A 128,042-nucleotide genomic window follows, 5' to 3' on the forward strand; every position below is an offset into this window, starting at 1 on the left:
AAAATCACAAAGAGCAGAGGACCAAGCACTGATCCCTGCAGCACACCGCTAGCAACCTGCCTCCAATCCGAAAATTTTCCATCGACCACCACCCTCTGTCTTCGGTCAGACAGCCAGCTACCTATCCAATCGGCCAACTTTCCCTCTATCCCACACCTCCTCACTTTCATCATAAGCCGACCATGGGGGACCTTATCAAACGCCTTACTAAAATCCATGTATATGACATCAACTGCCCTACCTTCATCAACACACTTAGTTACCTCCTCAAAAAATTCTATCAAATTTGTGAGGCACGACTTGCCCTTCACGAATCCGTGCTGACTATCTCGGATTAATCCGCATCTTTCTAAATGGTCGTAAATCCCATCCCTAAGGACCCTTTCCATCAATTTACCAACCACCGAAGTAAGACTAACCGGTCTATAATTACCAGGGTCATTTCTATTCCCTTTCTTAAACAGAGGAACAACATTCGCCATTCTCCAGTCCTCTGGCACCATCCCCGTGGACAGCGAGGACCCAAAGATCAACGCCAAAGGCTCTGCAATCTCATCCCTTGCCTCCCACAGAATCCTAGGATACATTTCATCAGGCCCAGGGGACTTATCGACCTTCAGTTTATTCAAAACTGCCAAGACATCCTCCCTCCGAACATCTATTTCCTCCAGCCTATTAGCCTGTAACACCTTCTCTTCCTCAAAAACATGGCCCCTCTCCTTGGTGAACACTGAAGAAAAGTATTCATTCATCACCTCGCCTATCTCTACTGACTCCATACACAAGTTCCCACTACTGTCCTTGACCGGCCCTAACCTCACCCTGGTCATTCTTTTATTCCTCACATAAGAGTAAAAAGCCTTGGGGTTTTCCTTGATCCGACCCGCCAAGGACTTCTCATGTCCCCTCCTAGCTCTCCTAAGCCCCTTTTTCAGCTCATTCCTTGCTAACTTGTAACCCTCAATCGAGCCATCTGAACCTTGTTTCCTCATCCCTACATAAGCTTCCCTCTTCCTTTTCACAAGACATTCCACCTCTTTTGTGAACCATGGTTCCCTCACTCGGCCATTTCCTCCCTGCCTGACAGGAACATACCTATCAAGGACATCCAGTATTTGTTCCTTGAAAAAGTTCCACTTTTCATTCGTTCCTTTCTCTGACAGTTTCTGTTCCCAACTTATGCCCCCTAATTCTTGCCTAATCGCATCATAATTACCCCTCCCCCAATTGTAAACCTTGCCCTGCCGTACGGCCCTATCCCTCTCCATTGCAATAACAAAAGACACCGAATTGTGGTCACTATCTCCAAATTGCTCTCCCACAACCAAATCTAACACTTGGCCTGGTTCATTTCCCAGTACCAAATCCAATGTGGCCTCACCTCTAGTCGGCCCATCCACATATTGTGTCAGGAAACCCTCCCGCACACACTGCACAAAAACTGCCCCATCCAAACTATTTGACCTACAAAGGTTCCAATCAATATTTGGAAAGTTAAAGTCCCCCATGACAACTACCCTGTGACCCCCACACATATCCATAATCTGCTTAGCAATTTCTTCCTCCACATCTCTATTACTATTTGGGGGCCTATAGTAAACTCCTAGCAACGTGACCGCTCCTTTCCTATTTCTAACTTCAGCCCATATTACCTCAGTGTGCAGATCCCCCACGAAGTGCCTTTCCGCAGCCGTTAAACTATCCTTGATTAACAATGCCACTCCTCCACCTCTTTTACCAGCTTCCCTACACTTAGTGAAACATCTATACCCCGGAACGTCCAACAACCATTCCTGTCCTTGTTCTACCCACGTCTCCGTAATGGAGTTCTCTTCTGTATTTCCAGAGGCCCATTGGCATTCATTGGAATTTCTATGGCTATTATCTTAAGTGCAATATGTTTAACCTTTTTCCAATATAGTAAATAATATTTTATGGAAGGTTTTTTGTTAAATAAGTTATTTTACAGGATCTATCTTTCCTTTCTATTTTTACAAAGGGATTTGCTCTAAAGACTCTGAGACTACCACTCTAAACCTGGCTTTGAGAAAAAAAAATCAACTTTAGTCTGTGGTGAGCATGTGCTTGGTATAGCTTGGTTCAAACGCTCAGCTACGTCCTTGTTCAAGAGCAAAACCAGACTTCTAAAAACAGACCTTCTTTGCATTTTTCATGTTACGTTAGAAGTTATGTTAGTACAAGGGGACTGATAAATATGGTGGTCTTAAACATGAAGTGCATATTGCAACTGAAAGTGTATTTCGACAAATTTATGAAAGGTATGCTCAATGGCAGTGAAACAAATTATTTTTCATCAGCTTCTGGAGGTCAAGTAAATAGCATTTTCAAACAAAAATGTTCTAGCAAACCACAGTTGTGTAAAAAGTCCACGAAGGGGAAGGTCCTGTCACCAAAAGTTCCTTTATTTAAAAGGTATACTATAGAACAGAGTGCTCCCTGTGTGCTCCCTGCTTCAGCAGGCAGAGAGACTGACACACCGGCTTTAAATATGGAACATGAGGCTCTCTAATTGGGCCATCAATTAGGACTCAATCAGGGACTTCTTTTCTGTAGGACACAATCAGGGACATCTTTCAACATAAACTAAATAGTTCCAGCTTTTATTCATTGAATTTAAATGCCACCACCTGGCATGTGATGGGATCAAACCCGTGTCACCAGAGTACTGATCTGGGTTTCCGGACTAGTGACACTACCATTCGGCCACTGACTCAGAGTGGAAGTTTTAAAATGCAGTTCCTGAAAGGGATACTGCATCAAAGTAAACATAATCCTCTGGGTCTGTCCAATTAAAAATTGAATTCAAATTTCACTATCTGCTATGGCAGGATTTGAACCCAGCTCCCCAAAACAATAGCTGAGTTTCTGGATCAATAGTCCAGCGATAATACCACTAGACCATCACCTCCCCTCTATAGACTCAATCAGAGAGTTCATACTCTCGCAGGCCAACCTCATTTGCCTGACTGAAGTCATCACAGTTGCCAAAGTACTTATGTGCCTATGTTTCCATATTAAATATTTACGCTTATTGTACACATATTTGGGATGTGAGTAACTTACCATTGCTTTTGAGTTTTCTTTTGATGTAGGTAAAAGAAATGCGGATGCTATAACTAGAGTCTGGAATAGTCTGGGGCAGCACGGTAGCACAGTGGTTAGCACTGCTGCTTCACAGCTCCAGGGACCTGGGTTCTAATCCTGGCTCGGGTCACTGTCTGTGTGGAGTTTGCACATTCTCCCTGTGTCTGCGTGGGTTTCCTCCAGGTGCTCCAGTTTCCTCCCACAGTCCAAAGATGCGTGGGCTAGGTTGATTGGCCACTCTAAATTGCCCCTTAGTGTCCCGGGATGCATAGGTTAGAGGGGTAAATGGGTATGGGTATGGGTATGGGTATGGGTAGGGCCAGGGTGGGATTGTGGTCGGTGCAGACTTGATGGGCCGAATGGCCTCTTTCTGCACTGTAGGATTCTTCTAATTCCAATTTTTTTAAAATAGGGTGACCAATTGGCCTGTGATTGAGTCCAGTTTCCTGCGTTGCATCTTCATCTCATGCATTTGCAGTAACCACCCTCCTCCCATTTTCATCCTCCCACAGCTCTGGCAGCACCATTCCTCACCCCCTCAACTCTAACATACCCCCATGCCAGAGTCTACCTAATTTTTCTCCATGTGACTTGGTCACCCTGACTACAAAGTGCAAATTAAAAATGTAAATTTTTAATAAAAGATAGACTTGCATTTATATGGTTTTTTTTCATAACCACTGGATATCTCAAAGCACTTTATAGCCAATGAAGAACTCTTTGAAGTGTGGTCACTGTTGCAGCCTGGGAGACGGGACAGGTAGTATACTTTTGGCAAAATCCCACAAAGAACAATGTGATAATGACCAGATAATCAAATGAGCTGATAAAGTTTCATTTGTCTCACATCGAACATGGTGCATTATGGGTCTTTCAACAATCTTGTAAAAACTAAGATTCATCTTTTTAAACTCAGGCATCTCTATATTTCATAAATTCACATCAGCAAATCTCTGCTTAGTTCCTTTCAAGCCCACTAGCTTAATTGGGCCTGAGAGCAGAGAGCATGGATAGGAGGTAAGCTGTGACCAAAGAATGGATGGAATGAATATGAGCCACTACGTGTTAAGATTGGGCAAAGACAGCCTTGGAAGCAAGAGGGAGAGGAACTTGTGGAAGCTGCGCTTTGGGTCATCTTCAGCCACATTTTTCCCTTCATGTGATCTTGCCAGAGGTGGGTTCAGAATGGCATTGCCTACTCACCCAACAGGGGTATTTTTTAAAAAATGTTCAGGTTATGTGGGAATCACTAGCTGAGCCAGCATGTATTCCCATCTCAAATTGCCCTTGAACTGAGTGGGAAAGCATTTAGAAGTCAAACACCTTGCTGTGGGTCTGGAGTCACATGCAAACTAGACCAAGTAAGGACAGCAGATTTCCTTCCCTAAAGGACATTAGTGAATCAGGTGGGTTTTTACGACAATAGTTTTGTGGTCATCATCAGACTTTCAATCCCTATTTTTATGAATTCTAACTTCAACTTTTGCTGTGGTGGGGTTTGAACCTGGGCCCCCAAAGCATTACTCTGGGTCGCTGTGTTACTAGTCCAGTGACAATACAACTACACCACCACCGCCCCATGTAACCAATAAGTGCCTAATTTGGGGAATGGTGGTCACGCCGCCAGGGTGTACCTGATGGTGGCGAGGTTACAGTCTGCTTTATCACTGGAGGTGACCTTACAGCTGCAGGACTGGTGGGGATGGGAGGGAGCAGCAACTCCTTCTTTAGTTTCCCCCCGCAACAACAGCCGAGGCTGCTAGAGGGTCGTGTTTGAGGCTGCAAGCTTTCCTGTAGAAGGAATCCCCTTCCACAATGATGGCCTTGCAGCTCTGGCCAAACAGCCACTTCCATCTCTTCCAGTTTCCCACCTAAATCTCCTCCCCCAGTGGGATCGCCACCTTCCCACGACCTAAAGTGGTCCGATTGGCTTTCTTGCCTGCAGAGCTCATTCACCATCCATAATTGGACACGGTTCCGAGTGGGAACCTGGTAAATTCCAATCTCTGGAAAGATTGTGTAGGCAGTGGGAATCTTAGAACCATAGAAAAGTTACAGCTCAAAAGGAGGTCATGCAGCCCATCTTGTCTATGCCTGCCTGAGGACACCCAGGTGTCCTTTCGAATCCCACCTTCCTGCACCTGACCCATAGCTCTGTAGCTTACAGCACTTAAGGTGCAGATCCAGGTACTTTTTAAAAGAGTTAAGAGTTTCTGCCTTCAACACCAACTCAGGCATCAAATTCCAGACACCCCACCCTCTGCATAAAGAAGTTCTTCCTCATGTCCCCATTACACCTTCTGCCACTTATCTTGAATCTATGTCTCCTGGTTCTAGAATTCTCCGCCAAGGGAAACAATTTCATCCTGTCCACTCTATCTCTTCCCCTCAGAATTTTATACATCTCTATCAAATCACTTCTCAGCCTTTTTTATTCCAAGAAAAATAACTCCAACCTATCCAATCTCTCCTCGTAGCTAGTTTTCCATCCTTGGCAGCACTATTGTAAACCTCCTCTGCACTCTCTCCAGAGCAAGTATGTTCTTCCATGGCAGTAGTGGGAAACAGATTAGCATCAGAACTCTAATAAAGGAGTAAAAGTTACCCAGAAAATAGTCTTTCTAAGGGGAAGTTAGGAAAATCATTCCTTTGAAGTTTAGTATACACCTGCTTATGTTAACTTTTATTAGATTTTGCTTTGGAAGTTAGGACTATCATAGTGCTGATTTTGTTAGCTGTCCCATTCACGTCATTGGTTGCATTTCAATTACGTTTGCATCACGTATTCTTCTCGATTTTTATTCAATTTTATGGGATATGGGCGTCACTGGGAAGGACAGCATTTATTGCCCATCCCTAGTTGTCCTTGAGAAAGTGGTGGTGAGCTGCCTTCTTGAAGCACTGTAACCTGAGGTGCAGTGCAGGCGTACGGCGTACTAGCCTTCATTAATCGAGGGATTGAGTTTAGGAGTCGGGAGATAATGCTGCAGCTTTATAGGACCCTGGTTAGACCCCACTTGGAGTACTGCGCGCAGTTCTGGTCACCTCATTACAGGAAAGATGTTGAAGCCATTGAAAGGGTGCAGAGGAGATTTACAAGGATGTTGCCTGGATTGGGGGGCATGCCTTATGAGGACAGGTTGAGGGAGCTTGGTCTCTTCTCCCTGGAGAGACGAAGGATGAGAGGTGACCTGATAGAGGTTTACAAGATGTTGAGAGGTCTGGATAGGGTAGACTCTCAGAGGCTATTTCCAAGGGCTGAAATGGTTGCTACGAGAGGACACAGGTTTAAGGTGCTGGGGGGTAGGTACAGAGGAGATGTCAGGGGTAAGTTTTTCACTCAGAGGGTGGTGGGTGAGTGGAATCGGCTGACGTCGGTGGTGGTGGAGGCAAACTCGTTGGGGTCTTTTAAGAGACTTCTGGATGAGTACATGGGATTTAATGGGATTGAGGGCTATAGATAGGCCTAGAGGTAGGGATATGATCGGCGCAACTTGTGGGCCGAAGGGCCTGTTTGTGCTGTGGCTTTCTATGTTCTATATACTCACAGTGCTGTTGGGAGGGAATTCCAGAATTCTGACCTAGTGATAGTGAAGTAACAGCATTATATTTCCAAGTTAGGATGGTGAGTGCCTTGGAGGGTATCCTCCAGGTGGTGGTGTTTCCAGGTATCTGCTGGCCTTGTCCTTCTAAATGGTGGTGGCCATGGGTTTGGAAGGTGCTACCTAAGAAACCTTGGTGATATCCTGCAGTGGAACTTGTAGATACACACCGTTGCCACTGTTTCTCAGTGGTGGAGGTATTGAATGTTTGTTTGTGGAAGGGGTAGCAATCAAGCGGTTGCTTTGCCCCGGAGGGTTTCTTTTTTTAAATTAGTGTCACAAGTAGGCTTACATTAACACTGCAATGAAGTTACTGGGAAAATTCCCCTAGTCACCACACTCCGATGCTTCTTCGGGTACACTGAGGGAGAATTTAGCACGGCCAATGCACCTAACCAGTCCAAAGATGTGCGGGTTAGGTTGATTGGCCATGCTAAAATTGCCCCTTAGTGTCCCGAGATGCGTAGGTTAGAGGGATTAGTGGGTAAAATATGTAGGGATATGGGGGTAGGGCCTGGGTGGGATTGTGGTCGGTGCAGACTCGATGGGCCGAATGGCCTCTTTCTGTACTGTAGGGTTTCTATGATTCTATGATAACCAGCACGTCTTTCGAACTGTGGGAGGAAACCAGAGCACCCAGAGGAAACCCACCCAGACACGAGGATAACGTGCAGACTCCGCAGTCACCCAAGCTGGTAATCAAACCCAGGTCCCTGGCACTCTGAGGCACAGTACTAACCACTGTAACACCATGCCACCTGATGTCTAGTTTCCTGAGTGTTGTTGGAGCTGTACTCATCCAGGCAAGAGGAGAATATGCCATCACACTCCTAACATGTGCCTTGTAGATGTAAGTTAGTTCATTTGTGTATAACAAAGTTTGAACCTGGTGAAATTTCATAGTAACTTGTCCAGTACAATAAAGGAGATTTGTGGTACAATAATTTGAGTGCGTCTTTGTCCATGACATCAGTTGACCTGAGTTTAAGGGCAGCACTGCCTTCTCCAGCATTACTTTCAAAGACAGGGATTTCTTTCACGCCACGATTGAAACTATTCATTCAGATTTGATGAAGCTTTTCCTTGCTCCTCCTAATCTTATCCATTTTTCCTAAGGTGATATTTTTCTACACTAAGTAGGGGAAATTGTTGCCATTGGTCCAGTCAATTGAAGGTTACATCGTTCTGATTTTAGTATGGGAGGGGAGGTGTGTATGCAAGCATTTTTATTTAAAGGAATTCTGATAGAAACAAGGTCCTATTCCAAGCCCAGTGGCTGGGTTATACCCTTATTCTGTGTTCCAGGTCCAGAAATTTCCAAGCCATAATATCTGGGGGTTTGCAACTCAAAATATATTATTGGACACCTGCAATGAAAAGCCAAAAAGTGGCCTATATCATTGCAACTTCCATTTTTTTCTCAGATTATCTTCAGATGCTGGAAAATTCTTATGCAACACAAAGACGAACCACTCAACTAAATAATTGTAATAAGTAGTTTATTTAACAAATCATAGTAAATTGCTACAACTTCAGGAAAACATATTTCAGACTGTAAATACCATGGTTCAGAATTTTGACAATGCAGCAGATTTTCCTTATTTCTGAATACTGGGGTCAAACAAATGTATTGGCTGATCTAAGTGCTGGGATGTACCTAAAGCGTTTTGGTTCAGTGGAGAAAAGATTGGTCTTTGGTGACTGAGGGATACCTCTAACATCAGAAGGTTCATAGTGCTGTGTAAGATGAGAAAATGAAGATGCTGTGCTTCATATCCAATGTGTTAAAATGAGGGACATTTTTTGTGAAGAAACTACTGTTATTTTTGAGGATCTTTGAAGGTCCAAGCATCAACCCGCTTACATTCCACATCCCACGTGGCAGCTCCTGGTTTCTCCCTTGGAGTATCAATCTCAGATTTTAACCCACCCTCAGACCTGCTTTCTCCTAAATGCGTGCTCAAGTTGTGGGTGGAACTCCACATGGGCCATTAAGGGACTTCCAGAAGTAACAATGATCTAGAATAGCATAGTGTCCTCCATTTCCTGCAGGTGGTGTATCTACTGGTGTTCCATGTGGGAGACTGTAGAACCTTGAATAACTTCTACGCCATTGTATCTAAGCAAATAACACTGATTTTAAATGGATTAATGTCTCTGCTGAAAAAGTTAATTGCATATCAAGTGGGTGTTTATTTTATTCAGGTGCTAGACCAGTGCTTCCCAAACTTTTTTTCTGCTGTGACTCTATTTAATTCTTCACACTTGGTGTGATTCCAGATTCAACATCAGGGGGAAAGAGTTGCTGACCAGGGGGGGGATGTGCGGGTTAGGTTGATTGACCATACTAAGTTTCCCCCTTAGTGCCAGGGAGGCTAATGGGGTAAATACGGGGATAGGGCCTGTGTGGGATTGTTGTCAGTGCAGGCTTGGTGCACAGAATGGCCTCCTTCTATGATTCCATGATCCTATGTGGAAGACAGGTCCCTAATTGGAAAGGGGGGGGGGAGCAAGGGGGGAGTGGGGGTTGTGAGAAGACAGAGAGAGAGAGAAAGAAAGAGAGAGCAATTGAGCCTCAGCACTCCTTTCATTAGACCATGTTAACTTGCAAAGAAATCATGCACATTTAAAAGGGCCTTGTAGCTAAACAGAGGGCTATCAATTCTGAGATTCCACTTCACAGCCACCAGTACTGTCTTAGAGCTCATGACCCCAACTGCTTAACCCTCAACCCCACTGGGGGTTGTGATGCACAGTTGCTCAATTTGGGAACCTCTTTCCAACCATTGACTGGGAAGTCGCCTCTGCTAATATGTATATAGCGGCAGGTTACAACATGACCGTTGGATTGAAGGTATATGACATGTAACGTGTCCTTCCATGAATAAAAGCTTGTAACTGCATAAAGACTAGGCTCTAGCTTCATCCTTCACTGCTATCTGAGTTCTAAATTGAGGATAGAAATTCCACTATTTAGGAATGTAATTTCAGAACCATGGTGCTGTTAGTTACTACAATAGGTTTGTATGGGCTGATTTCAAAGTGATAAGCAAAACAAAATTCACAAGAAAGGTGTTCCTTTAACAATTAAAAATTAAACAATTAAAAAACAATTAGACTGGAATTCTGGTTTAAGTTATGTAAAATCACCCTTGGATTTGAGATGACTGAATTTTTTCACAACTAAAACTGTATAAGGATTCCAATTCTATTATGACCATTTAATCCATTTCATCTTTGAATAGAAGCGACATAAAATGTTAAACAGTTGGTTGTTAGGTTGAAACAATAACAGAAAATGCTGGAAAATCTCAGCAGCTCTGACAGCATCTGTGGGGAGCTGCTGAGATTTTCCAGCATATTCTGCTTTTGTTTCAGATTCCAGAACCCGCAGTATTTTGCTCGTATCTGGTTGTTAGCTTGACTTTGTTATATCCAAGAAATACTGCAGAATGTCTTCTATGCTGAAGTTCATGGTTATGCCGGAGCCAGGATAACACCGAGCAATCATTTCTTCAAACTCCTTGTACTGGCGAACAAATTCTCCTTGCATAGTGTACCATACTACCTGTGAAATTAATACATTATGCATTTAGGCATTGTCATTTCTGGAGTCATTTCACCCTCATACCATGGTTTCACTGATTAAGCAGTGTCAATATTCGTAAAAACAATTTTTTTCTGCTGTAGGAAAAATAAAGTAAAAAGGGATAAAAAGAGAATTAGCTGAGAGTTTTCGCTCAGTTGTGCCATATTTGGATGAATTCACCTGCAATTGGCAAAATTGCTTAAAAAGATCACACAATTTTAAGCATGATAATTTGCGTTAGTTTAAAAGGCATTGTGATAGAAGTCAGCCTTTTTCACAAATTTGGCCATGTCTCCAGATTGTATCAATCACCGTCGGGAGTTTTCACTAATTGCGTTCATTTGCAGCAGGCCTTTGAGTAGGAGGCAAAAATTATGCTGGCTCTTTTGGGCACAAGGACACTAATAGATATGTTTTTGAAGCTTTTCCATATGTATCCATTAAAAAATTGTTAAGGCACTTAATTCTATATTCCATTATAACTTACAAATGGTTCTCTATACTTTTGTAGTCTTCATTTATTTAAAATCTGACACACATGTGGTCGACAGCCACTGATTTACAGCAAAAAAACAGTTTTATTAAAAATGCACTGAGGTACACTTGACATTTGCACTCCATGCAAAAAAAATCTGTGACAGTTATTCACTTATTTGGCAGAGTGAGGCCCGATAGAGTCAGCAACGCCAGTTCCAGAGTTCAGGGCATCCTCTTTAAAGGGCGCCCTAATCCGTGATAAAAATAAACTACCCCCCCTCCCCATGGGCATGGGAGACCCTCCCCACACAAATATCGGAGCAACCTCCAACCCCCCTCTGTCCCACCCACCTCTCACAAGCATCAGCCTTCCCCCCATGTTCCCCTATAATAATTGGGGTGCATCCTCCCCTATCCAACAAGCATCAGGGCATGACCACCCCCACCACACATAATGGGAACCTCTCCAAAGGGACTCCTCAGGGAGCAGTGCCAGGAGGCAGGCAGGCATATCCCTTTCCCTTCAGCGGCTATACTTACCTTGGTGCCCCTTCGACTGCTTCAAGTTTTAAAAAACCAGTTGGAAACCTTGCCGACATAAATATTCAGTGAGGGGTAACATATTGCCAGGAAGTCCGATGATGACATTTAAGTTTATTAAAATTTGTTGAAATAAGGTTCCCTCTCTTCTCATTATATCCCAAAGTCTTAAAATCTGCATCGCTGTAAGATCCAAATCATTGCATTGACATTTTCAAATGTCAAATGTCTTCTTTGAAAATAGATAGCATGTACATCTAATTACACCCTCATACTTAGTTACGGTGAATTTAACATCTGAGATCAAAGATAATGTTCAGATAACACAAAAACAGACTAAGAACAGACAACCTTTCATCTAACATTTCATGGCACTACAGCTTGCTCAGCTGTGCACCAGGACCTCTAGAAGACTGGAAGAGCAATAGTGATACAAAACTGGACACTTAGGGAAACAGACAGACATGAATCCAGGATGGTATGTTGCTTCTTTGGTGCCAGGATGTCATTGAATGACTAGAGAGTACCCTGATGGGGAAGGTTGAACAGCCAGCGGTCATGGTTCACATTGGTACCAATGACGTCGGTAGAAAGAGATACGAGGTCCTGCATTTGGAATTTATGGAGCTAGGTAGAAAATTAACAAGTCGGACCACAAAAGTAGTAATCTTCAGGTTATTCCTGGTACCATATGCAAGTGAGTGCAGAATAGGAGGATAGAGCATAGAAAGATACAAAATAGGAGCATAAGTATGCCATTTGGCCCTTCGAGCCTGCTTTGCTATTCAATAAGATCATGGCTGATCGGCTGGTGTTGAGTTCCACATTCCCAACTACCACCAATAACCTTTAATTCTCTTGCCCAACAAGAATCTATCTACTTCTGCCTTAAAAATATTCAGCAACACTGCTTCCACTGCAACATTGCACAACCCTCTGAAAGAAAACAACTCTTCTCATCTTTGTCCTTTAAGGGTGACATCTAATTTTAAAACAGTGCCCCCTAGTTCTGGACTCTCCTACAAGGGGGAACATAATTTCCTTGTCAATACCATTTAGGATCTTATATACTTCAACCAAGTCACTGTACTCTTCTAAACTTTAGTGGAAACAAGCCCAGCCTTTCCAACCTATCCTCATAAGAATATCCACTCATTCCAGATATCAATTTAGTAAAACTCCTGTGAACCACCTCCAAAGCATTTACATCCTTCCTTAAGTAAGGAGACCAAAACTGTAAACAATATTCGAGATGTGGTCTCACCAATGCCCAGTATAACTGAAGCATAACAGCCTTACTTTTATGTTCAATTCTTCTCATAATAAAGGGTAGCATTCCATTAGCCTTCTTGATTACATGCTGCACCTGAACCCACTGCATCTCAGAGGAGATGAATGTGTGACTGGAGAGATGTGAAGGCTTCAGGTTCTTGAGACATTGGGTTCAGAACTGGGGAAATGGGACCTGTACAGGCCAGACAGGTTGCATCTAAATAGAGTCAGCACCAATTACCTTGTGGGAAGATGTGCTAGTGCTTTTGGGAAGTGTGGGAACCAAAGGTAATACTAGAGAGAGATATCAAGGTGAAAAGAATATTCGGAGAGACAGATAGTACTAGAGTGGGAAATAGTAATATATGAGGGAGGTTCAGCATAAGAGGGAAAGTACTAAAGTCTAAGTTTGGGTTACAGTGCGTGTATGTGAATATGCGGAAAGTGGTAAGTAAGTTTGGTAAGTTGCTGGTGCAGATAGCCACAAGGATATTGAAGTCACCCACCCAGAGTAAAATCTATGCCCTTGCCATCCTCAGTGCTTCCACAGACAGTGATCAAGGCTGGAATCGAACCTGGGCCCATGGCACTCTGAGGGAGCAGTGCTAACAACTGTGCCACCACCCTTCTCAGCACGAGGGGAATTTCACAGTAACTTCATTGCAGTGTTAATGTAAGCCTTACTTGTGACTAATAAATAAACTTTATGAAGTATCAAGCAGCTGTGTGCTGGAAGCTGGTTGAAGTGCAGGATGTCTCATCCAGGAGGGTGCTTTCTGGAAATGGTGCTGCAGAAGCCAATGCTATGCGTGCCAATTTCTTGCCCTACCATTGTTAACAACAGTTCTATGAATCAACCCATGCACTGAAGAACCACAGCACAGTCATCCTACTCATTTCATTACTGGCCCCTCTTGCATGATTTCAATTTTGATTTTCTACTTTATTTCCACTTACCTGTAAAAGGTTTCCTTCTTCACTTAGATGCTTGACAACTTTTTTGTAGAGGTTTTCCAACGCTTTCTTCACTTCTTTGCCTTGATATTTCTCAATGACCTTCCTCAGCTCCTGTTTGCTAAATGCCAGTTGATAGCTAACTTCATCCTCTTTGACACCCTGTGCAATACGAGCCTTGACTCCATCAAAGAAGATCTGTTAATTAAAAATATCAGGTCCATATCAATTAAAATTCTTAGGACAAACAGTTCAATGCTAAACTAAACAGTTGAGCGATTTATTATTAGCGAGCATAAAGTAAATATTTCAAGAAAGAATGCTTAATCCTCAATTTTTAAATTTTTAACATGGTAGGTAAAGTTGTGAGCAGGTTACAAGCAATTAAAGTATTTCTTCTTTGTTTAAGAAGCATCTAAACGTCACTACAGAAATGATATCCATTCACCAGTACCACACTGCAGAATACAGAGGCAGAGGTGCAAACATCTCCACATGTCCAAGGAGCAGTGTGTCAAAGGCTTCAATTTAACTGGAAACCATCACCAAATTACGCCACATGCTGCAGTCAGACTTGCAGCCGAACTCCATGATATGCACAGTTGCGTAAACCAAAATGTTCAAAACTGAGATCATTAGATATTGTCAGGGAAGGGCATCAAGGGATATGGCTTAAAGGCAAGTAAAAGGAGTTGAGGTACAGATTCTAAGGAGCAATCACACTCCTTATCCTAGTACCCTCTAATTTGGTCAGGGACAGCAGGGTATGACTATGCGTGACACAGATAAGGGAATTGAGATGGTGCAAGTGGAGAAGCCTCAGTGCTTGCAATCGTCCAAAGGTTTGAGGTTCTTGCAGCATGCATGATGGGAGTGGGGGCTGCAGCGTGAATGGGCAAACTGTCCATGGCACCAAGGTGCACGAAGCCATTCAAATGGAGGCAGTAAATAAGAATGTATTGGTAGTAGGGGACAGTATAGGTAGAGGAATAGGCATAGTTCTATGCAGTTGAAAGCATGAGTCCAGAAAGCTGTGTTCCATGTCTGGTGTTAAGGTTCAGGGCACTTGCTTGGGCTGGAGAGGAACTTACAGTGGGAGGAGGAGGATCCAATGGTCATGGTTCATGTGGGTACCAACAAAATAGATAGAACAAGGAGAGTCTGGGTAAAGATTATGAGTGGCTAGGGGCTACATTAAAAATGTGAGGCTCAAAGACTGCTGTCAGAGAAATGGGTTTCAATTCATGGAGCACTGGCATCAGTACTGGGGAAAGTGTGAGCCTTATTGATGGAATCATCGTTACTTGAACTGTGCTGGGACCGATGTTCTGGTGAGTTGTATAACTAGTGTAGTAGAGCGGGCTTTCAACTAAATAATGGGGGAAGGGATCAAGTGAGTGGATATGCGATAAATTAAAGGGAAAGGGCATGGCAATAGTACAGGGTAGCAACATGAGTAATGATAACCAGAGCATGGGAGGAAAGGTCAGATCATACACACTTAACAGTGAGCCAGCAGATAATCCAGAGTTCCCAGAAATAGTTAAAAGACAGAACTGGTGCTGTGAGGGCAGTGCTAACCACTGTGCCATCGTGCCTGCCCGAGCAGCTTTGCATGTAGCAACTTCCTCCCATTCACGCCAGGCAATTTTCTTTGGAGACTTGTGTCTCTCAAAACCATAGGGGGTTCCTCTTCAGTTCATTTTCTTCTTGGAAGACTTGAACAGCTTCATTAGAAAATTTAGCTGCATTATTTGCCCCAGCACTTCTTCCTTAGCCTCCTTAAATGTTGCCTAATGGTTCAATAAAAGCAGTATAATATCTACCTCTTTAAGACCCACTCCCTTCTCATGTTCACGAGTTGAGTAGCGTGATCCACGCCCACCTCCGCGCCAGTTCCCCCTTTACCAAGGCCGCGATCGGGATCACCCCTGGTGCATGCATTTAAATTGACTTAATGAGCTGCACACCCCACCTTACCGGCACTTCTCCCTTTACCACATTGCGTTTGCCCATCCAGAATCGGCACGAAACAGACATGCTCCACAAAAGTCCGATTCGGGCGCTCCAGTTAGTGAGGATGTAAGTGCCGAGCGTCCGACAGCTCTCTGCTTGAGATTGGTGAGGGGGAAGGTGGGTCCGACGGCTCTCTGCTTGAGATCTGTGGGGGGGGGGGGGGGGGGGGAGGTTGGTCCCACGGCTCTCCGCTTGAGATCGGTGGGGGGAAGTGGGGTCCGTTGTGACTGACATCAGTGGGTGGGAAGGAGGGGTCTGCCGCCACTCTGCCTGAGATCAGTGGGGGATAGGGGGGCCATTGCCACTCTGCTTGAGATCAGTGAGGGGGAAGGGGGAAGAGGGGCTTACCATTGGTCTGGGTGGCGGAGGGGGAATAAGGGAGTCAGTAATGTTGAGGGGCTAGGGCAATGTCTGTGGGGGCCAGGGGGCGGCATTATCCGGCCCGGGAAAGATGTGGCAGGGGAGCCACATTCTATCATTTTTTTTCTGCACATGCGCAGTTGGAGGCACCGAATGGAGCTGCAGGATTTTGTGCCTGTTAAGCCCCGCCCACAGGCTTGTGCAGCACAATTCGGTATCACTGATATTTTTTGCAGGCAGGGTACGTATGGAGATACCTGAGAACGGGTCTAAAAGTCAGGTCTGAAACACTCCTAGTTTCAAGTCCACCCAGCACTTAGAATCAAAATGGTAGTAGGTGCGAATTGTGTATACTCCTATTTCTGGTCAGACTCATACCTGATTGAATCAAGTACCATCTTAGATTGACATAATTTATCCATTAAACTTGGGTAATGGTGGCATGGAGACCTGGCTTGTTTGTTTTATCACTAATGCAGGCCAACAACATAATTTTAAATTGCGAATATCAATTACAATTTTTCAAATTGCTTATAGAGATATATAATGGCAAGATACAAACATTTAGTTTCTCCAAGGGCTGCCCCAGGTATTTAGTAACATAGAGGTCACGGTGTTCTGAATACTGTTGGGCGGCTTCTTTCTTTCGATCTTCAAGACTGTGGATTTTCAATTCGGATAGGAAGCAGTAAATGTGATGAAAATTCTCCATCATAACCACGTCTGGTGGGGTCTTCAGATTCATTGAGGCAATATTTTCAACTTGAAATGGGAGATAAATTAAACAGTGAACGCTATTTATTTTGTTAAAAATAAGGAAAGTACTCTGGTAAAAACGTCAATAGGACAGTTTCAAATGGCTGGACTTCTTAAAAGCAGTTTCTAGGCATAAGATTCCATGTATTGAAAGGTATGGAGCAGCTTTATTTTGATGAGTATGAATGATCAAATGAATCAATCCATCAATGCACATAAAATATACACTCCTGTTACAACATTAGAGCAGTGATGGGCTACCTAGGCTGGTGAATCGGCTGCACGAGTGGCCCTATGTCATCTCAGTGGGCCACAGGATTGAAATCAGGCTCGTTCACGAAACATGAACCATGAATAAGATTGAATACATTTAATACACAACAAATATTTCATAACAAGTTCTATAAAATGCTTAAACATTCATATATTAATAGAATTATTAACTTCAAATGGTTAAAAACAGAAGTAATATTTATGTTTTGATTGGATGTAGAAGCAATACGCAGCTCTCAGTCAATGTGTGCAATCAGCATGGGCCTCACTTCGTGTGTCCTTGCTTTAAGTGCATGTCACTTTAGTCAGACCAGTAGAGGAAAAAAACATGGACAGAAACCAGTGCCATCTGGCAACCCTGTGCATGGACCACGGTCAAAAATATGGCTCGTGGGCTGCACTCTGAACCCTGGTGGGCCACATGTAGCCCCCTGCTGGTTGCCCCTAACTACATGAGAAAGTTCCATGTTGTGTGAATGACAGAATAAGTGTTGGGCCAAGCAACCATTGGTTCAAAGTTTATTGAGAGGATATGGCCAATATGATGGATTAGGAGATCCTGTACTCACCCTCTCATCACCCGTGTTTCATATAGCAAGGCTGTACAACTGTACAACAGCAATTAAGCTTGTTAACCCTGCCCTTGTAGCTACTCCTGGAAAATGTTTACTTACTACTGGTGAAGACTGTTGCAATTAGTTTATTGTAAGCTTTATCCAGATCACCCCTTCTTTCAGCATTCTTAAAGATAGTTTCGGCAACTGTTACAAACTCTTCAAATCCAATAACAAAAGGTAGTATGCCAATCTTAGTCTTCTTTGGGACCTTAGCTTCTTCTATTTGCTTGCACAAAGCGGTCTTAATTAAAACAAAAGAAAATGTAATTTTTTGAGCTGGGGAAGATTTATAATTACATATAGTTAAAACAATTTTCCACACGTTTTATGCCTTTCTAACAACAGATCTTAATGAAAACGTCATAAGAATACATTCTACTACATCAGTAAACATTATGGATATAGTTTAACTTGACTGCACACATTTTAAAGTTGCTTGTTTTCTTGAATGCTTGCAATTTTCGACTTTTTAAAAAATTGTTTCTCTTCGAAATGATCTTTTTTTGATGTCATATCGCAACTATTTTCTCTCTTTTTAAACACTAAATATAAACTTTAACAACCTGATTTTTGAATTCGCAATATCGAATTACTTTAATGAACTTTAAGAATAGATTGGGCCCCTGTATGTGTGAAATGATTATATAGAACACCTAGATAATTACATTAAGATGAAAATGCAATCTTTGTGGGCTTGCAGTAATAGTTTTAATAAACTTCAAATATAATTTCTGAGTTAGGCCGCAAACTGCAATCAACAAAGTGTTTAGTTTATTCAATATATCTTAGCTTGTCTGTTTGCCGACCCTTATCATCTAGGGATGCCCAGCTGAAGGCAGAGATTTCTTAAAAGAATCCAACAAAATATACTGGCTCCTAAAAAAAACAACCAATGCAGTCATCTACATCTTTAAATCAGAAGCATTAAGATCAGTGAATTCAGCCTGAAGCCTATCGTGTCACCAAACTACAGGCAGTATACAGTTTTACAGACTCTAATTTGGCCGACCTATCCTTTCCTACTCTGTAATCTGTGTTTGGGCATGCATGTGTGCATGAAGCAAGTGGCTTCATCTGATACAGACCTCAGATGAAGCCAATTTTCTTTCCTAAATGAATGACAACAGTTATTGACAAAATTGCAGCGCTCACTTAAAAGGAAGATAAAGGAATCAGTGAATTATATGTATGTTTAGGAGAATTCAGAACGAAAGTATAATATAGTGACGTTGTAATTAGATAAAGTTTATTTATTAGTCACAAGTCAGGCTTACATTAACATTACAATGAAGTTGCTGTGAAATTCCTCTAGTTGTCACACTCCAGCGCCTGTTCGGGTCAATGCACCTAACCAGCATGTCTTTTAGACTGAGAGAGGAAACCGGAGCACCTGGAGGAAACCCACGCAGATATGGGGAGAACGAGCAAATTTCACACAGTGACCAAAACCGGGAATTGAACTCAGGTCCGTGGCGCTGTGAGGCAGTACTGCTAATCACTGTGCCACCGTGCCGCCCATAATAGTTGACAAGATTTTGACTGATAACAACACAGTAAGGTAAGTGAGGCATCTACTGTCAAGAAATACCCAAGTGCACAGATTTGATTTGATTTATTATTGTCACTTGTATTAGTATACAGTGAAAAATATTGTTTCTTGCGCGCTATATAGACAAAGCATAGCATACATAGAGAAGGAAAGGAGAGGGTGCAAAATGTAGTGTTACAGTCATAGTTAGGGTGTAGAGCAAGATCAACTTTCTGGAGGTAGATCAACTGGAGGTAGGTCCATTCAAAAATCTGATGGCAACAGGGAAGAAGCAGGTTTTTGATAGGTTGGTACATGTCCTCAGACTTTGTATCTTTTTCCCTATGGAAGAAGGTGGAAGAGAGTATGTCCGGGGTGCGTGGTGTCCTTGATTATGCTGGCTGCTGTTCCAAGGCAGCGGGAAGTATAAACAGTGTCAATAGATGGGAGGTTGGTTTGAATGATGGACTAGGCTTCGTTCACAACCCTTTGTAGTTTATTGCGGTCTTGGACAAAGCAGGAGCCATATCAAGCTGTGATACAACTGGAAATAATATTTTCTATGGTGCACCTGTAAAAGTTGGTAAGGGTTGTAGAGGACATGCCAAATTCCTCAGTCTCCAGAGAACGTAGAAGCGTTGGTTGGCTTTCTTAACTATAGCATCAGCATGGAGGGACCAGGACAGGTTGTTGGTGATCTGGACACCTAGAAACTTGTAGCTCTTGACCATTTAGTGATTTTGTCCAAATTCTTGAGAAGAGGTAGTGAGATAAAAATTACTACTGACCATCTGTTCTTTTTTGCTTAAGCATTTAAAGTCTTCAAAATACCCAAACAGACCAGGGACTTATCACTTGCCATTACAGATGCTCCCCAGCCATCCAGAAAAGTTAACTGGCCTGCAAACAGGCTGTAAATCATGACCTTCAGATGACTAGCCTCTGTGCATAGCTTGTTGCTGATGTTGTGGAATCAGCCTCACAATATAAATGGGACACATTCAACAGTATGAAGGTATTAAAGCATGACAAAAGGGGTAGAAGACACATTTGGATTGCATCATATACTGGGAGAATGTGGAGAAGTGACATGCAGCAGAATACCCTTTCAAGCCGGATTAGTTACTGGCTTTTGATCATTTATAGATATACAAATTAAACAAAAATCAAGAACAAAATGTCAATAACTTACAATGCATTTGTCAAAGTTGCGTTTAACGTGCACTAGAATGTTTCCAAATGTAGATTTGAGAAAAGAAGAAGGATCACAATCCTGAGCTATCAGTGCTCGCTGGCTCACTATTACCAGTAAATGCAAGGAATTGGAAGGATTGATCTTATCACATAGGTTTACAAACCCTTTTAGATCCAGTTCAAGAGTACTGAAAATTTCACTCATCATTTTCCTTTTACTGCTGATACCAGAATCTTCATGCCTAATGGAAAACAGTGTAAGATAAAAAGTACAGTGTTAATACAGTTCAAAGATCATTATGCATGTAATAATTCCAAATCTCTTCCTGCACTTAATGTATTAAGGCAGACTTTTGTCTGTTTCCATAGCTAGTTATTCCTGGAACAGGTTGCTCCTTCATCGCCAGAGGCTTATACAGCTTATACATCTCAGTCCACATTAAGCTTGGCTGACGAGGAGTTTCTTCCATTCTTAACTCCAGCCATTGGCGTGTTAGAAGGATTTGCAGGTTGACACGCAACCTTTTGGCCATGTTAACCATTCAACGATCATATGATGAACCAAAGCCAATGTAGGCCAGTGAACATAGGGGTAAAGGATGAATAGAATGTCATTAGAGTAGGGACACAAAAAACGTTTGGATGGTCTTCAGCTTGTGAAGGGGAGAATGTGGGAGGCCAGCTTGGAATCATCAAGTCTAGAAATAACAAAGGCATAAATGATGATTTCAGCAGCAGGTGAGTTACAGCAGAGGAGTGGAACTGGGTGATGTAATGGAGGTCAAAATGGAGTCTTAGTGATAGCTTGAAGATGTGGTTAGATGGGCAGCATGGTGGCACAGTGGTTAGCACTGCCCTCTTACAATGCCAGGGACCCGGGTTTGATTCCTGGCTTGGGTCACAGTCTGTGCGGAGTCTGCACGTTCTCCCTGTGTCTGCGTGGGTTTCCTCCGGGTGCTCCGGTTTCCTCCCACATTCTGAAAGACGTGCTGGTTAGGTGCATTGGCCCTGCTAAATTCTCCCTCACTGTATCCAAACAGGTGCCAGAGTGTGGCGGCTAGGGGATTTTCACAATAACTTCATTGCAGTGTTAATGTAAACCTACTCATGACTAATAAATAAACATTTTAAACTTTATAATGGAATTAAATATGAAACCAAGTTTGTAAATAGTCTGGTTCAGTCTCAGACAGTTGCGTGGGAGAGGGATGGAGTCTAAACTAAGGAATAATGGTTGCAGTGGGGATTGAAGAAAATGGGTTTCAATCTTCCCAATATTTATTCGAGAAAATGTCTCTTCTTTTATTATGGATATTAGTTAAGCAGTCTGATAATATAGCAAGAGTTGAGAAAGGTGGTGGTGGGGTAGAGCTGTTTGTCGTCATGAAAACTAATGCTGTGGGCGGGATTTTACAGCCTCACTTATTCCAAAACCATAAAATCCTGCCCAAGGTCAACAGACCTTCCCATTGTCTGCCCCTTGCCCACTCCGATTCCCGTGGCCGGCGGGGCTGTAACATTCCGGCCTATGTTTCTTGCCAAGAGGCAGCATGCAGATGAAAAACAAAGGAGGCCATGGATCAAACAAAGAACAAGAACAAAGAACAGTACAGCACAGGAAACAGGCCCTTCGGCCCTCCAAGCCTGTGCCGCTCCTTGGTCCAACTAGACCAATCGTTTGTATCCCTCCATTCCCAGGCTGCTCATGTGACTATCCAGGTAAGTCTTAAACGATGTCAACGTGCCTGCCTCCACCACCCTACTTGGCAGCGCATTCCAGGCCCCCACCACCCTCTGTGTAAAAAACGTCCCTCTGATATCTGAGTTATACTTCGCCCCTCTCACCTTGAGCCCGTGACCCCTCGTGATCGTCACCTCCGACCTGGGAAAAAGCTTCCCACTGTTTACCCTATCTATACCCTTCATAATCTTGTATACCTCTATTAGATCTCCCCTCATTCTCCGTCTTTCCAAGGAGAACAACCCCAGTCTACCCAATCTCTCCTCATAGCCAAGACCCTCGATACCAGGCAACATCCTGGTAAACCTTCTCTGCACTCTCTCCAATGCCTCCACGTCCTTCTGGTAGTGCGGTGACCAGAACTGGACACAGTACTCCAAATGTGGCCTAACCAGCGTTCTATACAGCTGCATCATCAGACTCCAGCTTTTATACTCTATACCCCATCCTATAAAGGCAAGCATACCATATGCCTTCTTCACCACCTTCTCCACCTGTGTTGCCACCTTCAAGGATTTGTGGACTTGCACACCTAGGTCCCTCTGTGTTTCTATACTCCTGATGACTCTGCCATTTATTGTATAACTCCTCCCTACATTATTCCTTCCAAAATGCATCACTTCGCATTTATCCGGATTAAACTCCATCTGCCACCTCTCCGCTCAATTTTCCAGCCTATCTATATCCTGCTGTATTGCCCGACAATGCTCTTCGCTATCCGCAATTCCAGCCATCTTCGTGTCATCCGCAAACTTGCTGATAACACCAGTTACACCTTCTTCCAAATCATTTATATATATCACAAATAGCAGAGGTCCCAGTACAGAGCCCTGCGGAACACCACTGGTCACAGACCTCCAGCCGGAAAAAGACCCTTCGACCACTACCCTCTGTCTCCTATGGCCAAGCCAGTTCTCCACCCATCTAGCCACTTCTCCTTGTATCCCATGAGCCTTAACCTTCTTAACCAACCTGCCATGTGGGACTTTGTCAAATGCCTTACTGAAATCCATATAGACGACATCCACGGCCCTTCCTTCATCAACCGTTTTTGTCACTTCCTCAAAAAACTCCACCAAATTTGTAAGGCACGACCTCCCTCTTACAAAACCATGCTGTCTGTCACTAATGAGATTGTTCCGTTCTAAATGCACATACATCCTGTCTCTAAGAATCCTCTCCAACAACTTCCCTACCACGGACGTCAAGCTCACCGGCCTATAATTTCCTGGGTTATCCCTGCTACCCTTCTTAAACAACGGGACCACATTCGCTATCCTCCAATCCTCAGGGACCTCACCTTGGAGAATGTCAGAGATTATAAATAATACAGAATCAGGAAGAATAGCCATTGCAGTTGATACGCTGGTTACAATTAAATAAATAAGAATGAAACTACATGACTGTAATCCCACTTACCTAGATGTCAGGGGAGAGGTGTTGGAGGATTGTATATTCAAATGTGCCAAAAGGTGTTGTTAGATTTTGAAGGAGAAGAAGCAATTACTTATCTTTGACAAAGTCACACAGGATGTTGTTTGTTACTTTGATAAGAGACATTTTGGCACTTTGGTGGGGCAGAAATCTAATTGGAGGGATTTAAAATGGAGGTCCAGGAAAGATTTGGGACGTAAGAAAATGTTCAAGAACTTTGGAGAGGAAAGCAAGGTCGAAGATGAGTAGTGGTTTGCAAGGCAGAGATCGGAGACAAACCAGGGGCTGGATTTTCCCTCCGGGAGTAGGAGCTAGGGCTGTTACTGGATCCCAAACAATTGTTCACTAGGATTTTCACATGGGCTTCCACTTAATTAGCTTGGACATGTTTGCCACCCAATTAAGGACAGAAGGTAGCCTCTCGAAGCTGGAGGGATGAACCAAGACCTCCCAGCATGAAAGGAGCAGCAGGCTGTAATGGAAAGTAATTAATACAAAGGCCGTGTCAAGTACAAAATACCCTCTCTCCAAGTTTTTCAAATCATTTTCTCCTGGATTTTGTAATTAGTGGTGAAGTGGTTGCATGACGAAGTACAACCCTACCTTGGTTGTAGGCTGCAGCAGGAACTTGCTTTCTAGGTTGCAATATGGATGCAATGGCTAAGTTGTGGAGAGGCCAAGCAACATGGCACATTGCTGGCAAAGCCACATCCCTTTTGATGTCACAAATGGAAGACAAGCTCCTTGAGGTCTATGTTGAGTTCAAAGACTGGTATGTATTCTTGACTCTTTGAAATTTATTTGATGGTGGCAATATTGTAGGTTTTAATTTTATAGTTCCTCTCCACCCCCATACCATTAAAAAATGGCTTTTGGAGCCATACCACCACTGTGATGGTGGGGGTGGTGATGGTTGGTGGAGAGGTATTCCTCTAATGGGTGGTTTCTGGGCTGCACTTGCACCGAGGCAGGCAAGAAGGGCTCCCCTGCCTCCCTCCCCGCTTGCTACTGGTGTGAAGTTGTACGAACTAAGGAATAGCATGATGGGAAAATTGGTCAGCTATTTGGTACAATATAGAAACATAGAAAACTACAGCACAAAACAGGCCCTTCGGCCCCACAAGTTGTGCCGAACATATCCCTACCTTTTAGGCCTACCTATAACCCTCCATCCTATTAGGTCCCATGTACTCATCCAGGAGTCTCTTAAAAGACCCTATTGAGTTTGCCTCCACCACCACTGATGGCAGCCGATTCCACTCGCCCACCACCCTCTGTGTGAAAAACTTCCCCCTAACATTTCCTCTGTACCTACCCCCCAGCACCTTAAACCTGTGTCCTCTCGTAGCAGCCATTTCCACCCTGGGAAAAAGCCTCTGAGAGTCCACCCGATCTATGCCTCTCAACATTTTATATACCACTATTAGGTCTCCTCTCATCCTACGTCTCTCCAAGGAGAAAAGACCGAGCTCCCTCAGCCCATCCTCATAAGGCATGCCACTCAATCCAGGCAACATCCTTGTAAGTCTCCTCTGCAACCTTTCAATCTTTTCCACATCCTTCCTGTAATGAGGGGACCAGAACTGAGCACAGTACTCCAAGTGGGGTCTGACGAGGGTCTTATATAGCTGCATCATTATCCCCGGACTCCTAAACTCAATCCCTCGACTGATAAAGGCCAGCACACCATACGCCTTCTTAACCACCTTCTCCACCTGCGGGGCCGATTTTAGAGTCCTATGGACCCGGGCCCCAAAGTCCTTCTGATCCTCTACCGTACTAAGAGTCTTTCCCTATATATTGTACTCCTTCATCCCATTCGACCTGCCAAAATGGACCACGACGCATTTATCTGGGTTGACGTCCATCTGCCACTTCTCCGCCCAGTCTTGCATCCTATCTATGTCCCTCGGTAACTTCTGACATCCCTCCAGACTATCCACAACCCCACCAACCTTTGTGTCGTCAGCAAACTTACCAACCCATCCCTCCACTTCCCCATCCAGGTCATTTATGAAAATGACAAACAGCAAGGGTCCCAGAACAGATCCCTGGGGCACACCACTGGTGACCAATCTCCAATTAGAAAAAGACCCAACCATACACACTCTCTGCCTTCTTTGGGCAACGTAAGAAGTCTCACAACACCAGGTTAAAGTCCAACAGGTTTATTTGGTAGCAAATACCATAAGCTTTCGGAGCGCTGCCCCTTCGTCAGATGGAGTGGTTATCTGTTCTCAAACAGTGCAAACGGACACAGAAATCAAATTACAGAATACTGATTAGAATGCAAATCTCTACAGCCAGCCAGGTCTTAAATGTACAGACAATGTGGGTGGAGGGAGCATTCAACACAGGTTAAAGAGATGTGTATTGTCTCCAGACAGAACAGCCAGTGAAATTCTGCAAGCCAGGGAGGCAAGCTGTGGGGGTTACTGATAATGTGACATAAATCCAACATCCCGGTTTAGGCCGTCCTCATGTGTGCGGAACTTGGCTATCAGTTTCTGCTCAGCGACTCTGCGCTGTCGTGAAGGCCGCCTTGGAGAACGCTTACCTGAAGATCCAAGGCTGAATGCCCGTGACTGCTGAAGTGCTCCCCCACAGGAAGAGAACAGTCTTGCCTGGTGATTGTCGAGCGGTGTTCATTCATCCGTTGTCGTAGCGTCTGCATGGTTTCCCCAATGTACCATGCCTCAGGACATCCTTTCTTGCAGCGTATCAGGTAGACAACGTTGGCCGAGTAGACAACTCGGATGCACTTCAGCAGTCACGGGCATTCAGCCTTGGATCTTCAGGTAAGCGTTCTCCAAGGCGGCCTTCACGACACACGACAGCGCAGAGTCGCTGAGCAGAAACTGATAGCCAAGTTCCGCACACATGAGGACGGCCTAAACCGGGATGTTGGATTTATGTCACATTATCAGTAACCCCCACAGCTTGCCTCCCTGGCTTGCAGAATTTCACTGGCTGTTCTGTCTGGAGACAATACACATCTCTTTAACCTGTGTTGAATGCTCCCTCCACCCACATTGTCTGTACATTTAAGACCTGGCTGGCTGTAGAGATTTGCATTCTAATCAGTATTCTGTAATTTGATTTCTGTGTCTGTTTGCACTGTTTGAGAACAGATAACCACTCCATCTGACGAAGGGGCAGCGCTCCGAAAGCTTATGGTATTTGCTACCAAATAAACCTGTTGGACTTTAACCTGGTGTTGTGAGACCTCTTACTGTGCTTACCCCAGTCCAACGCCGGCATCTCCACATCATGACTTCTTTGGGCAAGCCAGTTCTGGATCCACCGGGAGCAGCCCCTTGGATCCCATGCCCTCTCACTTTTTCGAGAAGCCTTGCATGGGGGACCTTATCAAACGCCTTGCTAAAATCCATATAAACCACATCTACCGCCTTCCCTTCGTCAACGTGTTTAGTCACATTTTCGAAGAACTCCACCAGGCTCGTAAGGTACGATCTGCCTGAAGCAAGGCTGACTCTGCATAACTTAAGGCTGTATGAGTAAATAAAACAAGATAAGGTCAGGGATGACGGAGTCACCGACCTTCTTCTGTTACATCAAAGGACAAGAAAAGGGTATGAATGATGAGACAAAGAGTTCTAGGAGGTCAGCAAGTTATGACATGATTAATGACATTGCTTATGATTCTATTACTAATCGAATTCCTGAATATGCTCTGGTCACGCAAACTGATAATGATTATGTATAAATACTGAACTGATTCTTTGTGTAATTGTGGACTTGAGGAGGAATTAGCAAGTTGTACCAACTGCTCTCTGAACTCAAGTTTTCAGCCAATACTGCATGCAGTCTCTCGTAAATAAATACTAATTGTTTTGTCGGAACGAACTTTGTTGAGTTTTTCTATCACAGTCAAGAAGCAGGAAAGTTTCCACTTCAACACTGGGAATTTGCCTCCAGGCACTTAAACGGGCTCCTGCCCACTTTGGGGCTTTGGAGGCCAAATGGAAAGTTCCAGTTGGCCTCCTTTAATTGGCTTGAATTAGGCTCTTGATGATGTCTCATGCCTGCTGCATGTGGGCAGGTAGTTCTATCTGACCCCGCCTCCGCAAAATGGCATGGAGGCAGGATAGTGTGAGGGAACCAGCATGCAGGCCAGTGGGCTATTATTTTTAGCTCCCTCCCCCCTCTAAACTGGCATCTCCAAACTCAGCTCAGAGAATTATGCAAGCTCAGAGGAAGTCATGATGTGGAGATGCCGGCGTTGGACTAGGGTAAACACAGTAAGGAGTCTCACAACACCAGGTTAAAGTCCGACAGGTTTATTTGGTAGCAAAACTTTTGTGGATTTTGCTACCAAATAAACCTGTTGGACTTTAACCTGGTGTTGTGAGACTTCTTACTGAGCTCAGAGGAAGGACAGGGGGGAGCTTTAGAGGTTTAACCCAGTGGGAAAGGGGAATGGAGCGAAGTGACAGAGGTAACTAATCGGATGGCCTCAATATTGTGAACAAGAAAATTCATGATCTCCTCACACTTATTGTGGGAAGTAAAGGTGAAGGCAGGAGAGATGGTTTCATGACAATGGTTCACAGTAGAAGAAAAGGCTGGAGTTATCTTTACATTTCAGGATGATTCAGGAATAGTCAACAGTTTTAACGCATAAGAGTAATATCCAATAGTGCCTAAAATGGTTCAGCAAGATCTGGCAATGAATGGCATAATATCCAATCAAGTCTCCATCCCTTGGTCTTAAGGGAACACAGATGAAAACTGCAATGGGAGATGGTCAGTGTGAAAGCGAGTAATAGTTTTAGTGGAGAACTGTGGCCTCAAACATGGAGGTGAGGATGCAGTAGAAAGTAGAGTTAGAAAGGAAAGGGCTAAGAGTGAAAAAAAGAAGTGATTGAGATGGCCTTATCTGTGATTGATATGATGAGTGTGCAAGGTCGCAAGTTCAAAAGGTGACTGTCAATATGGGTTGGGAAGTTTACATGTGGGGGAGATGAAAGGAGAATAAGAAGCCAGTGTTCTAGCAAGAGAGAGAGCATAATGAGTTGAGGTTGAGGATGAAATCACTAAGGATAAAAAGTCACTCTATGTGTAGAGGCTGAGGGAGGAAAGTCAAAATGAAGACATTTCTGTGAGAAAATATTTGTGGCACTTGGGTGATAAGTAGAGAATGATGACAATGAGTGAGAGAAGTATAACAAGATAAGCTGTTCAAAGGAGGAGAAAGTGTCTGTGGAGTAGGAGGAGAGACAAGCTGAGTTGTAAGGGCCTCACCACAGTGATGGTAATGGCAGAACAAATGGTTGTAGGGATAACCAGCCAGGGAGGTTCCATTTTGGTTTAGGTATCGTCATCCCTGAGCCAGATTTCTGTCAAGACCATGATGTTAATGCAAACATGTACAGTAAGTTCATGGATGACAAGGGCCTGGTTCAGAAGTGAACAGACTTTCCAGAGGAATTGCGGATAGAGGTGGTGAGTGCTATTATGCTGGCAGAGTTCACTGGGTCAGTGGTGGGAGGAGTGAGGTGAAGATTGTCAAGGTGAGCAGCTAGCTAATACCTTATCTTTTAATGAGAAAGTCAACAATAATTGATGAAGGTTGTTATTAATTGGACTGCTCCAAATAGTGTACAAGTGGAAAACATCCATAATGAAACTATTATTTTCTGTGATTACATATAGAACTCAATTGTCACACATGAAAATTGTGTGCAACGTAGCAATATCAATTGCTTTGACCAGAGTTTCCCTTTATCATTAGGACTGGTATTAGATGGTTACTGAAAGCAGTCTTACTATTTAGGTGGCTGGGAAGACACTGTGGTAAAAATATTTATGAGCAAAAGTCACTTGTTTCCAAACATGATTATCAAAATCAAATAATTGAATAGAATAAATTACAATACATTTAAGCTTACCATAGTACTTTTTCCATATATATGAGATCTAGAGCAAAACTGATTTTTAGACATCTCTGATCTCAATTTTTTAATTGACAAAAAAAAATAAAGGAAACAAAATGTTTGTTCAATGTGACCTGCTGGGAAGTGACTATACCAAGCAAAGCACGACAATACAATATTTATTACTTACTCTGCAGCACTCCGATAAATCCGTAATCTCTCAGTTAAGTCTTGGTTAATCGTAAGAACAAGATCACTTCTACTCCCTGGCAACTAGAAAAAAAGGAAAGGCTGAATTTAATGATGTACAGTTGTGGGTCTGCAGCTCAAGGTCTGCTCAGCTAATGTCAATGATGAAACCATTTATAACAGTTTATAGATTGATCTATAGATAGATTATTAGAGTCTTCTTTCAGATGTCATTACTGATCAGGAGAAAGCAATATCAGGATGTCACTGATATTTAAATTAAAGGTTTCCTAACAAATTTCAGCACCTAAAAGAATGTTGATCACATCTAATACGATAGAAATTTAGTATGGAATAATGTAGAATGGTAAATTGCAGTCACTAAATCAAATGCCATTGCAACTACTTAAACTGTTCAGTGGTAAAATCCATGGGGGTGATTTTCCAAGCCCGCTGTGTTGCCAGCGGTCTGGGAGACATCAGCGGAGATCATTTAGTGGGATTCCCAATGGTCGCCATGTGCTCCACGCATCTCCGGGCCCCGGAATTTCGGCATCGTCAGCTTCATGCTGCAAATTGGTGCGGAGCCGATTTAAATATTGAAATTGCTACTTCCATCTTATTAGCGGGCCCGGGACTGAAGTCATAGAGTCATAGAGGTTTACAGCATGGAAACAGGCCCTTCGGCCCAACTTGTCCATGCCACCCTTTTTTTTATAACCCCTAAGCTAATCCCAATTGCCCGCATTTGGCCCATATCCCTCTATACCCATTGAACCCATGTAACTATCTAAATGTTTTTTAATAGAGTCAAAATTTAAACTTAGTGGGAACTATGGATAGGGTAGCCTCAGGATTTGAACCTGACCAAGGGGACCGTAATATATTAAGAGTCCATCACCGTAACCACTTGGCCACGGCTACATCACTTTTGGGGACTGCTTCAGTATCTGATGTCCTTGTCCTTCTAGCTGGTAGTGATTGTGGGTTTGGAAGGTGCTATCTAAGGAGTTCCTGCAGTGCATCTTATAGATGGTACATGCTGTTGTTACTGTGCATCGGTCATGGAGGGAGGGAGTGTGGATTGAGTGCCAATCAGGCTCCCTGCTTTGTCCTAGATACTGTTAAACTTCTTAAGTATTGTTGGAGCTGCTCTCAACCAGGCAAGGGGACAGAATTCCATCACACTCCTGACTTGTGTCTTGTGGATGGTAGACAGGGTTTTGAGAGCCAGGGGATGTGTTACTTGCCACAGGATATCTACCTTCTGTCCCACTCTCGTGGCCATAGCATTTATATGGCTAGTCCAAGTTTCTGGTCAATGGCAACTCTCAGGATGTTGAAGGTGGAGGATTCAGCGATGGTGATGCCATTGAATGTAAAAATGTAAAGGGGCAATGGTTAAATTCTCCCTTGTTGGAGATGGTCATTGCCTGGCACTTATGTGGTACAAATGTTACTTGAAACTTGTCAACCTTGAATACTGCCCAGATTTAAGTCTCAGGTCCGCTAGCCTCTCCCCCCACCGCCGGGAGTGGTTCACTCCAGTGGGTTTACAGCAGTTCCCTACTAATAGGGAGCTGGCGGCCTGACCCTGCTGGAGTGAAGGGAGGCCATGAAGGGTGGTAAGGGGGTGCCCCCAGGCATTGCCAGTCTGGCTTTGCCCAAGGAGCAAAGTGGCAATGCCCAAGGGGCACCTTGGAACTGCCCACTGGACATCGGGGAGTACCAAGGGGGTAGGGCCTGTGGGGGTGAAGAGTCCTGCTGCCACTCTGCATAGGGATCCATGGTAGAGTGAGGGAAGGGGCTGGCCAGGGCTGCAGGAGGAGGGGTGAGATCGAGGCGGGCTGGCGGTTGGGATCGGGCGGAGGTTGGGACTGGCCCAGAGATGTCCAGGGAGGCCAGCAATCGGAGGGCTGGGGTCTGTGTGGCAGCGATGGGGTTGCTGTGCTGGCCAGTGTTTCAGCTGGTCAGTGATTGGGAGGCTGGCAGTGCGGGGCTACTGCACATAAGTGCGGCGCTACTCTACACGCGCCAATCTCCACTACGACAGATCGGCGCATGCACAGTGACCCCTCAGCACTGTGCTGCCAGCCTCTTCAGCAGGATTAGGCCCCAACACTGTATTTTGAATATGAATCTCGCTAGGGCACTCTGCAGTGCTCAGAGGGTGGGAGATCCATTTTGAAAATCACGCAAAAAAATTCAGCGAGAGTTACTTCCGTTTTTACGTGAATTCGGCGCACCGAATATTTTGCGAGAATCCCGGCCCATATTTTTTCAATGTAAGAATTTGATTTTCAATGGGCGGCACGGTGGCACAGTGTTCAGCACTGCTGCCTCACAGTGCTGGGGCCCAGGTTCAATTCCCAGCTTGGGTCACTGTCTGTGTGGAGTTTGCACGTTCTCCCTGTGTCTGCGTGGATTTCCTCTGGGTGCTCCAGTTTCACCCCACAGTCCGAAGATGTGCAGAATAGGTTGTTTGGCCATAACCCTAGTTTTGGGGAGTTAGAAGGGTAATTATGTGGGGTTACGGAGATAGGGTGGGATTGTTGTCGGTGAAGGCTCAATGGGCCGAATGGCCTCCTGCTGTACTGTAGAGATCCAATGATTAGGTTTTTGTTGAGGATATGTGAAATTCTAAAAGTGCTTTGTTGTTTAAAATAGTGAAGTCGAACAATTAAAGAAAATACATTTATAACTTTAAAAATATGTATGAAACCATTAGAAATATGCAAATATTTAGAACATTAGTATAAAACCTGTGGTGTTTCACTGAATGTGTCTTCTGTCAACATAAAAAATTTGGAGATAAATTCCTCCTCTGCAATGCAGACGGGTTCCAGTTCTGCTAATACTTGATCTATGATCTTTAAAGAGGGAAAAACAACTGTAAGAAAATGAAACATGATGAACCCGCATATTTTCACTATAATCATGTTACATTTTAATAGATTATTGGTTAAGACCTGATACTGACCCCTGATTTTTTTTCATTCATTCATGGGACATGGGCATCACTGGCTGGCCAGCATTTATTGCCCAGCCCTATTTGCCCTGAGAAGGTGGTGGTGAGCTTCCTTCTTGAATCGCTGCAGTCCCAATGCTGTGGGTTGACCCGTTAGGGAATAAATTCCAGGATTTTGACGTAGTGACTGCGAAGGAATGGCGATATATTTCCAAGTCAGGATGGTGAGTGGTTTGGAGAGGAACTTGGTGGTTTCCCATTTATCTGTTGCCCTTGTCCTTCAAGATGGAAGTGGTCATGGATTTGGAAGGTGCTGTCTAAGTATTTTTGGTGAATTGCTGCAGTGCATCTTGTAGATAGTACATACTGCTGCTACTGAGCGTCGGTGATGGAAGGAGTGGATGTTTGTGGATGTGGTACCAATCAAGTAGGCTGCTTTGTCCTGGATGGTGTCGAGCTTCTTGAATGTTGGTGGAGCTGTGCTCATCCAGGCAAGTGGGGAGTATTCCATCACACTCCTGACTAGTTACCAGGGAGTATGAGCATCCTTGAAGTGCTCCGGACCATCAGCAGCAGCAGAACTGTACGCAAACACAATTTGTAACCTCTTGGCCTGGCATATACCCCACCTTACCATTACCACCATGCCAGGGGATCAACGTTGGCAGAATGAAGGATGCAGGTAGACCTACCAGGAGCAATACTAGACATACCTAAAAATGAAGTGTCAACCTGGTGAAGCTACAACATAGGACTACCTGTGTGCCAAACAACATATGCAGCAATTAATAGACAGAACTAAGCAATTTCATAACCTATGAATCAGATCTAAGCTCTGCAGTTCTGCCACATCCAGCCGTGAATGGTGGCGGACAATTAAACAACCACTGGAGAAGGAGGCTCCACAAATATCCCCATTCTCAATGATAGAGGAGCCCAGTACATCAATGCAAAAGGTAAAGCTGAAGCCTTCACAAAAACCTTCAGCCAGAATTGCCAAGTGGATGATACATCTTGGCCTCCTCTGGAAGTCCCCAACATCACAGATTTCAGTCTTCAGCCAATTCAATTCACTCCACGTGATATCAAGAAACGGCTGAAGGCACTAAATACCACAAAGGCTATGGGTCCTGACAATATAATAGTACTGAAGACTTGTGTTCAAACCCTTGTCACGGACTTAGCTAAGCTGTTCCAATACCGCGACAACACTGGCATCTACCTGGCAATGTGGAAAATTGCCCAGGTATGTCCTGTACACAAAAAAACAGGACAAATGCAACCCGGCCGATTACTGCCCCATCAGTCTACTCTCCATCATTAGTAAAGTGATGGAAGGGATCATCAACAGTGCTAACAAGCAGCACTTACTAAGCAATAATCTGCTCATGGATGCGCAGTTTGGGTTCCGTGAGGGTTACTCAGCACTTGACCTTATTACAGCCTTGGTTCAAATATGGACAAAAGAGCTGAATGCCAGAGATGATGTGAGACTGGCTGCCCTTGACATCAAGGCAAATCAAGGGGCCCTAGCAAAACTGGAGTCAATGGGAATCAGGGGTAAAACACTTTGCCTGTTGGAGTCATACCTATTACAAAGGAAGTTGGTTGGCAGTCAATCATCTCAGCATCAGTACATCACTGCAGGAGTCCTTCAGGGTAGTGTCCTAGGCCCAACCATCTTCAGAAACTTCATCAATGACCCCCCTTCCATTATAAGGTCAAAACTTGGGATGTCTGTTGACTGTACAATGTTCAGTACCATTCACAATTCCTCAGGTACTGAAGCAGTCCATATGCAAATGCAGCAAATCTGGACAACATCCAGGCTTGGACTGTCAAGTGGCAAGCAACATTTTTGTTTCACAAGTGTCACGCAATGACCATCTCCAACAAGACAGGATATAACCATTGCCCCTTGACATTCAATGGCATTACTATCGCCGAATACCCCACAATCAACATCATGGCGGGGGGTACTATTGGCCAGAAACTGAACTGGACTAGCCATATAAATACGGTGGCTACCAGAGCAGGTCAAAGGCTAGTAATCCTGCAGCGAGTAACTTACCTCCTGACTCCCCAAAGCCTGATCACCATCTACAAGGCACAATTTAGGAGTGTAATGGAATACTCTCCACTTGCCTGAGTGCAGCTCCAACAACACTCAAGAAGCTCGACACTTTCCAGGACAAAGCAGCCCGCTTGAATGCTACGCCTTCCACAAGCATTCAATCCCCCCACCACTGACAAAAGATGGCAGCTGTGTGTACCATTTACAAGATGCAGTGCAGGAACTCACCAAGGTTCCTTAAGTAGCACCTTCCAAACCCACAACCACTACTATCTAGAAGAACAACAGCAGCAGATAACTAAGAACACCACCACCTGGAGGATACTCTTCAAGGCACTCACCATTCGGACTTGGAAATATATTGCCATTCCTTCACTGTTATTGGGTTAAAATTTTGGAACTCTGACTCTAATGGCACTGCAGGTATACCCACACCTCAGGTGCTGCAGTGGTATAAGGCAGCTCACCATCACCTTCTCAAGGCCAACAAGGGATGTGCAATAAATGCTGGCCTAGCCAGCGATGCCCACATCCCGTAAATGGTTTTTTATAAGATCAGTGACAGAGTCAGTCAGCTGTGGCAGAAAGACTGCATATTGGATTTCCTTTCCCTTTATTTTTGGTTGTCATCTGTGCACTTTCAGCCTTGTCAAAGCTTTTGATGCCATTCTGAAGTCAATCAGATTTTGTGAATGTTTATTGTGTCACTCTCCATTAATTGTCCCTGGTAATTTCTATTCTCAGCAGTACTGCTCCCTGCACCTGTCCAAGACAGCCTCCTCCTTACCTGCAGCCTGCTGATATATTTTTGAGTATGGTGTAGAACGATATGCCGATAGTCAAAGGTTAGCCTGAATATAACTTACTAAAAAAGCACTGAAGAAACATCCCGATAAAACAGAACTTAATCTTCTTCATTAGGAGTGAGTCATACCTGCGTACAAAACGTAGAAACGCTCCATTCTCTGTCCTGTTCATCCTTTGCCTTAATGATCGCAAACCAACGCACAAATAGAGGGAAAAAGGAATAACATTTAAAGTCAGGGTATTACAAAATAGTGCTGTGGACAGATGTACATGCAAGCTTTAATTTGCTAAAGATGGCAAAAGATTATTAATTATTATAATTTTCCATAAAATGTATGGAGAGAATACCAGTAAACAAACCTTGAGGTCAATGTGAACGTATATGGTACATATATCATCTGATTTGTCAATTGGAATTTTAATAGATTAACTCAAATTGTGCAATTATAAAACAATGACAAATTACAGCTGAACATGTTAGCAGCCACTGCAATCAGCTGTGAGCAGAAATAGCTAAATTTCTAATTAAATAAAACTAGAAGGTTCATTAAGACAGCTTGTCCTGATCAGCAAGTCAAAGGAATCTACTAATTAAATAAAGGTAAAGATGAACCTCATCAAATTGCTCTAATATATGAGTATTTTTTCAGCAACTATTATTTTATCTTTGGCCTTCTGACTACATACAATGTGTAACCTAAAAATTTAGGGCGGGATTCTCCGGCTTCCCAGTGCATGTTTCTTGGTGGTGTGCCGCTGTCTGTGGGATTTCCCATTGAAGCCACCCCACGCCATCAGGAAACCCGTGAGTGGGGCGGCCGGAGAATTCTGCTGGTAATATATTTGAAAAAAAAAGTCAACTTACCCACAAAATGGCCTTTTAGGGTCAGCCAACCTAAACAATTTTCAATCATGTGTTTCTATTGTATGTGCTGGCAGTATGAACAATTATAGTCCTGAAAACAGCTTTGAGTTAGCAGTGAATCCAGAGAATAGACGGTGTTGGGGCAAATATAGAAGGGGGCAGGACAGCAGGGCATGGTGGGTTGTAGTCATTTCCAGCCTGCCTTTCCCCATTCAGTGTTTGCAAACCCCAGTACTTAACCCTCTTCAGTTCTGTTGGCAAACCCCAATACTTAACCCTCCTCAGTTCTGCTCGACATTTTGATGGCTCCCATTTTTAGGCTGCCAGCATCACAATTCATGATTTGTCCACGCCTAACTCGACTCGGGCAAACAACGTGTAATTATTTACATCCTCATCTGAGTGATTTCAGCATGCAGCTGATTGTGACTAGTATTGCTGAAAGGCTCGACAATAAAAAGGCCAAGAAGGGTGTGTGGCTATTACATTTTTAAGCCAGTCTGCATGACTTAAGGACAACTTGCCCTCTTAAAGAGGAGCTGCAGTCATCATTCAAACGCTGCTGATGACTGTGGAGGATATGACCACAAGGTGAACCACACCAAATGGAAAAGCAGAACAGAGAGAGGCCTTCCACTAAGATGCTGGAGGCATTAACACAGAAAATGCAAAGAAGTATAAAGGTCATGTTTTTTCAGGTCATTGGCATTAATTGTAAACCCTTAGAAGTAAATAGGATCATGTGGCAAGGGGGGAACCAATGCTTGTAGTCTGTCCCTTATATCTGGTAGCAATTCCCCCAAAAGTTCCTTTACACAGGTGGTCAACATACAATCATAGAATGGGTATAGCATAGGAGGCCATTCAGCTCAACGTGTCTGTGTTGGTTCCCTCCAAGAGCAATTTAGTTAGTCCTAACCACTGCCCTTTCCCTGTAGCGCAGCAATTTTTGTCTTCTCTTCACATGCTTGTCTAATTCCCTTTTGAAAGCCAGATTTGGATCTGCCTCCCACTACACTCTCAGGACTTCCATCACAGATCCTAACCCCTCGCCGTGTAAAAATGCTTTACATGTCGCCATTGTTTCTTTTGCCAATCGTCTTAAGTTGATGTTTCTTCTAACCTAATATGATTTGAACACCTCTATTAAATATCCTCTCAGTCATTATTGGTTTCAGGGGAACAAGACTGACTTCTTCAAGTAACTGAAGTTTCTCATCCCTTGAACCACTCAAATTTTTTCTGTATCATCATTTAAGGCTTGACATCCTTTGTGAAGTATAGTCCCCAGAATTGGACACAATGAAACCAATTCTCCCAAAAGTGCTGAATTGGCAGGAAAACTGTTCTAAATCCCGACTGTTCTGTCAATTCAGCTTCTCACCTGAATCTCCGCACTCTGTACACTGAAGAGGTCCCAGTCGTGAATATCATTAAAAACCCGGGGTGGGCAGGGCCTATTCACGCTGGAGTTTGACAGTTCAGGAGCTCTGCACATGCGCAGTGGCCCCAAACTGTCAACCTCCCGTTTGCTGGCCAACCCGGGACCCCCGCAGTACTGCCGCTCCAGCACCCCCCACGGTCCGATCGCGGCCCCCATAGCAATTCCCAGGCGAGCCCTGTCTCTCACCTGCCCTGGAGCGCCCCGATGTCCAGGTCTTACCCCCCCGCAGTGGCAATCCCCCCACCTCCCTCATCTCGGCAGACCCCCTCCTCGCCCCTGGGGTCAGACACCCCCCGCGAGACAGGCCCCCTCCCCCCTTCGGCAGACCACCCCCCCACCCTGCCTCAATCGCTCCCTCCCTCCATCCCAGACTGATCCTGTCTGCAGAGTGGCAGCGGGACCCTCCACCCCCACCGACTGCCCCTAGGCCCTGCCCACAATAGGCCCCACTCCTTGGCACTGCCCAATGCCCAGTGCCAATGTGCCCCCAGACATGGGCACTTTGCCCCTTGGGCAGTGCCAGGGGGCACAGGCTGGCACTGCCAGGGCGCCCACGCCCAGGGACACCACCCCCCGCTGCCCGACCCCTCAGGGAGCCCTGATTGCCCCCTCTATCATTCCAGCAAGGTTTCCAACTAGTTCCCCGAACATGGGGAGCTAGTCTGAACCCCGCCGGGATGAAGTGCTCCTGGCGGGGTGGGAGATTCGATCAGGACCTGAAAGGTCCTGATAATTACCGAATGTGCATATTTGAAACAGATTAAAACAGATTTAAATGTCTTACCTGCCTTCCCACCGGTTTCCAGCATGGTCTGACTGGCTACTTTTCGCTGGCTCTGGGAGATGCGCATGCGTTCCCAGCGCATGCGCAAATCCCTGTTCAAGGCCGCAGACGCGCATCCCCCACCACGACCCAACAGAAAAGTTGCAGGTCGCAATGGGAGAATTGCAGTTGATATTCCAATATTCCAGTTGAGGCTGGTCCTGTGGTTTATAAAGGTTCACCATAACTTCCTTGTTTTGTAGTTGATGCTTTTATTTATAAAGCGCAGGTTCCCATAGGGTGGCACGGTGGCACAGTGGTTAGCACTGCTGCCTCACAGCACCAGGGACCCGGGTTCGATTCCCAGCTTGGGTCACTGTCTGCGCGGTGTCTGCATGTTCTCCCCGTATCTGCGTGGGTTTCCTCCGGGAGTTCTGGTTTCCTCCTACAGTCCAAAGATGTGGGGGTTAGGTTGATTGGCCATGCTAAATTGACCCCAGTTTCAGGGGAATTAGCAGGATAAATATGTGGGGTTACGGGAATAGGGCCTGGGTGGGATTGCGGTCGATGCAGGTTTGATGGGCCAAATGGCCTCCTTCTGCACTGTAGGGATCCTATGAATCTCTTACCAACTTTTTCAATTTGCCCTGCCACCTTCAATGATTTGTGCACATATATCCCAAGTCCTTCTGTTCCTTTACCTTCTTTAGAATTGTACCCTTTAATTTATATTGCCGTACCTCACCTCATGCTTCTTACAAAAATATATCACTTTTCAATCCATTTTACGAATCTCTCAGGAGCTCTTGAAATACACCAATATCCTCCTCATAATTCATAACACTTCCAAGTTTTGGATCATCTGCAAATTTTGAAATTGTGCCCTGAACTGAACATCCAAGCCTTCATGATTAATACTTATCAGAAGAAATGGCCCTATTATCAGCACCCAGGAAATCCCACTATCTATCTTTGATTTGATTTGATTTATTATTGTCACATGTATGAGTATACAGTGAAAAGTATTGTTTTTTCACGCTATACAGACAAAGCATACCATACATAGAGAAGGGAAGGAGAGGGCGCAGAATGTAGTGTTACAGTCATAGCTAAGGAGCAGAGAAAGATCAACTTAAAATGAGGTAGGCCCATTCAAAGTCTGATGGCAGCAGGGAAGAAGCTGTTCTTGAGTCGGTTGGTACGTGTCCTCAGACTTTTGTGGAAGAGAGTATTTTTGGGGTATGTGGGGTCCTTAATTATGCTGGCTGCTTTTCTGAGGCAGCGGGAAGCATAAACAGAGTCAATGAATGGGAGGCTGGTTTGCGTGATGGACTGGGCTTCGTTCACGACCCTTCGTAGTTTTTTGCGGTCTTAGACAGAGCAGGTGCCATATCAAGCTGTGATACAACCAGAAAGAATGCTTTCTCTGGTGCATCTGTAAAAGTTGGTGAGAGTCATAGCGGACATGCCAAATTTCCTTATCCTCCTGAGAAAGTAGAGGCGTTGGTGGGCTTTCATAACTATAGTGTCGGCATGGAGGGACAAGGACAGGTTGTCTGGACATCTAGAAACTTATATATCATCCCCCAGTCTTAAAAACAACACTTCACCATTACTCTCTGCTTCCTCAGCCAACTTTGTATCCATGGTAACATTGTCCGTTTTATTCCATGGGGTTCATCTTTGATGAAAGGCCTGTTGTGTGACACTTTTGGAGATCCATGTGCACCACATCAACTTCATTATCCCCATCAACTCTCTATGTTACTACATCAAACATCAAATGAACTCAACGAGTTATAGTTACCTTTCCTGGCTTTCCTTAATTAATTCACATTTGTCCAATTTGTTAATTTTGTCTCAGATGATTGTTTCTAAGAACTTTCCTAACCCCCACTGAGGTTAAACTGACTGGCCTATACTTTTTTAAAGTTCATCCAGCGTTTCAATCACCTCCTACTCATGACTTTGACATTATTTCCTTCATTGCTAAAGATGCAAAGTTCTCATTAAGTAGCTCATGATGCACATGTCCCCGAATTGGACCCTGCTTTTACCACAATTTTATTATTTATATGTCTATAGAAGATTTTTTGGATTTGCTGATGTTAGTTGCCAGTCTCTTTTGATGCTTTCTCTTTGCCTCCCTTAGTTACTTTTTCACTTTTCTTCTGAACTTCCTGGATTCATTCTGGTTCTCATTTGCATTATCAACTGGATATCTGTCATATATCTCTTTTTAACTCAAAGGAGCTCAGATTTTGACTGCTCTTTCTCCCCTATGGAAATGGGCCTTGATTGTATCAGAACCCTTTTCTCTTTAAAGGTAGCCCATTGTTCCTTTGCTGTTTTCTCTGTCAATCTTTGATTCCAAGTTACTTGGGACTAATCTGTTCTCATCCTGCTGCAATTGACCCTTCCAGTATTCTTACTTTAGTTTGCTTCTTTTCTTTTTTCCGGAAAATAATCTAATCCTTATGATACTACAACAGTCACTGTTCCCTACATGCTCCCCCAGTGACACTTAATCCACTGGACCTACCTAATACCCCAGAAGCAGATCCAACAATGCATCCTTTCTCATGAACATAATGATCAATAGCATTCTCCTGATGCATTTCAGAAACTCTTCCCACTCTCTGCCTTTTACATTATTACTATTGTTATGGACAGAGGGGAGATGTGGGATAACTTCTCCCTTTTTCCCATCTCTTTACTGACAGTAACCAGATGCATTTTTGAGGACACAAAAACAGAGTCATCCAGACTTGAAAGATTGGCTTTGTGCTCTCTCCATAGATGCTGTCAGACCTGCTGAGATTTTTCAGCATCTTCTATTTTTATTTCAGATTCCAGCATCTGCAGTAATGTGCTTTTATCTTGTTTTATCTTTTCCAATCACTGTTATGCTACAGAATCAGAGACACTGCAACTGACACAAAAATGTGCTCGAGAAATCCCGTCAGTAATGCCTCTGATGGCTTCAATGGGTTGCCTGTCGAACAAACACTAGCATCTTTCTTGAATCCAGGTCTACAAGCATTCAGGCAAAATTCCTTCAAAATCAACTGTGCTCGAATGGCCAAAAAGTGTCTTCCCTGCCAGGTCCAGTTTCTTCAAATCTCAAATGGCCAACATTCCAGGGAGGACAAAGAAAATGCTTCAAAGACATGCAGCTTGAAGTGTAGCACCACTGACTGGGAAGAGTTTCTACCAATTGTTCAAAATGGCAACAACTTGCCCAACAAGCTGCATCACACTTTGAATCACAGTGTCTTATTGGTGAAGTGGAGCAGCAGCAGAGAGGAGGAAAAAAGAGATGCAAATCCTGCACCACCATGTGGAATATCCTTCCCCATCTGTCCAAAGATCTATGGGTTGAGAATTGGCCAGTTCAGTCACATGAAGACCCATGGTATAAACTCGCAACCTGAGTAGATGTCATTCTCGGATTGACGGACAGTCCTCACTGCTGATGGGATGTTCTACGTTTGCAGTGCTCCCATGGTCCCCTGTACTTTAACTGTCTTGTTGTGGTGAAGCTGCAGAGTGGGTATCAACAGCATATGTGTCAGGTGTGGTGGTCGTCACTAAGTAGCCATCTCTTGATATACTCCGGCTCCTAGCTCTTATGTTCATTTCCTGAATGAGTGGAAAAGTGGGGAAATTGATGCATATTGCAGGATGGAGTGAGACAGTAGACAATGAAATAGGCACACTCTTGCATTTTCTTTCTGAGGTGATCACATACCAATTGCACATTAATAGAGTGAAAGTTCTTCTGTTCACAAATGCTCCTGGATCATCTTCTTGTGCAACAAGTGGTGTATATTATGCCGTGGACATGAGGGAAGACAGTCACTTCTGAAAGTTACAGAGTTCGCTTATTCTGGTACTTGGTATCTCTTGAGAAGCTCATGTACCAGTTTGCTTTGGCAATTTGAGCACTGATGGCCCACTTAAGGCAGCGGCATACTTTGGACGAAGAGCCTGGAAGGATCATGAGGTGAAAAAGTGTAAAAGTGGTGATTTTGACATTCACGGGTAAAATATGGCCTCCTGGTACAGAAGACACAGATGTTGCTCCAGGAGGCTGCATAGATGAGCAACAACCTCCTTGATGAATCACAGACTCCTGATATAGTATTCTTCAGACATATCTAGAAAACTGATTCTCTGTCTATGGATCCTATGGGCTAGATATGACATACTCCATATCATGGTTGTTGAGGTTGATGTTTATGCTCTGCTTCCTCCAACTATTCCTTCATCCAAAGAAATAAAACAATTCTAGCACCAATGATGAGGGGTGGTGCTTAATCAGGATAACAAAGGGAAAACAAAATTTACAAAGAAGCAATCTCCAGGTGGGGGACTTGGTGGTCATGTTAGAAGGCACAGGGGAGGAGAATACCAAGAATTATGGTATAAAAGTTGAAGTTATGGTAGAAAACATCACAATCACCAATTTATCACAAGATACACCAGTATACATTACATAATATAAAATCTAATGTTATAAGTTGCAAATGTTGTCTTAGGATTTCTTAAATTATATTGCCATCTTTCAGAGTAGATAATGAAAAGATAAACGATAAAATATATCAGTGTGCGGACTTTTATGAGACAAATTCAAAGTGTCCCGCTAGCGTGAAAATGAGAAAGTTGCAGATTCATTTTTTGGGTGAGATTCTACTCCCAATCTGATGCACATAGTGCTTGAAAAAATGGGCTAGACTGTTTCTAGCTACTGGAGGGAGTGAGTGGGGCTTAATTTGCCAGCCAGCCAGCCTGATCAGGCAGCAGATGGAGCTATTGCACATGTGCAGGCCTCTGTGGCTGCACATGCACAATTCCAACAGCAGAGGCCTGATGGAGAGAGAGAGCCGTCAGGCCTCTGCTGCTGCAGCTGGCCTCAACGCAGCCCTCCCCCACAATCGCAGGGGCACGCAGCCAATCGCGAGCCCTACACCATCCAAAAATATAGCCCCGCTGCCCCAACCGATCACCCCATGCCCCAACAGTCGCAGGCAGAACTGCAGCGGCTCCCCTCCCTTCTGCCACCGATCACAGGCAGAGCGGCAATAAGCGCCTTCACCGCCCTCCCCACCGATTGCAGGCAGGGCATTAGCAAGTCCCCCTCCATCCCCACCGATCACAGGCAGAGCGGCAGCAGGCCCCTCTCCCTCCCCACTGATCACAGGCAGAGCGGTAGCAAGCCTCCCCCTCCCTCCCACCACTAATCACAGGCAGAGCGGAAGCAAGTCTCCCCCATCTTCCACCACTGATCACAGGCAGAGCAGCAGTAGGCCCCTCTCCCTCCCCACCGATCGCAGGCAGAATGTGCAGTGGCGCTCCCCCGATCTGGCCACCCCCTTCTGGCACTGCCTCTCCAGGCCCCACTCCAGCACTGCCAAGTTGCCAGGCTAGAAGTGCCACAATAGCCTCCAGTTCTACCGGCGAGGGCAACATGATTGTTCCCCATTCATGGGGGGAGGTGTTTTTCTCGCTGGAGGTAACCTCTCCCGGCGAGGCCGCAAAGGAAGTGAGCCAGACAATTGAGCGCTGGAATCGCTAATCGCATGGGAATCAGGATTTAATTAAATTTAAATAAAAAGTTCAGCCTCTCACTAGAAATGGGCGAGAGGCTGACTGCGTCCAAAGTCTGGTGCCGGTAAGATCGCGAGTGCCAAGAAATCGGGCACAATCCTCATTTCTCAGCTCTCGCACGATTTTACAGGCTCGTTCCGCCCATTGATGGGCGGGACAAACTGGTAAAATCGCAGCCAATATGTTTGTGACTATCATCAAAAATTCAAGCAACTATTCGGTTATCAATGCTATTTCACAAATATATTTTCGTGAGCTTTAAATGTAACTGCTGACATATTTCAACATCCTTTTCGTGATGTGTGTTACAGATTAATCAATCTGGGTTGCCATGGCAGCATGCACTTGTTTCATGCATATTGTAGTCTTGAGCTATGAACAGTGATGGTCGAGGCTCCAACTTTTTTTACATTACATGGCAAACCCTGAATCCCACCGCTCTTGCTGCCTGCCATTGGTATATGCTGGAAGGAGTTACAGGCTGATAATCAACCTGTTTACCTGCATTATGAATGTACCTTTCTTGGTCATCAAGTCCTGGGGTGGGATTCAAACTTGGAACTTCTGGTTCAGAGGCAGGACCATTGCCCACTGTGCCACAAGACCTCCCAGCATTTTTGTACTAATGCATTGTTTTATAACATCAATATTTAAAATTTACCTTCACGGATTGCATTTGAATATTACTAAACAAAATTATCCAAATGAGAACAGAGATAGTTGCTGCACCTTGTCCATCATTCCACGATCTGTAAGGTCAGTTTCTGATCCTAAATGTTCATATAAAGTACTTCTGAAAAGTGTTTTCTGCAGATTGGATGTGGAAGCAGTCAGCTTTTCAATACTTTCCTGAATTCCTGAAAAATCACAGCATACAAAACAAATTAAAATGAGGTGTGTATATATATATATACACATGAAATATTTCACTCTAACTCCTGCTACCAAATAGGAACAGTTGTGCATATCCATTTGGCACTCAAACAGTCTGCACGTCAAGTTTCTCCTACTGCGAACATTGATTCCACTGTTGTGTGCTTGTTGCCCGCCGCAGCTTGCTACCTGCTGGACTCGCAGCTTACTTGCTGCTACCCATTAGCCTCCTCTCCTGAGTCCTTGCAACCCCACCCAGAGCCCTGTCATCCCTTCACTGCCTCGCTTGATGCCACACTTGCATCCCATCTGCTGAGCCCTCACTGCTTCCTGCTCCATTCCTGAACTCTACTGCCTCCCGCTTGCCACTCCTCATGAACCCTCACCTCTCTTCTTTTGATTTGATTTATTGTCACATGTATTAACATACAGTGAAAAGTATTGTTTCTTGCGCGCTATTCAAAGCATACCGTTCATAGAAAAGGAAACGAGAGAGTGCAGAATGTAGTGTTACAGTCATAGCTGGGGTGTAGAGAAAGATCAACTTAATGCAACGTAGGTCCATTCAAAAGTCTGACAGCAGCAGGGAAGAAGCTGTTCTTGAGTCGGCTGGTACATGACCTCAGAGTTTTCTATCTTTTTCCCAATGGAAGAAGAGAGAATTATGATGGTTGCTTTGCCACGTCAGCAGGGAGTATAGACAGAGTCAATGGATGTGACGCTGGTTTGCGTGATGGATTGGGTTACATTCATGACCTTTTGTAGTTCCTTGCGATCTTGGGCAGAGCAGAAGCCATACCAAGCTGTGCTACAACCAGAAAGAATGCTTTCTATGGTGCATCTATAAACGTTGGTGAGAGTCGTAGCTGACATGCCAAATTTCCTTCGTCTTCTGAGAAAGTAGAGGCATTGGTGGGCTTTCTTAACTATAGTGTTGGCATGGGGGGACCAGGGCAAGTTGTTGGTGATCTGGACACCTAAAATCTTGAAGCTCTCGACCCTTTCTACTTCGTCCCCATTGATGTAGACAGGGGCATGTTCTCCTTTACGCTTCCTGAAGTCGATGACAATCTCCTTCATTTTGTTGACATTGAGGGAGAGATTATTGTTGCTGCACCAGTTCTTGGACCCCTACAGTCGTGTGTTGTAGGGACACCCACCGTGCTGCTAGGAAGGGAGCTTCAGGATTTTACCCAGCAACAGTAAAGAAATAGCAATGTAATTTCTCACGTGATGCATTACAGCCCAAATTATGTACGAACACATTGAACTTTTAAAAAATAGGACATGGAAGCAAAATCTGGCAGACTGCAAAGCAACCACTTGGTGAAATTCCTATGTGGATTATACTCTGTCCTGAGAGAGAAGATGGAATGTTGTATCCTTTTTCAGACAGAGATGATTCAAAAGAAAAGAGGGAATGCAGGAACTGAACTGTAATCTCTTGTGGAGATAATGCAAGCTGATTACCATCTCAGCAGGAACCAGCTCCCCTAAGCTCTCTCCCAGATGTGTTTACGGTTCCTCTTTCCAGCAATACGAAAGGAAAGGGACTACAACTCTGGTCTGTGTGCACTAGTTTGGTGTTCGAGCTCTATTGCGCTAGTGTCTGCCACGAGAGTCACAGTTGAAGAGCATCTAGGCCCTCCCTAGTCTTGCGGGTATAAAGTCTCGCTCTCTCTCTCTCTGATTGCTTCAAGCAAGTCAAGTCAGCAAAGCCACAGCTGAAAAGAAAATAGAACAAATCCTTCAGCTAACTGGTAGAACCAAGAATCTGCAAACCACCTGCTCAACTACCAAAGGCAGAGCTGCCAGAATCACCCAACTTAATGGCTGCAACATTTCACCATCTACTCCTCATGGACAAGGCAAAGACTGATTCGTATATCTTTTTAACTTTTATTTTTGGACTCACTTCTCATTTCTAATCCATGTGTATGTTTTATTTTTTTTTCTCATGTTTTGCTAACGAACAAACTCTCTTTAACTTAAGAAAGCCTGGTTAAATTGGCTCATTTTAAACATACATTTTTGGATAGGGAAATGGGAAGGGATCCTTTTTAAATTAACCTTATTGCGACCAATTGAAGGGATTGACTAAAGAAGGGGAGCCAGTTTATCCGTCATCACCTGGGGGTATTTTTTGGGTAGCCAAATCGACAAATTGAGGGATAAATTAAATGGCAGCCCTTTAAAGGGAAACTGCATCAAAGTAAACAGAATCTCAAAAGAAATTTAAAACATCAAAACAAAATGTGATTGAAAGAGTTAATAAGCAACTTGGAGGTATCCTTTCCAGCATTAGAAACAAATTAGTGGATCTTGGGACTGGTCGTAACAAATTCCAGAATGGAGCCAAAAAGAAGCATCACCATGAAGAATACCCGGCAGGGGGAGTCGTATACTCTCTCTGTGGCAAGACCCCAGATATTTTAAATAATTCTGCAAATCTAAAACAAAATTTAAAGAAAGAAAGTTGGAACAAGCTTCCAATAATTTTAAAGTGCAGGAAATACAGCATTTCAACTACAGGATTTCCAAGAGAAATAAAAGATCCCAATAAGCAGAGCTGGAAGTGAAAGGATTCAGAACAAAATTGAAATTGGACACTGGGCAAAGGTCACAGCCTTACCAGATAAATTGGAATGGCTTAATGATGTTGAGATTCAGCTGAAGATTAAGTTACAAGGGCTAGGAGGCACAGACCTTAAAGTGAAGGCTCAGATCACCAAACCCTTACTTGTAAAGGTAGAGAAAGTAATAAAACTCTTTCTTTCTTACACAATTTCTCGGCTCAGGAGGGCAATGTGTACAGGACTTAATCTTCTAAATAAGGCTAATGAGGCAACACTAGATGACAGCAGAGCAACATTCAGGAATTAATGTCCAAATTTGTTCTGAGGACTGGGATGATGAAAACTACAGCAGAAATTGAAGGTGACTTATTACATAGTGAGCTAATCTTTACTTACCACAGGAGGCGATTGCAGATTTTTCAATTCTCTTCAGGAGCAGGATGAACCAACAGTGATCGTGACCATCTGCTAGATGAGCCTCTAGACCTTAGTTTGCTCTTTTGGGACAGAGTTCAGAGAATTAATTTTCTTCAGAAAAGACAGATGATCTGTTGGTAGAAGAGCTCCTTGACCCGGCTACACTCTTGATTGCACTGCCGATTGTCTTGAAGTCTTTGTTGTCTCTTTTAAGATGAATCATCCATTTGTTGAAGAAGGTAATAAAAAGGTAAACTTGTCTACTAATTCTACTGAGCCCACTGATGACATGCATCAGCAATTGCAAGCAGCCAGCAAAGAAGGTGCCCAGGGAGAATGAGTTGCTTAACTCCAAGTTGGATCAAACTAATAGTAAAAGTTCAGAGATCAATACTTTGTATAAAATCTAAGCAGGAGTTTATACTTTGATCTCATCAGCAAGCCATAGATGCACTCAGGCTTTCTTTCAGTAAAGAAACAGGGGTCCAAATTACAGAGCTTTTTCAGCTTCAGTGTACCTTACAAAAACTCAAAAGTCGAACATCAAATGGAGCTTGAGCATACTGAAATTAAGAAAAAGTCGGAGTAGTCTAACTATTGGAAAGAACTAAAAACACAGCCATTAGCAGTCACATGGCACTACCAAGCCACATGGAAGGATCCACACAATGAAAATGATGCAACCAAAGTAATTGAACACATTGTGGTACAGGAGTATGCAAATGTTATACCCCATTTAAGGAAGTTGCCACATCAGATGAAACTTTTAGCAAAAAGTTACTATCTAAAGATGTACTGACACTGACTGCCTTTCCTATGAGTGCTGAGACCCTTGTAGTAACAACGTCCAATGTTGGTATGGAACTTTCAAGCAAATTTGCAGAGCAGAGCACAATGCAGGAGCTTCTGATAGATCCCGATCCTGAAGCTTATTCCATTGTTAACGTTGGCACAATCTGACTTTCTCTTGCTGACCCTGAAATCCCTTTGTCTGCAGTGAAGCAGCCGTATTATCATGGACATGATATCACTATCTACAGAGAGTGAAATCCCTATTCCAACAGTGGTAGGGAAAGCCTCCTTCCCTTGTATCCAGCAGTACATTCAGTGTATCACTCACAGGGAAAGAGAAACTTCAGCTATAAAACAACACAAATAAATGACAACAATTTGAACAGGAGCTGACTGGCTCTGGTGTAACCCAAACTAAGCATCAGTGAGCAGGTTATTGCCATGTGAATGATGATTGGTAGCAATGTCAATGGCACCTTCTGCCATTTTGCTGATGATTGAGAGTAAACAGATGATAATTGGCTAGGTTGCATTTGTCCTGCTTGCTTTGTGCATAATTCTCCACATTGTTGGGTAGATGCCATTGTGGTAGCTGTATTGGAACAACTTGGCTAGGGGCACAGCTGCTTCTGGAGTACATGTCTTCAGTACTATTGCTGGAATGTTGTCAGGGCCCACGGGCTTTGTAGTATCCTGGAATCTTGTGAGGGTGGACATGGTGAAGATGTTTTCTCTTGCATGAGAATCTAGAACTAGGGATCACAGGGTGCATACTGGCACAGTGGTTAGCACTGCTGCATCACAGCACCAGGGACCCAGGTTCAATTCCTGGCTTGGGTTAGTGTCTGCGCAGAGGCTGCATATTCTCCCTGTGTCTGCGTGGGTTTCCTCTTAGTGCTCTGGTTTCCCCCCACAGTTCGAAAGACATGCTGGTTAGGTGTGTTGGCCATGCTAAATTCTCGCTCAGTGTACCCGAACAGACACCGGAGTGTGGCGACTAGGGGACTTCCACAGTAACTTCATTGCAGCGTTGATGTAAGCCTACTTGTGACACTTAACTGTTTAAAAGGGTCGCCCATTTAGAGCGAAGATGAGGTAAGATTTCTTCTTCCAGAGGATCATGCGTCTTTGGAGCTTTCTTTGCAAAAAAGTGAGGGAAGCACAGTCGTTGAATATTTTAAGGCAGTGATGGATAGATTCTATCAGATCAACTATGATTTCATTAAATGGCAGAGCAGGATCAGACAGATGAATAGCCTACTCCTGGCTCCTTGTTTGTCTGTCAATATCCACTGCTTTCAACTGTTTCTTGATATCACATGAAGTGAATCAAATTGGCTAAAGCCTGGCATGTGTGATGCTGGGGACATCAGGAAAAGGCCAGGATGGATCATCCGCTCAGCAGTTTTGGCTGAAGGTGGTTGCCAATATGTTAGCCTTGTCTTTTGCACTGATGTACTGGGCTCCTCTACCATTGAGGATGGGAATATTTGTTTAGCCTCCTCCTCCAGTTTAAATGTCCACCACCATTCAGGACCGAATGTGGCAGCAGTGCAGAGTTTAAATCTGACATGGTTGGGATTGCATAGCTTTGTCCATTGCAGGCTGCTTCCACTGTTTGGAATGCAAGTAGTCCTGGCGATCTTGTACTGCTATGGCTCCAGCTAGTGGAGAATTTTCACTGAAAAAGCTGCCTTATTGTCAAAAGCAGTCACTCTCACCTCATCTCTGGAATTCAGCTCATGTTTCGACCAAAGCTGTAACAAGGTCCTGGCAACACAATTTGAGTGTCAGTGAGCAGTTTGTTGATGAGTAATTGCCACTAGATAGCACTGTCGATTACACATCCCATCTCTTTGTTGATGACTGAGCATAGAGTGATGGGATAGTAATTGGATTTGTCCTGCTTTTTCGGAACAGGACACATCAGGGCCATTTTCCACATTGTCAGTTGGAGTTCAGTGCTGCAGTTGTTCTGGAACAGCTTTTCAAACAATGCAACTAGCTCTGGAATTCAAGTAATAGAGTTGGGATCATATTGTGGTGCTTTGGTCCAAATTTTCATGGACTTGTGGAGACTCCACAGATCTTTAAAACTCGTGGAGGTGCCACCCTCTTTTCTAGCAGTCCCATTTTTGCTTATAGGGGAGAGGGACTGAGGCATAATGTACACAGGTGGAATTATGAATCAACTTGGCCATTTTAGATAAAGAGTAAAGCTCCCTTTAATCAAGTAATAGAGTTGGGATCATTGAGAGAACGCATGTCTCAGAGAACCAAGGTGGGCCTTGGCACTTGGCAGCCCAATGCCTGACTTAATTCCACACCCGAACACTTGTCCACCAGAGTAAAATCATTGATACACTTGTTGTTAAGGCGGGTGCAGGAAGCCGGGAGATTTCCTGCCTCAAGCTACCTGCCTCAGGAATGGAAATCTAACCCATAGTGGGGAATTTTACCATTTTGAGTCTAAGTGCCGGATCTGGGCGTCAAATAGATCCGAGCCTGGAATCCTCTTTCCAGCGCGCCCATACGCGTTTTGCCGGCTCTGGTCCTATCTGCGCTGTGGGCAAATGCATTTAAATCGTCAGGCCGCCTGATTCGGGCGCGCGCCGTACCCACGCCCGAATTAGGTGTCGGTAAAGCCGCGATCTGCTCGGAATCGGGTGCAGATCGCGGTATAGGCCCGACACCCAACTTTACCTCGATTTTGCGCCTGTAAACGGGCGCAAAGTTTTGATAAAATCAGGCCCATAGTCTTTGCTGCATCCAGTGCCTTCAGCCATTTTTGGATATTATGCTAAATGAATCTGTCTGAAGACTGTTGTCTGGAATGACAGAATCCCTACAGTGCAATAGGGGACCATTCAGCCCATCAAGTCTGCAATAACTCTCCGAAAGAACATCGTACTCATGCCCAGTTCCTGCACTATCCCCATAACCCCATGCATTTACTCCACTAATCTCCCTAACCTGCATATCCTTGGACATCAAGGGTCAATTTAGCATGGCCAATCCACCTAACCTGCACATCTTTGGACTGCGGGAGGAAACCCACAAAGGCACCGGGCGAACGTGCCAACCATTGTGCTGCCTACAATATCTATGATGGTGATGATCTTTTGAAGGAATCTGAGATGGATCAGTTATCTACTCATTTATTGTTTCTGAGGTAGACCCCTCCAACCCGACAATCTCTTCACCTTTTCATAACTATGACTCTAGTTTGTTGTGCGTGTGTTTAAATGTCTTCAATAATGTCACGTCAAACCCATAATAAAATCTGATATTATATAAAGTGAATTCTTCTGTCTAACACACATCTATTAAACTTTTCTGAAGGGAAGGAGTCACACTTTGCTTGAGATGCAAAACGTAAGTTTTAAAAAGAGAAAATCAGTCACTGCCTGAGATCTGTAATGTATAAATAATGACATTTGGCTTGTGAATGACCAGAGTAGGTTATAACCAGGCACAATTGCCTGAATTTGCCTTCTTCAGAGAAATGGTTTTAAATGGACAGACTAAATTTATAGCCAAACATTACAACTGTGTTTCAGAGTCTAGGTTACCCATGAGTAAAGCCACACTGAAGCTGGAAATTTCTTGCTCTCTCTGTCAGTGGGATCAAAGTCAATGACTTTGGCTAGCTTGTAGAAAATTCTGGCATTCAAATATGTTTTGTCTGCATTATGATGCAGTTATTTAACAATGGGTTTTCAGTTTTGTAGTTTGTCACTTCAAGAATACTTACTGAATCTCATGCCTTCTTTTATTCCAGTCAGTCTATATTTCACCAGATCAAAAAATTCTTTGGTTTGTTTGTCATAAAGTTTTCTAATGTTTTCGGCATATACCTGATAAAAGCAATAGTGAATTAAAATTGAGAGAGGATAACATTTATCAATAGCAATTTCAGTATAATTTCATCGTGTTTCTCCCAATTTTTTTTGCATTTTACCAGATCACTGTAAGCATCTGCCGATAGATATAAATTTTGCCAGGAATTTTAAAGGCAATCTTGATGACCTTTCTACCCAGTGGAATGAACAGTTGTTTTCTTTTGGCACTGGTCCTAACTTTATTTTCCATGATTTAACTCAAACAACTCATTTCTTTAAAATTCAATAAATATAACGAGCAGAATGACTTGGAATTGAGCAGCAGTTCAGTGATAATTTTTACAATGCTCATGTCAGAAGTGATCGCACTCCCTGATGTAACTGATGATAACATAACCAGCCAGCATCATAGTGACACCACTGATCTCACCTCGCTCCTCATTATTATACTTTTCGTAGTACTGGTTATGGCCTTGGCGCAAAGCTGCTACAATGCCTTTGGGAGTGAAATCCTGTGCAGTGATCTATCAGGACGGCTCCTCCAGTTTCACGTCCATCAGACCCTTATGCGCAATTGGAACCCAGGACGAGCTCTGGCCGCCTCAGGGTGACCTTGTCCAGAGGCTGCCTCCCTCTTGCTGAGCCTGTCCCCCAGTCTCTGTGTAATAATCGGTTCCCAGACACAGTTGCCAGTCTCCCACTTGAACTGTTAAGGAAGTTCAGGCGCTTCTTAATTGAGCTTCTTTCATTTGCAATGATGGCAAATTATTGCTCAAATTTATAATTCCTGGATTATTCTGATGGGTAACACCCTGAGACGACAACCATGACTTTGCTCTGAAACTCAGTCACTTCAAGTTTTAAGATAACTTTTTTTAACCTGCAGTCCACACCTGTTGCTGCTAATTTATGAGCTTCTGACTGTACTTCAATGTAATGTTTATCTTCCAGCTTTTATTTTGTAGCTGTGTAATCCACCAACTCCTGTGTTAAAGTCCATCCCTGCATTGGTGACAGGACCTTATAGTGACTTACACCATCACTGTTGTCTTCGACAGAAATGTATTCTAGTGCCAGATCTGCTCCTTCGCCTCTGACAGAAATTTCACTCTAAACTAGATCTCCTCCTGCTGGTTTCCATCCTGCTCTGGACTTTTCTCTGAATGACCTTTTCTTTGCCTTGCTTTCCGCTGTCTTCCAATGGCTACAGACTCCACTCATTATTCAGAGCTACTCTGTTACCCGTTAGTGGATAGGTCGGATTGTTCCTCTAGTCCCTAATGTTGCTCAAGATACTGTGTTCCTCACCTCCTAAGGACTGTTATTTAAATGAGCTCAAATAAGACACCATTTATCTTCCACTCCCTTTTCCAGAGGAATGTCATTCCTGACCATTAGACAACAGATGATGTACATGTTGAGTTTTCTGAAATGCACTGAAGTATTAATTTCTCCAAAAAGTTGAGCTTATTCTGAATTATAGTATCATCCTTCAAGAGGGTTTATAACCGCATAAGATAATCATTCTGTGCTTGAGCAGAGGTAGACACCAGATGTAATCACGTTGGCCATGATTCACCCATTATCAGGCTAAGTCCTCCCGCTGGCGTGAAAACGGGATTGTTTCCTGCTGACGCTAGCAGCATCTGTCAGGTGGGATTCAGCCACCTAATTGATGCAAATTTGTGCATCCCGTGAATCACATGGGACAGCCCCGCTGTTTAGATATTGGGGCGTTGGGATTACCTCCCGTTGTGTTTTGATAAAGGCTGTTTAAGCATTGAATGGTCATTAACTTTGAAGAAATCCCTATTGGCAACATGTAATCTGGTTTCTTTATAAACCTGATTGTATGTATATAGGAGTCAATTCATATAAGCTCCTCACTTTTTTCCATCAGGAAGTATATTAATAATTTTCAAGTGATTTGTGTATTAATAACTTAATATTAATTTAAGAAAATAAATAAAATACAGTAAATATAAATCTATGGGCTAGAAATTAGTTTGCAAGATTAATGGATGAACATTTATTGGATGAAATTTTGCAATCAGGGTTTTTTTTACTTTTATCTGTCCCCAACAATATTATGGGCTTTTGTATTGGAAGTTTGTGTCAATCAATTATGAAGATAATCCATCTGGCACCTGTGTAAACAGGGCAAGAACCTGGGTATCTTCTTAATCAATCAGACTGAAGAGTCATTAATGAGCAATGCAGAGTTTGAACCAGAAAGTGCCAGTTTGAATAATTAATTCAATGTCAAATGAAGTACAAAAAGTGAAATTGAGAGAAAGGAAGTTTGGATAGATGCAAGAAAAGATACAGAAAGAAAAAGTTAATAAAAAAAAACTCCAACAATTATTAAAATCTGAAAGAATGAGCCTGCACATCTCTCAAAGTTAGCTCTGAGTACCCAAGAGGTTGTTTCACAGTGGTTAAAACTATCACACTTTAAAAAAAAACTTACACATGAATGGACAAGTCCTAATATTTTCCGACAAACCGTGTTTGTATGACTTTGGCTTTAACAGAGATATTGACCAATTTATTACAAAGAAATTAATGTCAAAACATAGAATTAAGCTAAGAAATTGTGTGTCAATGCTGCCAACATAAATTTCCAGTCTATATACCTTGGAGACCACTTTCTGACAGCCAAGAAAAATACCTTAGATAAATCAGCAAAAATAGCAGGACTGTTGCTTTTTATCCAAGCCATTAGAGGGCTATATGGCAATAATTCATCTTGATAAAGCTTGTGGTTTGGGAAGATTAGCTCTCCAGATTGCTGCATCAAGCTCATGTTTTGGTCATTTCCCTTAAACACAATAGAAATAACATTTTTAAGGCTACAGAATATTCAACAACATAAATTAAATCACTCAATTCCCCCCTCACAGGAATTATGAATATTTCTAAACTACTAGTTTGTATGAATGCAAATACCAAAAGAAAAAAGAATCAAAGTATTTCCATGAGGTTCAGGTTTGGTGGATTAGCCATGGTAAATGTGTGGGGTTACAGGGATAGGGCGGTTGCCAGAGAGTCGGTGCAAACTGATGGGCCGAATGGCCTCTTTTGCAATGTAGGGATTCTGTGATTTCATGATGATTCTATGGTGAAGTAACATTTGGTTTTGTGGGTAACTAAAGCATACAGATAAAGGGATCCCAGCTTCAATTCCTGATGGACACCAAGGTATATGATCTCAGCCACAAGGAAGCAAAAGGGGGACAACAACTGAATTTGGCACAGCATTTCTAAAGGAAAGAAAGAAATCAATAATGATTCCTGTTCAGAAGTGATATGAAGTGATCGGTGTTTGAAACTGTCCACATATAGACACTGATTGTCATTCACAAGACTCAGCCATTAGTAATGGCTGTCAGCATCTATCGATCATACTCCAGAATAACTCGGTTTTCGCAAATAATGCCCAATTCAGTTGGCTACTGAAAGGTAATGAATACTTTATGTAACTACGTGCCAGCAAAGAGTCAAACTCAGCAGAAGGGGAGAAAATTGAAGGAAACATTTGACGGAAAAAAAGACAGATCTTAGTCTATCACATTTAGCACTTCAGTGCAGGAATGTAATAAATCTGCAGAGACTAATGAATATTGTTGCTAATAAGTTCATAATGAATTGATCTATGTTGAGTGAATTTGTCTGTTTGAATCAATACTATAACTAGGAAGAGAACTGACATTGATTATTTAAGCTCAGCTATTCCAAATGATAAAAAAAACCTGCAGATACTCATCAATCTGTTTTAATGTCTGCTGAACATTTGATATAAAAGATTTAGCTGCAGTTAGACTGCAGATTACTGACTCTACACTTATGTTAGGACTCATCCAGCAAGAAGAAATAAGAAGCATTTCATTAACAGAAGAGAAAGCAAATGGTTCCAGATACATCAATTTGTGATGAACTTGCCTTCGTATCTGCATCAAATCAACTTTGATAAAGAAATGTTAGATCAAGCTAATATTCCAGACTGAGAGAGCCAAGAAAATAGACCTTACTCTCAATGCATTCAATTTGCTTTGCTTTGGTTTCTGGAATATCTGATGAACACTCCCCCAAAATAAATACAGAAAGCTAGGAATTAGTATACTCTTGAAACTATTGCTTATTACACAGTAAGCATTGAAAAATCTTTGTCACCAGATTTTACTGCAAGAAAACAGCAAACTCCATTATTTAGCATTGCACTTACCTGTAACACAAACATAGTGTTAATATATCGTATGAATCGACTTTCAAATAGCTGTCGCAAGTTTTCAAACTTTATTAATTGTTCTGCCACACTTTGCAGTTTGCGATGGCCTAATAAAACCAGAATTTTAAAGGGAAGTTGAATTACTGCTAATGGATAACACAGTTTCATGGTTATTCCATTAACCTAGGTGCTTTTTGACTCAAACAATGAATGCCTGGCTCAAATGTTAAACAAAATCGTGCAGCATTACTTACTTGGAATATCACAATCCTGCAACATCTGGTTATAGAAAATCTTTAAATAGCAGCGATTGCCAAATGGGAAAATTCATTTTCTTATTTTACCAGTAAAATTGTAAAAATGAATCATTGTGAAAAATCAGTATTCAGTGTGCTTGTCATTAACTTTTCAGGATTTTGAGTCAGGGAATTAAGTTATATCAGATTTTACTATGTTGTTCTACAATTGTATTCCACTCTGCAAAACTGTAATGAAAATATGAATTCTCTGGCCATTCCGCCTGCAGGATTCTCGGGTCTTGCCAGCAGCGCACCTCTGCCCATGGGGTTCGTGGCAGTGTGGGGTGACATCAATGGGAAATCTCACTGACAGCGGTGGGACCAGCGAATCCCACCACTAGCAAACAGCACGTTGCCTTCCACCACTGGGAAACATGCGGCTGAGAGTGACCTGTGGTGTGTGTCCACTGACAGTGACCAGCAACATGTTAAAGCTATTAATACCAGTGTGGGGATGATTTTTCCACCCTGGGACTCAAAAAATGAGGGAGAAAATTTGTGAGTTCACAGAAATGTAAACCCATTTGATTTTTTTCTTTTTTTGGCGCTGCTAACAGAAAAGAAACAGATAAAATGTAGTTTTATTTCCATCACCACTGAAACGTCAGCACCTATTCACAATTGTGAAAAAAATCACTCTTGGACTTCTGTCCCAGTGAGAAGAATGAATAATAGAGGGGAGGTCTATTGATGATTAGTCTGCAATTCTAACCTCATTGGACAGCATTCTACTCTTGAATATGGGAAGACATCAAATATGAAAATAAGTAAAAAGTGGAACCTTGCTGCACTAGACCACATTATTGTTTACAATTGCTTCAGAGCCAAACAAAACTGTTACCATAGATCATAAAACAAATGCTGCAGATTTACAATATATCATAAGTTACCACTTAAGATGACAATCTCATTTCTGTGGAAAAATAATTCCACAATAACAGAAAACACTACATCTAACCCAGATTTTATTCAGCAGTGTTTGGTGTGGCCAACTATTCCATTCCCCAACAGAATAATTTGTTTACCTTAACAAACTTACAAAAGCCCACCAAAATATTTGTAATCCCCCTACTATCCACTAGCAGTAGCTGAAATAGTTAATTATGGAAACTGTGAAAGGTACACCAAATTTTGACTGACTTGAAATACCTACTCCCAACAAAACTTAATACTCATTAATGTAGATATTCCTGAGAGATTTGGCGCTGAATGCATAAAATACAGTAAACAATCTTTTATAGGAAATTGCCAGTCATTCCTAAAAGGCAGCAGTGTGACTTATATTTATTAAAATAATTTCTAAGTTTTCTGTCTCATGAAAATTTACACTGATATGCGCCAGAAATCTCCGACCTGGCCTGGTCTGTTCCTGCTGCTGTGAATGGAGTTTTGATTGAGTGCCAAATTCTGTTCTCTCTGGCAGTGGTGGCGGGGTGAATGAGATAGGAGAATCCTGCTCTTGGTGTGAATGTTACGCAAATGAAAAGGGTTAAAGAGATGATGTTACAAGTTTTAAAATAATTTCTACTAGTTTTCTTGATTTTCTGAATATTAGGGCACCGGGGTGCAACCTTACTGATGCATACAGCCTTCAGTATCTCAGAAAGCAGTGCTACATCATCCAGGCACTTCATTGTTGAACATCAGCTAATGACTTAACTGTGTGAAACATCACATTGAATCCAACTGTGTTTACACTCAACAGCAACATATCCACACTTTTCAGTTGTGCATATCAATTAGGAGGAAGAACTTTGATCATTTTCCCTTCACTGGCACTTAGACAAATGTAGCATATCTGTTGTTGCCCTGGCCAAGAGCATATAGCATCGCATAAATGAGGGACTGAAGCTTGGACTTCCCGGGTCCAAATTTCGACTTTGAAAGAACTGAACTTTTTGTATAATTTGTGCGCATCAAGGTGAAGGATCTTGTGTCAGAGAATGGAATATCTTTACTAGCTGACACCTTGACCATCAAGTATTCCCAGCTCAGCTGCAAGACAAAGCTGCTGAGCGAGGTATTGGGGCAGGGCAAAAAAAGAAATTTCATTTATCTACAACTTTCACAACTTCAAGACATTTCAAAGCACTTCACAGGATTTATTTTGAAACTATTTCCCAGATCTGAAAAGGTCAGCACCTAGTTCTCCCAAGCTGGTTTTAAAATACACATAAGCACACAGAGACAAGCAGTTAATTTTGAAGAGCAGTTACTGATCTATATTATTTTCTTAAAATATTTTGAGAAGTTTTCCAGCAATGAACAAAGTTGAGGTGCACCATCCTGCCTCAAGAAGGCATCTGATTTTATTGAAAGTGGTACAAAGCAAGCTGAATAGTTTTAATACCAATTAGAAATACATTAGCTCAAGCATCTATTTGGGTTTTAAACTACATAAAAGGAAAGCAACAACATAGAGAAAACATAGCCATACCTGGGAATAACTTAACATTCATGCAATTATTCAGGGCTTCAACAGCAACAATGCAAGCCTGTAAACTCTCAGGTGTAGACAGATCACCATTTCTTAAAGCATGTTGATGTTCTTTAGCAAGGTCCAGGTTGTGCTATCAGAATAACAAGAATAATTATTTTTAAAAACCAAAGATGTCTACATTCAATATGGTAACGCTAGGAAAAGTATAAATGCTCTGAGAAATTACAACCTTGGTCTAAATTGACCAATATATGCTTAAGCCTACATCAAATGATCATTGAATAGTAATATTAGAAGGGAGTAAGGAAGGATTGTACTATTTCCTAATACATCAGAGAACCAGCAAAAACATCCCTGCTCGCAATGCTGCAGGCATAGAAAAGGTTTATGGTCTTCACCCACTTCTTAAATTCAGCTATTATAACATGCCCCAACAGCATGCAGGAATCTGAATTATAAAACAAAACCTAAATTTGGTATGCTTTTCTTCATTCCGCAACTTAAATATTCCTCGACAGTGATTTTCTGGCTCTTGCCACCGGTGGGATCTTCTGCTCCCACTGACGGCGAACCCCCACTGCGAGTTTCCTGGCAGCGGGAGGCGGAAGCAATGGGAATTCCCATTGATAGTGGCGGGACCACAAGGTCTCCAGTGACTTTACTGGGTGTTTTCTATAGGCTGCCCAATAGTAACAGGGATATTGAGGAGCAGGTAGGGAAACAGATCCTGGAAAGGCTTAATAATAGCAGAGTTGTCGTGATGGGAGACTTTAATTTCCCAAATATTGATTGGAATCTCCCTAGAGTAAGTGGTGTGGGTGGGGAGGGGTTTGTTAGGTGTGTTCAGGAGGGTTTCTTGACACAGTATGTAGATAAGCCTACAAGAGGAGAGGCTGTACTTGATTTGGTATTGGGAAATGAACCTGGTCAGGTGTCAGATCTCTCAGCGGGAGAGCATTTTGGAGATAGTGATCATAATTCTATCTCCTTTACAATAGCATTGGAGAGAAATAGGTTCAGACAAGTTAGAAAAGTGTTTAATTGGAGTAAGGGGAATTATGAGGCTATTAGGCAGGAAATTGGAGGCTTAAATTGGAAAGAGGTTTTCTCAGGGAAATGTAAGGAAGAAATGTGGCAAATTTTCAGGGAATATTTGTCTGGAGTTCTGCATAGCAACGTTCCAATGAGACAGGGACGTTATGGTAGGTTACAGGAACCGTGGTATACAAAGGCTGTAATGAATATAGTCAAGAAGAAAAGAAAAGCTTACAAAAGGTTCAGGGAACTAGGTAATGTTAGAGATCTAGAAGAGTACATAGCTAATAGGAAGGATCTTAAGAAGGAAATTAGGAGAGCCAGAAGGGGTCATGAGAAGGCCTTGGCAGGCAGGATTAAGGAAAACCCCAAGGCATTCTACAAGTATGGGAAGAGCAAGAGAATAAGACGTAAAAGAATAGGACCTATCAAGTGTGACGGTGGGAAAGTTTGTATGGAACCGGAAGAAATAGCAGAGGTACTTAATGAATACTTTACTTCAGTATTCACTATGGAAAAGGATCTTGGTGGTTGTAGTGCAGACTTGCAGCGGACTGAAAAGCTTGAGCATCTAGATATTAAGAAAGATGTGTTGGAGCTTTTGAAAAGTATCAAGTTAGATAAGTCGCTGGGACCGGATGAGATGTACCCCAGGTTACTGTGGGAGGCGAGGGAGGAGATTGCTGAGCCTCTGGCAATGATCTTTGCATCATCAATGGAGACAGGAGAGGTTCCAGAGGACTGGAGGATTGCGGATGTTGTTCCTTTATTCAAGAAAGGGAGTAGAGATAGCCCTGGAAATTATAGACCAGTGAGTCTAACCTCAGTGGTTGGTAAGTTGATGGAGAAGATCCTGAGAGGCAGGATTTATGAACATTTGGAGAGGTATAATATGATTAAGAATAGTCAGCATGGCTTTGTCAAAGGCAGATCATGCTTTACGAGCCTGGTTGAATTTTTTGAGGATGTGAATAAACACATTGATGAAGGAAGAGCAGTAGATGTAGTATATATGGACTTCAGCAAGGCATTTGATAAGGTGCCCCATGCAAGGCTTATTGAGAAAGTGAGGGGGCATAGGATCCAAGGGGACATTGCTTTGTGGATCCAGAACTGATTTGCCCACAGAAGGCAAAGAGTGGTTATAGATGGGTCATATTCTGAATGGAGGTCGGTCACCAGTGGAGTGCCCCAGGGATCTGTTCTGGGACCCTTACTCTTTGATTTTTATAAATGACCTGGATGAGGAAGTGGAGGGATGGGTTGGTAAGTTTGCTGATGACACAAAGGTTGGAGGTGTTGTGGATAGTGTGGAGGGATGTCAGAGGTTGCAGCGAGACATTGATAGGATGCAAGACTGGGCGGAGAAGTGGCAGATGGAGTATAGCCCAGATAAGTGAATTACCCAGGTAAGGGAATTAGGGGTTATAGGGATCAGGCGGGTAAGTGGAACTGATCCACTTCAGATCAGCCATGATCTTATTGAATGGCGGGGCAGGCTCGAGGGGCTAGATGGCCTACTCCTGCTCCTATTTCTTATGTTCTTAAGTGTGAGGTGGTTCATTTTGGCAGGTCAAATAGGATGGCGGAATATAATGTTAATGGTAGGACTCTTGGCAGTGTGGAAGATCAGAAGGATCTTGGGGTCCGAGTTCATAGGACGCTCAAAGCAGCTGTGCAGGTTGAGGCTGTGGTTAAGAAGGCGTATGGTGGACTGGCCTTCATCAATCGAGGAATTGAGTTTAGGAGTCGTGAGATAATGTTACAGCTATATAGGACCCTGGTCAGACCCCACTTGGAATACTGTGCTCAGTTCTGGTCGCCTCATTACAGGAAGGATGTGGAAGCCATAGAAAGGATGCAGAGGAGATTTACAAGGATGTTGCCTGGGTTGGGGGGCATGCCTTATGAGGATAGGTTGAGTGAGCTCGGTCTTTTCTCCTTGGAGAGACGAAGGATGAGGGGTGACCTGATAGAGGTGTATAAGATGTTGAGTGGTATTGATCGAGTGGACAGTCAGAGGCTTTTTCCTAGGGCTGAAATAGTTGCCACAAGAGGACACAGGTTTAAGGTGCTGGGGAGTAGGTACAAAGGAGATGTCAGGAGTAGGTTTTTCAATCAGAGGGTGGTGGGTGCGTGGAATAGGCTGCCAGCAACGGTGGTGGAGGCGGATTCGATAGGGTCTTTTAAGAGACTTTTAGATAAGTACATGGAACTTAGTAAGATAGAGGGTTATAGGTAAGCCTAGTAATCGCTAAGGTAGGGACATGTTCGGCACAACTTTGTGGGCTGAAGGGCCTGTAATGTGCTGTAGTTTTCTATGTTTCTATGTCTCACTGCCGGCCAACAGTGGACTGCCTCTCACGAAACATGCAACTAATCTATACGCAGTGGGGAGATCAGGAAACCATCCATCACAGAAGCAGCCTTTGCTGCGGTGCCCTAACTGAGCCGCAGCATCTCGAAGCACTATGTGTGACCTCAATGGATTGTGGGAGTTTCGCGAGTTGAGGAAAACTTAAATATCTTTCTAAAAATCTAATATTATTTATCTTTGTATTTAACATTCAATCGCAGGTACTGTTTAACTTCTAAATCTCATCCGGGGCCTAAGTAGGGGGATTAGAGCTATCCACCATCAATAGCTGAAATAGTTAATTATGGAAACTGGGTTGAACTTGCTGTACTTGAGCTCAGCTGGTGCTTTTGTTCAGAACATGTAAATTCACACATTCTCAGAGCAGCCAGCCCTAGAGTATAACCTCAGTTAGAGTGGACGTTTGTTGAGCTGGGGAAGTCCAGTAGGGAGGGAGGTACTCCTTTGCTTTTCTAACTTTTTCACTCTATATGAATTGATTCTTGCTCTGCTACAGGGCAAGAAGGGAGCTGTTGAGAGTGAATGACTTATAAATGATCAAAGTCTATTTTCCTAATGTTTTACATAGTACTGGAATTTGTGATAAGATCAATAAATATCCAAAAGAATATAAATAATTGAATAAAATAATTAAGTAATTCATTAAAGCTCATAAGTGTGGTAGGACAGATGATGTGTCATGGCTTCAGCATGTGGGAACTCCTGGATTCAAGTGTTATTCAGAGCAAACATGTCTGCAGCTTGAGGAACTTTGGCTCAGTCATTGAGCTGGAGGCTGGGGTGTGGACACTGTGACACATCAGGGACAGCCAAAGTTACCTGGATGCTTCGTATTAGGAGGTCACACCCCTTAGAATAGAGAACCTTGGTTTGGAAAGTAGTCAGGAACAGGAGGGGATGTGGTTGCAGCTGACCCAGGTAAGGGGTCCCAGTGAGCAGGAATGTCAGCCTCTGCAACTGTCCTACAGGTTTGAGGTTCTTTCAGCTTGTTTGGGTGAAAATGGGGGTTGCAGGGTGGATGAGCTGACTGACAGAGAGTTGTATTGCCTGCCCGGTGCCAGGGTTTGGGACATCTGCTTAGAGCTGGAGAGGAACTTGCAGTGGGAGAGGGAGGATCCAGTGGTCATGGTCCATGTAGGTACCAACGACAAAGACAGGATGAACAAGGAGGTTTTGCACAGTCAGTATGAGAGGCTAGGCACCAAGTTAAGAAGCAGAATCTAAAAGGTAATAATGTTTGAATTATTACCTGAACTACCTATGGTAAATTACCATAGGGTAAATAAAATTAGAGAAATGGATGTGTGGCTCAAAGACTGTTGTGGGAGAAGTGGGTTCAGGTTCATGGGAACTCGCATCAGTACGGGAAAAAGTGGGATCTATAGTGTTTGGATGGTCTACACCTGAACAATGCTACAAATCCCTGGAGAGATATCACCAACGTTGCCTCCACAAAATCCTGCAAATCCACTAGCAGGATAGACATACCAACATGAGCATCCTCTCCCAGGCCAATATCCTCAGTATCGAGGCACTGGTCACACTCGAATAGCTGTGATGGGCAGTCTGCATTGCCCACATGCCCGACACAAGACTCCCGAAACAAGTGCTGTATTCCGAGCTCCGCAATGGCAATTGATCACTAGGGGGGCAGAGGAAACGCTACAACGATACACTGAAAATTTCTCTAAATAAATGCAACATCCCATCGACGAGTGGGAATCACTTGCCTTAGAAAGCACAAACTGGCGAAGAAGCATCTGCAAAAGCACCAATCAACTCGAGTGTCACCAGGTGGAGCACGTGGAGGCCAAGTGCAAACAGCGGAAGGAGAGCGTCCCACCCACCCACCTCATCAAACACCACCTACCAAACCTGTGGCGGAATCTGCGGCCCCAGGATTGGATTATTCAGCCACTGCAGAATCCACCTCTCCAGAGTGGAAGCAAGTCATCCTCGATTCTGAGGGACTGCCAAAGAAGGAGAAGAAGAATGGGAAACAAGGAAATGGCAGAGATATTGAATGAGTATTTTGTTTCTGTCATCACAGTAGAAGATAAAAATCCGAAGAATAGTAGAAAATCAAGAAGAAAATGGAAAAGAGGAACTTAAATAATCAGAATCACTAGAGAAAATGTATTTGAAAAACTAATGGTACCATGACAACTATGCACCTGATGACCCCCATCGTAGGATCTTAAAGGAAGTGGTTGCAGAGATGGTGGATGTACTGGTAGGACGCACTGATAGCAAACTTCCAACATTCCCTATATTTTGGAAAGTTCCCAGTGGATTGCAAAACCACAAATGTAATACTTCTACTCAAGAAAGGAGGGAGACAGAAAACAGCAATGTATAGACCATTTAGTCCAACAACTGTCATTGGGAAATTGCAAGAATCTATCATTAAGGAGATAGTAGCAGGACATTTAGAAAATCAAATTACAAAATATAGCATGGTTTTGCAAAAGAGAAATCATGTTTGACAAATTTATTAGCTGTTTTTGAGAATGTAACAAACAGGGTGCCAGTAGATGTCGTGCATTTGGATTTACAAAAGGCATTTGATTGGTTCCACATAAAAGGTTACTGCACAATAGCTCATTGTGTTGGGGGTATACATTGGTTAACTGACAGAAAGAGCACGTCAGGATAAATAGGCAATTTTTAGAATGGCAAAGTGTAACTGGTGGAATACTGGAGCAATCAGTGCTGGGGCCTCAACATTTACTATCTAGAATAATGATTAGAATGAAGAGAACAAGTCTGCTGACAATATAAAGATAGGTAGGAAAGCAAGTTGTAAGGCCAATGCAAAGACTCAACAATATGTGTACAGTTTTGGTATCCTTACTTAAGAAGGGATTTACTTGCATTGGAAGCAGTTTAGTTAAGATTCATTAAGATCTCTGGGGTGTCTTATGAAGAAAAGTTGAGCCTTTGCTTATTGTATTTAAAAGCACAAGAGGTGATTTTATTGAAACATATAAGATACTAAAGGGGCTTGTTGGGCAGATGCCGAGAGATGTTTACCTTCATGGGGAAATCTAGAAACAAGAGGAAATAAAGGTTCTTCATTTAAAATAGAGATGAGGAGGAAGTCCTTCTCTCAGAGGGTCATTAGCCCTTGAAATTCTCTTCCACAGAGTAGCAGAGTTTGGATTGTTGAATATAAGGCTGAGCTAGACAGGTTTTTGATGTGCAAGGGAGTTAGGGGTTATGGCAGACAGGCAGGAAAGTGGGGAAAGGCCAAAATCAGATCAGCCATGACCTTATTGAATGGCAGAGTAGGCTGGCCAGGCTGAATAGCCTACTCTTGCTCCTATTTCTTATCATATGATCCTTGAGGATATTCAAGGTTGAAATCAATAGATTGTTGCTCTCTGAGGGAATCAAGGGATATTGGAAGCAGGCAAGAAAGTGAGGTTGAGGTAGAAGATTAGCCATGATCATACTGAATGGCGGAGCAGGCTCAAGCAGTTGAATATCTACTCCTGCTCCTATTTCTAATGATTTTTTGAAGCAGCATAGGAATTGTCAATTTCAGCCTTCTGGCTTGATCATTTTCTCAAATTATTATGTTTAGAAGGTTGAGTCAACAGTTCTGAACATTTCTTGATAGCAATTAACAGCTACTTAGTATCAAGAAGAAACTATTCTGCAATTTCTATACTGCCTTTGTGCATGTTGTCAAAATATTCAAAAGAAATATTTTGAGAGGTGCTCTGTTCATCTAAGTAATGCTGACAACCGTATCAAGAAACAGATAACCAGAAAACTTAAACAACATTCCCTTGCAAAGTATTTTGATACAGTAAGAGTTTTAACAACACCAGGTTAAAGTCCAACAGGTTTATTAATGGTATTTGCTACCAAATAATCCTGTTGGACTTTAACCTGGTGTTGTTAAAACTCTTACTGTGTTTACCCCAGTCTAACGCTGGCATCTCCACATCAAGTATTTTGATAGCAGGGTGCAGCGACAGAGTGGTTAGTGCTGCTGCCATACAGCTCCAGCGACCTGGGTTCAATCCAGGTGTCTGTAAGTGTGGGGTTTGCACTTAGACGGATTGACCATTGCACCTCAGTATATGCCCTGTGATGGACTGGCACCCTGTCCTGGGTGTATCTTGCCGAGCACCCAGTTTCTGTCAGGATAGGCTCTGATTCCCTGCAACCCTGAACTACTGGAAGTGAAGTAAAGGAGTATTTTGATAGCGGAGAAGGACTGATAATTTTAATTTGCTTTGACAGAACGTAACAAAGGGATACTACAATTAGAGGAATAAAGAATTCAGAAGTAGAATAAATAAATTTGATAATGAAAAACATGGTCTTTCATTCCATGTAGGTTGTAATTTAACCATTGTGATTGAGCCATAGCTCTTGCTCTTTAAATTCTGACAACACCTTTTGAAGGTGTTTGGTCTTTGAGATGCACATCCATAATTAGAGTCAATAATTTACTGGCTACAGTGGACAAGGAAGGGAAAAATAGACATATAGATATACCGAGTAATTTTTAAATTACTAACTTACTTACCAGCCCTCTCACCTTTAATCTGACATTGCTTGCTTACCACAAGAAAAATGACTTCCTCTAAAAGTTTTTGTTGGTTACAATCAATGACTTGTAATTGGTAATTGCTTTGGTGAATATGATCCATTTGTTCTTTAACAGTCTGCAACAGCTCTTCGTAAGTTTGAAGGGTCTGCTCAATATTCTTCACTTCAACGAGACCTACATCAATCAGTTCCATCATTTCAGTTACTTGCTTCTCAGACACAATGATTGATCGTATGTTTGCCTGGAGGATAAACACAATAAAATCACTGTACCTACATAAGCCACAGTGTGTACTGTGACTCAAAATATCATATATACACATACACATATATTACAATTAAATATTGATGAATTATTCTTTGTTCCATGAATGATACATTTATGGTGACTAAAAAGTTGCGTTTTACCGAAAAGCAGTAATCATTTTACATGCCTTTACTATTTCAAATGAATAAACTGATGTGCGATTGCAGCATTAGAATCTTTTTCCATTTTTGAACATCTTCAATGGTCATGGGCCAATCTTAAAATTATCTTAAAGTATAACTGCTAGAAATTCACAAGAACTATTAAAATTGGTCATTAGGCTCTTGAGTTTTAAATGGAGCTTTGATCTGAGACAGAGGATGTGATTTTTCCATATCTACACATGGCGGGCGGCATGATGGATGGGAATGGAAAATATTGTGAGATCGGAAAAATTAATTAATTGCCATCATTAACACTGCCTGGGATCATGCAAGAGGTGACAGGTGCCTTTTTGCCTAGGCTGGCAATTACATAAAGTTCAACAGAAATCAAGCAAGCCAGAATGTCAGGGCAATGGGCTTTGCGGTGCCTTCTGGACTCCCACAGGCACAGGGTGCTTTTGACTGCTCTCATGCCTATAAAAGCTCCTTGGCAATAGGCACTGCGCCCGATTTTACCATTTTGATTCTAAGTGCTGAATCTGGGCGCAATTCAGATCCGACTTGGAAAACCGCTCTCAGGCGCCCCCATGAGCACTTAGCCTGAAAAACAAATCGTGAGTCTGAATTGCGCTGTGGGCGGGACTTATCGCGCCTGAAACGCTGCTGCTCCGATCTGAGCTTTGAACTGCACATGTGCAGTGAAAACAAATTTGAAAAACGCGCCCCTGCCACATCGCTCCCGGGCCGCAAAAAGCGGATAAAGCGGCCCAGGAGCGAAAGGCGGGAGCGATGGCCCCCACAGACATCGCCATACCCCCATAACATAACTGTCCCCCTTATCCACCCACCCCCCCCCCCCGCCGCTACCCAGACCGATCGCGACCCTCTGCTCTCTTCCCCCCCCACTGATCGCCCACAGAGTGGCAGCGGATCCCCCTGTCCCTGCCCCCCCCCCGCCAGAGATCCATCTGGCCTCCCAACCCCACCCAACCAGAGAATGATTGGGCCTCCCTCTTCTCCCCCCCCCCCCACAGTCAGCGATCGGGCCTCCCTCCCCCCCCCCCACCAGAGATACATCTAACCCGCCTTCCTCCCCCCCCACCAGAGAACGACCTGGCCTCCCTCGTCCCCAGCAGAGAATGATCGGGCCTCCCCCCACCTCCACCAGAGATGATCGGGCCTCCCTCCTCCCCAGAGAACGATCGGGCCTCCCTCCTCCACCCTCCCACCAGAGATCCATCTGGCCTGCCTCCCTTCTCCTCTCCCTCACCAGAAAATGATCTGACCCGCCTCCCCCCCCGATCTGAATTAGAGAGCCGCTGGAAGCTCTGAATTTACCTCTTCAGAAGCTGGAGCAGCCGAAACAGACCTTTGCCGAGCATGTCTGTTTTGCGCCGAATCTGGATGGGCGAACGTGATGGTAAAGGGGGAGGTGCTGGTAAAGTTGGGTGGACAGACCATTAATTCAATTTAAATGCATGCAAATGCATTTATATCGCCATTGCGCCCGTTTCAGGTGCGGTTCTGATTGCGGCCATTTTCAGGCCTTGGTAAAGTGGGCATCTGCACAGACGCAGATCGCGCTAATCACCTCACGCCCCGACTTTACCAAGTTTTCACGCCCGAAAACGGGCATGACGCACTGGTAAAAGGGACCCACTAAGTAAAAAGGAAAGCCTTCCACTCTCTCAATGTCCAGCTGGTTTGTGACCAGAAGAAACTATCGGGCAGATTTGTGCCAGATACCCAGGAATCATCCACAAATCATACATTTTGATGCATTTTCAGAACATCTTCGAGGGAGTACACAGGTATCAAGGTTAGTGCCTTGGCAACAAGGGGTACCTGCAAAGGACCTGGCTGATGGTGCCCGTGCGGGGCCACAGAATCATAGAATCAAATAATGCAGGAGGTCGTCTTTCGGCCCATCGAATCTGCACCGACCAAAATTCACCCAGGCCCTATCCCCCTAACGCCACATATTTATTCTGCTAGTCTCCCTGATACTATGGGGCAATTTACCACAGCCAATCAACCTAACCCACACATCTTTGGACTGTGGGAGGAAACCGGAGCACCTGGAGGAAACCCACGCAGACATGTGGAGAAGTGCAAACTCCACACAGTCACCCGAGGCCGGAATTGAACCCGGGTCTGTGGCGCTGTGAGGCAGCAGTGCTAACCACTGTGCCACCCCAAACCTGCAGAGAGAATGTACAACGATGCTCATTCCAAACCGAAGCATAGGCAACTTAAAGACATGATTCAATGAATATTTTTAAATTAATTGTAGCTTTAATTCTGAAAACAACACAACCTTCTGGGCTGTATTTCTTTGAAAGCAGCATAGGCACCTTGTCTCCAATTTTCCAGCTGAGTAAGTCCACCTGCTGTTCCATGATCTTACCTTTCTGGCTGTTAACCTCTTAGGTCAACAAGTGTGAGAGGGTCCTGATTTTACCATTGCGTTGCGTCCGTTTTCAGGCACAAAAACTTGGTAAAGTCGGGCATGAGGCGATTAGTGCGATCCGCGCCCGCATAGATGCCCACTTTATCAAGGCCCAAAAATGTCCACGATCCGTTTCACACCCAAAACGAGTGCAACAGCAATTTAAATACATTTGCATGCATTTAAATTGAATTAATGGGCTGCCCGCCCAACTTTACCAGCACTTCCCCCTTTACCATCGCGTTCGCCCGTCTAGATTCGTCACGAAACAGACATGCTTTGCAAGGGTCTGTTTCGAGGGCTCCAGCTTCTGAAGAGGTAGGTTCAGAGCTTTCGGCAGCTATCTAACTCAGATCGGTGGTTGGGGGGGGGGGAGAGGGAAGAGGGGGGATTGGGGGGGGCAGGGGGTAGGAGGAGGCGGGCCAGATCATTCTCTGGTGAGGAGGGTGGGGAGGAGGGAGGTCCAATCGTTCTCTGGTGGGGGGGGGAGGGAGGAGGGTCAGATGTATCTCTGGTGGGGACGGGGGAAGGGAAGCCCGATCGCTCTCTGGTTGGGGGGGGGGGGGGAGAAGGGAGGCCAAATGGATCTCTGGTGGGGGGGAAGGGGGGGTCTGCTGCCACTCTGCGGGTGATCGGTGGGGGGGAAGGGGGGCACGATCAGTCTGGGTACCAGGGGGGTGGGTGGATAAGGCGGACAGTTATGTTGTTGGGGTGGGACAATGTCTGTGGGGGCCATCACTCCCGCGTTTTGCTCCCGGGCTGCTTTATCCACTTTTTGCGGCCCAGGAGCGACGTGACAGGGGCGCGTTTTTCAAATTTATTTTTTCACTGTGCATGCGTAGTTCAAAGCTCCGATCGGAGCTGCAACGTTTCGGACGCAATAAGCCAACACGATTCAGACTCGCAATTTTTTTTTCAGGCTATGTTTGTATGGGGGCGCTTGAGAGCGGTTTTCCAAGTCGGATCTGAATTACGCACAGATTCAGCACTTAGAGTCAAAATGGTAAAATAGTCTCAATCTGCTTTAGGTACATTTATTTCATTTTTAACAGTTAAACTTTAATCCTCATAGAATCATAAAAGAGTCTAGAATCCTACCATGCGTAGGAGGCCATTTGGCCCATCGAGTCTGCTCTGACCGCAATTCTACCCAGGCCCTATCCTCATAACACCATGCATTTACGCTAGCTAGTTCCCCTGACACTAACGGGCAATTTAGCATGGCCAATCCACCTAATTCGTACATCTTTGGACCGTGGGAGGAAACCGGAGCACCCAGAGGAAACCCACGCAGACACAGGGAGAACGTGCAAACTCCACACAGACAGTGACCCAAGCTGGGACCTGACCCTGTGAGGCAGCAGTGCTAACCACTGTGCCATCGTACCACCCCAATCTTGCCAGAACTAAAAATTACTTTTAAAATATTACTATGAACTGCGAACCAAGTATTTTAAGAAACATTTATAATTATTTACATAGTACTTTAAACCTATTAAATAAGAAATACAATCATGCCAACATTAATATAACTACATGTATATGCATAAATGGGTTATTGATTAGTGGACAGCATGATGGAACAGTGCTTAGCATTACTGCCTTATAGTGCCAGGGACACAGATTTGATTCCAGCCTTGGGTAACTGTGTGGAGTTTGCACCTTCTCCCCATGTTTACGTAGGTTTCCTCCGGGTGCTCCGATTTCCTCCCACAGCAGGTTAGGTGCATTGGCCATGCTAAATTGTCCCTTTGTGTCCAAAGATGTATAGGTTAGATGGATTAGCCATGGTAAATGCACAGGGTTATGGGGATAGGGCAGAGGGGAGGGACTGGGTGGGATGCTCTTTCAGAGAGTCGGTGCAGACCTGATGAGGCAGATGGCCTCTTTCTGCACTGTAGGGATTCTATGGTGCCTTTAGCACACTCTCTGTCATTCCATATTGTAATATCTTATATTGCCAGTACTATCAATGGACGAATGGTTAACATGTTCAGCTCACACTTTTCTGGCCATTCTAGATGTGGACGATATAACTCATTCAAAACAAAATAATGCTTGCTTTAAAATAGCAAACAGGGGGATGCCATACAAACCCACTAAAAATGTGCTCATTAATTTCAGTAACTAGCTTTCTGGATCACATGTACACATCTTACTTTTGACCAGGTAGAATTATTGAAAGTAGCAGTGATTTGTGTTTTGTGTATCAAGTAACAGTGCACTTCTAAAATAATTACCTCATCTAACACATGGAGATCTTTGCTCATTTTCTCTGCAAAAGCTTCTGAATTAGAAATAGACTGATCAAACTGTTCCATTAATTTCTCAATATCAAAGGCCTCTTTTGATGTTAGTTCTTGATAAACACCGACCTCTTCTTCCTCTTCAACTGGTTCTCTTGCTTGCTGTTCCATTGGAGGACGCAGGCTCTCTGGAATGCAATAACATTTTGTATCTTCCCATTGTGTTATGGAAGCAAAAGTTTCATCATTCAAACCAATGTTCTCTTGAATTTACCTATGCTATACACAACTCATTTATTGCACTGTGCAGTCCTGTGCAATACTTTTTCCTCCAAAAAGTATACTTGCTTCATGAAATTTATAAAAGTGCATATGTGACAGTTCAAAGTGACTTTACATAAAGTTCAAACTAGATCAGTTTCTTTCAATACATTCTGAGCTGCCTCAACACAATTAAACCTTATATTTGCAATATTCTTGTGTCAATACTGTCTGAGAGGTTTTAGTTTCCAAACCCTCATAAAAATGAGGTGTCAACCTGGTAAAGCTACCAAACAGGACTACTTGCATGTCAAACAGCATAAAGAGCAAGTGAGAGACAGAGCAAAGCAATCCCATAACTAACCTCTTTGGAGGTTCGTCAGTTTCACTCTCCTTTGTCTTTGGCCACACAATTTTTCAACTGCAAGAATTTTGCCTTTTTCCTTTGGAAATAATTTGTTGTCTCTATCCTTTAAGTCAATACTGGTGCTGTTTTGCTTTTTTTGCAGACGCTTCCGCCACTGGAAACAGATTCTCTTTTTAACTCATCTTTAACAAAATCCTTCATGTTTTTGAACACCGCTACTGAATTTCCCTTTAACATTTTCTGCCTGAAGAAGAAAACCATATCTGCCAGTTTCACCAATCTCTCTACGTAACCAATGTCTTTCACTTTAGATTCCAATTCTCATTTGATACATATAGAGGTGGTGCCAGAAGATTGGAGGATGGCAAATATTACTCCAGGTCCAAGAGAGGCCAATCAGCTCAACTTCATTGGTGGAGAGACTATAAGAGACACTATTCCACATCAAAACTGAAGGTTGTGTGGTTGCTATATATACGCACTTTCAAAAAGCTTTAGCTAAAATATTACATAGTAGATTTGCCAGCTTGTTGAGGGCAAAGTCACAATTTGCATCCTTACTTCCTTTACCAACTTATTTTACATCCCATTCCAACCAATAACTTCTACTTGGAGCACTGGCAACTATTTAACACCTTCTCTTTATTTTTACCCTATCCTATTTCTCCACTACTTTCTTCACTGTGACTTTCTACAGTTTTAGTTCTGTCTATCTGACTGCAATAGGCCCACATTTTTCTTTTCTAATCTTTTCCTGTTTACATACAGATAGGAGTTTCCACAGTCCATCTTAATGTTTCTGGTTAGTTTACTTTCATATTTGATTTTCCTGTTCTGTCAGGTCCTCATTTTCTGAATTCTAAAATGCTTCTAAGCTTCAGGCTTACTAGCCTTTTTTGCAAACTTTATAAGCCTCTTGCTCTGATATAATAAAATCTTTAATTTCCTCTGTTAGCCAAGGTTGGATCAATTTTCCTGTTGGGTTTTTGTGTCTCAAAGGGATGTACATTTGTTATAAACCATGCATTAATTATTTTAAATGCCAGCCACTGCTTGTCTAATTTCATAATCTACCACAACTTGCTCCTCATATCTGGTCATTTCCTTTGTTTAGATTTACACTCATGGGCAAAATTTTCCCAGAAAAGGGCAAAGTGCAGTTACTATCATAAAAAAGTGTCCAACTCATCAGTTGCAATAGCAGGGTTTCACGCTTCAGGCTGCATTAGTTATTCATCCTTGGGGAACATGCCCTATTATCTCGGCCTTTTGGCTAAGATCAAGTGTAGTATGGAGAGGATGCTGCACTTGGTTGAGGTCATTAGGTTACACTGAAGCTTAATATGTTTCATATGAAGCAATTTTTAAAAGCGGCATCGCGGCCTTTTGGCTAAGATGCAAATGAGCTCAAGTCTTGGAGGAGGAACCTCCCCCTTCTCCAATCAGCTTGGCTCATGTAGATCAGGCCCAGGACAGGGTGATTTTGGTCGCTCGCCCTGTCTTGTCAGCCTGGATCTGAAATGTCTCAACTTGTTGAGACTCTGAATTGGGTTTGATTTGATTGAATTGGAAAAGTATATAAAAAAAAAAATTATTGGTGGACGGCCTCTGATTTGCCCACCCCATCGTGAATTCCACACTCTTTAAATCTGGTACCATATTTAACTGGTACCTGCACAACTTTCGCACCCCTTGCACTTTAGGACAGCTCTGTAGAAGATGGCATCCAAAGTCAAGGAGGATGGAGCACCAGAATTTAGTGATACCTCATTGGGAAGCTTTGTGGACAGTGTGTTGACATCCACCCATGCTCTGACTGCAGGACTTCCAGCAAGGTGACCAATCAGGCTTGGGAGGCAGTTACTGCAGTGGTCAGTGCCAACGACCACCAGAAAAAGTTAGTCACCCAATGCACAAAGAGGATTAATCATCTCTTTCATTCTGCCAGGGCAAGTCAACCATCTCATCACTCTCAACTCACACTCGCAAGCCCATCACACATTCTCAAGAATCTCACACAGTGTTGAAGAACCTCACCGCTTCCTCTCACATACCCTCACATCTCCATCTGGCCACATCCCCTCTCCAGGTTTCTCCAGGGCTCAACTTGCCAACCACACATGCCAGGCAGCCTTACTATTTCCCCTTGAATGCGTCTTACTCACACTCTCTTCACATCATGTAGGACAAGCTGACTCATAATAAAAAGGAGGTCCCAGACCACTAGAGGACTTGCAGAGATCAAGGTGTTCATGGGCTTTGAATATCACTGGCTGGAGAGAACGTGGATCATGTCTGTGCTGATGGTGAAGTTGTCAGAGTGAACCCAAATAAATATCCTGCACTACAACAGCCATCAGCCAAACATACTGAGTGATGTCTCTAGTTTCACAGCCCCCTGCCATCCACTAATTATCTGATTTCTCTTGCAGGCACCTCTGGAAAGCTGCAGAGGGCAAGCATGAGCCAGGCCCTCAGCTCCAGCCCTGATGACACCTCAGATATGGATCCTGACGATAGCACCTTTGGAGACCCATTGTTGCGTTTAAGCACACACTCCACCAGTGCAGACACATACACCTCAGTGGGACCTAGTTTTAGAATAGCCTCTGGGTCACAGTCTAGTGAATACAGCGCACAATCTGATCTACAGTAAGTGGAGGTTCAATGCTTGCTGAACGAGACAGCACTTTCTGATGTCTGATGCTGGACGCCCTCCACAAGGGAGAACCTCATCTCAGGACGGACAAATCACTGTGATCTGTGCTCATCCTTCTAAGCATGAGAGTTAAGTAACCATGGTTTGTAATGATTCACCGTCATTTGGAAGTTAATGACTGGAATTAGAGCAGCAATGATACTGGCCCACGATGGAGGAGCAGGGTCCTCAGTACATCTAATGATTCTCTTCTTGGAATCTGCTGGCAATAAGGCCATCATGAACATGCCTAACTTGTTTGGCCCACAGATCTTCAGCTTCCACGACTTCATCACCATCATACTCTTTGATGTTCTCAATAGGTGGCATGTGCAGCTCCTCCATCATGTCATTTGGCAAACTGTCACCCGTTTGCAATGCCAGGTTGTGAGGCACAAAGCTAACCACAATGGTGCGTGATACCCTCGGGGAGTATACTGAAGTCCTCCACCAAATCTGCCCAGTCATCAGAACCACATTTTTCGTATTCCTATGGTGTATTCCACCAAAGTCCGGGTCATTCCATGAGCCTCATTTTACCTTCTTTCAGCAAAAATTTGAGGCCACTGTCAAGGCATCATTAGCTATGTCCTTTGCAGGTAAACTTTGTCCCTGAGGAGACAACTGTGGATCTGCTGTGGTGCCTTGAATATGTCCAGGATCTGCATTCAATTCAAGATATAAGAGTCATGTATGCTTCCAAGATATCTGGTGCAAACCTACGTGATGCTTTTGATATGGTCGCACACCAATTTCATATTGGAAGCCTCTTTGATTGATGTACTAGAAAGCTTGTTGCCAGGGAGCTTTTATAGCTACTTGAGTGCAATCAACGGCACCCAGCTCTTCTGCAAAACCACTAATCTTGACAAATTCCAGTGCTCTTATGTTCTGGCTTGCTTGATCTCACAAAGTTCACAAAATTGTGTGCTTTTGCAGGAATGGCCCCTGGATGCAACACTTGTGAAATCCTGCAGTGGAGCCCTGGAATGAGACACTGCTTTAGATGTTGAGTACAGCAGTTATTTTCACTACCATTGGTACTGGGTGTCCTCCCAGTTCCCTTGGCATCAGTTCCTGCAGAATGTGGCAAATGTGAATGACCAGGTCATTTGACATGCACAGGGATCAGCAACACCAGTTCTCACTCATCTGCAGGTAACATGCAGCGTCTACACACCCAAAATCTAGCAAGATGTCTACGAATGACAGCTCTCTGAGGATCATCCTCTGCGACCAGACAAGGACCTGCTGCTCCTTAATCTTGAGGGTTTGGTTTCCCCCTTTAACAAGTCAGATGCCTCCTTTGTATTCTTCCCTTTTTTCTCTCTTGCCTATAAGCAATAACACAGGCATCAGAAACCATCTTCTTCATGGACTTCTCACTGCAGCATTAAAGAGAGGGAGACACAAGAGTTGCATTTGTTTATAAAGGCTCACTTTTGATCAAGGAATCATCTGCAACTGCAGCCTCAAGGCCTCTCTGCGCATGCCGGAAAGCTCTAGCCCCTGAAATGATGCTCAGGGCAGGATGCGCATGAACGTTCACCACATTACATCTACCCACTCCTCCAACACACATGACCCATTTCCAACAGCTTCAGTTAGGTGACTGGATGTTGCGTTTTCAGCTGAAGCACTGGGATCATCATTGTCTGTACTCCAAGACTGCACAGTTTTACCTGATATTGACGATGGCTGTTCAGTGCATACATTATTGTAATTATGTGGGATTTGAGGCTTCATCTCCGTGAGTGTTCCATGGCCACATTTCCAAGGAGGTCCTCTAACTGGCTGAGTTACCCAGTAGTTATGCAGTTGCATAATACGCTGGTGAATTTGAAGGCTGCACATGAGGGGTTAAAATTAGGGGAACATCGTTGCCACTTGAAGGATCAGGGTTGCCTGGATGGGCATAATTGCTGCATTTGCCTGATTTCCTGCATGTTAATTGAGCAACTACTAACCAGTCTCAACTTTGGTTGTATTCTTAACTTGGAACCAACATTTCAGTTGGTTGGCTATTTAGTTCCCACCACTCCTCCTAGTCAGATGTTTGTGTACAACCTTCCCCACTTGATTCCCCCAATGGATCCTGTGCCCTTGTAGTCCAGTGTGTCCTGCACCCACTGAACATTTAAAACTACTCCTACCTTCACCCTGGTTTGGTTGCTGCAGCAATTTGCCTGGGAGACCTCCCCTGAAACCTAGGCAGTGCAACCTGTGAAGCCTTGTGTTGATCCCCGCAAGTGCAATGTAATGGAAGTTGTGCAAACTCACCTTGGAGTCCTGAGTGAAGTGCAGGTCACAAGGTGCACATTGCTTAAAACCTGTTCCAACGTCTGATTTAAATTTAATGTGGAGCGGTAATTCTAGCAAACTGGTATCATAATGAGATGCAAATATATGCTAATAATATTTGTGATGTTCAGTGACTGGAATGGTGAAGCACATAATTGTTTCTTCGTCATGACTACAGCAGCAGAAATGCCTGTCTGGTCCCCTAATTATTGAACCCCCATACCACTGCTCTTAGTCTTCCTCTCCTCGTGTGCAGTTGAACCACCCATGGTGCTTCAAACTGACACTGTCTGCACTCCTCATCATCCTCACCAGTATCCAAAATGGAAAAACAGATAGATGGACTCAGGGGACTCTGCACTACCTGCCTGGCACTCCGAGGCAGTCTCGCAGTCACCCATTCTCTCTCTGCCTGTATTGTCATAACCTGCAGTTTGACTACCTCCCTAAATGTAGTTCTCAATCTCACGGTAGCACCGCAGTGATTCCAGCCACCATCCAATTCCAAATACTGGAGCTCAAGTTTCTGCAGCAGGTGACACTTCCTATACATGTGGTTGTCTAGACCACGGGAAGTATCCACTACTTCTTACATGTCCCAGGATGTGCATTCCACCTGTCCCAGCCATCCTGTCATGCCTTAAGTTTACAGACTATTATTATAAACAGGAAACTAGAAAGTAGAATTATTTGACAGTTACTTACCAATCAGCTCCTTTCCTTGTGCTGATGTAACTTTATATTACTCACATCACATTTGGAACTCTGTTCTGCTCACGTAGGCTGCTTTTTATGCCCTGCTCAACTCTTGCTCCTTCCTGCTGCTCTTCAATTGGATCATTACTGATTTTCTTAATGACTGCCTCACCCTTAACATGCAACTTTAAAACTTAGTAATATAATAAACCTCACTACTTAAAACTAAAACAAAACAGTAGATTCAACAGCTTCTTAATTCTCTTCTGCTGTGGTTCTTTGATAAAGTTTTACCAATACTAATAAACCTTAATAATTCTGATAGACTTTACTAATAGTTAATAAATCTTACTCGTGGCAACAAATCTTAAAGACTCACCAGCTAAACACTTGTTACTTGTTATTTATAGTTAACGTTTTTTAAACTCCCAATTGTTCAGACTCAGTCACGAAGCAATGATATTCACCATCCAATCAACTTGCGACTTGCCCATGATGTTACTGTTCATTTTTTTTTCAAACTCAGGGTGCTCCTTAACTTCTCCCTAAAGGTAAGTGCTGTAGACCTATAATGCTGCAGCATCATATGGCCATGGTAATGTACATCATTCTGTTTAAGGTGGAAGACATGTGGGCATTTAAAATTTGCAAAAGCATGGCCACGGTGTGCAGATACTCAGGTGATCTGATGCTCTATGTAGTTGACCATTCTAACCATGTTAAGACATAAGAACATAAGAACTAGGAGCAGAAGTAGGCCATCTGGCCCCTCGAGCCTGCTCCGCCATTCAGTAAGATCATGGCTGATCTTTTCGTGGACTCTGCTCCGCTTACCATAACTCTTAATTCCTTTACTGTTCAAAAATGTATCTATCCTTGCCTTAAAAATATTCAATGAGGTAGCCTGAACTGCTTCACTGTAGGGAATTCCACAGATTCACAACCCTTTGTGTGAAGAAGTTCTCCTCAACTCAGTCCTAAATCTGCTTCCCCTTATTTTGAGGCCATGCCCTAGTTCTAGTTTCACCTGCCAGTGGAAACAACTTCCCTGCTTCTATCTTATCTGTTCCCTTCATAATCCGATCTGTTTCTATCAGATCTCCCCTCATTCTTCTGAATTCCAATGAATATAGCCCCAGTCTACTCAGTCTCTCCCCATAAGCCAACCCTCTCAACTCCGGAATCAACTTCGTGTATCTCCTCTGCACCTCCTCCAGTACCAGTATATCCTTTCTCAAGTAAGGAGACCAAAACTGTACATAGTACTCCAGGTGTGGCCTCATCAGCACCTTATACAGCTGCAACATAACCTCGCTGTTTTTAAACTCCATCCCTCGAGCAATGAAGGACAAAATTCCATTTGCCTCCTTAATTACCTGCTGTACCTGGAAACCAACTCCTTGAGATTCCTGCACAAGGACACCCAGGTCCCTCTGCACAGCAACATGCTGCAATTTTTAACAATTTAAATAATAGTCCATTTTGCTGTTATTCCTACTAAAATGGATGACCTCACATTTACCAACACTGTACTCCATTAGCCAGGTCCTCGCCCACTCACTTAGACTATCTATATCCCTTTGCAGACTTTCAGCATTCTCTGCACACATTGTTCTGCCACTCATCTTAGTGTCATCTGTGAATTTTGACACACTACAGTTGGTCCCCAACTCCAAATCATCTATGTAAATCGTAAACAATTGCGGCCCCAACACTGATCCCTGAGGCACACCACTAATCACTGGTCGCCAGCAAGAAAAACATATTTACCCCCACTCTTTGCTTTCTGTTAGTTAAGCAATCCTCTATCCATGCTAATACATTACCCGTAACACCCTGCACCTTTATCTTATGCAGCAGCCTTTGGTGCGGCACCTTGTCAAATGCCTTCTGGAAATCCAGATACACCACATCCACAGGTTCCCCATTGTCCACTGCACATGTAACGTTCTCAAAGAATTCCACCAAATTAAGTCAAACATGACCTGCTCTTCATGAACCCATGCTGCGTCATACCAATGGGACAATTTATATCCAGACATCTCACTATTTCTTCCTTGATGATGGATTCAAACATTTTCCCTACTACAGAAGTTAAGCTAACCGGCCTATAGTTACCCGCCTTTTGTCTATCTCCTTTTTTAAACAGTGGCATCACATTTGCTGTTTTCCAATCTGCGGGAACCACCCCAGAGTCCAGCGAATTTTGGTAAATTATCACTAGTGCATTTGCTATTTCCCCCGCCATCTCTTTTAGTACCCTGGGATGCATTCCATCAGGGCCAGGAGACTTGTCTACCTTTAGCCCCATTAGCTTGCCCAACACCACTTCTTTCATGATAATGATAGTTTCTAGGTCCTCACCTGCCATAGCCTTCCTGTCATCAATTTTTGGCCTGTTATTTGTGTCTTCCACTGTGAAGACCGACACAAAATACCTGTTCAATGCCTCAGCCATTTTCTCATTTCCAGTTATTACATCCCCCTTCTCATCCTCTAAAGGACCAATGTTTACTTTAGCCACTCTTTTTCGTTTTATAATTTGTAGAAACTTCTGCTATCTGTTTTTATATTCTGAGCTAGTTTACTCTCATAATTCATCTTACCTTTCTTTATAGCTTTTCTCATGGCTTTCTGTTGACCTTTAAAGATTTCCCAATCCTCGAGTTTCCCACTAATCTTTGCCACTTTGTATGCATTTTCTTTCAATTTGATACCCTCCTTTATTTCCTTAGATATCCATGGCTGATTAGCTCTTCATCTTCTTCATCATCTTCGTAATGCCCTGCAACATCATTACATTTGTGCTTGAGGCATCCTCCTTTATTTTCTTTGAGAATGTGACCAATATCCTTGGAATAGCTGTTTGTAAAAGCACTCTGCTGATGTTCAATGATTCTCCTTTACAGTGACAGTCCCCAAGCAGTGCATGAAATTGTATAAGGATGAGGCTGAATGGAGGTAGTGGATGGTAGATGGAGATATGAGCAATGCATTGGTAGAGTTGGATTGTTGTGCATGCAAGGTAAGTGGATGTGAAGAGGGATGTGATGGAATAGGCTTAACATGGCAGAGTGAGATAGTTGTGATGATGCAGGATGTAGCTGAATGTGTTATTGTACTCACCTTTCCTGACACGTTTAGTCATTAAATTGCTTCCTGCGCTGCATTGAATAGAGTGACACTACAGTCCTGCTGCTCAATTCCTGGGTGATCTCCAACCACACTTTCTTTGTTTCTGCCACAGGTTTTCTTCTCGCATTTTTGAGAATAGGATGTCTTTCTGGCTTCTCAGACACTCGTATCACATCAAGGGATGCATCAGTGAACCAGAGTGCAGACTTTGAACGTTTAAAAATCATGCTGGAATTTTCTCTATGATGGCAACTCCAACTCCTCCAAAATGCATGTTTGGCTTGGCTATGTAGATATTGGCATTGGGATCACATCATCCAGGTCCTCATCACCCCACTGGCACATTTTGGACAGAAAATTCATAAGTAAAATTATAATGAGGTGCTCTGATAAAGCCCCTGCCGGACACGCGGAATGTACCGCCAGGTTTCTCATACAACATCCGACCATTTTCCCTCTGCTTCCAGAACATCCGTTATCTTTCTGATAATCACACATTGGTAGTTGTGGTGGCAGTCAGTCACATGACTGATTTAATGCCCAGATTGGTGCTGGAGCACCACAAAATGTTGAACATTATGTGTAAAATATATTTTACATTTTTGTAAGAGTGAAAATTTAGAAAAAAACAATACATATATGGCTATTACCTTCCAAAATGTGAGAACTGACGTTCATAAACTTAATTCTGTTCTGTAGATAACGACGATTGAGCTTGAAGAGACAGGACATAAAGTTATTTTTCTCCACAGAATTACTGGCAATCCACTTGTATACTTTATCAAACTGCAAATCAAATTCGGGATTATCCTATAAGAAAAGAAAGTGCAAACATCAACTATCAGGAACATGGAGCATTAAACTGTTCAAAACACTCAATTGCCACAAAAAGACAATTTAAAATCTCAATCTAAATGCACCCCAAGAGTATTTTTTCGCATTTCATATACGCCAGGCCATAATCAGATCAGCCATGATCTTAACAAATGGTGGAGCAGGCTCAAGGGGCTCAATGGCCTACTCTTGCTCCCAATTCGTATTAGTTACAGTTCAATCAATCAATTTTTGAAAGTCAAACAATATGGGCCCGATTCTCCCATCCCAACGCGCATGTTTTTTGGCGCGTCAGATTGGGAGATGCGCACATCAGCCATTTTGCAGGATTCATGCATGTGTTCCCGACGCATGCACGTCTCCCAAAGCCGGAGAGCAGACGCAGGCGGGACCACGCTGGAAACCGACAGGAGGGCAGGGTAAGTGATTTAAATCTATTTTTAATCTATTTCAAATGTCATTATCAGACCTGGGACTGAATTCTATGGGCCCCCCCAGGAGTCGGGCGGTGTGGGGAGTGGTGTCCCCTGGGCATGGGCACCCTGGCAGTGCCAGCCTGTGTCCCCGGCACTGCCCAAAGGGCAAAGTGCCCATGCCCAGGGGGCACCTTGGCACTGCCCACTGGACATCGGGCAGTGCCAAGTGGGCAGGGCTAGCTGGGACAGGGCCTGGGAGCAGTGCCAAGAGGGTGGGGCCTATTGTGAGTGGCGCCTAGGGGACGTGCCAATGGGATGGGGCCTATTGTGGACGGGAGGTCCCGCTGCCACTCTGAAGACAGGATCGGTCAGGACAGGAGGGAGGCCAGTGATTGGGATGGGCTGGGGTGGCAGTGGTCTGCCTCTCGGAAGAGGGGTGGGGAGGATCAGCAGGAGGTGGTCAGCTGGGAATGGGGGGGGATCGTCACTGCTGCGGGGGGGGGGGGGGGGATGCTGGAGATTGCGGTGCCCCCATGATGGGTTGGGGGTCGGGGCTGGCCCAGGAATGCTTGTGCAGTCCGCGATCAGCCTTGAGGGGAGTTGGGGAGGGGGGGGGGGTTTGGAGGGGTAGCACTGCGAGGGTCCTGTGCTGGCCAGCGATCGAGCTGGCCAGCAAAGTGCAGTCTAACGGTTTGGGGCTACTGCGCACGTGAATAGGCCCCGCTCCTTTTATTGATATTCACGATTGTGACCTCTGCATTGCACAGAGTGTGGGAGATTTGAGTCTGAACACCCACTGAAAAAACAATCGTGAATTACAGCATCTTTCCTGCCAATTCAGCACTTGGAATATTTTTGGCAGAATTGAGCCCTATGTCATAATTGGAACATCTGCAACAGTATCTTAAAAAAAGGCACTACAAAAATGGAGTTGGCTAAAGTGGATTAGCAAAATAGATTAAAAGTAAAACAGCAGATAAGCAGTAGCAGATATTTTATAATTCTCAACAAATATATATTTTATTGAGAAAGAAAGATGCTACGAGAAGGATGAACCATTCATGGAGGACAAGGAATGTTAAGAAAGGTATCAAATTGAAAGAAAAGCTATATAATGGGGTGATAATGGTGTAGTGGTAATGTCACTGGACTAATAATCCAGAGGACCTAGGCTAACCCTCTGGGGACACAGGTTCAAATCCCATCATGGCCAGTTGTTGGAATTTAAAATCAATTAATAAATGTAGAATTGAAAAGTTCGTTTCAGTTATGGTGACCATGAAACCATTGTCATAAAAATCCTTTTGGGGCGATTGTCAGCCTGCGTTAGCCGTCAGCAAGAACAGCAATGCAGGCACAAATTACGACATGAATAAGGAAACATGATTCTCATCAACAAGATCAGATTTTCTGACTTGATTTATTATTGTCACATGTATTAGTATACAATGAAAAGTACTGTTTCTTGCATGCTATGCAAACAAAGCATACCATTCATAGAGAAGGTAACGAGAGAGTGCAGAATGTAGTGTTACAGTCATAGCTAGGGTGTCAAGAAAGACCAACTTAATGAGAGGTAGGTCCATTCAAAAGTCTGATGGCAGCAGGGAAAAAGCTGTTCTTGAGTCGGTTGGTATATGACCGTAGATTTCTGTATCTTTTCCCAATGGAAGAAGGTGGAAGAGAGTATGTCCGGAGTGCGGGGGTCCTTAATTATGCTGGCTGTTTTGCCGAGGCAGCGGGAAGTGTAGACAGAGTCAATGGATGGGAGGCTGGTTTGATCTTTCTTAGTTTCTTGCGGTCGTGGACAGAGCAGGAGCCATACCAAGCTGTGATACAACCAGAAAGAATGCTTTCTGTGGTGCATCTGTAAAGGTTGGTGAGAATCGTAGCTGACATGCCAAATTTCCTTAGTCTTCTGAGAAAGTAGAGGCATAGGTGGGCTTTCTTAATTATAGTGTCGGCATGGGGGGACCAGGAGAGGTTGTTGGTGATCTGGACACCTAAAAACTTGAAGCTCTCGACCGTTTCTACTTCATCCCCATTGATGTAGGCAGGGGCATGTTCTCCTCTACGCTTCCTGAAGTCGATGACAATTTCCTTCTCCCTTGCCAGTAACATAATGAGAAACCTGCCATTGAAGGTTGGGAACCTTATTTAAATACATCAGTATCTTATTAGAGATAACTTGCAACAGCTCTACAAAAATGAGAACTCGAGTTCTAGCCGTCATCACCCTACAGGGTGCCAATTGCAGAGGGGGCACCCGGAGATGACGTGAGAGATCCAGATAAGTGCAACTTGGGGCCTGGGGGCGGTCAGCCCCAGCATTTCGGGGAATGCGGTCACTCACAGGCCTTAGTAACCCTTCATGGCTGTGTGCCTCTCGGTTTGAAAGAGTCTGGTAGCTAGTTTGCAGGCAATGCTTCCGTGTACTCTGTTGGGCTTCTGACGATACAACTGCTGAGGGATTGCCCTTCTAGAGTTGTAGCTCGAAAGTGAGTGGGAGCAGATCATGCTACAAGGTCAGCACAAAGGGCAACTGTGAGGTCCCTGGATGGAGTCCCATGAGATGCCAGGTTGCATGGGCAGAGTGGAGGGACAAGCGGTGGTCTCCAGACTCATGAGAGTTGAAGACCCTCACATGAGGGGAGGATGAGTTCAATCAGAATGAACTCCAACACTCAGGCTGCACTTTGAATCCAAAGAGCATAAGGAAGTTATGGAGGCCGTGCTGTCAGGAATTATGTATGTGTGGCTGGCTGTTTAAATTGGAAGGCTTGTTTAATCCATAGCCCATGAGAACTGGGGAAATTAGGGTGCCCTCTAAGGATGATGTTGATTGCAAATTCCAGTCTTCATATGTGTCAGGTATACATCACCTGCCACAAGGGGAAGCCAGTTGTCTAATCAGTTTCCTGACCCTTCCTTGATGAGTCAATTGTGCCAATTTGGTTAGCATTGCAACGCACGAGTGTGCCGCTGATTGGCACCCAACTGTTTAAAAGCCTAGGTCTGCTTTGCACGAACGTTGAGCACCGCAGGGACTGGAGCGCATTATTGACCCTTTTAATCACCTTTTGCTTTGATGTTTTAAGTTACATTTGTGCTTTGGTTTTGTTTTGAGTGATTTCCCTTTAAGGGGCTGCCCTTCGTGCTTTGTTCCTCAGTTTATTTAATTTCGTTTAATTGGTTCAATTCAAGCATTGGAAGCTTGGCCCTTTGGTTTAATGTTTTAAGTTTCATTTGCGATTGGTTTTTGTTTCGGGCTTTAAGGGGCTGAATCTTTTATTTTGTCCCTCAGTTTATTTAATTTAGTTGAATTGTTTAACTCAAAATAGTTGGAAGGCTCACGCCTTTTAATTTATCCTTCAGTTTGTTTAATTGTTTAAACTCAAAGAGTTGGAAGCCTAGTCCCCAAGCATTGAACGCCAAGGCTAATACTCACGTCTCCATAACAGAGGTGAAATCGCTCGTCTGTCACCCTGTTCGGGAGATGACAGGTGGCAGCGTCTTATTTCTCCATGAGGTCAGGAGCGCAGGTCCATTGAATGCACTCAACTGGCATCATTCCTCACAGAGCGGAACGTGACTGGCCAATGAATGGGCTTATCTTGGGACACAGACAGACTGAATGACACGTCTCAACTGCTACTGTCTCCTCTGGAGGTCAGGGGTCCCGATGTTTTTCTTCACCTGCTGACAAGGTGCACAGACTGTGCATGTTTTCAGTCCTTGGCATCCTCATAACTAGAGAATACTGGCAGACATGAGTGTTGATTTTTGCGGGGAGGGGGTGGGGGGCAGTTGAACTTTCCATGGATGGGAGGTCGTGCCCAGCAGCAGCATGAGTTTACTGCGTAGTTAGTGTGGGAGAAGCGAGAGACATAGCGCTGCGATTTTCACAATGCACAGGGATGAAGCACCAAGTGTGCACGGGGATTTGTGGAGCATGATGCAGTGGTATCATAGAGGATCCCTTTGGGTGAACAAAGTGATTTTTAATACATTACTAGGTGCCTTTCATTTCTTACTTTTCCTTACTCTCCTGCTACGTGTAGGTGTATCCCCAAGATCCACAGCTGGGTTTGAGGCAAACTATTAACTTTGACGCCATGCTGCCTCAGATGACCTTGGCAGTTGTCTGCTGGGGGACCTGGAGCAGGGCCGTTTTTTCAGGCTGCACTGGTGCTGACCTCCTTGGTGTGTGGGGCTGCAAGTGTATTGCTCACAGGAAGGAGGGGGGTATAAGATGGGCCCCCCCACCCCCGCAGGCTCTCCCGGGTAGAAGGCTGCACTCCTGCCAATCCTCTTTCCTTCAGGTGCCCGGGGGCCATTGCAGTGAGATTCAGAAACCCTGCCATCCTCTGGCATTGACACTATGGATACCCACAAATACTTGCACCATGCAATTGAAGCCCTGCATCATAGAGCTCATGACTTCAGTCATGGTCATGAGCTGAACCATGGAACAGACATCCCTGCCATTGAGTGCTCATCTTACACCAAGGCCTCCACTGCAGATTCCACCCTCGCAACATTGGCCTCGTTGCCTAGCAGTGACGGCATTATCTCCTTGGATAGAAGACAATGGGTCTCCACTTGGTCTTGCAGTCAGAGAAGGGATGCTGTAAACCTGTCCTGATGCGACTCTGCCTTTGCAGCTCCACCAAGGTGTGAGTATCTGTGCTGGTGGAGGGTGCGGGTGACAGCTGTGATGCTCCCTCGATGCTTGTCTCCAAGATGTCTTCCTCAGAGCAGATCGGGTCTGTGGTCTCCAGAGGGCATGAGGATGATCGGGGCTGGTCGACTGATTGACCCAAAGGAAGCAAGATGGCATTAGTGCGTCAAGGAGCAGACTAATGGGAGAAAGTTAACTCACATGAGGCTTGCATCATGGCTGCAAGTGTAGAGGATTTTCACTTTTGTCTCTTGCCCCCACCACACCCTCTGCACAGGTTTGGTCCTGCTCCTTGCCGGCCAGCTCAAGGGCTCTCTCCTCAAAGGCTTTAAGGTTCCCAGCTTGGGCTTTACTCCAGCAGTCTGTGCCCACTCATGGCGGTTATGTTCGAGTTTATCCTGCATTGAGACGGATGGGGAGGGTGTAGGCCAGATGGTGATGAAGTCTGGCATGCATGGGATGGTGATGAAGTCTGGCATGCATGGAAGATGAGTGGAAGTGGAGTGTGAGGAGCAGATTATTTACAGGGGGGACTTTGGGGAGTGGGAGCATGGCATGACAAATGTTGGGAATCTATGAGGTGGCTAGGAGAGAAATCACTGCGGTGGTGTGACAGGTGTGTTAAAGGGTGCAGCAGGAGACATGAGGAGGCAGACTTACCCTGGCTGCAGGAGGAAGGTCACTGATCTTCTTTCAGCATTGTAGCCCTGTCTTCTTATGGAACAAGCTGGCATTCACTATTCACAGCCTCCCAGGTGGGTCTGGTCACCTTGTTTGCTAGATGGCTGGCTGATAGCAGGTTGAGGGTGTCACGTCACTTTTCAACACCGTCCATAAGTTTGGTGAGGGCTCCCTCCGTGAAGTGTGGTGCTATCTTCCTGGTAGGCATCCCCCTGACTGGACTTTGCAACAAGTGCTGGACTGGCATTTAAAAGGAGTGTCCCACTGATTACAAAGATATTTCCTGGGGCAAGCAAATCAGAAGCAAGCCGCCTCGAGCTCAATAATTAAATTTACACATAGATTGGATAAACCAAACTAGCAATAGTATAGTGGAGAGGAGTTCCTGGAGTGTGTACGTGATGGTTCTTTAGACCACCATGTTGAGGAACCAACTACAGAACAGGCCTGGGTATTGTGCAATGAGAAAGGATTAATTAACACTTTTGGTGTGCAGTGTCCCTTGGGGAAGAGCAACCATAATATTAAAGAATCCTTCATTAAGGTGGAAAGTGAAGTAGTCAAATCCAAAATCTGAACCTGGATGAGCTGAATTTAAATAAAGGGAACTATGAGGGTATGAGGTGCAAATTGGGAAGGGTAGACTGGGGACCTTACTAAAGGGGTTGACGGTAAATACGCAATGGTTCAGATTTAAGGAACACGTGCATGAATTACAACAATTATTCATTCCTGTCTGGCGCAAAAATAAAAGAGAAAAGATAGCTCATCCATGGCTTACAAAAGAAATTAGGGATAATGGTAAATCCGAAGAAGAGACATATAAAATTGCCAGAAAAAGCAGCAAGCCTGAGAATTGGGAGCATTTTAAAATTCAGCAAAAGAGGGCAAAAAAATTGATCAAGAGGGGAAAAACAGTATGTAGGTGGAATCTTCCCAAAAATGCACAATGTTGGTTCAGGCGAGAAAACCGGTGTGCAACTCACAGACTTCACAGCTAGCTTTTCTGCCCATATTTAATAACACTGTGCATTTTAAACTGTCTTCTGGAGGGGATGGCCGAAAGACATCGGCAAGGCATGGAATCCGGAGATCAGGGCACCTATTTAAAGGGCGCCCTGATCTCCAATTTAAGTAAAAAGCCCTATTAAAATGCCCATGGACATAGGGGCAGGTTAGAAGTGCCAGGGTGTAGTGCTAGGGCATTGCTGGTCATATCCCTCATCACCCGGGGGCTATACTTACTTCCGCATATTTTTGAAAACCAGAAGTGATTTGCACCTGTGCAATGACACACTGTCAGTGCAGGAGGATAAGCTGTGGGCAGACGTTACAGCGTCAAGGCTGGTAAGTAGATGTTACTTTATTAAAATGTATGATAATCAGGTTCATGCCCAGAAAGAGCGTGAACCTGATCACTTCTTAAGACTTAAGCAAGGCTTAATGAAGAGGAAAGAAAGAAGGGAACAAACATATTCACAGTCTATGCTGACTTGCAATATTCATGGAACAACAAAATAATTTATCCTTCTACCTTGTCTGCATTCTTCCCGTCAACCACCAGCAGATCCTCAAATGACCACCATGCCACTTGTTTGTACGCATCACCTTTATCAGCTTTTTTAAATTTCACAAGGGTTGCTTGATATGGACGATCAGTTGACACTGCATAAGAAAATACATGTAGAATCATTATATTGTGTTGCCTCTCGGGTAAAAATTAATTCCATTGTGTTTTATTGACTTCAGTCCATACAAACTGAATTTGACCACGAGTCACGTCAAAGGTGTAAGAACAGATGAAAGATGAACAGACCAACTAAATTTTGCAATCTTTTATCTCGTACATCACATGATGCTAAATTTGGCAGACAGTGCAATAAGGCTGAATAAACACATTGATATGCCAATACTGGATTAGGTTTTCTGCTCATTCATCATCAATGGTTTAAAATCCAGCCCATTTAGTGCCAGCACTTCACATTCAGTATTTTAAGCCTCAAAATAATACTCTGCAGCCCCTGCCAAAAGATGTAGAGGATCAGTCAAACTGTCAAATGCACAAAATGCAACCCCAATTCGTTGCCACTTTGCCATTTTACACTGGCAAGTTCTGGGACTCAGTGGGCCAGATTTTCATTTTTGGGTCAAAATCTGATGTTGGCAGAATTTCTTGGTTTTGACTCTGTATGGCATCAACATGAAAGGTGCACAGCAATTTTGAATAAAAGGCCAATAGCAAGAAGGCAGAATCACTCACCAACTAAAAATGAAGGACAGATTTCGGAAGCTGAAGGTACTCTCTTAGCATTTTAAAAAACTTTAAAAAGAAACTGCCTGGAGCAGGAAGCTGTGAGCAAACTGACACACTGATGGGATTTGGATAATTCTGGACACACCCGCATCCCTTCTCACCCTGATGGGCTTTCCAGAATGTCCAGCCTAGAGTGTCCTGCTGTGAAGAGGCAGGACACTTTATTAAAATGATTGGGAACCCAATTTTAAATTCACCACTGTTCTCTGAAACCAGTAGTGCAAGAGAGGCCTTAGCTATTGGCTCTACAAGGTTTGAACCCTTTTTTAAGCAAATGTAAGTGGTTAAAAAAACCTTCCACTATCATTGCTCAACCAAATCCATTCTTTCTCTTCTCCCACCCCTGCAAACAGCTCTGAGCACTAAACTTCATCCTTCTATCACCACCCAAGCCATCCCCTCTTCTGATTGATGGGGACCAACCCAAACGTCTCTAGGTGCACTCTCCTGCTGCTGGTTTTCCCTTATAGTCACAAGCCGGTTGTTGGGCAGGAAATCAGCCTAAAAATGATAATGATGGCCTGTTGTTAACTTCAGCAGGATCTCCTCGTCTCCAGCCTTGCTGTGGTCCTTTTCGGCCTTCCTTGCATTCTACCTATAAATGCCAGACACTAAATTTTCTTGTACGATTGACCACAGATCTACCATAAAGATAACAATCATAATGCTGCATTTTTATTCGCAACATGAAGAAGAAAAACTCTAGAAATGTGCTGACTAGTAGATTGTGCACTTTAATGTTAAAGCCAAATAATTCCCAAGCCCAGATTTGTGGAAAAGGCTGAGGTTTTCAAGTATGCCTTTTAATGAAGGCATTAAAACATAATTTAATTAATAAACATAGTTCTGCTACTGTGGAATAGAAATATTTTTAAACAACTGGTTAAAAGCATATTTTGGACATTAGAGGTGTGAGTTCTCAAGGAAGAAAATAGCAGATGGAAAGAAAAGCATTTTGGTTAGAATTATTGGAATCTGCTGGCCAGACTGCTGTCAGAATGAGTTGATAAATGTATTTGCCTCTATAAATTTTGTTTATGATAAGATTGTAACAAACTGGCAACAGGATATGAAATAGCAGTTACATCCCACTTATAGACGAACTTTAAAAAAATATTAAAAATTACTTTCTTTTATTCATTTTACAGGATGTTGGCATCACTGGCTGGGCCCAGCATTTATTCCCTATCACTAGTTGCCCTCCATTTCAGACGACATTTGAGAGTCAACCACATTACAGGACTGTACTCTAAAACAGAGACTAGCATTGTGCCTGGGGGTGGGTGGGTGGGGGGGACATGAAAAAAATGAGGGTGAAGGGGCTTAATAGGGCTGGAGGTGGGATGGAATGATGGCAAGCAGAGGGATGATTGGAGTAGGGAAACCAAAGCCCAACATGGACCAGTAGAACACAGAAGACTGCAAACACAGAAAGGGGTGGATGGAATTTGATTTGCATGAAGGGGAGGGCATACATGCAGACTTTAGGGGGTGAATTTTCCTGTTCTGCCCACCTCAGGAATTGGAGCAGGTGAGGGGCGGATCATGGAAGGGTCTGTTGACTTTGGGTGGGATTTCCACGTTTCCTCGGGTATCAAGGGGGGGTCAGGTGGGGATTAGTAGGGTGCATGCTTGAAATGTTGCACAGAGATTCATGAGAGGGTCGAATGAGAAAGCTTGCTTGAGAGGGACGGGTTGTACAGAGATTCACTGATGGGTGGGCGGGGTGGGGGGGGGGGGCGTGAGGGTGGGGGGTGAGAGTGCAGAAGGGAAACAGTCTTGAGGTCATTCATTGAGGAGCCAGAGAGCTGAGTGAAAGACAGTCATAGTTCCTCGACCAATGCAAAGAAGTCGGGCCAAAAGATTAAAGATAATGCTGTGGCTCTGAGGACCTTCTAGTCAGAGTGAGAGATTAAAGGCAGTCACGGGGATCATTGGACCATGAGACAAGGCTATAATCGGCACCAACTGTGTTCCTGCTCTAAGCAGAGGCAAGGCTTGTGTGCTCGATGGGGATCATATACAGCTTGATGTGCAAGGCACGGTGATAGTTACACTGTCAGTGATGAGGGTATCTGGCTCCGTACTGGGATGCAAATGAAACGGTCATGTTCAGGGGCGGTATCTGCAGCCTATAAATGGGGAAAGTATAATAAAGTGGGGCGATGGAAATCGAATCTCTCCCAGGGGTGGGTCACCTCTGTATGTGACCGTGTAGAGATGCCGGCGTTGGACTGGGGTAAACACAGTAACAGTTTTAACAACACCAGGGCGGCACGGTAGCACAGTGGTTAGCACTGCTGCTTCACAGTGTGAAGCACTGCTGCTTCACAGCTCCAGGATCCCGGGTTCGATTCCCAGCTCGGGTCACTGTCTGTGTGGAGTTTGCACATTCTCCTCGTGTCTGCGTGGGTTTCCTCCGGGTGCTCCGGTTTCCTCCCACAGTCCAAAGATGTGCGGGTTAGGTTGATTGGCCAGGTTAAAAATTGTCCCTTAGAGTCCTGGGATGCGTGGATTAGTGGGTAAAATATGTGGGGGGAGGGCCTGGGTGGGATTGTGGTCGGTGCAGACTCGATGGGCCGAATGGCCTCCTTCTGCACTGTAGGGTTTCTATGTTTTCTATGTTAAAGTCCAACAGGTTTATTTGGTAGCAAATACCATTAGCTTTCGGAGCGCTGCTCCTTCGTCAGATCTGCAGATTTCCACTCCATCTGACAAAGGAGCAGCACTCCGAAAGCTAATGGTATTTGCTACCAAATAAACCTGTTGGACTTTAACCTGGTGTTGTTAAAACTCTTACTGTGACCGTGTATACAGCCTCAAGATGGAAGGGTGAGGTCCACATGGGGCAATCAACAATGATAGGTTCAGAGAATGGGGCAGAACAACGTCCAGAACAATGACAAAGGGATCCATGGTTAATGGGGGAGGCTGAAGAATCACCAGAGGGAGTTCTACCTGTACATAGTAAGGCTCCAGGAATGTTGGGGGGGGTCTCAAATTCTAAGAGTTGAAGCTGTAGCATCACCATCCCGAGACGCTAAAGTTATGGTGCAGTTAGGAACATATGTACAGGACAAGGCAATTCAGCCAATTGGATTGCTTGATCATTCAATTAGATCGTGGCTGTTAAGCACTATTAGAACATTTTCCTGTTTTTGCTTCATATCCATGTATTTACATACCTCAAAAAAATCTTCAGTCCTGAATTAGTCTAGTGCCCAGTCCTTTTTAGGAACAAAGTTCCAAATTTGTTCTACCCTACCTTATGCTCCTGAATGGCCTTGCTATAGTTTTAAGATTTTGCTTCCTTTTTCTTAATTCCTCCACTGAATAGTTTTACTGCTTCTACCCTGCTAAATCCTTTTAATATTTCAAATGCCATGATGGGATCATGGGATCAGGGCCTTAATTAGCTTGCAGATGGGTTTTCTGTCCAATTAAGCAGAACAGAGACAGGTTGACTCCGGTGTGAGCAGATTAAAAGGCCCACCTTTGTTCTGCTGCAGAATATGGACGTTCTGCTCCATAATAATTGTCTCCAAATATGCTTCCTACCCTTAGTTGGCCTTTCATTATCCAGCACAGTAAATCTGCCTCCTCATTATCTGACATCCTGCCTATGACCCAGGGGAAGCACAGTTCTGAATGTCAGCAGAAGTTACTATCTGATATGGTTTATGAAAGAGTGAAAAAAAACTTGCATTTAACATTAGCCTGGGTTAAGCAACTTTAAAAGTTATAAGCCGGCAGGATTCTCTGATCCTGCTGGCAGCGCACCCCCATCCGCTGGGGTGACGTCAATGGGAATTCTCATTGACAATGGCGGGACCAGGTAATCCCGCTGCTAGCGAACAATGTGCCACCTCCCGTCGGTGGGAAACACGCGGCTGGGAGGCCAGAGAATATCGCCCATAAGCTTTATTCACATCATCCTTAGAGAGATGCTGCATTCAATTTCAGCACATTTCTTTCCACAGATTGAATATTTAAATTTCTATAAATGTGTATATCATCTTAACAGAATTAGCACACAAGAAGAAACAAGTGTGGCATGGTGGCACAGTGATTAGCACTGCTGCCTCACAGCGCCAGGGACCTGGGTTCAATTCCAGCCTTGAGTCACTATCTGTGTGGAGTTTGCACGTTCTCCCTGTATCTGCATGGGTTTTCTCCGGGTGCTCCAGTTTCCTCCCACATTCCAAAGATTTGCAGGTTAGGTGGATTGGCCATGCTCAATTGCCCCTTAGTGTCAGGAAGATTAGCAGGGCAAATGTGTGGGGTTATGGGGATAGGACCTGGGTGGGATTGTTGTCAGTGCAGGCTCAATGGGCTGAATGGCCTCCTTCTGTGCTGTAAGGTTTTCTATGAATTTAGTTAATTTAAACATTTTAATTAAAAACGTAAGTTAAGTCGCCGGGTCCGGATGGGATGTACCCCAGGTTACTGTGGAAGACGAGGGAAGAGATTGCAGAGCCTCTGGCGATGATCTTTGCGTCATCGATGGAGACGGGAGAGGTGCCGGAGGATTGGAGGATTGTGGATGTGGTTCCTATTTTCAAGAAGGGGAATAGGGATAGCCCAGGAAATTACCGACCGGTGAGTCTAACCTCAGTGGTTGGTAAGCTGATGGAGAAGATCCTGAGGGACATGATTTTTGAGCATTTAGAGAGGTTTAGTATGCTCAAGAATACTCAGCATGGCTTTGTCAAAGGCAAATCATGCCTTACGAGCCTGGTGGAGTTCTTCGAAAATGTGACTAAAAACATTGACGAAGGGAAAGCGGTAGATGTGGTTTATATGGATTTTAGCAAGGTGTTCGATAAGGTCCCCCATGCAAGGCATCTAGAAAAAGTGAGAGGGCATGGGATCCAAGGGGCTGCTGCCCTGTGGATCCAGAACTGGCTTGCCCAAAGGAGGCAGAGAGTCTGTATAGATGGGTCTTTTTCTAAGTGGAGGTCGGTCACCAATGGTGTGCCCCAGGGATCTGTTCTGGGACCCTTGCTGTTTGTCATTTTCATAAATGACCTGGATGAGGAAGTGGAGGGATGGGTTGGTAAGTTTGCCGACGACACGAAGGTTGGTGGGGTTGTGGATAGTCTGGAGGGACGTCAGAAGTTACAGAGGGACATAGATAGGATGCAAGACTGGGCGGAGAAGTGGCAGATGGACGTCAACCCAGATAAATGCGTAGTGGTCCATTTTGGCAAGTCAAATGGGATGAAGGAGTACAATATAAAGGGAAAGACTCTTAGCAGTGTAGAGGATCAGAAGGACCTTGGGGTCCAGGTCCATAGGACTCTAAAATCGGCCCCGCAGGTGGAGGAAGTGGTTAAGAAGGCGTATGGTGTGCTGGCCTTTATCAATCGAGGGATTGAGTTTAGGAGTCCGGGGATAATGATGCAGCTATATAAGACCCTCGTCAGACCCCACTTGGAGTACTGTGCTCAGTTCTGGTCGCCTCATTACAGGAAGGATGTGGAAAAGATTGAAAGGGTGCAGAGGCGATTTACAAGGATGTTGCCTGGATTGAGTAGCATGCCATATGAGGATAGGCTGAGGGAGCTCGGTCTTTTCTCCTTGGAGAGACGTAGGATGAGAGGAGACCTAATAGAGCTATATAAGATGTTGAGAGGCATAGATCGGGTGGACTCTCAGAGGCTTTTTCCCAGGGTGGAAATGGCTGCTACGAGAGGACACAGGTTTAAGGTGCTGGGGTGTAGGTACAGGGGAAATGTTAGGGGGAAGTTTTTCACACAGAGGGTGGTGGGCGATTGGAATCGGCTGCCGTCAGTGGTGGTGGAGGCAAACTCAATAGGGTCTTTTAAGAGACTCCTGGATGAGTACATGGGACTTAATAGGATGGAGGGTTATAGGTAGGCCTAAAGGGTAGGGATATGTTCGGCACAACTTGTGGGGCCGAAGGGCCTGTTTTGTGCTGTAGTTTTCTATGTTTCTAAAAATACGTTTGAAACATAAATTTAGAACTGCTCAGTTCTCAAACGCTAAGTGCATTCGTTTTTATTCGTTCATGGGATATGGGCGTAGCTGGCTGGGCCAGCATTTCTTGCCCATCCCTAATTGCTCTGGAACTGAGTGCCTTGCTCGGCCATTTCAGTGGGCAGTTAAGAGTTGCTGTGGATTTGGAGTCACATATAGGCCAGACCAGGTAATGACAGATTTCCTTCCCTGAAGCACATTAGTGAACCAGATAGGTTTTTAATGACAATCGACAATGATTTCATGGTGATCATTTGACTTTTAATCACAGATTTTTTATTGAATTCAAATGTCACCATCTGCCATGCTGGATTCAAACTCCAGTCCCCAGAGAATTACCCTGGGTCTCTGGATTACTAGTCCAGTGACAGTACCATTACGCTACTGTTAACCCCATCATAGGGAAAATCAGAATTTCAACCTGTTAAAATTCTGAGAGGGAAAAAAATTTTGCTGATTTTTTAAAAAACTCTTCCCATCTCCATCTCACGGCTCATGCTTCCATGCACCCTCACTGATAATTACAAAACTTTTTAGAACTTTTCTTAATGAGCCCCACAGTGATATAAATTAGCTTGGTAATAGAGGTGGGCCTGTTTGAGACCTGACAAAAATGGCAGAGGGAAGAAATGGAGATCATAGAAATTTCTACTATTAATGGGACTCATCAGATTGGAAGGAGATGCTTCCTTCTATATTGGAACAAGGCCTGTAATTATTGTGATGTTGTTCCTATCAGTGGCACAAGCAGTTTAACAACAAATTACTCCAAAAATATTTTCAAAGAAGCTTCTCAGTTGTTTCGTTGATACTTTGTACTCATACCGCTCATTTAGAATCATAGAATCCTACAGTGCAGAAGGAGCCATTCAGCCTATCGAGTCTGCACCGACCACAATCCCACCCAGGTCCTATCCCCATTACCCCATGCATTTACTCTAGCTAATCCCCCTGACACTAAGGGGCAATTTAGCATGGCCAATCTACCTAACCTGCACACCTTTGGACTGTGGGAGGAAACCTACACAGTCACGGGTAGAATAAGCAAACTCCACACAGACAGTGACCCAAGCCAGGAATCAAACCTGGGTTCCTGACTCTGTGAGGCAGCAGTGCTAATCACTGTGCCACCGTGCTGCCCCAAGCCAACACCGAACATTGATGGAGAAGACCCAAAATGACATTCTGTGTGCCCTCTCCTTCACCATCATCACAATGCCAATTATGAAAAATAAGCAAAGTAATCCCACTGATTTGACATTTTGGGCAAGAATTTTCTTCTAGGGTTTTAAAACCAATGTCAGGTCCGCTCACATAGCTGACCAGAAATCTCTCCCACTTCTACCACCTGTTACTGGCTTATGTTGGAAAGGTTTACAAGTTGATGTTCAACCTATTTGGCTGAGTTTTGATCGCACCTCTCTTAGCCATCAAGTCTTGGAGTCTTGAACCCAGAGCTTCTGGCTCAGAGACAGGGACGAATTCACTGTGTCACAAGACCTCCTCATTGGATGACATACAGACGACCAAATTAATTTCTGAACACTGAAGCAGAAAACAAGGTATAGGTAAGAAATTTCAACAAAATAGTTTTTTTGTTTAAATAAATTGGGGTGTGAATCTATCTGCTCCATAGCCACCTATCACCAGGAGTGTGGCGACTAGGGGATTTTCACAGTAACTTCATTGCAGTGTTAACGTAAACCTACTTGTGACTAATAAATAAACTTTTACTTTGAAAATATTGCAGAACTCTGGATATGCTACTTAACAGATTTTTTTGCCAACCTGTGATCATTATAGTAGAAAATGTGTTTACTTGACAGATCAATTACTCTGTCTATAGTCAAACCTATGTGGTTGAAGGATGGCATGGTGGCACAGGGGCAGCACAGTGGTCAGCATTGCTGCCTCACAGCACCAGTGACTCAGGTTCGATTCCAGCCTTGGGTGACTGTGCGAAGTTTTCACAGTCTCCCAGTGCCTGCGTGGTCAACAGGCATAACATTTCTAAATAACTTACAGAATTAAGCCGTGTGCACAGCTTTAATTACAAAGAATAAGACCAGTCTCCTACTTTCTTTAGATTGATGGCTCTTGATTAGCTAGCTCTCATACTGATTCTAAGTAACAAAGTTTAAAGTTTATTTATTAGTCACTAGTAAGGTTTACATTAACACTGCAATGAAGTTACTGTGAAATTCCCCTAGTCACCACACTCCAGCGCCTGTTTGGCTCAATGCAACTAACCAGCACATCTTTCAGACCGTGGGAGGAAATCGGAGCATCCAGAGGAAACCCACGCAGATACAGGGAGGACGTGCAAACTCCACACAGACGGTGGCCCAAGCTGGGAATTGAACCTGGGTCCCTGGCGCTGTGAAGCAGCAGTGCTAACCATTGTGCCACCATGCCACACAGTCTTCATTATCTACACGACACTTCTTCAAAAATCATGTGACACTCCCAGCTACAAACACGTATTCAACCTAGTGGTCAAGAAACTTTAGACACTTTAGACAAACTGTGTGTGGAGTTTGCACGTTCTCATGTCTCCGTGAGTTTCCTCCCACAGTCCAAAGATGTGTGAGTTAGGTTGATTGGCCATGCTAAATTGCCCCCTCGTGTCAGGGGGACTAGGGGTAACTACATAGGGTTATGGGGATAGGGATTGGGTGGGACTGTTGTCAGTGCAGACCCGTTGGGCCAAATGGCCTCCTTCTGCACTGAAGGACTCTATGGTTCTATTTCAAATCCTCCCAAAAATTCCATATAACTATCCATTTCAATATAAAATGTACACAAAGTTTTGAGGTGATTTTAATCCTCCTCCCTCCTCCAAATGTATCCCTTTTAGTGAAAATCTCAGTATTTAGCTTACATCTGCACAACATCATGCAGCAGCGGGGAGACCAGCTGGAGTAGGAGGAGTGGCGGGGCAAGGTGGAGTCCCACCATATGAGGAGCCAGAGGAAAGAGGGCGGGCAGTGATGGCAGGTGTCCGGCAGGGAAGGGTAGTGAGAGACGCCTTGATTGTGGCCCCCTTCACCTAGCTGGTGCTGTGCAGTGAGGGGGCTGCAACCACCACACATCCACCAAACCCCAGAAGCAAGTGCAGCCATTATTCCCCCTCCAAAGCGACTTGGGCCCTCAAACCACCACATCACTGTTCCCCAGTCTCTCTCATCCTACCACCCTTAACCCCAGAAACATCCAAACCTGTTAATGTGCCTGGGCTGGCACTTGCACCAAGGGTCTGGATGTTGGGGAAGGTATGGCGGGCACTCTGTAACATGTGGCTGAGTCTCCAAAGCACAACAGCCAGCACCTCTATGCATGGGAATGGGGACCACTTAGCTCTGGGTGCGGGGGAGGGGGGGGGGGGGGGGGGGGGAGGTGTGGAATCAGAGACACATTAGTCATAGCTATGAAGTGCAAGTAAAAGTTTGTGTTCTTAAGGTTAGTGATGAATAAACCCTGACTACTGGTGAACTTCACCTGTGCCCTCTTAGTGAAGTACAACTTTCTAACTTTGTGCTGTCTACTGCTTCTTCTCGGTGCCAGCTCAGGATGCACATTGGAGCACGCCCCGTTGCCTGTGATGCCCTTGGCGGATGTCCCCTGGATGGCCGGGACCTGGAGGACCTCAGCTGACTTGCAGATGGCACTGTTTCGGTGCCACCCCACCCTGTTCATCTCGCTGGCCCTGAAATGCCCTGGTGTGAGGAAGGAGGGAATCAGAAGATCTCGGGACATCCGGGATCTCCTGGGTGGAAGGTTCCAGCATGGGCTTGAGCCCTTCTTCCTCCCTTGGGGTGCCCAGGGGCCCCGGGGGCACTCCATGGGACGCCAGGGTAGCTGGACTGAACTCCAGAAGCTCTGGCATCACCTGGTTCTCTGCCAGTCATGGAGGCCCAAATGCATCTGCCCCCTGGTCTGTGATCCCTCAGCCCTGGCCCTTTGAGACTGGGCCAAGACATGGAGCCCCTCCTCTACAGCATTCTGTAACTGAGCCAGGCTCAGCAGTAGTCCTCTGAGACTGGGCTAAGTTGTCGATGCTCACAGCCACAACCTGCTGTATCTCCAGAATGCCAGCGGGAGTCCCAGCCATGGCCAGCAGTGTCTCTCACATGCCCCCGACACCCATGGCCATGGAACGCTGTGCACCCTGGATGCCAGCAACCACCCTCGTCCGTGGCCTGTTGTGTCTCCAGGATGGCCTAGACCCTGTCACCCATGAGGACAGACCCCTGAGCCAGACTGCGGTCTGTGACCATCTCATGCGGATCATGCAGGTCAATGCATGCCATCCAGAGAGTGTCCATGGCAGCTGGTCTGTCCATGACTGTGGTTGCCACCCTTGCAGTGTTGGCCTGGTTCACACGTTGTGTCGGCACCACCTCCTGCAACAGCACTCTGTTGCACTCGCCTAAACAGCCTTGCAGTCGCAGCATTGTTGCTGACAACCCTTCCACAACTCCCCGGGTTTCCTGATGCATCTCCACCAGCCTTGGGAGGAACAAAGACCTCCATGTGCCCGCCTCCACCTGATGTGCATCAGTGTCTGTGATGTGCTCACCAGTTAGTGACCCAGAAGCCTCCAAGAGAGGAAGTGTTAGGTTTTTTAGGGAACATTAAAACTGACAAAGCCCCAGGGCCTGATGGCATCTATCCTTGACTGCTCAGGGAGACAAGAGATGAAATTGCTGGGCCTCTGACGGAAATCTTTGTCGCTTCTTTGGACACTGGTGAGGTCCCTGAGGATTGGAGGATAGCGAATGTGGTCCCGTTGTTTAAGAAGGGTAGCAGGGATAACCCAGGAAATTATAGGCCGGTGAGCTTGACGTCCGTGGTAGGGAAGTTGTTGGAGAGGATTCTTAGAGACAGGATGTATGTGCATTTAGAACGGAACAATCTCATTAGTGACAGACAGCATGGTTTCGTAAGAGGGAGGTCGTGCCGTACAAATTTGGTGGAGTTTTTTGAGGAAGTGACAAAAACGGTTGATGAAGGAAGGGCCGTGGATGTCGTCTATATGGATTTCAGTAAGGCATTTGACAAAGTCCCACATGGCAGGTTGGTTAAGAAGGTTAAGGCTCATGGGATACAAGGAGAAGTGGCTAGATGGGTGGAGAACTGGCTTGGCCATAGGAGACAGAGGGTAGTGGTCGAAGGGTCTTTTTCCGGCTGGAGGTCTGTGACCAGTGGTGTTCCGCAGGGCTCTGTACTGGGACCTCTGCTATTTGTGATATATATAAATGATTTGGAAGAAGGTGTAACTGGTGTAATCAGCAAGTTTGCGGATGACACGAAGATGGCTGGACTTGCGGATAGCGAAGAGCATTGTCGGGCAATACAGCAGGATATAGATAGGCTGGAAAATTGGGCGGAGAGGTGGCAGATGGAGTTTAATCCGGATAAATGCGAAGTGATGCATTTTGGAAGAAATAATGTAGGGAGGAGTTATACAATAAATGGCAGAGTCATCAGGAGTATAGAAACACAGAGGGACCTAGGTGTGCAAGTCCACAAATCCTTGAAGGTGGAAACACAGGTGGAGAAGGTGGTGAAGAAGGCATATGGTATGCTTGCCTTTATAGGACGGGGTATAGAGTATAAAAGCTGGAGTCTGATGATGCAGCTGTATAGAACGCTGGTTAGGCCACATTTGGAGTACTGCATCCAGTTCTGGTCGCCGCACTACCAGAAGGACGTGGAGGCGTTAGAGAGAGTGCAGAGAAGGTTTACCAGGATGTTGCCTGGTATGGAGGGTCTTAGCTATGAGGAGAGATTGGGTAGACTAGGGTTGTTCTCCCTGGAAAGACGGAGAATGAGAGGAGATCTAATAGAGGTGTACAAGATTATGAAGAGGATAGATAGGGTGAACGGTGGGAAGCTTTTTCCCAGATCAGAAGTGACGTTCACGAGGGGTCACGGGCTCAAGGTGAGAGGGGCGAAGTATAACTCAGATATTAGAGGGATGTTTTTTACACAGAGGGTGGTGGGGGCCTGGAATGCGCTGCCAAGTAGGGTGGTGGAGGCAGGCACGCTGACATCGTTTAAGACTTACCTGGATAGTCACATGAGCAGCCTGGGAATGGAGGGATACAAACGATTGGTCTAGTTGGACCAAGGAGCGGCACAGGCCTGGAGGGCCGAAGGGCCTGTTTCCTGTGCTGTACTGCTCTTTGTTTGTTCTAACACTAAAGGTAACCGCCGTGGTGATAGTCTCTGTGTTGGTGGGTTGTGTAGTAAGCCAGTGCCACTTCAGTGGTGCTGCCCTCAGAGGATTCTTCAAAGCCTTCCTCCGAGGTGTCGTCTAGGGGTCATGGGCAGTTTGCTCCAAAGCGGCGGGTGGGGAGAGGTGTGGGGGAGGTGGGGGGGGGCAGGTTCCTCTGGGTCAGAGACATAAAGAGCACACATTAGGGGAAAGGAGGTAAAACATTCTATGCAGCATCACACTTACTTCGAGGAGCACCTACCCATGGCCCCTATGCTTGTGCTCACTTGTATACTGGATGCCGACCTGGCTGTCCATCACCATTCGGTATGACCCATCTCCCCCTGCCAATTCCATGGCATGCTCTTCAACCCTGGTCAGCTGCCGCAAGTCAGGCACACCACCACCAGTCTGGGCAGTTTCCCGCTGGTTATGTATGCTTTTCTTCTGTGGTAACATAAGGTGGATAGCATGCATTAATATGTTGAACTGCCTGGTGTGCAATGTGTGCCTGTGTCTTGGGCATTGTGCTGGCAGTTTCGGGGAAAATGGTCAGCACTGAAGGGTGCTTGTTGAGGAGTGAGGGAAAGGAGTTAGATTCTGTTCCTGGGGGAAGGGTAACTGGTTGCATGCCCTTCAGTTGTCTAAGCATGGTTTGAGATCCGTACCAAGCATGGGTTGCGGGGTTCCAAATGGGATGCTCACTTACTCTTGCTGCTCGAAGGAGGTCATAGTTCTTTGCAACACTACCAGCCAGAACGTGGTGTCAGGCTCCTGGCATTCACCGCTTCTGCCACCTCCTCCCACAATGCTGTGATGGCTGCACCCCTTGGGCGAGGATCCGCTCACGCCTCTCCTCCATGGCATTAGGTAGGCGCTCCTGGTCAGCCTCAGCGAATTTTGGTGCTGCTTTCCTTGAAGACACCTTCATGGCATGACTGGCTGTGTGTCCATTCTTACAGCTTATATACAGCGTTGGCTTATTAGGGGGGTGCAGGTGCGGTGATTTTCGCCAGTCAAGGGCTCGTTGGCAACAAATCGTTGTGAGAAATTTTGAAGGCTGCTTTCAATTGCGTGTCACGCATCCCTCAGGGTGCTGATTGGCTGCCATTTAATCAGCTACTGTGTCCAAGGCGGGTGCAATATTCAGGGCTTCCATTCAAGAGAGGGAATGCTTACAAGCTGGGCTTGTGCATGACAGCAGAATGCAAGTTCTCTGCAGGACAGTAGTGAGGTCAGTATGTTCAAGGATGGAGTGATTGTGTACCCGCGTTATCCGGATCCATGGGGGCATGGGGTGAGCAGGCAGCCATGTGTGTGGAGCGGGGGGCCAGTGATGGCTGTATGGGAGGGAAGCGATGTCTGTATGCGGGGGCAGTGATGGCTGTATGGGGAGGGGATGGCTGTATGGGGAGGGGATGGCTGTATGGGGAGGGCTGTATGGGGAGGGGAGGGCTGTATAGAACATAGAACATAGAACATTACAGCGCAGAACAGGCCCTTCGGCCCACGATGTTGCACCGACCAGTTAAAAAAAAAACTGTGACCCTCCAACCTAAACCAATTTCTTTTCGTCCATGAACCTATCTACGGATCTCTTAAACGCCCCCAAACTAGGCGCATTTACTACTGATGCTGGCAGGGCATTCCAATCCCTCACCACCCTCTGGGTAAAGAACCTACCCCTGACATCGGTTCTATAACTACCCCCCCTCAATTTAAAGCCATGCCCCCTCGTGCTGGATTTCTCCATCAGAGGAAAAAGGCTATCACTATCCACCCTATCTAAACCTCTAATCATCTTATATGTTTCAATAAGATCCCCTCTTAGCCGCCGCCTTTCCAGCGAAAACAATCCCAAATCCCTCAGCCTCTCCTCATAGGATCTCCCCTCCATACCAGGCAACATCCTGGTAAACCTCCTCTGCACCCTCTCCAAAGCCTCCACATCCTTCCTGTAATGTGGGGACCAGAACTGCACTCAGTACTCCAAGTGCGGCCGCACCAGAGTTGTGTACAGTTGCAACATAACGCTACGACTCCTAAATTCAATCCCCCTACCAATAAACGCCAAGACACCATATGCCTTCTTAACAACCTTATCTACTTGATTCCCAACTTTCAGTGGGGGAGGGGAGGGCAGCAATGTCTGTTTGGGGAGGGGGTGCAGTGATGTCTGTATGGGGAGGGGGCAACAATGTCTGTATGGGGAGGGGGCAGCGATGTCTGTATGATGGGGTTGTGGGGCCAGCGATGAGGCCAGTGATATCTGTGGGGGTTGGATGGCAGTGATCCGGATGCTGGGAGGTCTTTTCAGTGATTTCCCAGAGATGTGCGCATGCGTGGGTTCCCGTTCATCCCAACAGTTTCAGACTCTTTGGCGTGAATAGCTCCCCCCCTCTCCCCACCAAGCATTTAATGATATTCATAATTGTGGCCTCTGCATTGCAGAGTGTGGGAGATTCAGGTCTGAAGTTGCACTGAAAAAAAAGTTGTGATTTAGAGACTTTTCTCACCAATTCAGCACTTTTGGGAGAATTGTCCCCTATATTTCTTATACTTGACATTTGAAGAGAGAAACACAAAGTAGAGACACGTCTCTGTTTTAAATAGGACAACATATTAGAGCATTAAGCAATTGAATTCATCAAGAATTTGGGCGCTGGGAAACAGGATGCTAATTTAACAGTAAAGCTAATTTATAAAATGGAGATTGCACGATGGTAAAACCTTAAACCCAGCAAGTTGCAGCAGCGCCTTGTAACTGATGCACCTCACTCTTGCACAGGCCACGCACCTGCTGCACACAAAATGCAGTTTTTCCGCTTTTTCCCAGCTTTCCAGACGAACACCAGACCCAGCAACCTCTCTTCTTGCGGTGTGAAAACATCTTTTTGCAACTGGTTCCGAATGGCAATCATATTATGATGGCTTCCTTCCTTCCCTTTTGATTAAAACTCAATCCAGCCAGATTCAAGTCCAAATAACGTGTTTTCTGTTAATTATCATTAGAGTGGAATCCTCACAATAGCGACGGGAAAAAAAACTCGTATGTCTCCAAGTGACTGGAAATCGGATGATCTAAAACCGATTCAATCTATTACTGAAAAAGAAACTTTTTCTCAAACATCCGGCCTTGACCTTCTCTGTTTCACCAACTGACAGAAGCTTCCTGCCAACGGAAGCGCGAGGGAAAGAACGCGCGTGCAGCGCTGCTCCGCCAGCCCCACCCGGGCTGCATCCAGCCCCGCCCATCCTCACCTGGCCCGCCCATCACCACCGTGCCACGCCCATTTCGGACCATGCCCCGCCCATTCCCCCCTCCTCACTAAACCCCCTCCCATTCCCCATCACACCACGCCCCTTTCCCGCCTCTCCACTCGATGCCCCGCCCCTAAGCGCCTCTTTCCTCCCCGCCCGTCATTTCGATTGATTGACAGCAGTTTGCCTCGAAACGGGCATGCGCCGCGCGGCGCTCGAGTTAACGGTTTTGTCTTCCCTCGCTGGTTTGAAATGAAGGCAGGAAAATACCTGGTGCGGTATCTTCTCTGTTTGTCTGGGTGTCTTCAGTTGTCAACACCGCGAACCCCCAGTTAAATGGTGTGTTCGTCTTTAGCTCCGAGACAAATTCAGTACATGTATATTCATTTAAACATAAATGGAGTTGCTTCTTCTTCGATGTGGATCACATTTGAGTAGAAATTGGTCCAAGATGCGTCTTGGGCCGCAACAGATGGACATAAATAATGTCCCTTATGTTAATTGGTTGCAGCAATCGCGGCTGTCAGCTGGTGAATATCGCCCGCTGTTGAAGCTATTTAAGGACAAAACCTGTTTGAGGGCAGTTAGTTATGCCATGTCTGTGAACAGTGACAGCGGTACAAAAGAAACCACAATTCTCTGGCCACACTTATGTTGTTGGCCAAGGAAGCCAGCTGATATACTGCCATAGTGGAGGGCAGCAAGTTACCAAGGCAAATTGCCTTAATGAAGTGGCAGAGCCAGGTCAGGAGTGGCTGCAATTTAGGACAAGGATCAGTGACCTCCCAGAACAACTTAGGTAAGCCCCCTAACACTTGAATCTTAATGCTTTTTGTTTAGCTTCGTTCTACCTGTTGGCCCAGCACTTACACAACCCCACGTTACCAGCACTCTTCCTTCAATTACTCCAATTGACACTGCACTTTGCTCTGTCTATTTTTAGTGCAGCACTCTTCTATCCCACCCCCCCATTACTTACTTCAGCTCTTCGCATCTCTGTCATTACTTTACAAACCATCCCACCCAGATCTGCAAATTTATAAAACTTCTCACCACCATAACATTGACAACACTTCTTTCTTTCATGAACAAGCAGGAATTAACTAATAGGTGAGGCACTTTGACTGACCTAAGTTGTAGCAAAGTTGGAAGGTATTGCAGTTTGTTTTTGGTTTTTTTAAAGTAAGATGGTGCTTCCATTCAGGGAGGACAGATGACTTGTTCATCCATATATATCAAGTCTACAAGAGACTTCAGGGCTCTAGTTACAGTGCCTCTGGTTCTACAGCATTATGAAAGAATGGAGATGACGCTGCATAGTTGTGAAGCTCTGCACAGAGGAAGGAGGCTTTACTACAGGTTTCAGAGAGCACTTTCCACCCCACCTAGGAGCTATGTCTGAGAAAACTTGAATTTAGCAAGCAGGTTATCACAGAGGTTTGCCATCTTGTTCAAGAGGACCTTCCTCACACTAGGATGAAGTCGGCAACACCAATAGCTGTGAAGGTTGCATTGAACTTGTACAGAACTGCATTATTTCAGGCAGAAACAGGTAACCTCGCAAACATCTCCCAGCATGCCATCCATTGTTACATTCAGGAAGTGACAGAGGCACCTTTATGTGAAGAGAAGCAAACTAATTGTTTTCTGCCTGAACAGAGAGAAGCAAGATCTGTAGACATTTGGGCTAGTCAGGATATTGAATGGTAAAATAATCCATTGACTGAACATTTGTAGAACTGCTGGCTCCACATCAATGGAAAGAGGTACAGAAGCTATAAGACTAACATTCCATGAGCATATGTGATCGCACATAAACCATTATGTCAATAAGTGCCTGCTTGCCTGGCAGCAGCCACAATGCCTACTTCCTGAGGCAATTGGTCATTCCTGCCAAGAAGAAACAGAAAGTGGCTAAAGGACTGTTCCCTCTACACTTGGCTAACGGTTTTCGTCTGGCGGGAGAAATAGCAAATGCACTAGTGGTAATTTACCAAAATTCGCTGGACTCTGGGGTGGTTCCCGCAGATTGGAAAACAGCAAATGTGATGCCACTGTTTAAAAAAGGAGGTAGACAAAAGGCGGGTAACTATAGGCCGGTTAGCTTAACTTCTGGACTAGGGAAAATGCTTGAATCTGTCATCAAGGAAGAAATAGCGAGACATCTGGATATAAAGTGTCCCATTGGTAAGACGCAGCATGGGTTCATGAAGAGAAGATCATGTTTGACTAATTTGGTGGAATTCTTTGAGAACATTACATGTGCAGTGGACAATGGGAAACCTGTGAATGTGGTGTATCTGGATTTCCAGAAGGCACTTGACAAGGTGCCGCATCAAAGACTGCTACATAAGATAAAGGTGCACAGTGTTACGGGTAATGTATTAGCATGAATAGAGGATTGATTAACTAACAGAAAGCAAAGATTGGGGGTAAATTAGTGTTTTTCTGGTTGGCGATCAGTGACTAGTGGTGTGCTTCAGGGATCAGTGTTGGGACTGCAATTGTTTACGATTTACATAGATGATTTGGAGTTGGGGACCAAGTGTAGTGTGTCAAAATTCGCAGATGACACTAAGGTGGCAGAGCAAAGTGTGCAGAAGGTGCTGAAAGTCTGCAAAGGGATAAAGATAGTCTAAGTGAGTGGGTTAGGGTCTGGCAGATGGAGTACAATGTTGGTAAATGTGAGGTCATCCATTTTGGTAGGAATAACAGCAAAATGGACTATTATTTAAATGGTAAAAAATTGCAGCATGCTGCTGTGCAGAGGGACCTGCGTGTCCTTGTGCAGGAATCTCAAGGAGTTGGTTTGAAGGTGCAGCAGGTAATTAAGAAGGCAAATGGAATTTTGTCCTTTATTGCTAGAGGGATGGAGTTTAAAAACAGTGAGGTTATGTTGCAGCTGTATAAGGTGCTGGTGAGGCCACACCTGGAGTACTGTGTAGTTTTGGTCTCCTTACTTGAGAAAGGATATACTGGCACTGGAGGGGGTGAAGAGGAGATTCACTAGGTTGATTCCGGAGTTGAGAGGGTTGGCTTATGAGGAGAGACTGAGTAGACTGGGGCTATACTCATTGGAATTCAGAAGAATGAGGGGAGATCTTATAGAAGCATATAAGATTATGAAGGGAACAGATAAGATAGAAGCAGGGAAGTTGTTTCCACTGGCGGGTGAAACTAGAACTAGGGTGCATAGCCTCAAAATAAGGGGAAGCAGATTTAGGACTGAGTTGAAGAGGAACTTCTTCACACAAAGGGTTGTGAATCTGTAGAATTCCCTGCCCAGTGAAGCAGTTGAGGCTACCTCATTGAATGTTTTTAAGGCAAGGATAGATACGTTTTGAACAGTAAAGGAATTACGGGTTATGGTGAGCGGGCGGGTAAGTGGAGCTGAGTCCACGAAAAGATCAGCCATGATCTTATTGAATGGCGGAGCAGGTTCAAGGAGCCAGATGGCCTACTCCTGCTCCTAGTTCTTATGTTCCCCTGCAAGAACAATAGCTATACAGTGAAACCTGTGCAGCCAGTAGAAACATTCTGTAACAGACCATCGGTATACTTAAATGACTGTCCTGCTGGCTGGACCACTCAGGGGGTCCTTTAATACTCAGTAGAGTGCTTTCCAAGTGGCCAATGGTATGCTCTACAACCTTGCCATCATGAGAACAAATATTTTGCCACTCGGCATCCAGGGACCACCTTGGAAGAGGAGGAGGAAACAAAGAGGACGCAGTTTATACCTCTTCACTCTGGTGTGGCTGTCCGAGACTGCCTGCTCAGACTGTACATCCCCAAGAGATCCACCATTCCTCATCTTACCATCCATTTGAGATGCTCCATCACAGCACCCACTTGGCCAAGATCCTGCAATAAAAGTTACAAACAGTAATCTTAACATTTTTTTCCAAAAACATCTATTTCTGTGTTGAAGCTGGACTCTTCCATGCTCCTTGGCGGTGGAGGGAGGTTATCTGTCACCTTTGGTGTGCATCCTCATCAGCATTCTGTATGCCAGCCCATCCAGCTCCTTATTTGCATTCCCTGTAGCAGAATTTGTCTGTGACTTTGCCCTCATGTAAGCTAACACACAAACTATCTTTTTCTCTTAGGCTTGCTGGAGCCCCTCCTGCATAGTGCCTTAACAGGTGCTCTTCTAATTCCAAACTGTATTAGCCTCTACAGCTCCATAGTGACAATAGTTGAGCTGGTGGCTGCAAATATCAGGTCAAGTCCGGTGCTTCTTGATCAGTGGTGTGGTGTTGCTCTCATCTTCCTAAGGCTGCTGTGACCAGGATATCAAAGTAGAAAATCAGAAGGGGAAGGTTGGGTGAGGGAAGGAGAGTTTGGGTGGAAATCAGTAGGTCCGTCTGCACCATCCATCCACAGTTCGCACTTAATGTGATGTACAGGGTGAAAGTGAGGTGGGAGTTGAGAAGGAACAGAAGACTGTAACATGCTGTCATCTTCAGTGTTCTCGGTGATGCCTTTTACAATTATGATGTTTATAAGATTATTATGTTTTCGGACTATACCTTTTTGTTTATAATATCACTGTAGTTTAGGGCTGTAGGGTCGATGAAACTGTCTGACAGCTCAAGTGGTTTAATTGTTAGAGATCAAAAGAGACTCATTGTTTTATTGAGAGGGAGGTGAAAAGTATTTATATTTGGAGACAATTCCAGCAAGTACTGACTATCCCATGGATAGACCCTAAGTCTCCCAAATTCCTAGAAAAGTGTTGTAGCTATTAAACTGTAAATTGTGGTGTTGTAAACTATCCCTTTGTCTAAGATGAGATAACTGATCGGTTTTGTATCTAATTAGAAATGCCAGTGTGTTTCCCATTGCCATGATGTCATGTAGATGAAGCCATTTTCAGATAAGGTTACAGGCTTCCCTATACATCCTATACAGGAGGAAGCAGCATTGGTGATCCTGTGACGCTACCTCCGGAAATGAAGGTCCCTGTTCAGTTTACACCGTCTGACCCAGCCCAGCCTTCAATGGACATCATATCAACTGCTAAGCAGTAGAAAGGACTTTCTCATAGTGGGGGTGCTGGTGGAGGAATGGACCTAAGGGGAAGAGATGGCGGCAAGGTGGTACAGTGGTTGGCACTGCTGCCTCACAGCGCCAGTGACCCGGGTTCGATTCCCTGCTTGGGTCACTGTCTGTCTGGAGTTTGCATGTTCTTCCCGTGTCTGCGTGGTTTCCTCCGGGTGCTCCAGTTTCCTCCCACAGTCTGAAAGACGTGCTGGTTAGGTGCATTGACCTGAACAGGCACCAGAGTGTGGCGACTAGAGGAATTTCACAGTAACTTCATTGTAGTGTTAATGTAAGCCTTACTTGTGACTAATAAATAAACTTTTTAGATGTTATGATGGCCATAAAGGACATGGGGGATGGTCAATAGATTTCCCTGTGGGCTTCATGGAATAAGTACAAATACCCCTATTGAGTAAGTGGAGGGGTAAATTGGCTAAAGTGGATTAGATTAAATTAGATTAAAAGGTATAGTGGTAAATAAGCAATATCAAACATTTAAAGAAATATTTCATAGTTCTCAATGAATACGCATTGCATTGAGAGATTTTTTTAAACATAGGAAAAGTGATCCCGTGGTTAACCGAAGAGATTAAAGATAATAGTTTAAAAAGAAGCTCATACTGTCACCAAGAAAAGTAATATTCCCAAGGATTGGGAGAGTTTTAAAAATCAGCAAAGGATGATGATAAATAGTAGAGGATAATAATAGAAAGAGCACATTAGTAAGAAAGAGTGATGTAAAAAAGAAAAGAATAGCAAAAGTAAAGGTGCATCACTTAGAAACTGAGATAGGATGAATTATAATGGTGAAGACGATAATGGCAGAGATGTTAAATATTTACCGTTGCTACTAAAGGTGGGACAAGGTAATACTTTTGCCTTTGTTGCCCTGCCAGGTAAAATGAGATGAAAGAACTGTGGGAAGTGACAGTGCTGAGCAATTGACAGGCTACAAAGGCTGACAGCCACTTCCTTGCCTAAGGGTAAGGCTTTTACTGACAAGACTTTGAGAGTGTGATTTCATTGCTTTGGAGGTCACTTGCAATACTTTAGAGGCTATTTTTGCTACTGTTATGAAGCGGAGGTTGATCGCCCCCTCTCAAGAACTAGTACTTAACCACTCAGAGGGGTACCTCACCTCCTAATCTGTTAAAAGTGTGTGAGAAGTAGTACGATCTGCTCTTCAGCAACTTTTAGTGGTTAAATCAAAATAACTACCTGAGACTCTCTCTTTAAAATCAATAAATAACACTTTATTTATCTAACTAACAGTGAACAGGTTAATTAAACAATTAACAAACCGAATAAAACACTATTCCAATGGAGTGCTGTTTAGATAAATACGATTCCCACTTATTAACAAAAAAATATAATTTTTAGTCACTCTAAATTACCATCAGGTTTGGTGTCTTCTGGAATCTTCTTTCTTCTGTGCTATCTTCACTATCGAGATGAGGCTTACTTTTAAGACATAAGTGAGGCCATGAGAGCCAGAAGTTCTCTCTCTCGCTCTCTGAGAGCTATGAGTGGTGACAGGTGGCAGGTGTTCATCCGTTTGTCTCACTGCCTCACATTTCTAATACCCCTGATGACATCTCAATATTTGCCACAATAGGATTAGTTCTCATGTTATCAAAATATCAATTTCAAATCTAATAGGTTGCTCGTAGCTAAGTGCCTAATTTAAACTGATGGGGCAAAATTCAAACACTCAAATACATGAAGCCTGTTATCAAGGCATCCCTGCTGTTTAGCCTTTGATACAATGCTTCAGTCTGTGTACTGGCACCATATGCACCTGCATATTTTTCAGAAAATACTACCTATTAAAGGGACCATGCAATGCTTTTTTCCCTAGCAATTTTACATTTTTTTATATAATTTTACAAACACCAACTTCGCAACACTACCATGAAGCTTTTTGCTTTTCAATCTGCACTGAGCTTCACTTTTGATCAGCCTCAATAAACAGCATGTTAGCCACTTATGCAGCTCTACCTTGGACCTCAGATGGGAAACAAGAGCACTAGCAGCAGCCTTTTTCTGAACCACATGCTGCTCCACAGGATAGAGGGATTATATGCAGAGCTCTAGCTGTCAGGAGGTGATACCTGCAACACAAGATATGTAGACAAAGGATACGTTTCTTGGGCATAATTGAGCACCAGTGCCTCAGGAGGCACAGATTTTCCTGTTGCTGCTATTTGTAGCCTCCTTAGAGAAGACTTCCTGCCAAGTGGAATAGGTGGGAGTGCATTACTAGTGCCGGTCACGGCCACCAGAAGTGGGAGCATTGAAAATTCATTTCTTCATGCAAATGCATATCTGTGCAAAATACTTGGGAATTGTCACAATGTGTTCATCTTGCACCAATCAAATCTCCCACAGATACTCATACCTCGAAGCAAAGTCAGCAGATGATACCTTGGAGATGAGGATTACTATTTAAAGACTTGGCTAATGACATTTGTGGAGCCCAAGCGCTGAAGTTCAGGAAAGGTACTACAAAGCTACATGAATTGTAATTGAGCAAGCACTTAGGATGCTGAAAACGTGATTCAGGTATCTGGATGGTAATGGTCTGCTGTGCCTTGTACAACATTATCCAGCAGCAACGGGGAGAAAAGTAATGAACAAGCTGCATGTTTGGAGGAGAAGGAGAACCCTCCTCCAGTGAGAGTAAGTGCATGCAGCTGCACACTTGGCTGTCAGGGATGCCTAGAAGAGACTGCTTCCGTTAATGAGGCAGTGCAACCATCTGGCATATTAATTCTGAACCCACCATGCTCGCCCACCCAACCCAAGCCCCCAATCACATATCAGTCCCGCAGACAAACAATTTATTCCTCTCACAGACATTTCAGTCATTATACAATTTCATAAAGCAGAAGGTCACTTGACAGGCGGCAGGTAAAGATGGAGAGTACAGAATAATGAAGATTTGAAATAAATCTCCTGGTTCAGATACATGAAATAGAAATGTGACAATTTATCAAGTGAAGTAAATACTCATGTGCAACCCCAAATCCTCATGTGCAACCCCAAATCCTTTCTCTTTTTTCTACTACTACGTGATGCTACCTCTTTAGCAGAGCTGGTCAGGAACTCGTGCCTGCTCTGACTGCTCAGATGTTCTTAGTAGATGTCTTCTGGGTTTTGGAGTCTGTCAAAGACCATCCAATTGTAACTGCACGGGCTTTGCTGCACTTCAGTGAGGGCATTCAACAACCAAAGTAAATTTTTTCCAAGCCTGCTTAAAGTGGCACTCTGAGTGCATAATCGATCAGTACCTGGCATACATGATGCTGTATGCTGGTGACCACTCTTTCCTTGGACATAGATATGTAAGATCTTTTCCTAACAAATTTTAGGGTTCTGACTTAAAATTACAGAAATAATGGGCGGAATTCTCAATTTTTTTGTCTCAGTCCTGTGGTGGGCCGTTACAACCATGCCATTCCCACTGGCGATTCCATGCTTGGTGCCTTATTAATTATGCACGAGCAAGTATCTCTGCAAATCACCTGATGGGTCGGGAGCTGATTCATCCGCCTGTTGTCAACTGGTGAGTGCGAAGGTCCAGATGCCATATTTAAAGACCAGTGTAACACACATCATTCCAGCCCATCAGTCACCTGGAGACTGGTCAAGATAGCAAAAGGCCACCTCCTTCAAGAAGAAGGCAATACCCTGCTTCCGCCACCAGGCAGTCGAGTCAAGATGCAAAGCCATGTCATCTACCCAGGGTTGACTCCAAGATGCACTTCTCCAGCCTTGGAGGATGTTGCCTAGATCAGCGCAGCTGGGAACTGCGTCCAAAGCACAACACAATGCTGGAAACAAATGAATGACCTTAACCACTATGCCAGGTAAGTCCTCTCAGTTCCCTCCACTAACAATCATCATGGCATCATGTACACAAACAGCTATTCCATAAATCTCACACATCCATTAATGGGGGACACATGTCAACACTAATTTTCTTACGGACATTTTCACATCACCATCATCTCATCTATCATATTGCTCGTACTCCATCCTCTGGTCATCCTGAGGATGGCTCATCACACACAGGGGACATGCATTTAACCCAATTTCTGCTCCATCCCCACTGATCACATGTTTTTCTTGCATCTTCATACAGACCAGGCTGGCACACAAGTGAGAGCGAGTCCAGAGCTGGGGAAGCGACAAGAGAGACACTCACACTGACTGGATTCAAGGAGGCTGCAGCCTACCTTTCTAGAGAGGACCAGGGTTCACTCCTGTGGGGAAGGGGGCTTGACCTCTCCCAACAACGTAATATGAATCTCAGCTCCATCATTTCATCAAATCCTGACCATCAAAGTCAGTCGAATGTACTCTGGTCTATCCTAAGCTTGTCCACCAAAACTCTTTTTTTCTTTTTGAGCAGCAGCCCAAGCCCCCAAAGCACGTCCGCGGACAAGGGGGCTAACAAAGAACCATCACAACACTCAACTATTCCTTCCACCAAGAGTGGAGACATACAGCACAGTGGGGCATAGCCCCAGATTGGACTAGAGGTCACTTTCTGAAGAACATCTTACAGACACATCCCCGCAGCAGTTGGACGCAGGAACAGCCCAGATATCCAGCACTGAAAGTGCTGCTAAAGACCAGCCACCTACTGGAGCCATGTAGTCACATTGGTTAGCACTGCTGCCTCACAACGCCAGGGACCCTGGTTCAATTCCGGCCTCGGGTCACTGTCTGTGTGGAGTTTGTACATTCTCCCCGTGTCTGCGTGGGTTTCCTCCGGGTGCTCCGGTTTCCTCCCACAGTCCAAAGATGTGCGGGTTAGGTTGATTGGCCATGCTAAATTAACTATAGTGTCAGGGGGATTAGTAGGGTAAATATGAGGAGTTACGGGACCAGCTCCTGGGTGGGATTATGGTCGGTGCAGACTCGATGGGCCGAATGGCCTCCTTCTGCACTGTAAGGATTCTATGATTTCTATGATTTCTAACTTGACACAATGATGGGCCTTCCAGTAAAGGGCGTTGGTGACCTTCTGTATGCAGCGATGTGTTGCAGACTGAGAGGCTGCACAGGTCCCTGTTGCTCCCTGGAAAGACACACGACAGCGCAGAGTCGCTGAGCAGAAACTGATAGCCAAGTTCCGCACACATGAGGACGGCCTAAACCGGGATGTTGGATTTATGTCACATTATCAGTAACCCCCACAGCTTGCCCCTGGTCTTGCATAATCTCACCAGCTGTTCTGTCTGGAGACAATACACATCTCTTTAACCTGTGTTTAATGTTCCCTCCAACCACATTATCTGTACCTTTTAAGACCTGGCTGGCTGTAGAGATTTGCATTCTAATTAGTATTCTGTAACTTGATTTCTGTGTCTGTGCACTGTTGGAGAACAGATAACCACTCCATCTGACGAAGGAGCAGCACGCTCCGAAAGCTTATGGTATTTGCTACCAAATAAACCTGTTGGACTTTAACCTGGTGTTGTGAGACTTCTTACTGTGCCCTCCCTGGAAAGAACCAGAGGCAAAGAAATTAAGTTGCCATCATCTTCAAGTGTGTGAGCTTTGAGCTTTGTGCACGAGCACATCCTGAGTGAGACACAGCGAGAGTGTGTATTTTTTGGGAACTTAGAGCACAGTGAGATTTAAACTGGTATGTCTTTCTATTTAAATTTAAGTTCAGTAGCCTACTTAAAAGATATCTGACTGAGTGGCAGTTAACTGTCAGTCACCTGAAGCCTGATTAGGGCCTAAAGAGATGTTGATTACTGTTGAAGCTTGACTAGTGTGTGAGTCATCTCTGCTTATCTCATAAGAAGCAGACTATTGGAAGTGCATGATCAGTGACCTTTGTACACTGACTGCCCTTCACAGATGGGATGACATATGATGCAGCTGTATCTCCTTCACTATTGCCCTTCATTCTCCAAGGCTGCATTACCACCTTAAACTCTTTTGATGTTGAAACTTTTATGTGAGGTTGAATTTCGCCTATCCCTTTAATAATGTTGACTTTCTGTTATTTCCTGGCCAACGTCGTCTCTCCTTTGTAACTGACCTTAATCCTGTCCACTGTAGTGGCAGCAACAAGTAGGTGTGTATCCCAGGAAAGAGCCCCATAGCGCTGCGGAGCAGTCCTCCCACATTGCCTCATACTCCTGCTAGAGAGAACCAACCTTGCTTTTGTTTTTGCACTATGCCATTACTCGGGGAGCTCATGAAAGTTCGGATACACCTACACTTGGATCCTCCCTCCCTCACTGTCTGCTGGCCTCTTATTTACCTGGAGCTTCATGATGCACAGATCCTGTCATTCATCAGCCTCCCCCACTAATACTGGATCCCATCATTGTTGTGGTGAACATTTTGAACCCTCTGTTTCTCATCACCACTCCCAAGTCCATCACCTGCACTTCGTTCATACCCCATGTGGACCTTTACTTGCTTCATCGGGCTGTGTGCACCATTACGCACAGAGGTGAGCACCCTCATGAGAGCCTCACAAACTCTTCCACCACCCTCCACCTGCCACCACCAACTCAACCATCATTCACCCCCCTGTATTGCGTCCTCCCTATTACAGGCTGCAGATGCCCGCAGTGACCATCATTGTTCCCTCTACAACCTAGTACAAAGCCCGCCAAGTCCAAGGACATCAACTGTAGGACAGCCCGGCACACCAAGCTGTGTATTTTTCCAATGGAACACACAGCCCTTACTCCTCTCTGCAGCTGGAGTGCAACATGCTTCCAATGATTGCTCCTGCTGCAGGCCCATTGCTCTTCTGTACTGTCTCCTATCTCTGACTTCTGATTGTGCGGTCAACATGGCTCCTGGACTGCCTGTCATTTGTGACTCCTTTCCATTTCGCAGAAGGAATCTCTACATTCTATGACTCTTCTGCAAGCCCCTGAACTAAAATGGAAATATTGACGTTGTTTTCCTTTCCAAAAAAGGACTAAGGATAAAAGTGGCCCTCCCAAATCATAGCACCCACAAATTCTTGAATGCTAGTGCAAACTGTCCCTAATGTGCCACACTAACGAACCTTCACTCCTTTATTCTGGAGTCTGCTTGCATCCCCTCCAGTAAAGGCTCCCCCTCCCCACCTCACCCCATCCCTGTGTCTCATTTCATGCACCCTTGCCGGGGTCCAGCTTTCCAGCCCTCAGTCTTCCCTCTGCCTTCCATTGTTTGTCATCCTCATCTAACTCCTTGCCCCTCTACTTACCATTGTGCCCCCTCACCCTTCCCCCCCACCCTCAACCTTTGCATGACCCTCCACCCACATTGCTCCCTTTGTGTTTCTTTTCCCCTGTCACACGATCTGTGTGAAAGAATACAAATATTTAGATTTCCGAAGTCAACCTGATGTACTGTGAAACTCTAGAAAGCTGGTGGTGAGCATGTGGGTATGGGGGACTCACCTTGGTGATGGAGCGAAGGAGGTCTTTGCCCCTCTTTTGGCATTGAACCCATGTTCAGTGGATAATGCATGACTTCTGGCACCCTCTGCAATCTCTGTACTGGAGAGTAGCTTGCAAAGAGGATCTCCCACCTTTCCCTTGCAGCCTGGAGGAGAACTACAGAGAGACAACATTGAGCCTTGGGGCCACTCAATGTCATGCCATCGACTTGGTCCCAGTTGAGCGTGGAGTCCTGGTTCTGGAGCACGGGGGTGTCAAGTAAACACAAGAGTAGGGGATCAACCACCTTTGAGGAGGGTGGAGACCAGCAACTGTACCTGTAGAACCAGAGGTAGAGACCAGCAACAGATTAAACAAGGCAGGTGTCGAGCAACATCAAAGGAGCAATAACAGAATTGAAGGGCAGATCCAACAGAATTGGGGATGGGGGAAGGTCAGATCAGTAGCAGAATTATGGGAGATCCAGCAGAAGTGGAGGTGGAAATTGTTCCAGACTCTGATTCAGTCAAAGGCAGTAGTACATGCAGGCACCATTTTAAATATGACACCAGCACCTGCATTCTTGTCACCTGCTCCACAGTTAGCATCATAATCAGCATCTTAAAGACTGCAGAAATGTGATGTGATGTATTTTGACAGAAACGATAGACTTAATGGCACAGTAATAAAGAGCGTGCAAGAAGAGAGGGACCTGGGAATGCATGTGCATTGATCTTTGAAGAGGGCAGAATGTTTTAGAGTCATAGGTTGGATTTCATGCTCCCCTGCCAACTTGTTTGAAGGCAGGAGACAAACTGCCTACCTGCCTGCTCTTACAGCAATTCTACTAAGGAAGATGGGTTGGCCACCTGATGCCACCTTCAGTGAGCCAATTGAAGTCCTTAAGTGAGCATTTAATGCCACTTAAGGGCCTCCCACACTCCCCCCCCGCCGCAGTTGCTGACATTTAACCAGCAGAAAGAGAGAGGTCCATGCCAAGTAGATTTCTCTGCATACATTGGTCATATGGGATGGATGGGGCTGTGGGAAGCGAGGGGTGACGTCCATCTTTAACTAACCTCCTGGTCTTATTGAAAAAAATTCGATGACCACACTTTAGGAAGGGTGTGAGGATTTGGGAGAGGGTGCAGAAGACATTTACCAGAATGGTTTCAGGGATGTGGGAGTTTAGTTCCAAGGTTAGGTTGGAAGAGGCTTGTTCTTCTTGGAGCAAAGTGGTTGTGGGAGATTTGATACAAGTATACAATATTATGACATTTAGATAAGGGAGACAAGGAAAAATTGTTTCCATTAGTTGAAAATTCAAGGACTAGGGGACATGGATTTAAGGCAAAAGATGCGGGGAGAATGTGAGAAAGAACTTTTATATGCAGTGGGTAGAATGACCTGGAACTCTGCCTATGAGAGTGGTAGAAACAGAAACAATACTGTGATTTCAAAAGGAAATTGGATGAAAATGTAAAAGAAATAAACCTGAAAGTTTATGGGGGATTGAGCAGTGGGAGTGGGATTTCCTGGATTGCTTCACATGGAGCTGACATTGACTTGATGGATTGAATGGCCGCCTCCTGTGCTATACATTGTGGTCTGGTTTTTATTCCCCCATAATGAAGGGTTTGAAGATGAGAGTTCTTGATAAATCCAGTGGGCAGTTTGTCCACCAACTACCTGCCTGGCTCTGCCCCACCACATTTATAAGCGTTGGGGGTGGCATCAGGAGGCCCACCCACCATTGAGTCAATTGATGCCTTATAAGGGTCTCATCCCTCCATGGCTCTTGCAGGCATTTAATCAGCGGCCCCCACGTCAAGTGGCCAGCCGAGTGGATTTCCCTGCGTAGGCTTATGTTGTTTGTCCCTTCTTAACTGTCCCCTCTCCCCATTCCCTATTGCCCTTCCCATGTCCTCTGAAACCACAGCTCCCTGCCTCTTTTGCCATCTTGACAGCCAGAGAGGGGGGAGGAGTGTAAAATTCCCTGGGTGGTCTTCCCACCACCAAGCTGTCTGCCCTCAACCTCACCACAATTTTAATGGGGGCAAAAGGCCCAGGATTGTCCACCTGCCCTCATGCCAACTGAGGCCCATAAGTGGTCATTTATTTTAATGTGATCATTGTTATTATTTCCACCCAAACTCAATCTTGAGGTCGGCTCCTCCCTCAAGAACCCCTTTCCACACTTAGTGCCCCAAATGTGGGTGCCAACCTCCAAAGTCCCCCTGGCTTCTCCATTAAGAATCCCAACCACACCTCCCTGGCCTCACCTCGCTCCTTTACCCTATCCAAAACCCCCAGGACTGACATGATCCTGGATTATGGGATTTAGAATGCAGAGACTGCTTGTATTCCCAGTCCTGGCCACTGCTGCTGCTGGAATTACAGAGCTGATTGCCAATCTGATTGGCTGCAGTTCTCTCAGGCAGGATTTCCTCCCGAGTGACAGGCACATGTCCTGTTTCCAGCCAATTAACGTTCCTCAAAACCCCACATCTGCAAAGATCCTGCCCATCACCAACGCGAAAAACCGCACCGACCTCCTCAGAAGACAAACACGGGACACAGTGGACAGAGTACCCTTCGTTGTCCAGTACTTCCCCGGAGCGGAGAAGCTACGGCATCTCCTCCGGAGCCTTCAACATGTCATTGATGAAGACGAACATCTCGCCAAGGCCATCCCCACACCCCCACTTCTTGCCTTCAAACAACCGCACAACCTCAAACAGACCATTGTCCGCAGCAAACTACCCAGCCTTCAGGAGAACAGTGACCAAGACACCACACAACCCTGCCACAGCAACCTCTGCAAGACGTGCCGGATCATCGACACAGATGCCATCATCTCACGTGAGAACACCATCCACCAGGTACACGGTACATACTCTTGCAACTCGGCCAACGTTGTCTACCTGATACGCTGCAAGAAAGGATGTCCCGAGGCATGGTACATTGGGGAAACTATGCAGACGCTGCGACAACGGATGAATGAACACCGCTCGACAATCACCAGGCAAGACTGTTCTCTTCCTGTTGGGGAGCACTTCAGCGGTCACGGGCATTCGGCCTCTGATATTCGGGTAAGCGTTCTCCAAGGCGGCCTTCGCGACACACGACAGCGCAGAGTCGCTGAGCAGAAACTGATAGCCAAGTTCCGCACACACGAGGACGGCCTCAACCGGGATATTGGGTTCATGTCACACTATTTGTAACTCCCACAGTTGCGTGGACCTGCAGAGTTTCACTGGCTGTCTTGTCTGGAGACAATACACATCTTTTTAGCCTGTCTTGATGCTCTCTCCACTCACATTGTTTTGTTTCTTAAAGACTTGATTAGTTGTAAGTATTCGCATTCCAACCATTATTCATGTAAATTGAGTCTGTGTCTTTATAAGCTCTGTTTGTGAACAGAATTCCCACTCACCTGAAGAAGGGGCTTAGAGCTTCGAAAGCTTGTGTGGCTTTTGCTACCAAATAAACCTGTTGGACTTTAACCTGGTGTTGTTAAACTTCTTACTGTGATCACCAACGCCACAGTCTCGCCAAAATGCTGGAAAACTGTCAGTCTGTGATTGGCCATCAGCTTTCTGATGAAGGACATCCTGATTCATAAGGGTGGAAGTCCAGGTTCAAGTCCATTAATGGTCATTTGACCATTAAATGGCTACGGAGCAGGTGGTGTTCCCTCAGCACATTGTCATCAAACGTTTTTCGCGGCAGAAGGGAATCTAGCGCCTTGTTTAATTCAGCCTTGTGATTATTTCCATGAAGATGATTTACACTATATGACCACTAGAGGTCACTATATTAACAATCTGTTAAAATATTGGTAACAAGTGCAACATTGCATTAATGGCATTTTCAAACAACAGGTCTCCAAGTTTGCATTCCAGAAGTATGAAAATCTTTCAAAACATACTATTGATTCTAATAAGTTTCATCTTTAAAATGAAACTCAGTGCATTTGGTCTTCACATTGATACTAATTATACATGCAATGTATCTTTCTACAAAACAATATATAATTTTATTATTCTGAACCATGCTATTAATTTTCTGGAGTAAATTAGTGTATGATTTCATGGAAGAAAAGCATTTTTTCTCCCTGGCCCATCTTTATTCCTCCACCAAGCCTCGAGAAAAGACAGATTAACTGGTCATTTACCTCATTTTCTTTGTGGGACCTTGCTGTGTCAGAAAGTTGCTGCCATGTTTACCTAAATAATAACAGTGACTATATTAAAATAAGAAATCCATTGGCTACAAAAAGCTTTGGGACATCTTCATGATGTGAAAGATATTCAGTTTTTGATTGGCCAAAGGGAAATTGTGTTCCCACCGTACATGACATCTTTATGTGTTCTATTAAAAAAGGAAGGGTTTAAAATAATTAAATGCATTTTTAAGTTTCCAACAAAGTGTTAACACTATATTGGTCTCATTTATATGTGTTGCAATGGGAAGGGTTATTTCTATATGTTAAAAGTAAAAAATTAAAGTGACTTTTTTTCTATACTAAATCTTCCTGATCAAATACATTCATCTACTGCCAACTGATACACTGATTTTCATTTTAAGGATGAAATTGATTAGAATCAGTTACTGAAATTAAAATATGACTCTAACTAGTAGCTAAGAAATGAAGAGAAAAACACACATATGAAGAATAAGGAAAGTTTAAAAAATGTAAATATAATTTTAGGCTCATTCAAATATAAAGTTATCAACATGAAGGGGTTCAGAGAGTTTGATAATGCAATAAGCTATTACAGTAAAGTGGATAATTAATCTGGAACTATGCCATGAAACGTGTCAAAGCATATTATTTCATGGAATTTACTCTTGGGGATTTCCTAGGGTTGATGAGAGGTGCATAGTTTGACAGTGATTCAGAATTTCTTAAAATGGCAAGTTGTGTAAGCAAATGTTTTTATTCAAAGCACTTCCCTTTTCTCATTGAAGGATGTTATTCTCTTCCAGATATTTTCTCCGTATCAACTTTTTGCTGACATGTCAATCCTCAAATAGGATTTCTGCTTCCCTGACATTATTAAGGTGAAAGCAGTTTGAGTTCAAGTTACATTACAGAGCACTCCAAAGCTGATTAGTCCTTGGAATCTTAGGATTGCACAAAAACACTCTTCAATTTATGTCACTGAAATGGTCTCGCTGAAGGAAAACCCTGCTGGAGTGTCTCCAAGCTGTTGATAAGATTGATAACCTTTAACAAAAATCTCACAAACACATCTGGTTAAGGCTACGTTTTCTACAATTGTCTTCACTAAAATTAAACAGTACAAAGGCATTGTTTTAACAAATCACAATAGTTGCACTGTTTCATTTAACTGTGATGTGGTTTATTTATATTTCTTAATTGACATCCTCCTAGTAAAAATCCAAGGTAATTAAACAAAAGGCATAGTATATCACTTGGCTATTGTAGAGAGAAAAAAAAAACTGTTTTTGAACTTTCACAACTAGTGTCAGAAATTAAAGGAAAAATAAACTACTTATATTTGCTTCTTTATAATAGTTTAGTTTTAAAAATATCAGCTGAAAATAACACCCCATGTCTTATTGGGATTAGGTATTACGATTGGTTGAAATCAACGCAAATAGTTTGAAAGGAAATTACAAAATATTTAAAAAGAGGAATCAAAATGAGTAATATCTATTTTGAAAATGTTACATTGTGTTATGCAGCGAATAAAATATAGAATCTAAGGACAGGATAATTGAGAGTTCCAAACTCTAAACTGGGCTATCACAAACAATAGGGCACATTGTACAATATGTTTCTTAAATGAAATAAAGATGAGTCATAATTAAAGAGAGAGGCTGTGTGGATGTTATAAGGGACAAACAGAGCTCAAACGGCTGCAATCATCATAGCATTCAAATACTGTTCAATAGCGGTACATGTTATGTGACTGTTTTCTTCCAGTCCATTGTGTTTTCTTTTAATTATAAATAATGTAACAGTTGAATTAAAATATTAATTTTTCTGACTCCATATTGTTCAGCTAAACATATAGAAGAACTGGCATTTTTGTTATAGTTCCCCAAACACCATTGGTATTCATTCAGCAATACAGATTGCCTGCAGCAAAACAGAATTCATCTTTAGGTATTGAAATTTGTATTTTATTTTGCATTTGTACAGATTTTGTATTTTATACTGGGTAGTGATGGCAAATTGTCTTCATTTTAACCACAATACGTAAAATCCCAATAAAGCATGGAGTGCTATTTTTAACTGACATTTTTAAACTAAATTATTATACTTCATAGTATAGAAAGATGCCATTTGGCCCATCAAGTCTGCACCGACTTTCTGACAGAGCATCCCCCCCCCCAGATCCTATCCCTGTAGCCCTATGTATTTGTCCCTCTAATCCCCCTAACCTACACATTTTGAGACACTAAGGGGCAATTTAGCATAGCCAGTCCACCTAACCTGCGTATGTTTGGACTGTAGGAGGAAACCAGGGCACTCGGAGGAAACTCACTCAGAAACAGGGAGAACATGCAAATTCCACAGCATAAGATATAGGAGCAGAATTAGGCCATTTGGTCCATTGAGTGTCTGCTCTGCCGTTCAATCATGGCTGATGAACTTGGCTTGGGTCACTGTCTGTGCAAAGTCTGCACGTACTTCCCGTGTCTGCATGGGTTTCCTCTGGGTACTCCAGTTTCCTCCCACAGGCCGATAGATGTGCTGGTTAGGTGCATTGGCCATGCTAAATTCTCCTGCAATGTACCTGAACAGGCGCTGGAATGTGGTGACTAGGGCTTTTTTACAGTATCTTCATTGTTAAGTTAAGCCTAAGTTAAGTTAAGCCATTGTTAAGTTAAGGTAAGCCTACTTGTGACACTAATAAATAAACTTTGACTTGAAAAACTTAAGTTTCTCAACCCCATTCTCCTACATTTTCCCCGCAACCTTTGATCCCCTTACTAATCAAGAACCTATTTATCTCATGCCGATCAGTCACCCAAAGCCGGAATCGAATCCAGGTCCCTGGTGCTGTGAGGCAGCAATGGTAACCACTGTGCTATTTTTTTTTCACTTCATACACAAGTCGTGCCAATTCCAAACCACAATTAATGAATATTTGGATAGGTTTCATTTTTGGAAGGGAGGCTTTGAAGTTGTTGCAAGTAAAAACAACTATAATACATAGTAGGAGTGACAATAGGTTACAACAGTGAATGTTACACTAACAGAAGACACATGAATGTAAGTTGATCCAAAGTGAAACAACAGAGGAAAGACAAGTTACTTCACTAAAGGCCCAATTTTACCATCAAGTTGCGCCTGTTTTTGGGCGCGAAAACTTGGTAAAGTGAGGCGAGTAGCGCGATCTGCGCCCGCCTCTGTGCCGGTTCCCCCTTTACCAAGGCCCGAAAATGGCCGCATGCATTTAAATTGACTTAATGGGCTGCACACCCAACCTTACCGGCACTTCCCCCTTTACCAACACGTTCACCCATCCAGATTCGGCACGAAACAGACATGCTCTACAAAAGTCCAATTCGGGTGCTCCAGCTAGTGAGAAAGCAAGTGCCAAGTGTCCGACGGCTCTCTGTTTGAGATCAGTGGGGAAGGGGAAGGTGGGTCCGACGGCTCTCTGCTTGAGATCGGTGGGGGGGGGGGGGTCTGCTGCCACTCTGCCCGAGATCATTAATGGGAAGGAGTTTGCGCTACCACTCTGCCTGTGCTCAGTGAGAGGGAAGGGAGGGGTGCGTTGCCACTCTGCCTGTGATCGGTGAGTGGGAAAGGGGGGTCTGCTGCCACTCTGCCTGTGATCAGTGAGGGGGAAGTGGGGAGGGGCCCGCAATCAATCTGGGTCGCAGAGGGGATGGGGGGATAAGGGGGTCAGTAATGTTGTGGGGTGGGGTGGGCCAATGTCTGTGGAGGGCAGGGGAAGGGATTGTCCGGCCCGGGAAAGATGTGGCAGGGGAGCGTTATTCTAACTTTTTTTTCTGTGTACACGCAGGTGGAGGCACCAATCGGAGCTGCAGGGTTTCAGGTGCGTTAAGCCCCGCCCTCAGGCTTCAATTCGGAATTGCTGATATTTTTCAGGCAGTGTGCATATGGAGGCGCCTAAGAACGGGTCTAAAAGTCGGATCTGAAACACTCACATCTGAAGTCCGCCCAGCACTTAGAATCAAAATGGTGAAATAGAGCCCTAAGACTCAAATAGACAGGATAAAAAAATAGATGGTCAACCTGGTTGCCCCTTCATCAGGTGAGTCCTGAAGGGGCAATGCTCTGAAAGCTCATGCTACCAAATGAACCTGTTGCACTTCAACCTGGTGTTGTGAGACTACTTACTGTGCCTACCCCAGTGCAAAGCTGGCAACTCCACATCATGGTAACCAAACCTGCCCAAGGCCAGCAATTTCCCAATACTAACCAAGTAAAAAACCAAAGCTACTCTTTAAAATTGTTCAACCCTATCAAAATTGTAAATATAAATTGTAATAATATTCGAGGGAAAGTAGTTCAATTAGCGTTATTCATCAGTTAGGAAAAAAAAATGATTCTATTATAGTGTCTTGGAGTTAAGATCTGACTATATTTTTTTATAAAGTACATAAGACCATAAGACATAGGAGCGGAAGTAAGGCCATTCGGCCCATCGAGTCCACTCCACCATTCAATCATGGTTGATTTCAACTCCATTTACCCGCTCTCTCCCCATAGCCCTTAATTCCTCGAGAAATCAAGAATTTATCAATTTCTGTCTTGAAGACGCTCAACGTCTCGGCCTCCACAGCCCTCTGTGGCAATGTGTGTGTATATCAGCATGGCTGCATTATAAAATCTTTAAAACAGGACAAAGGCTTTACAATGACTGAAGCCATTGCTGACTATGACTTAAACATAACTTCCTGGCATTCAGAACAACGACAATCCTGTTATCCCTGATGATGTGTCAACAACCCTATGCTTGCAAAGACCAGATTCCAAAGGAATTGTGCAAAGGGCATTTATATTTCTAAAACTCGACCCAGCCAATGGAGACTACCAGTCTGAGAGGACACAGAATCTGAAACTACCTTTGAAATTATCAATGG

At 44.3% G+C, this 128,042-nt stretch overlaps 1 protein-coding gene across 1 annotated transcript; it reads right to left on the minus strand.

Annotated features, from left to right (window-relative positions):
• Positions 1-8,189: 8,189 nt before the first annotated feature.
• Positions 8,190-106,360, minus strand: LOC144492920 (exocyst complex component 1-like). Its single transcript, XM_078211546.1, has 18 exons — positions 106,028-106,360; positions 90,231-90,361; positions 82,735-82,894; positions 72,621-72,814; positions 67,535-67,762; positions 59,540-59,672; positions 56,801-56,910; positions 55,247-55,396; positions 52,488-52,590; positions 44,805-44,932; positions 35,521-35,571; positions 32,307-32,414; positions 29,546-29,628; positions 20,282-20,525; positions 17,619-17,802; positions 16,478-16,677; positions 13,543-13,737; positions 8,190-10,275 (listed from the first exon to the last, which is right to left on the minus strand). The coding sequence occupies exons 1-18, from the start codon at positions 106,149-106,151 to the stop codon at positions 10,123-10,125; spliced, it is 2,679 nt and encodes an 892-aa protein (XP_078067672.1). The 5' UTR covers positions 106,152-106,360; the 3' UTR covers positions 8,190-10,122.
• Between the last annotated feature and the right edge of the window lie 21,682 nt (positions 106,361-128,042).

This window comes from Mustelus asterias, chromosome 4 (genome assembly GCF_964213995.1).
Source record: "Mustelus asterias chromosome 4, sMusAst1.hap1.1, whole genome shotgun sequence".
NCBI classification, from domain to species: domain Eukaryota; kingdom Metazoa; phylum Chordata; class Chondrichthyes; order Carcharhiniformes; family Triakidae; genus Mustelus; species Mustelus asterias.

What these genes read in the sequence shown, in the direction of transcription:
- LOC144492920 (XM_078211546.1), bottom strand. Translation starts at nt 106,151, where the DNA reads ATGATTGCCATTCGGAACCAGTTGCAAAAAGATGTTTTCACACCGCAA. An exon ending in AGGAAGTCATTTTTCTTGTG is followed by an intron (nt 59,673 to 67,534) that starts GTAAGCAAGCAA and finishes TTATTCTGATAG; the next exon opens with CACAACCTGGACCTTGCTAA. An exon ending in AGCCCTTGGAGAAACTAAAT is followed by an intron (nt 13,738 to 16,477) that starts GTTTGTATCTTG and finishes TTTAATTAACAG; the next exon opens with ATCTTCTTTGATGGAGTCAA.